General features: G+C 52.8%; 3 protein-coding genes across 16 annotated transcripts in view; 1 reads left to right on the forward strand and 2 right to left on the reverse strand.

Annotated features, from left to right (window-relative positions):
* Positions 1-2,223: 2,223 nt before the first annotated feature.
* On the reverse strand, positions 2,224-74,124 carry EIF4G3 (eukaryotic translation initiation factor 4 gamma 3). Of its 6 annotated transcripts, none has more exons than XM_055001710.1 (34): positions 73,999-74,124; positions 71,453-71,557; positions 65,349-65,444; positions 61,722-61,754; positions 37,942-38,121; positions 35,970-36,084; positions 35,053-35,162; positions 34,656-34,778; positions 33,811-33,916; positions 30,524-31,354; positions 24,864-24,949; positions 24,234-24,480; positions 23,764-23,897; positions 23,118-23,243; positions 22,442-22,552; positions 19,723-19,893; positions 19,071-19,268; positions 17,726-17,872; positions 17,262-17,498; positions 16,531-16,635; positions 16,077-16,209; positions 13,857-13,951; positions 13,482-13,575; positions 12,316-12,433; positions 11,130-11,356; positions 8,972-9,087; positions 8,562-8,734; positions 8,290-8,415; positions 7,889-7,970; positions 7,332-7,430; positions 6,756-6,902; positions 6,210-6,291; positions 4,960-5,106; positions 2,224-3,024 (listed from the first exon to the last, which is right to left on the reverse strand). In XM_055001710.1, the coding sequence occupies exons 1-34, from the start codon at positions 74,023-74,025 to the stop codon at positions 2,843-2,845; spliced, it is 5,109 nt and encodes a 1,702-aa protein (XP_054857685.1). In that variant the 5' UTR covers positions 74,026-74,124; the 3' UTR covers positions 2,224-2,842. The 6 variants fall into 6 exon arrangements, with proteins under 6 accessions (XP_054857685.1, XP_054857684.1, XP_054857687.1 ...); XM_055001709.1 differs by having other exon boundaries at positions 33,811-33,919; XM_055001712.1 differs by lacking the exon at positions 71,453-71,557 and having other exon boundaries at positions 33,811-33,919.
* Positions 74,125-100,059: 25,935 nt separating this feature from the next.
* ECE1 (endothelin converting enzyme 1) lies at positions 100,060-135,968 on the reverse strand. 9 transcript variants are annotated; one of them, XM_055001046.1, is made up of 18 exons: positions 135,909-135,968; positions 119,909-119,995; positions 112,340-112,481; positions 112,037-112,240; positions 110,506-110,630; positions 109,951-110,097; positions 108,555-108,620; positions 107,630-107,821; positions 107,057-107,199; positions 106,713-106,827; positions 106,102-106,212; positions 105,395-105,571; positions 105,122-105,225; positions 102,548-102,658; positions 101,997-102,064; positions 101,421-101,611; positions 101,035-101,130; positions 100,060-100,668 (listed from the first exon to the last, which is right to left on the reverse strand). In XM_055001046.1, exons 2-18 carry the CDS (start codon positions 119,993-119,995, stop codon positions 100,492-100,494), a joined length of 2,256 nt encoding a protein of 751 aa, XP_054857021.1. In that variant the 5' UTR covers positions 135,909-135,968; the 3' UTR covers positions 100,060-100,491. The 9 variants fall into 9 exon arrangements, with proteins under 9 accessions (XP_054857021.1, XP_054857015.1, XP_054857019.1 ...); XM_055001040.1 differs by having other exon boundaries at positions 135,916-135,967; XM_055001044.1 differs by lacking the exon at positions 135,909-135,968 and adding an exon at positions 132,155-132,224.
* A 4,993-nt stretch (positions 135,969-140,961) lies between these two features.
* Positions 140,962-141,384, forward strand: part of ALPL (alkaline phosphatase, biomineralization associated) — a 25,830-nt gene continuing 25,407 nt past the window's right edge. The window contains exon 1 of the mRNA XM_055001617.1: positions 140,962-141,022. The gene's annotated coding sequence lies outside the window, so the exon portion shown is untranslated. The remainder of the gene's footprint in view (positions 141,023-141,384) is intronic.

The raw sequence follows: 141,384 nt of genomic DNA on the forward strand, positions 1-141,384 counted from the left end.
CCCCTGCACCCCCCTGCACCCCCCACCAAGGGGACAGAAGTGCTTGGATAAGTATGAATCCAATATAAATATATTTAAAGTGCAAGGCGACCAAGTGCTAATATACATGCAGAATATAACATTTATATATTCTGTATTTTAGCACTTAGTCACCTTGCACTTTAAATATATTTATATTGGATTAGTACTTATATTTATACAAGCATCTCTATCCTCTTAGTAGTTGTTTTCCACCTTCAATTTTAGTCTAGATTCCAGAGGAGCCTCTGTTGTTTGGACTATGCAACCTTCAGCAAGGCACACACTGCAGAAGCTCTGAAAAGCTGTGGCATTCTCCCATAAGACTATGGGTATGCCCTCAATCCAGCCAGAGAAAGGGCAGCCCAACTTTCTGTCTCCTGGGATCAAGCAAGGAAAGTGCATCCCATGTAACAAGATCTCTTCCTCTTCAGGATTCCATTAGGGAAAAGCTGAGGAACCAAACAATCGTTCTCCGGCCGTGAAAGCCTTCGACAATACATCGAACCAAACAATGTTCATCACACAGGTCAAACTGCAGTGCTCAAACCCCGTCTGAACATAGCGCAATGACAAGGGTAGAGAATCTAAGCCATGAAAAAAATAAGCTGAATTCACAGAGGGAGCAATTATTTTCGTGGAGTAGACACTCTCTAGCATCCAACTTACCTTCTGTGAAAGGCTCAACAATGCTAGTTTAGGAGAAAGAGTAATATTCTTTTGTCCACACACTTACTGGAACAAAGATGCAAAAACCAAAGTAGACATCGACGGCAGCATTTCCTCCAGGTCAGAAACAGCTGCCTTCCACAGAGCACTTCTTAAAGTAAACCTGACAGATGGGAAAGGATTTGGAAAGTCGCCTGTTCAGAGCAACAATCGCAATTCCTCTCGAGAGTCCGAAAAGCGTATTTTTCTTGTGCATTCTTTTAAACCATTCCAGCTGGCTGTTTCTGTGGAAGAGCAGCAACAACTAGTCCTTAGCTGCCCACTCCCCATGGAATGAGAATCCTATTGCAGAAGCTACAGAGGAAGAATAAATCTTTCATGTACCAAGTGGAGTTCATGTTCAACTTTTTGTTGTAACAGAAACAAAAAAGGAGCAAAGGGTTTTTGTTCCGAGTGGCCAGGGCCCCAAAACCCACAGCAGAATGTTTATAAATTTCCCTCCTACTGCTCCACTATTGCTTTGACACCATTTTCAGTTCCTGGTGACCCAAACAGTAGTTCTTAAATGCAGCAACTCCAGAATGTGTGAAACGCAGCCTGGCAAAAGCCACATCCCCTGCTGCTGCTGCTGCTGCTGCTTGGACCAGGAGTCATCAGTGCCCAACCAGTACGTTTTTCAGAGACTCGTTCTGAACAGGGACGGCATCACAGGCAAAGAGTCATCCTAGTGAGAGCCAGCACATTCCCTTTGCAGAGGTGGGATTTCGGCTCCAATGCCGTGAGAGAGCGGGGCCCCCTCCATACAACCGTTTTCGGAGGGAAGAGCTTGATCGCGGCACCTTGGGATACCCTGAGAGCAGCCCACTTCTCCGCTGCATAAGCCCCCCCCCCCCCCCGGCAAGCATGTCAACATGAACTAGGACAACACACTCCTTCCACCTTTGAAGGAAAAGCAAGGCCCAGAAGAACAGCATTGGGTGGAGGGAGGGAGGAAGAGGAAGGGGACAGAACAAAGGCACAGATTCACCCTTTTCAGCAGAGCAGAGAGGTGAAAAGTATGGTTTTCTCTGATCACGCACAAAGGATGGACACAAAATCCAGCCTGTTGCATACAGCAACCCCCGTCCCCTTCCCTTTTACTCACTGCTCCTACGTGATATCTGGATCATACCTGGATCAGACGCCCTTCTCATACAGAGGCCAACCCATGGCTGAAAGGGGAAGGGCAGCAAATTCCACGGCTGTTAAAAGAGAAGCCACTTTCTTTTCTTTTAAACTTGCAAGGATTTGTCTTTATTTTGTTCTTTATATTTTGAAAGTGAAAAGAAATAGTACGGAGTCAATTTCTTTTTTAAATATTTGTTCTATGTATTTACAAGCCTTAAAGTTGCGCTAGAGATTCTGAAAGGATCGCTACTAATTCCTCTTTCTCCAAGGTAGCACTTGTTGCATTGAGGCAGGTATTCCAAGCAGTCTGGTCCACAGATGTTTTCTCATCAAACAGGCTCCTTCGGTTCCAATGCCACGCTTTGTTTCTTTTCTTTTTTCTTTTGGAAGCAAGCTGAGAGGCAGGCAGAAAGATCCGAGGACCGCTTCTGAACAGTTCACCCCCCTCGTCTAGCTCATTCCCACCCCTTTTAGAATTTATTACACAGCTACCGTGCTTTGAAACAAAACTGAGGTGGATCTGAATGGGAGGGAAATTAATTTCTCTGCTTTTTTGTCTATTTTACAATTTGTTACAGAAACTGCAAATTTTAAAATTACACTGACATTTGCAGTTCTTAAAATAATAAATTAAGAGTTCTCACTTTTTTCCTAAACAGATTTGTTTCTTTTTAAAGTATGAGTCCTTGTTTAAAAAGGAAAAAGATTAAAACAGAAAATATTTTCTATAAATAATAGATGTATTTTGGTTTAGTGCTCCTGCCCTCAGGTTTGAAGTGGACTTGACTTTTCAAGTACTTTTTCGTCCTCCATGATCGCCTGTTGCTTTTGTATCTATTTTTCTCCCTCTCCCACTCGTGCATATGTGGGAGAAGGGGGGGTTTCTGCGCGAGAATTGGCCTTGCTGCACTGTGATTGGCGAAGACATGAAACTTTTTTTTAAAAAAATACTTAAATTGTTTTTTGTTTTGTTTTTTGTATTCAGTTTTTAATTATCCTCCGATTCCTCTTCAGCTTCTCGCAGCCATGTAAAGAATGCTGTGACCGATTTAAGCGCTACACCTTTCCCGCTCTGCTCTGATGGGTCTTTGCTGCTTTCCCATTTGTAGAAGGCATCCTCTGATATCACTTCTTCATCGTACAGGCAATCAAAAAACATCCGTAACAAATCTGCAGGAAGAGAAGAACATTCCCTGAATAGCGTACTTTGGCTGGTTCATCTACTTAAGGATTGTCTGCTCCAAACTGTAGCAGTTCTTTGTACAGAAAAAGAATCTTTAGTGACCCCACATGGAAATGCGAGAGAACAAACCTGGGACTGTCTATACGCAATGCAGGACTCAACCCTCAGGAGCAGCTCACACGCTCAGTTCAAAAAATGACTTGCGTAACTGCAAATGTAAGGAAGGGAACCCCACCCAGACAGTGAAGGTGTTCAGTCTTTTAATACCTTCCATGAAGGAGAGCCAAGAGCTGCCTCAAAAGCTCACTCAGAGAGCTTCCCGGGGCTGGGAACTTGAATGGCTTGTGCAGATTCTGCTGGCATCCCATTCTGCGCTCTGAACTTTTTGAGCACAAGAGAAGCCAGACCCTCAACATCAGATAGAATCGCAGAGTTGGAAGGGTCCTTACAGACCATCTAGTCCAACCCCCTGCCCAATGCAGGAACACCCTGAAGCATAAGTATGGGCCCAACTGCTCCTTGAAGGCGGCCAAGGAGGTGGAGCCCACCACATCCCCAGGCAGTCGTAATTCTACTGCTGAACGACTCTTTAATGAGAAAAAGTTTTTCCTAATGCCCAGCTGGCACCTTCCTTCCTGTAGTTTAAACCCAGGGCTTTTTTTCAGCTGGAACGTGGTGGAATGGAGTTCCGGAACCTCTTGAAAATGGTCACATGGCTGCTGGCCCTGCCCCCTGATCTCCAGGCAGAGGGGAGTTGAGATTGCCCTCCGTGCTGCTGAGCGGTGCAGAGGGCAATCTCAACTCCCCTCTGTCCGGAGATCAGGGGGCGGGGCCAGCAGCCATGTGACCATTTTCTCCAAGGGCAACCCAACTGAGTTCCACCACCTCTTTCCCCAGAAAAAAGCCCTGTTTAAACCTACTGTTTCAAGTCCTGTTTTCAGCTGCCAAGAGGAACAGCTCCTTTCCCTCCCCTACGTGACAGCCGCTTAAATACTTCAAGAGAGCCATCCTGTCTCCCCTCAACGCCCTCTTTTCCAAACTGAACATTCCCAGGTCCCTCAGTCTTTGCAGCTCTCCAAGTCCCTGACCATCCTGGTTGCTCTTCTCTGCACCCGTTCCAATTTGTCCACATCCTTTTCGAAGGACAGAGAGAGAAATGCACTCTCGAGCTCGAGTAGACGCCATGGCTTGAGTTGTCTGTCCGTTCTTGTGTCCCTCCAGATGTTGTCTGAACGAGGAGTGATGGCTGGCTCAATAAAGCTAAAGCACAGAAAGCCCGTCCCCTTCTTTGAAGGTGGCTTTAGGGTCTCGTTTCAGGAACGGCCCAGATCCTTTTCTTCCCATTAAATTGAGATTGGAGAAAGGATGACTCTACTGAGTGTCAAAAACCTAACTCCTTTCTGACACATTTCCAGGGTTTTTGCTCAATGTTAAAACACAGAAGGAGCAAGGGTCCAAATTACCCTTTCTCTGTGGAGCCGGCAAGGGTGGAACGGGCGGGGGGGAGGGCGCAACTCTCCTCACCAAACTGAATAGGTTGTCTCAGAATTTCTCTGGCACTGCCCTTAGAGCAAGCACATGAAATAATCAGCTCAGGAATGCTTTCCACATTACTGATAGAGAATTTGCCAGTTCTCAGGGCAAAATCCCATATTCTGAGAATCTGATTTAAAAAAAATTATTCTTTTAGAATCTGAGGACAATACCTGGTGAGACCCACAAGGCTAGGTTTCCAGCAAACCCTCACCCCTCTCGACGACTAACAGAAGCAGAATGATGCTATTTGAATCAACACAGTATAGGTCAGCCCTACAGCCGGAGGTGCTCACACAGCCAGCAGCAAAACAGACACCTGCCCACACTACACAAAGCTGACTGCAAAGGCCAAGCAACAAAGGCAGGCAAACATGTGGCACACTTACTAGGAGGCTGCTCAAGTTTTACTATTGATGCTTGTAGTGCGTAAAGTGCTTGTAGTTCCTTCTCTGTGTCCGAGTCTAGGTACTTAAGTAAGATCGGCACTCTCTGCTTGATAACACCAGTGTCCACTCGCAAGCTAGAACTATCCGCTGGAAAGAAAAAGAAGAGCCAAGCATCAGCCTGAGGCTGGGGGGAAGGCAGGCTGGGCGTGCCTACAGAGACAGGGCAGCTGCAGAAGAAGGCAACGCTTTTGCTAGTCTGTGCTGACCACGCAACCGCCAAGCCAAAAATGAGATGTTCTGAGAGAGAGGAGCTGCTGTCCCAACCTGCGTTCAGGTACACATGCAAGCAACCGGAGCAATCTGTATGCACGCTTAGAAACTGAAAATGCAGGCTCAGTTCTCAACTTTACTGAGCTGCTGAAATGACAACAGCATCTATTCTCCATCAGCAAAATACCTGTCCTACCACAGGAAGACTCCCATGTACACCAAATGACATGGTGACCTTCACGACCCAGAAAATGAAAAGCAAGAAAGCACGTTCCTGAACAAAAGGATGGTGGAATTCCAAGGCATTTTCCCAAAATGAACACCGAGAACTGCTGTGGGGAAAATTACCACTTGATGTGTGTGTGTGTGTGTGTGTGTCTTATTTGCCGTCAAGTTGCCTCCGACCTATGGCGACCCTATAAAGACCTCCAAAACGTCCTATCATTAACAGTCTTGCTCAGATCCTGCAGACTGAAGGACGTGGCTTCTTTGATTGAGTCAAGCCATGATGCTTCCCAACTAAATAATTCTGGATGAAGATAAAAAACTTGCTGTAGCGAGTGTTCCTTGTCCATCTGCAGATGACTTCAGGCCCTGCAGATTAGACCCAAAGAGGAGGAGGACATGGAAGTTCCCCCAAGTCCCCTGGGGCAGAAGCCAGGCCTGTGCCAGCCATTCTAATCTGTGACTCAGGGCCAAACGAGAGGTAATGTTTGGGGACCACTGCTGGTCCTTACCCGCAGTTCCCAAGCACTCGCAGGCCAATTTGGATCCGGACTGCAGCATAGGAGGGGCCAGGAGTGGGCGGCTGGAACCCTTCTCCCTCCCCCTGTCTGGTGGTCCTTTGGGGAACCTCGTTTCCCACGTGTAATGTCTGACAGTGACACAATTAAGTTGGATTGGGGTTCCCCAAATATCTGGCCCAGCTTGGCCCTCTGCATCACCATCTGCTGGAGTCTTTCTTTATGCACATTACTCACCTATAATAGCTGCTTTACAAACTGCTGTCATTAAAGCTCTAAGGAATGTAGGTGAACTCATCTGGCTTTCATCTAGATTTGCCTGAAAAGAAGAGCAAAAAGTTAACTGCAACAGTTAGAAATGGGCTGGCCACAGGAGAGCGCCTGTACCCAGAGAGCCCCCTGAAGGCAGCTGGTGAAGCATCCTTGCTGCTTCTCCAAAGGAGTTTCAGGAGGCAGGCCGGCATCCGTCCTTCCTTCCGTGGGAGCACGCCTGCCTAAGCAGTCACTCAAAATGGCACTCAAAGCCGGGGCTTAAAGCGAGTGACCTGGGATCGCAGCCATCTCTGAGGCGTTAGATGCAGCCCCTCCAGGCCACACGGAGGACCGCTTCAGCACGCCCCTGGCCTGGAAATAAGAGGCAGGTACTGGGAGTCATGGAAGAACCTGAAGGCAGCTCCTGGCTTTCAACAGCCTCACGGACATTTTCACGGGCTGCTGCAGGACGTGCCAGAGATGAGCTAGACCGTGTCACACCCAACGATAGCCGGCAAAGGGACCCTGTACCTCCACCCAGTCAAAGATCTGCTCATCATTCGCCTTGTCCTCCATAATGAGTTTTTCCAGCTGTCTGTTCAGCTCTTCAGCAGGGAGTTCTTTCTTGGAAAGTGCCTCCAAGGAACTGTAACTGTCTGTCTCTGTGAAGTCCAACTTCTGCAGTGAGGGGGAGGAACAGCTTCAGCAAAAACAGGGCTTTCCATTGGTCCTCTGCTGGACCCTTGCGGTCCCTCCCCTCATTAAGATGCAGGTCACAGCTGAGCCTCGACAATGGGGAGTGTCCCCTGGGAGGGTCAGGGTTCTTTAAAGGGCCACACTCATTCCTGCCCGTTAAGACCTTCCACCAAAGAGCTGCTCTTCTCACTGTGCTATGGTGGCATATAAGTCTGTGGGACTCCCTCCCACAAGTATTCACCTGCAGCCAATCCTGCTGAGTCTTAGGGACCAGGTTAAAACTTTTTGTTCTTCAGCTGTGTGCGTGTGCAGGCAGAGCAAACCCTATTCTTAGAATCTGCCTCCTTCTTCTACCCAGTGTTTTGCCCAGTGAACCTCCCAGTGCTGCTCAGAGCCCACACCCCAACACACCTGCTCCGCAAGAAATGTGTGGACATCTTCCCCTTCTGGTAAGAAGTCTTTCCAGCTGAGGCCAGCCTCCTTCCATAAGGCTGCCACTTTCTTATGGCTCTAGAACACAACAGGCAGTTTGGCTGTGAAAGAGGGAAGAGGGTGCAGGGGGGGGGGGAGCTGTTTTCAGTAGTTACTGTGCTACTACTCCCCAGAGGACTTGGCACCCGCCAGGGAATGCACTGTGTTGTGATACCGGCAGCGTTAGCCAAGCAAAGGCCTTCCTCCAAGAGGGGGAAAGTACTCAGGCCTACTGGCTTGCTCTGGGACGAAGGGAAAAGGAGATTTCTCTCTGGGAGCCCAATGCTTGCAAGAATCTGAAGGAGAGGCTTCTTGGTGAGACTCCTGCTGCTGAAGCAGCCCAAGCAGACTTCAAAACTACTTCTGTAAAAGCTGCCTTCAACTTACAAGCCTGAACCAAGGAAACTTTTGGCTCCCCCACAGTATCACCTTCCCAGGATTCACAGCTCCCTTTCATGTACATGCAAAGACCTGAGAGTGGCAGCTGGCACACTCACCATTTGTTTGCATAGAAGGTGCAGGATTTCAGAAAGTAAGGTTCCAGCTCTTCCCACTGGAAGCAACGGCTTGCTAAATTCTCTGCAATGGAACAGCAACAAACAGCAACTGGCTTTACCAATTCCCACAAAAGACTTCTTGAGGCACTGCCTGAATTTCTTGGCTCAGGAGCTGCAGAGGAGGACTGGTATGCGGCCCACTCAGCCGGCCGCCACCACCTGCATGATCACCTCTCCTGGTCTGATCAGCAACAGTCAGGCAGCTAGAAACCCACAGCAAGTCTCTCTCAACACTGCCCCCCTTCTTCCCATGGTGGCGGCGGCGGCGGCAGCTCTCCTGTCTCGTCAGCTACAGCTAGTGCTGGCTTCCCCACTACCCCCAACGGAAGAGCCCTGCTTACATCAGAAGTTCTCTCATAGAGATTCCCCCTTCTTTTAACATAGGCGTCACCAGTTCGGCCAAGTACAACCAAATGTGTGGGATATCAATCGCCATGTCGTCCGCTGTTTCTAAGGTGTCTGCGAACCTACAGAAGAAAGCCACCCGAGTCAATCCATGTGCCGTCAGGGAGACCCCTGGACATTTCTGTGTGTCTGAGTCTAGTTAGCTCCCACAGATAAGAGAGAAGAGAATACCCAGAGATGGTTCTTCTTTCCCTGGCAGACTACCAACCCCTTGAAGAAGTCCTCCTTGCTCAGCTTTTCCGACTGCACCAGCTGATACAGCAGCTGGCCCATGTGATCTCTGGTAATCTGACTCCTCTCAAGGGTGGATTCCACTCCTACTTGCACGAAAACAGGCAGCACACCTGGCACACTCAACTCCTCCACACACTGCATTGCTTCCTGTGCGGGCAACATAAGGAGTTACACAGATGTAGGCTTCCTGGAGTCTCTGTAGCTCACCTCAACCTCCAGACTAGCAAGATGGCAGACTAGCACAAGCCTGCCAGAATGCCACCCTCAGGGTAAACTGACCCATTTCCCTATGGCGAAATCCACCCTGCTCCCTGCCCAAAAGCTACACTCGGGATGGACACAGTCTGTTATGAAGGCCCTACTCAGGGCTGCTGTTCCACTTGCCTTATAATCATTAATGTGCAAGAATTCATCAATGATCGATCTGCACTTTCTCTCCACTTCCTCCTCTGATAGGGCAGGCTTGTCTTGGGCAAGGTAGGTGGGAATTTCAGGCTTGGCTTTTGAGATAGTTAAAGGAAAAATTAACACAGAGACACGAGGCAGGAGCATTTTTCCTGATAATGGACCATTTGATTTCTCCTTACAGCCTCATCTCAGAACACAAGGTGACCAGTCCCTTCCCCAAGAAGCTTACAATCTAAAATTTGACATGGAGGTGAGGAATTTATTTATTGTAAACATTTATATGCTGCCTTCTCACCCAAAATGCAACCCTCACCCAAATATGGTGAACAAGTAAAACATTAAAATAACCTTTAAAATGTATATATAAATACAATTAAAACTATAATATACACATATAAACAAACACACACTCATACAAACAATGCAGAGGGCCAATAATAGTTTACTGGGTATATGCCAAATGAAAGGAAAAGGTCTTTGCCTCCTGGCAGAAGGCTACGACAATGGCACAAGGGGACAGGCGAGTCTCCCTAAAGCGCTCGTGCCGTGACCGAGAAAGCTCCTCCTTAAGCTGCAACCAAGGCAAGGCCTCTGAAGAGGACCACAAGTATGGGAATAATACTCTGGGGTTCCTACTGGCCACATGGGCTCACTTTTACTAGGGGATCAGCTGTGCCCGGAACTTCACGAGAAAAGTGATTTTTGAAGGAGGATTTGAAGGGAGCAAGAGGTGCTGCCATCTCACACAAGTGTTCTGAGAAGCAATTTCATGAAGGAGGGACAGAACAGCTTGAAGGAGTGGAAGACATTTAGATAGCAAAGGGGTGGTGGAGGGAATGTCAGCAAGACACAAGGGTGGAGAAATGGGATGGGTGACCCTGGACAAGGTGTCTGGGCTTAGTCTGGGTGTGGACAGGGAGACGCTGCATAAAGAGAGCTGTCATGTGGTCTGAGTGACAGCAAGGAAAATGATTTTGATAGCCGAGGACTGGAGGGGAGGGGGAAGGAAGCGTAACAGCGTAAGGCCGTAGAAGAAAGAGGCTGCAGGAGTCCAGGTGAGAGGCCACCAAAAGGGCTGCTTTTGCCTGGGGGACAGGGAGGAGGGGCTGCACTTTGGCTACGTTGTCAAGAGAAGGCAAAGACGTGGTGGCAGAGCAGCACGAGGCAAGGGGTGGATGGGTCCATCCTCCAGCCAGGGCTTTGCACTTGCTTTCCAGGGTAGACTGGGGCACTGTCAACTGACATGGAGGATAAGGCAGAAAAAATAAGAACAAGGCCAAGTTCAGTCTCTGAGGTGACAAGAAGGCATCCAAATGGAAGTCAACCGGAGGGGCCAGACTGGCAGGCAGGAGAACATTCAGGGAGAGAGCTGGGGAGTCATCAGCATACTGGACATACTCAAAGCCCCAGGAATGGGGAAAGGCCCACCCAAGGACAGTATGTGAAGAGAGGGCCAAGGACGGGGGCCAGGGGATCCCCAGCACGGAGAGGGCCTCCCAGCTTTGAATAACTTTAAACAAGTCCAGCTGTTTTTTTTAATTTATATCCTGCTTTTCTCCCTGATCGAGGATTCAAAGTGGCTTTTCACATAGTTTCCCTTCTCCACTCAATCCTCAATTGTGATGGTAGATTAGCCCGAGAGATTGTGATGGGCCCCCAGGTCACTTGGTGGGCTTCCAGGGTTACACAAGGGATTTGGACCCAGTCGCGCCGGCTCCCCATCTGATGCACTAACCATTATATCACACCAGCCACAACGCTAACCACTACACTGCCAGTGTGTTCAGGTATTCTTCTCTGAGCTTAACTGCTTTAATTTTACACTGCTCACTTTCCAAAATCCTGCTGGCAGCTAAAATGGTCAAGAATATGAAAACCCGCAAGGGACAGCCCGATGAACCCCATCCAACACCTGCCTCACCAGAAACACTTTTCAGACAAGGGCAACCAAAGCAGCTGGATCCCCCTCTGGGGTGCTCTGCCCCAAAGACGGACGGAACAGGCGCTGTGGCCGACCAGGTCTCCGGTTCAGCTCAGAAGCAGCAGCAGCAGCAGCCGCACGTCAACGAGGACGTCACCGTAGGCAAGAGCTCCAGGCAGGGCTCCCGGGGTCGCAAGCAGGACAGGAACTCACCCACTTCCTTGGCTCTGCTCCTACTGTCTGCCTCAGTGCTATTGCGGTCGCTCTCCAGGCCGCCCGTTAACTGCTTCACCGTCTCCAGCATCTCCCTCCGCTGCTCCTCTTGGGCCTGGTTGTCCAGAAGTAGCTCTTTGCTGCTGCCGCCCCGCAGGAACGTGCTGGGCCGGGTAACAGCAGAGGACATCAGCTTGTCATTCTTCTCCCTGCCTGAGCTCCCACGCCTGCGGGAGAAAAGACCTTTTACAGGCACGTTTCTTACCATCATCACTGCTAAAAAGCGATCATATGTACACAGACCAACGTCTACTGTGAACTGCAAGTAACCGTTAAGCACAGGGGCCCGGTGCCTCTACACAACTGGCCTGAGAGCTGATCAGAAATGCCAGCTCTAGATATTCCCCATCTGCGGAAGGCATTGGTCAGAACTCTCCTAGCAGCTGCAAAGGCTGCAATTGCACTCAGGTGGAAATCGCGATTCCCTCCCACTCTTGACATATGGTATAGAGTGGTGTGGGACCACCTTATGATGGAAAAGATCACAGACAGAATTCGAGCATTGCATAACCCCTCCAAACCTACACAATTTTACGCACAATGGTACCCTTTCCTGGAATTTTTATCTCAGAATGAATGGCTGATCTCTAAGCTACCTCACTACGCGATTATAAACCCCGAAATTTGAAATATGGATTTACTCTGCGACATAATGGATGTGCCTGTACATGATTCTCCCGATGCTGTTATAATTAGCTTGCTTAACACTGTATTAGACTCCTGTTGATTATGTATAATATTTGCACACTTGAATATTGCCAACGGTTAGTGTTTTGATGTTTATGTATTGTTGTATCCGAACATTGTTACGTATGATGTCATCTTTTTTCTACGCATTTACTGTTGATCTTGTTACTTGTTACACTTTCAATAAAAAATTTTTGAAACTAAAAAAAAAAAAAAAAAAAAAAAAAAAAGAAATGCCAGCCTGGACCATGCAGGTGAAACGCCCCACATTGTCCCTCAACGCGCGACACACTAACCGTGCTGCTTACGAAGGTGTGCGTGGGTGGATGAACCCTGCCCCCCCCCCCCCGCGTTCACCACTCTGGAGGCCCCACTGCTGCTGACAGACATCTTTAAAAGCAAGTGCCAGAGGAGCTGCAGGAGGCTGCCTAATGCTTACCTAGTTAAGGCCCTGCGAGAGTCCAGCTCTGATGAGGTGACTGAAGTTGACACAGATGACACGGGAGGCTGCAGTGCAGAGAATCGGTTCAAACTAGTGGCACTTGGTCGTAAGGAATCTGCAAGAGGATGTTGGGGAGAGTGACAGCCGCCTCGTGGCATCAACCAGCTCCTGCTCTGGGGCACAACCTGCCACTTCCACTTACTGAACTCTGGGCATGGGGAATCCTCTCACAAGCAGGGTTTGTTTGGAGCCCCTCAGGGGCACGGCAACCCACAAACACAGAATGGGAAATATTTGGGGGCCCAGATCACCGGCCTCACAGGGAGCCCCCGAGTGCCAGCTGAGTAGTGAATTCTACGGCCAGGCTCAAGTGGATTACAGAATCCCAGGTCAGTGTAGAAAAGAAGCAGGTGCTAGCAATCCAGCAATCCAACCAGGTGACAGGACAGGCATGAATCTGGCCAGCTCTGAAGCTCACACAACACTTGAACAACATGCTGTAGTGACACCCAAATGCAGAGGCTTTCACTACCAGGGTTTTTTTTTTAAAATGCCAGTAACTAAGATTCTTAACTCCATTTAATCCTGGTTAAGAATCCCAAGACTTCAACCCTCAGAACTTTCCACTAACTGGAGTTTAGACTGAAGACCTACATCACGAAGCACAGAATCTTGTGTGAGAGAAGGCTTACACAAGCATTAAAGCTAATCATTACAAGCAAAGAGATTCATTTATGAGATCCAAGTCAAACCTAAGAACCCGAGTTTTCATTTTAAAAGTACATGCAAAAAGCAACTTTCTAGGCTTTACAACTGGGAGAACAGGCTCAACACTGGGCAAGCAACATTTGATGAGAGCTCAGAAGTGACAGGATTGGCTGAGCACTTTGGGGGGGGGGGTTCAAACTAAAGAAGCACAAAGTGTAATGGTAAAACAAACATGCACACGCAGACTGACTTCAGTGGCATCGATTCTGCAGGTCCTGAAACTTGGCCACATGCCTGATTTCAGGCAATTTTGGAGCAAAATTTTGACTTTATTCTTCAAAAGCATGCCCACAACTGAAAGTCTGCCTGCTGACCAGCAGGGGGACTCAGTGCTTCCCCCGGCAGAGGCTGTGAGCTAAGCACCAAGCAGACAGGAAGGGGAGCTTTGTACTTACCAATCTCACTGGCCTTCGCTCCACCGCTGCTGCCTTTTCCCCAGCTGCCCAACTGGGCTTTAGGCACAAGCTGGATCTTCTCATCTATTGTGGGCTGCAATACACATGGGGACAAATCATGCAGAGCCTGCCCGGGCCAGGGGAGGGGCAAGAGGCTGGAACCTCTTCTGGCTGTCAGTCAAGGAGAGCTGCCCACTCCACAATAACCTCTTGAAGGCATCGGGTCTCAAATGGCAGTGCCGAGCGACCGAGCAGGTATGAAAAACAGCTTCCTTCCAGGGCGGGAGGAGCAAGAAACCCCCCCCCCCGAGGCAGGGCCAACCCCGTGGCTTCTCAGCTGTCACTCCAGTGGGGCCTCTTGCCCTGAATACATACCTTCGTGATTTTAAGGAACTTGGTGGGGTCCAGCACGCGGCTATTTTTTGCCCCCTGCACAGTGTTCCAGCCACCCTCCTCCACCCTCTGGACACCTGAAAAAACAAACAAGCAGATGGACCATCCTTGTAACTGCCAACAATGGAAGCTCAGGAACAGCCCCCGTGCGACAGCTTCTGGAGACAGGGTTAATTTGCCGTCTTTCCAGGTGGATCTCTATGCGCACACCTGCCCACTGTGGCTCGACAGCCCCCTCTGGCCTATCCAGCTCCACAGGCCCCCGAGTCCCAATGTTGTTGTTGTTGTTGCTGTTGTTGTTGTTATTTATGGTCTGTCTTTCTCACTGAGATCCAAGGCAGATTATATACCGCAAGTGAAAATGCAATATAATCAACCGTGAAGAGATTCACTGAGCAAAGTACAATTAACAACATTTCAGACATTCAGGGAAAAGAATACAATAGGGAATGGTAGCAGTAAATTTTAAATAAGCATAAAGCCGAGCAGAGAGGAAATCTATCTGAAACAAAGCAAAACTAATTTTCATGGCATGTGAACACCACACAGGTGAGAGTGCGCTCCAGCATAGTATTACTGGTACTGCCAAGTATAGTATTACTTCCTTCCCATGGGAAGGAAGCCCTTGAGAGATTTCATCAGGACTTCAATAACTTTCACCCTACTATCAACCTAAGCCTGGACCACTCTACACAACAGGTACACTTCCTGGACACCACTGTACAACTACATAATGGACGAATAAACACCACCTTATACCGGAAACCAACAGACCGATACTCATATCTACATGCCTCCAGCTACCACCCTAAACATACCACTCGGCCTATTGTCTACAGCCAAGCCTTACGTTACAACCGTATCTGCTCCAATACTCTCGACCGAGACTCACACTTAAGAGATTTACAACAAGCATTTTTGGGGCTACAGTACCCACCAAATGAAGTGAGGAAACAAATCAACAGGGCCAGACTAGTACCCAGAAACAGCCTGCTCCAGGACAAACCTAAAGGAACTAACAACAGAACACCACTGGTGGTCACCTATAGCTCCCAGCTCAAACCCATCCAACGTATCATCAGTGAGCTACAACCCATTCTGGAAAATGATACCACTCTCTCAGAAGCCCTGGGTGGAAGACCTTTCCTTGCCTACAGACAGCCCCCCAATCTTAAACGACTTCTCACTCACAACCATGAATCGGCCAGCAGGGCCACCAGCACAGGTACCAGGCCCTGCAACAGACCCAGATGCCAGCTCTGCCCCTGTATCTACCCAGGGAATACAATTACAGGACCCAATGGCATCAACTACACTGTCTCTGGCTCTTACAGCTGCTCATCCTCCAATCTGATATATGCCCTCATGTGCCAACAATGTCCTTCTGCTCTGTACATTGGACAAACCAGCCAACCTCTACGCAAAAGAATAAATGGACACAAATCTGACATTAGAAATGGAAACATCCAAGAAACCAGTGGGAGAACACTTCAATCTACCAGGACATTCCATCAAAGACTTAAAGGTTGCTGTAGTTCAACAGAAACCTTTCACAAACAAAATCCAAGGGGAAGCTGCTGAATTGGAATTCATATGTAAATTTGACTCTGTCAAGTTGGGACTGAATAGGGACTATGAATGGTTATCACATTATCACAGGTAACAGATTCCCTTTACAGAGGCGTGGTCTGGGGGAGCCCAGTGGCGCCTGGCGTGGGCTTCCGGGGACCACAGTTCTCTTTGTCAGATGCATCTGACGGGGAGAGCTGTGGTTATCGAAGGCTTATACTACATAGGAATTGGACGGTCTGGTTGTTCTGCTGCTACAAACCAACACAGCAAACTCCTTTGAAGCCTCACACAAGCCAACTGATCTCCACACCAAGAGGAGATGTTTACATTTACTAGCAAAGGAATGTTTTGGTTGCACCCTCCCTCCCCCCGCCCTAACTGCATCTTCTCTCTCCTCCCCTTCTCCCCCCTCCTCTTCTATATTTGACCAGTTTCTGTACCATGCATCTGACGAAGAGAGCTGTGGTTCTCGAAAGCTTATGCTACAATAAAATTGGTTAGTCTTAAAGGTGCTACTGGACTCTTGTTGATTTTGGTACTGCCAAGGCACGCAGATTAAAGGCCTGGCGTGTGCACTCGCAGATGCACCACAAAGGACCCTGGACAGGAAAGGTGAAGGCAGGGGCCTACCAGGCCTTCTCTTCTCTTTGGTCATCAACTGCTGGACTTTCCGTTGTTCTTCCTGCTCTTCAATTTTTGCTTCTTCATGAATCTGCTCTATTGTCTTGGGGCCTTGATCTGCCCTCCGTGATATCCAGTTACACTACAAAAGACAGCAAAACAAGCCCTGAAGAGGAGGTGTTCTGTACCCCAGGTAATGATGTGTTTCTCACACATGCCACTCCGACCTGGTGGGAGCCCATTTATATCTGGCTGGCGTCCCTTCTCTTAGTGAGGCACTCGGGGAAACTGGTGGTCTGGCAGACACTGAAGGGAGAACTACGCCAAGAGGCAGGTTCCTAGCGCGAGCCACCTACAAAGCCCTGCCTGCCCACTTTGGCAACAGCCCAGATCCAGAAGCCTGCAGGAGATGGGGCCGGCCTGCTTTCCAAGCAACCACTGTTAGCCTCCCTCAAACACACACCTGCCTCAGATCTATGACATCTTGAAGCATGAACCGGATCCTAGACGACGTTTTCCTCTCTTTCACTATCTTCTCCATTTGGTTGAAATACTGATCCATTCGAGGCTGGAAGACAGAGAAAGGCCATCACACTCTCTCCCAGACAGCGGAGGAGGCGCCGTCCCTGGGAGCCTCCTGCTGAGCTCCGGGGATGCGCTGGCCCTGCGCCCGAGCGAGCTCCAGAACAAGTCGCAATGACTGCCTAGAAAGAGGCAGGAAACTCTAAACGCGGAGGCATGATTTAACAACAGCAAAAGCAGGCAGAGAGACACACGCCCCCTCCCCAAAAAAACCCAGCCTCTGAAAGAACATCCTCGTCAGGGAGTATGCAGGGCATGGAGTGGGCTCCATCCTCCTACTGCATCTAGAAATCCATGCCAAGTTTATTTGGACATGTCAGCCTGCAGCGCAAGAAGAGAAACCATCCCTTCCCCACTGATGGAGAACATAACAAGAGTCAGGGGATGGCTCCATTTTAGTTGACAGGGAACGGACTGGAGGCTCACTAATTTATGGTGGTGCAAGTTGCAAAGCCGTCTCCCTGGGTAAAGTGGGAAAGATCATCATGACCACTCGGAAGCCAGCAGAAAAAGCACGCACACACACACACACACACACACACACACACACACACACCCCACCTCCCTCCTCCCCGCTCAGACCCGTCTGCCTTGACTGCGGGCCCTTCACACCTTGGCTTTCTCAAAGTCCAAGTCTTTGCCAATGGTGGTCAAGAGGCGGCAGAGACACTCTAAGGACTCCTCGTCGTGGTTCTTGAGCAGCTTCACAACACAGTCGTGCATGATGGCCTCTGTCAGCATCTTCAGCTTGAAGAGCTCCCCAATGAACTTGATGTTGCCAATGGACCGCCGGCGAGCCTTGTCCTTGGCCTCTTCCAGCTCATCATGAAGTCGGGTCCTCTCCTCTGGCTACAGCACAAGAAAGGAAATGTGAAAGAGGGCCTGAAGAAGCCACCCCACAACTTCACAACCATGGAATCCTGGAAGAGCTGCTCTGCACCACAAGCCCGCCTTCTTATTTCACAGATCAGCCAGACAAGCCACTTCCTGCACACTGGTAATATCTGCAGCCCGCCCTTCTCACTAGAGGAAACACACACAGGCTCTCCGCGGAAGGGGCTTCGTGGGAGACTCACCGTGGTGGCAGCTTCCAGTTCCTTCTGCTTCTTCTCAAAGACGTCGTCATCAGCTTTGTCCTTTTCAAATTCCTTCTGGCAGCGATTCAGCAACAACTTGCGGAAGTTCACGGTGCTTCCAGGCTTCTCTGCCATGGGCACTTTCAGCTGTGCCCAACACAAGTCCACAAAACACAAGGGAAGTGAAATGTCACACAAGTCAGGCCACCTAAGCAGTCCTTGCAGCCATCAACAGAGAGCACACTTCCATGACGTAATCCCCTGCCTCACTCTGGCACAGTACATCATGCCCAGCTAAAGGGCAACACACAACAAGTTTATCTACTTGTCTCTCCTCTCTGAAAGAATTGGGGGCACATCTTGAGGCACGTTATCAATCAATCTCTGCTGTCTGCATATTTGAGATCCTGGAATGAGGATTTGTTGTTAAGCTCAACAACCTGCAAAGGACCCTAAATGATCTGCAGTGATGATTTAAGTAGTTCGCAGCCTGTGAAAACAACCACACCACATACTTCCCACTGGATTCACGGCTGAAATGCCGGCAGCACGGAGTTCAAATCCTACCTCAGTCTAGCAATTAGACAGCCACTCTTTTGACTTGAGCTCATCAGGGAAACTGTGATCAACTGCCTGTAAAGCATGATATACTTTGGAATGATCCACAAAATCCAACAAGCATGCAAGAAGGTCCAAGGCCACAGCTCACTTATTGAAGAGAAGGATTTTGCCACAGTGCCCCTGCCTGAGCCCTATCACAGACAATTCCTGTTGTTTGGGAGAGAACTTCAGTGCCCAGGGACGCCACTCATGGCAACTCCACCTTCCGCTGCTTTGTTCCTTTCACTTCTTGCCTCTGCCTTCTGGCTTGCAGGATTTACATAACATTCCACTTGCTTGACTATGCCTGCACCAAAATGGACAGTCACAATCCACAAAGCGCCCCTCACAATCCCATGACTACGAGTGGACAGGAAGACCTGCAACAACGGATGCAGAGCAGGGCCTGCCTCCTCCATGCTTGGCTCTCAGGACACTGAAGTCCCCTCAGCAACGGGGGTGAACACAGAGTGGGGAGGGGGGGGGGAAAGTTCCAAACACGTTTTTAAACATCGTCAGCCACTTTATAAGCTTACGGTTAAAAATTGGAGCACAATTACAATGCATTATTAATAATTGCACTTGAGTAGACGGGCCCCTAGCCACATTTTTTAAAAGTGTCTCTTGAATATAGTTCCTCCGCTGCCACGCGCACACCTGCTGGACTTAGCCAAACTATTTTCTGCCAGTGTCCCTGCAGCAACACCCATTAAGGGTGCTCTCCTCCTCCTCTCCCCTGCCTTACCGTGACAAGACATCGACACATGTTTGCATAGGCCACAGAGAAGCTGGGCTCATCAATGGCCTTCTCAAACACCAGGTCAATGACGCCTTTTAGCCTTTCTTCTGTGTCCACAGTCAGATCGGTCACTTGCTTCATTAGCTGATTGAACATTTGAGGGGTTAACTTGTTTAAGATACTTCGAACTTTGCGGAACAGCTCCTAAAGCAAAGGGAAAAGCAAGTGCAAGAGAAAAGACCCAAATGTGGTGAGACTTGGAGCGAAACACGGAAAAGGGCAGAGAGTGGCTGACTGTGAATTCACAACACCCCCCCCCAAACCATACAAGGGCAGCTCGAATAAACAGTTCCACCCACAGTGGCTGGCATTCCAGAAGGGAAAGGGACAGGCAGGCAGGCAGGCAGTCAGACAGATGCAGTCAGGCAGATGCAGTCAGACACAGCAAAACTCCACAGCCACATTAGCCTACGCAGGACCCTTCTGCATCTCTTTAGGATGGGTTTTTCTTTCAAAACCAAAGGCAGAAATATTCAAGTAAAGAACACTCAGAAGAGGTAGTAGGTTGTCTGGTATCCCCTCCCTTCCGTGCCACTTGAATCCCAGGGGGGGGGGAAAGTGGGCTGACTCCCAAGGGCCCTCCCCCGCCCTGCCTCACCTGGGTCTTGATGCTCTCGGGATCTTCCACTTGTGCCTCACGTTTCAAGCTCGGCTTCCAGGCATTTTCAGCTTTCTTCAAGTGGACATCCTCCTTCACACACACCGTGATGATCTTGCGGGGCTCTCGCCTCTGACCTGGCTGAGATCTCCGTGGGCCAACATTCAACAGCTAAGACAAAAACCAGCCCCCAAAACATTACATTCCTTCAAACGCTGGCACATTGCAACACTACATGCCCAGCAGCCAGCCTGCCAGAAAATCTGCAAGCCATGCCTGATGGTGGGGAAGTGAAGGGAGGGTGAGGGTCTCCAGGCTAAACTCCTGAATTTGGGGAAGGCCCTTCTCACATGTGAATTATTTGTGCGTGAAATACTGCCAACTGCCTCTGTTCCTTTTCGTAAGAATAGCACAAGTGAAACAAATCCAATGGTACGATGGGTTTCTCATAAAATCCAGCTAAGATGCTCAGGCAAGTTAAAAACAACATGCTTCCCCAAACATAACCCCACCTTTGAGGAAAAGAGGTTCCCAGTCCTACCTCTCCCCCATCCCTGTTTTCAGAGAACAGGACTGCTGCCACTGCAAAGAGCAGCACCCAGCTTCTCCTCTGGAAAGAAGCCACGTGGCACTCCTGCCACGTCCTGCTCGGCACCTCTTAGCCCAAACACAGAAGGGGGCATCAAACAGCCCTCCACACCAAGGGAACCAAGAGGACATGGGAAGAGCTTCTGGAGCAGCCACTAAGCTGCAGCCAGACCTACCAGGGCTCTGGGCCCCAGGAAATATACTCACAAAGTGGCGATGGTGAGAAAACTCAGAGAGTCCCAAACCCTGCTTCAGTGTGCATAGCCAGATTCATCTGCAAGATGTGGTGTGTGGCTTGAGGAGTAACGCAGGCACCCACCGTGGGAGCTGATCCTAAGTGCGCTGAAGTCTGCCCACTACCACCAAGCCTCACCAACTGGTAGCTCATTCCTCTGAGTGGTCAAACACGGTCTGCATGAGCTCACCGACTGACCCCCAACGCTCATTCCACAGGAATTCAGCCTCTAAGCAATCACTGCCAGAGACAGATCAGAACCCCCCTTTGGCCACCTTGGCTACAACGGCACAAGGATACAGGCCCCTCTCTGCATTGACTGAATCATGCAGGGCCAGCTTCTGCAGAGCCTCTTTCCTTCAAAGCCCTGAAAAGGCCACAGGCATTAGGGTATACCCCAGAGGTCAGCAGGGTCCAACCAACTTCTGCTGCACTGCCTCTATTCCAGCACAATTGTGCAATGGGGACAGAGATGATCCTACAAAGACTTTGTGACAACAGCAGCTACAGTTCTTCTCCTTGATCTGTCACTGGTTCCAACAGGCTTCCAAGAAATAAAGGGTATTCCTCATGCCAGGGCTGAGGAAGAAGAGAAACCCTTCCTTCTGCTCTCTCTCCCAGAGCCAGCTTGGTGTAGTGGTTAAGAGCAGCAGGACTCTAATCTGGAGAGCCGGGTTTGGTTCCCCACTCCTCCGCTTGAAGCCAGCTGGGTGACCTCGGGCTAGTCACAGCTCTCTGGAGCTCTCTCTACCCCACCCACTTCACAGGGTGTTTTATTGTGGGGATAATAGAAATCACAGAATCATAGGAACAGAAGGGATCTCTAGGGTTCATCTAGTCCAACCCCCTGCACAATGCAAGAAATTCACAAATACCTCCCCACCCCAAACAAAGGCTGAGGGATCCAGAAAGGACAGATAAAGCAGCAGTGCTGGTAACAAGGACATACTTTGTAAACCGCTCTGAGTGGGCATTGAGTTGTCCTGAAGGGCGGTATATAAATCGAATGTTGTTGTTGTTGTTGTTATTCCTTAGCCTGCCCACCAAAGCCACGGCTTGCTGAGGAACGGCTTGCCGTCACCACCCCTGGCCACTACCAACTGAACTCTGTTTCTCCATCTTCTTTACCAAGCAAACTTCCCATGCTGTTCTTGATCTCTACTCAGCAGCACCTAAGGACAGTGCTGGAGGAAGGACCCAAAGGGTCAGCGCAAGGCAACATCTCGCTGGAGATGAAGTACCACAACCAGCCCCTCCCAGGCTCTTCTGAGCCCGGCACAGGAAGCTGGCCGAGCAGACCAGGAGACACGCAAAGCCCCACCTCCTCGGGTGGCAAAGTGAGGCACACAGGAGACGGAGCCCCTTATGTGAGCACCTTCTTATTCTGTCCCAGCTCCCTCCTGGCTTCTTTGGCTTGGCATCTGTTGCATTAATACAACAGACACTGCAGTCATTTTGCCTCATCTGAACTCTTTAGAAAACAGTGACACACGTTACCCGTGTAACTATTTTTCAGGACACGAAGGATGGTGAAATGCTGTTACTTTCATGAGACACAATGGAAGAAGCTGCCATTCAGCAACACAAGGAGAAGACACACACTCGGCACCGAATGCTTTCGAGCGCACGGGAAGAGGCCAAGCAGGACTCACCTGATCTCCCCCTCTCCACAGGGCTGCAAAGGGCAGCCCCGGGCGGATCCAGCTCAGGCCAAAGTTCCAGCTCGCCCTCTGCTGGGGATGTCCCACCCACCACTGAAGAGACTGCCTAGAGAAGGTACAAGGCAAGGCGGGCGGCTGGTCCCATTACAGGCGTGTGCCTTTTGCTCCTCTCTCAGGAGGAAGGGGGAGGAGAAGCCTTCGCAGGAAGAAGGGGAGGGGGGAGAGGGTGGCTTACCCCTATCGGCAGGTTCCGCAGTGGTGGGTGAGAGGAGACCAACAAAGGGCACGCTGGAGTGCCACAGCGAGCAAGAGGCTGGAGTCCAGGCGGGGGCTGCATTTTGCAGGCCTGAAGAGAGACAAAAGGCGACGAGTGTCACGCACAGGCCAAGCTTGGTTTCTGGTGCCCTCTCTGCAGAGGGCAGGCATCGATTGTGGGGGACGGAACGGAAGTCCCACAGAAACTCAGTTTTCTGCTCAAAGCAACTGCCTCTTCAAAGCCCACAACAGACCCGCCAGCAAACACTCCCGGCAGGCCCCAAGCAGCATTTCTGAGCCGAAGGCACCTCTGCCTGCACCCTTCTCTGCTTGCCGCTTCCATACCTCTGCCAGTTCCCAATGTGGCTCCCCACTGGCACTATTCTTCAGCCGATCACAGCCAAGGCAGAACAAGGGATGGGTAAGTTATAGGAAGGCGTGAAAAGCAACAGCCAAGCAGGGGGGAAGAGGCAGAAACCAGCAATTGATGATAAACAAAGGGAAGGAAAACAAAGAGCCCCTTCGCTTCCCCCCCCTCCCACCCATTTGGGTGTTTTTTTCTTACTGCTGCACAGCTACAGTGTGTGCGGCAGCCGTGGGGAAGGGGGCTCCTGACTCGGTAGAGGAGGCGGTTTCTAACAATGCCAGCCACTCACACTTGCTGCTGGTGCCCGTCCACCAGGGATCTGTCTTCCAAAATCAGCAAAAGCTGGTGTGAAATCTGGACCCCGTGCCAATATCCGAGGATCCAAAGTCCGAAAAGGCAGCTTCGGCTGATTGATCTGTGTAGGGCAGAAAGCACCAAGTGAGGGGCAGCTACTCGGCACCCCTTCTGACGCAATGCCTGTCCCGAAAGCACTGCTGTCCAAGTGGCCCTTCGTGTTAGTCTTAAGTTCCTGCTGTGCCAGATTCCAGAGCTCAGGCACGGAAGCTAAGTGAGTTGGGAGCGTTCACTGCCTCACAGATCCACACCATGGAAGACCAACAGGTCAGGAGCAGAGGGAGGAAAGGGAGGGGGGCCCACGGCAGCTTTCTGGAATTCCAGGGAGTGAAGCCAAAGATCATCCTCTGAAGACCCCTGCCCTGGTCTCGCCAGCAAGCCCAGCCCAACTCTCCTCACTCTGTTCCGACAAAGTCCAGCAGCAGCAGCAGCAGCAGCAGCAGCCACCGCCACACCTCCTCGGCAGGCCACACCACAGACAACGTGAGAGGCAGGCTCTGCTTGACGGAGACCAGGCTGGCCTCTCTCCAGCACTCCCCCACCCCGTCTCTGAGGCCCGAGTCGGCACGCGGGCCCCTCACCTTGTCAAGGACCACGTCACTGATGGGTGGTAGCCCTTCTGGCTTCTGGATGCAGGCAGGCATGAACTGGAAGTCCAGGAGGAACTCTCGGTCATACTGCTTTTTCCCTTCTGAGTCCAGGGGTTTCCACTGCTCTGTAGCATCACACACAAGGCCTCAGGATGGGTCTCCCCTTGCAGCGAGCGCCTACACTGCCCACCCCCAAACACACACAGGGCCTGCCTGGGATTCATGACCTCCCCCCCCCGCCCCTCAGCCAAAGGCAGAGAACCACTATGGGCTCCTGGGTTAGCCTGGAGGTACCTGCAAGTTGGCGCAGGAACAGAACCCACACGTGGACCTGGGAGGGGGGGGGTGCAGTGGTTATCTGGCTGCCTCTTTGCTCCCAGGAATGTGAAGTGACTTCTCTAAGACAAATGCATGAAATGCAACTCTGCTTTCTGAAACCAGGACAGCTGGAGGAAACTTGCCTGGTTTATACTGGCCTGCTGGAGCTTCGCTGGGATTCTCGGGGCAGCCAGCTGGGCCATCGCCTCCTTCCTGCTCCAAAACGTTCTCCGAGCCATTGTGGACGGGTTCCCCACTTTCCTGCTCCCCGTTTTCTTCCAAGGCTTTTGTTATTTTAAGGTCAAAGGGGGAATCTCTCCCCTGCCTCCCAGCCTCCAGCTCAGATTCTTCAAGCGTTCTGTCCCCTCTCCGTTCCTCTTCCACTTGAGGCTACAGCATAAGCAAGCCCAGGGTTTAACACAGCCTCTTCCGCAAAGCAGCCGCTCAACCCAACAAAGAGTTCTCAAAGGGAAGCTCAGCAAGATACACGGAATTAAAAGGGCACTACAGAAAACACGTTACACGTGTCTACAAAGCGGTGCCATCATCTGCTCCACCTGGTCCCCGCAAAAGCCCAAAGAGTTGCAGGACCCACTGACAACAATACACACTTCAGTGAGAACAGCCGTGAAGCCTCCCTAGAGGCCCAGGCGCTACTAACACCTTCAGCTGCTGTCCTCCCTGGGGAAAGCCCCAGGGCTGCTCTGGCTAGGCAAGTTCCTTAGTCAGTGGACAGAGTCGGGGGGGGGGGGGAGGCTCCCTATGCCCGTTACCTCTGACTCAGCCTCCACCTCCGCTGCAGGTTGGCTCCCATCTTTTGGTTTCTTCCACGTCTTTGGTGCAGTTACAGCTGGTTGGGCTACAAGACAAACCGTTAGGCATGTTACTTGCCAAATCAAAACTAAGCATGGAACAAGACAGCCCGTCTGAATCCATTTCAAGTCCAGACTGAAAAGGCAAATGGTCCCAGCCTGAAGACGAAGGAAAGAGGAACACGTCCTACACTGGCTATTTCCACTGCAGTTCCAGACTGCAACTGCGGCAATAGCAGGAGGAAAAGCTCTTTGCCCAACTTCACAGCATTTTTGACAAAGCCATAAAGCGTCAGCAACACCCAGCTGTCTCTTCCAAGGTGAAAAATACTGGGGGTGGGGGTGGGGTATGTGTTAGTAGTAATCTAAAGTTCCTGTGACAGACTCAGTGAGCGCTGAACTTGCATAAGCAGTTTTTCATGGCAAGGATACCCATTAATCACAATGGATTTTGGTACTGTAGTCAAATACTACAGCGTGGTTGCATTATGAGTGAGGCTCTCTTTCTCATATTCCAGTAGTTCCAGAAAGCGTGGAGGAGAGGAGGGGAAACTAAAGCTGGAGAAATATCAGCATTTTACACCATCACTGAAGAGTTGAAAATATTTTATCCAGATCTTCTGGAGGCCAAACAAGCTAAACTATAATTTTTTTCCTCATTGAAGGCAGAACAGGAGAGTCAGGGAAGGATAAGTGCAGACCTGAAAGGGGGCCACACAATCCTTCAACTGCATGCCGCCCCCCTCCAGCCCCAGTCAAATACAAATACTCATAATACAATTCTAGATCTTTACACCAGAGGGCACCAAATACCACCAGCAAATGAGGGAAGCTCTAGGAAGCACTGATGCCAACTACTCCTTGGCTCGCTTTTAGAAAACAGGATTCCCGTGGAACCTTGGAGACTAGCAACATTTATTCCAGCATAAAAAACCCGTCACGAGTAAGAGCTCAGTTTATGAGATACATGAAGTGTTCATCCATTAGGCAGATGCATTTATACTAGAAGTTGCAAAAAACAGATAGGTGGGGGGGATGTTACAAAGAGGCCAGGTTTTTAAAACACCCAGTCAAAAAACCAGAGGAGTTAGCTGTGTTAGTCTATAGTAGCAAAATAGTAAAGAGTCCAGTAGCATCTTTAAGACTAACCAGTTATACTGTAGCATAAGCTTTCGAGAACCACAGCTCTCTTTGTCAGATGCTGGTTCTTGAAAGTTTATGCTACAGTAAAGTTGGTTAGTCTTAAAGATGCTACTGGACTCTTTACCAATCAAGAAAGTTATCCACTTAGATTGGGTGAGGACCAAAGTAGGATTGAAATAAAAACTAATTTAGGAACGTACAGGACACAAGATAAGGAAATCAAATCAAAAATCTGTATAGCTGAATTAGTATCTGTGACAGGTGGGCTATGCAAGGTATTACCAACTACAGTGCCTGAGAAATCCAAAATATTTGGCTAAACCCTTGGAGGAGCAGGAGGTGGTGCTGAATTTCTTGATGAATTCCAATTCAGTATGCTGGAATATTTGCCTATAGCATTACATTTCTAATTCTGCTTACTTTAGTTCCTGCTGGCAATAAGAGACAAATGGAAGTCCAAGCACCTTAACACACACTGAAGGGCCATAGCAGCTTCTTAAGGGCGGCAGAGCTGGAGGCAAGCCAGAGCTAGAAATGGGGGGGGGGGGCTGGTCCCATGAACTGAAACAGAACAAGATCAGCCCAGTCAGCACCTCAGCCTGGGAAACCAGCAGCATCTGAGCCACCTGCTTCCAGCTCAGCAGCCATCAGATGCCAAGGCCGCCCGTGGTGGCAGAAGGCGAAGACTGCCCAGGGAAAAGTTCAGTCCCACCAAGGCAGGCGCCACTGCCTCTTTCCTCCAGTCGCAGCGACACTGGCTCAGACTCAGGGACCTCGCCAGGCCACGGGCAGAAGATGCCGTCAGCAACTGGCACATGCTCAGGACCCCCAAGCAAGACAAACTGGGTTCACCCAACAGTACAAAAGCCACTCAATGGCATGGTTGCCTTACAAGCTCCAGGCAGCAGAAGTCTGTCCCTGTTTCCTCCTGAAACGTAACCCCTGCACCTAGCCTCTTTTTCATTGCAATACTGAAGCAGGGTAGGAATCTGCTGGACGCCTCTGCAGCTCACTCCCTTTGTACATCCTCAAACTAGGAATTAAAGGAGCAACAAAACACCCTGTCAGCTTCATGGCTGTGGCCCTAAGTCCTACGAGAGAGCTGCCTCACATGCACCAGCACTAAATGACCACCACACTTTTACAAAACAGCCCACCAGAGCCAATCACTGCCATTCAAATGCGGGGGGGGGGGCACATCCCCACTTTGCACAGCTCCCAAAGGGAACAAGGCCCCAAACGGACCCCTCAAAACCAATCTACCCGTAGAGGCTTTTACACTGGATTTCAGAATTATTGGAAACTACTACCACTTTGCATCTCTCCCCCAACCCAATTTAAGTGCAGAGACAAAGAATAAACGGACAAATGTTGGAATACTCCCCCAAACAGCACAGGAGTGCCCTTTCTGCAGATGCTACAGAAGCTTGTTGGCACGATCCACCAATGACTAGGGACCAAAGATGAAAGGCTTGGCTGGGAGAGAGTCTACGGATGAAGCGGATGGAGTAGAACCGCCCTGTTGCTGTGCCCCGATGCAATGGCACAGGACAATGGCACACAGCCCTGTCAAGGTTTAAGAGAATTCATGGCCTCCCTGGACACCCAGGGCAGATGGGGCAATTCGGACACAGGTTACAACACTTGTAGCCTGCTCACACCCAAAGCCCCTGGGTATGTGTGTGCGTGTGGGGGGGGGGATAGACTCCCTCCAATGGTCATGGGATAGCTACTTGCATCGGCGGCGGCGGTGGCAGCAGGCCCTGTTTATTCCTAGGCCAGCTGGAGGCAATGCAGGCAGACAGAAAGTCCCTTAAGTGTTTGCTGAAATGGCCTTGGAATCGCAACAAGGCTCCTCCTTCGGAGCAGCCCTGCCAGCCACAGAGAGCCCGGATGGGGCTGGCACGGACGGCACAGGCCGTATTACTTCCAGCAAAGATACTGAAAACACAGTAGCCAAGAAAAGTGAAGGCTCTGAGGGGAAAATCTTCCCTGTTCTTTTTCTGAGGACTCCGCCCCCCGCCCCGCCCAGTTTTCCCAATGGAAAAATTGGGATTTTGGTGGAACTCGCCCCCCTCCCCCAAGCCTCCGATGAAGTATTTTCTGTTTAGAGTCTTAAAAAGCATTTCACTACTTCTAAATGTATAGCATGAAAAGTCTGAGGACTTTCTCAGTTTTTCTCACAAAAAAATTGGGAAATTTGGGGGAGCACAAAAAAAAAACACTTCATGAGATATTTCTCTTTTTGAATGAATAACATGCTTTTTAAGACAAGATTTTTCTCACTCAAAACACAGACCGTTTTCAATGCTTTCACTGAAAAAACTGAGAAACTGGGAGACCCATCCGAACAAATCCAGGGGAGCCAAGCCAGCCCCCGCCCGCCCTGTGAATGCTGCTCCCGCCTCCCCCCTGGCTCACACTGGGCTGGGCGACGGGACGGGACGGGCAGCAGCTCCCCCCCCGCCCCCCCGCTCATCTCTCCATCAAGGAGAAGCCGTAAAGGCAGGAGGCCCTGGCAAGGGGGCTCCCACTCCCCCCCCGCCAGAAGAGGGGCGGCAGTGGGCTTCGTTTCCCTCTCTTCTGGGGGGATTTAAACACCTACATTTTGAAGGGGTGTCTCATTTTTCAAAGCATCTCTCTTAACTATTATTAAACGCTACTTCTCTCTCGAATGGGGACCCAAAGTGGCTCACAACGTTCTTCTCTTCTCCATTTATCTTCACAACAACCTTGTGAGGTAGGTTATGCCGAGAGTGCGTGACTGGCCAGGGGTCACCCAGGAAGGACTGGAAGATGGGTCCCCCAGATCTGAGTCCCAAACTCAAACCACTCCCCCACACCGGGGGAGGGATTTGGGGGAGGGATTTAAGCCCCTACTCCATGTCTGGTTTGCATATTTTCAATACCCCCTTATCTGACCCTGACCCCATTACTGGTCTATCCATCAGGTTTAGCATTAGACACAGGATAATTCCTATATATGCTATAGACATTTACAACATTTTCAAGATTTTTTTTGTTTAAATGCAAATAATTTTGGCAACAATGAATATACTATAATTTGTTTAATGATAATACATTATTTAAGAACTCAGTGTTTTTTTCAATATTATAAAATTTAACTCAACATCCACATGAGCTGGTAGTCCTGCCTATGATTGAATAACAGTATTTCTGTCCAAATAATACACTTTCTTTTGTTTACTACATAATTTGTTTTCTACCTTCAACATTTATTTTTCCTACCTCTCAGGTGGAAAAAATAAAAGCCCATGTGCTATGGTAGCATAGGGTGCAACTCCTTCTCAGGTACCGAGTATACTTTCAATTTTTCTTATAAAAAAGAACGTAAATATAATTTAAAATTTTAAATAAAAGCAGTTTACTCATTCTAAAACAGAAAATAATTAATAGGAGTTTTCAGTACTCCCCAAAATTTACAGTCCCCCACCCCCACCCCCACCAGCAAGACAGCTGATGAAGAATTCTGACTCTTTGGGACATTTTCCACACTGCTGATGGCCCAAAGGTATTTGTCTGACTAGAGCGGCACAGACTAAATCTAGCCCCACTCAGGCCACTGGTTTAGCCTTGATACGGGCACAAGTCTCGTTCACTGTCGACTCTTCTTGTCCACACGAGAGAAAGCGGAGCTGAAGATCGTTTGGCTCCATGGCTCATAAATCATTTGCATGAGCCCAGCTCATAAAAAACAGTGTATGGACTCTGATGGAAGGAAATAAATGTAAGAGACGGATAATGCATCAGTCCAACCTTCCCTTCTTCTATTTAGCCACCATGTATGTGGTCGAGGAGAAAGTGTAACAGGGCGAAAAGCAGAATCCTCTAGCGCACGACAGCATGGGACAAAGGGCCCCTAACAACCCAGGCTGGGGAACGGCAGCCCAGCAACCCTCACAGCTGATTGGAGATGCTAAGAACTGAACCCAGGGCCCTCTGTATGCAAAGCAGATCGCTCTGCCACTGAACTGCGGCCCATCCCTCCCTTTAAAAGGCATGAGGAAATGTCTTTTCAGGCAAAATCGCAGAACTATAGCAAATGGAAGACTAAAATAAGAGACCCCAACACATGAGAGGAAGCTCTCTCTCTCTCTCTCTCTCAATGATAAAAAATGGAATTTGGTCAGAGATACTGATAAAATTGCAGTGCATATGTACAGTGATACTCATTCCTGCCTTGCTTTAACAATATGAAGGCTGCTACAACTAAAAAGTAGCAGTTTGGGCTCTGTTAGTGAATAATGCACAAAAGACGTGTCTGTAAGCAGCCCCTGGGCATTCTCTGCCTTCAGACTGTCTGAAAGGCCCTGATGCCTGTTGAAAGGACAAACACTCGAGAACTGTGCAACCACCAAAAAACTGCCCATTTCCTGGCAAGCTGAGGAAGGCAGCATTGGGCAGGTCTGGTCGCTACTGATCCCCCCTGCTGCTACCTGGCACCGAACCCCACTCACCTGGTCCATGGCCCTTCCTTGAATTCAGGCCCTCGTGAGACTCGGCACTGTCCTCCAGATGGCCCTCCGCCTCCAGCTCCCCTCTCTCCAGATCTTCTGGCATGTCTTCGCTGAGGATAGTCCTTGTGATCTCCTCCCCTTCTAAATCCCCCTGAAGAGCAGGGAGAGCACCAGGTCGTGGGAGAGGAGGAGGAGGAGGAGGAGGAGGACTGGTAGTGGTAGCAGCAGCAGCAGCAGAAAGGGGAGGGCTGGGAGGCGGAGTGGGCGTCGGAGATGGAGTGGCAGGGAGAGCCGCGGAAGCCAAAGACGGCACGCTGCCCTCCTCAGCCGGAGTTGCCTCTGGGATCTCCCACTCCACCCCCAAGGGCGCCTCCTCCTGTGGCTCTCGCTCCGCGATGCCGTCAGTCACGGTCCCCCGATCGCTAACTCCATTGAGTTCACTCATTAGATTAGTACTAGCAGTCACTGGGCTCTCATTCCGGACAATTCGACTAGACTCCCCGCAAATATCAGCACTGGTCTCATCTGCTGGAGGGCTGCCAGGCATTTCCAGGCAGGGAGCTGCACTGAGAAGAAGGGGAACTTCCAGTCTGGGGGAAGCGAGTTCACATCGGTCCTCGAAGTCTGTTGCAAATGGAGCTTTACTAGGTGCAGAAGCAGCAAGAACTGTGACTGGGGAGGGCAAAGCAGCCAGGGGAAGCTCTAGGGAGGTCTCCGTGGAGGCAGGGCTTTCTGCTGCCAGGCCGGCAGGATCCTTCCTCTCTCCACTAGGTTCTGGTCTGAGGGCAGGGGAAGGAGATTTTAATACTGGATCTGCTTTAGGCTTCTCTTCTGGGGAAAAGGAAAAACGGAGAGTTAAAAGGAATGTCGGCTCACCGAATCAGACCGACTTCTGGCCTCTCCCCCAGGCACACCCTATGGCTCTTTCTAACAGAAATTCTCAAGGGAAGTGGCACACAGACACCCGCCCACCTACCCTGCGGAAAGCAGACACCTTTTTTGCCACCAAGAGACCTTTAAACTTTGCACGGAGGCTCTGAAGAAACTTCTTCTTGTCATCCATTTAGGATCTACCAAGGAGTTTCACAAGACCCCCCCCCCCCCCAGCCATCAGTACCTTGCCCGTCTCAATGGTAGGATAGACATTTTTTGTTTGGCAGCAACACTTCGAGGACAGGTCTGTAAAATCTTTACTTACTCAGGGGAAAAATCCATTCCCTCCTCATACCCAGGAGACAAGCTTTCCTAGATTTTCTTGGGCCAGGGGCAGGGGGGATTGTGACTTTGGCCAGCTTATTTTTAAGACCGATTCAAAGATTACAAAATGGACACCTTCTTCTGGCGGCCACAAGGACAAGCCAAGGTCAAAGAAGGTGAGAGACCGCACACTCTAGCTGAGAAAAAGAATACATTCAGACTCCACGGGCTCCTAATAAAAATGTGATTTAAAACTGCGACAGCATCCCCAGGAGAATAACGCTGGCTCTGGAGGAGAAGGTTTTGTCCCCATGGGGATGGGTGGATGTGGGGAGGGGGCAAGGGGAAATCACTCTTCTCCAGCTGCTGGGTCAGGTTTTGTATATCAAGATTCCACACTCTGGAAGCTGGTCAGCCAGATTTGTCACCTGGTCAGAGGGCCACCACTGGCCACCCGCGGGAGGTACAGCAGCTCCCCAGCCACCAGCATCTCCTCTAGACACAGGGACAGGGGGCAGACTGAGCAGGCAACAGCCAGGCCTAGCAAGGGGGCATCAGCCAGGTGGCACCTGACTGCTTCAATGGCCACAATGGCTTGCTTGAAAATGCACAAGTTGCTTCTGCCTCCGCAGGACGGGCCCTTGCCCAGGAGAGCCTTTTCCACAGGGAGTCAGGTGGTTTCTGAGCAAACTTTCCAAAGGGGTGACAGCACCCTGTACCTGAGGATTCCCAGCCATGGCTGCCACCTGGTGGAACAGCCGCTTGCGGAGGTCAGGGAAGCACCCCTGTTCCCACTACTCCACAGAATGCACAAAAATGGAACCCGGGGGGGGGGGGGGGGCAGATTTTTGTCATGGCAATATGGCAGTTGCATCACAGAGATGTAATTTTAATCCCATATACTCTAGTTAGACCTGTGTAATTTGGCAAGCTCTGTATGACCTTTAGTGCAGTTTGTTGGCAAGCTGTGGAAAAACACAGATCTTTTCACCTTTGACAACCAATTGAAAGTAGTTGGGAAAAGAGAGATTAATGATTTCTTGTTAAGAAACAAGTGCACTCTGCTCATCTAACTTTTTAACATCTTTTAAAGATTTGTAGTCTTATAAATACCACATCTTGAAAATCTGAATCTGAAGAATCAACTAAATCTGAAACCAATCTCACTTTCATATTATTGTCACTTGTAAAAGATCTTAGAGATGCACATGTCATTTAGTATAAAAGGATGTCACTCAGATAAGATACTAGGATTTTGATGAAGGAGATCTCAAGCAGAATTTAGGGGGAGAATGTATGTATCTGTTTATGTGGTAAATGTTAGATTTACTTTTAATTGCATGCATATGTCCATCACTTTTTGGATTCATTCTATTACGTCCTTATATTTTAATGTCCTGTTTAATTTAAAGTTATTTCAGTAAATAAAGATTTGAACTTTAAAGACTTGTATTACCTTCAACTTTTTATTCCTTCCTGCTTCTCAGGACAAAAATTAAGATCCACATGCTATGGTAACACAGGGTACAGCAGTCTGGAACTCTTTCTTGAGTACTGGGTTCAGCTGGCACTGAGCAGGGATCGCTGCTGCAATCCAAACCCTTCTCACAGCCTTGGAACAGCCAGGAGGAGGCAAGCCAGACCCAGGGGCTGAGCCAGGGAGTCCCCCACCCCCATCCCTGGGGCTCAGACTGCAGCACAGAGGCAAGAGCTGCTGGACCCTTGCATCTGCTCCAGCAAGGCAGCCACTGGCCGGCCCAAGGGCCATCCCTGCACAAGGGAGCCTGCGCAATGCTGGGTCAGGGGAACAGTGGTGAACCCCTCCATAATCACAGGACCCCTGACGGAAGGAGCAGAACGGGGCCCCAGAGCGGCTCCCCAACAGCACCAAGCTGCCTGTGCAGGATGTGGCTGTGGAGAAGTGCCTTTCAAGCGGTCGAGATCAGCCACCTGCAGCACCTGGGGTTCTAACTGGGGGAGGGAAAGGGAAAGAAAGGGGCCAACTGGCAACTGCTTCTGCTTACACAACCCTTCTGTGCACTGCGGGGAACTGTAGCCGAGGGAGACGGACACTAAAATCCTGCACCAACCTTGCTTCGGGTCACCAGCTGCAGTGACGGGGGTGTTGCTGGCAAGAGGAGAGGTCTCCGTAGTCCCATAGGCCACAAGGCTGTGCTCTGGGAGCTGGCTAGACAGCTGCTGCGGGGATTGGAAGTAAAAAAATGGCGATGATGAGAGTGCAAACACAAAAACTGGCAACATGGAACACAAGCAAGCAGGCCAGAGAAAGAGAGAGAGAGAGAGAGAGAGAGAGAGAGAGAAAAGGCAGAGAAGAGAGGGGAGAGACACACCGTCACGGGGGAGGGGGAGAAAAGCAGGAGAGGGCAGGAGGAGAAAGACAGGCACTACAAGCGGCGAAAAAGGAAAGCACAGCGCTGCTCATTAACACACACCAACCAGGAATGCTAACCACTCCACCTTCAAGCCTTTAAAACCCACCATGCACAAAACTGAAATCCTTTAAAAGCTGTTCAGTAGAAAAGCAAACCTGTCACAGCAAGTTAAAGCCTCCACCTATTCTAAAGCTACAGAAGACAGCACAGATCAGATGAGGCTGAATGCACGAGGCACTCTTTCCACAGGCGCCCAGGCACCAGCTCCCGATCACTGAGGGCACAGGAGGTCTCCCCCTCCCCAGTAAAGCAACTTCACTGTCAAGATGCCAATGTGTTATCAGCCAGTCATCACACTGGAAAAGACAAAGAGGCCGGCCACTTCCCTGGCAACACCCGTTGCTTTTTGGTCTCTTCGTTCAGGGTTGGGGAGGGTCAGGGACTGAACCAGCAAGAGAACGTGCACTGCTGGGGTTCAATACCTGAAGAGGCAGGGGTTAGGCAGGTGAAGGGGAGGGCAGGTGCACACCCTAGACTCTTACCTGAGGTGGGGTGGGCGTCGACGAGGGCCGGACAGTTGGAGGCGTGGGGTTCCTACTACCTCCACCAGACATAATTTCTTCTGTTATGTCTTTGCCCCCTTGGTTTGGGTCCCGGATGCGAATCTAGAGAAAATGAAATCAAGTACCTGAAGCTCAGACAACCTTGATTTTCCTTAACCTAGACTACAGCTCCTTTTGACCCAACTTGAGGCTGCAAAAATGTGCCTGCACTCCAGGGGTCTAGCTTTCTCCACCCTTATGGCCACTGCAGGGCTAGTGCGTGTCATTTAAAAAGGAGCACAACAGTTCTGCAGCAGCCCAGAGAAGAATCCCTCCCCCACCGCAGGTTTCCGTGATTCCCCTTCCACACGCAGACCTCCCCACTAGGGTCTCTTACCGTTTTCTTCTCCCGCTTGGTCGGTGGGAGAGGCTGCTGCTGCTGCTGCTGCGTGGGCACAATGATGGGTGCTGACTGGTACACTGGCTGACTCGGATAGAAAGGTGCTCCTGCAAAGCAAAGCCACTCAGCCACCTGCCTGTCAACACTCTGGGAGCCTTTGCTGCTCCTCTGCAGAATGCACACCCACAAGCTTCCATTCTGGGGATGTTTCCCAGCAATGAGCAGTGAGTTTACCTCCACAAAAGTCCCAGGCCAGAGAGCCACTGCCTGCAATTTACAGAAGGGCCACCCACCCACCCTCGGCCATGCTTTGTGGTGGTGCCAACTAGCAAGATGAAGAACAGCAGTCCTTGAGTAAGCCTGCAAGGCCAGCAAGGGTTACATCAAGCAGTGAAAGCAACATTTGCCAACTGCAGAAAGCACTATATTTCTGGTTACTCTCCATGGCAGCATGTGCCGAAGGAGTGGTGGGCAAAGGAATCCGGACAGGGCTGCAGCCTCCCAGACAAAGCTAACAGATCCGGGGCCACCTCCCCCAATCACTGGTGTGTGCAGACATGCACATTTCTCAGATCACCACTAGCTGAGGATAAGCATGCCAGGCATACAGATGCCTCAAGTCTCAGCAGACTTTCGCTTTCCAGTTCCATCTCCCCAAAACAGCATCGGCCAGGACTGGGATCTCTGCACTAGATGTCCAGAGGCTAACTCTCCTTCCCATGACAAGCAAAGCCAAGGGAAGAAAAACAGCAGAGAGCAGTAGCAGGCTGATCAGATGCATTTTCACACAGGCCACAAGACTGTCCTGTTGGAGAGTAACATTCTTTTAAAAAATCTCACTTGGAGCATCCTCGGTCCTAGAAGGAAGCCAAAGCCATTTTATCACAGGGGTCTGAACGCGACACTCTCCTTACCGTAGGCATTGGGAAACTCTCCAGGCCCCGGTCCTGGATAAAACGGGCCTGGCCCCGGGGGCTGAACAGGGTACTGCTGCGGAGGCCCCACGTACGGAGGGCCACTGTGGCGGTACTGCGGAGGAAGCGGCACAAGGAGTTAACAGGGGTTGCAACTCTCTGACAGCAGGCAGGCAAGGGAGGCTTACTCTCAAGGAGAGGCTGTCACCTGGCAGGAGGTGAGGGGAGTGATGCCAGCTTCTTCAGAAAAACACCCCCAAGCAGCCAGAGGATCAGGTCTCACAGGGATGCAGCTGTCCTTTACTGTACCACTCCTTTCCCATCACCTTCAACCGGTCCCTCTAACTGAAGATGCCAGGCACTGAACCTGGGGACTCCTACACGCAAAGCAGATACTATGCCGTGGATCCACCCCTTCTAGGACCCAACAGCCAAGTGCTGAGCAGCTGGTCCGCACCGAGATGATGCTCACTGCACTGGCAATCAAGGTGAGGGCACAACGGATTCCATTCAAGGGAAGGGGGGAGCAGCAAAAACAACAGCCTGCCTAGGGCTGATGGCACATTTCAAAGAACCAGGGCTGCCAACTACCTGCGATGGTCGCCAACCTGCCCTCTTCCATCCACAGACAGAAAGCGTCGCTTTTTTGAATTTGGACAGCAGGAGGAGGCCACAAAGGTTGTGGTTTCACGGGTTGATGCACAACAGCGTTGTGAGAGGCTTTGCTCTGAAGAACACTTAGGACGCGAAGGACGTGGAAAACCCTAGAAAACCAAACCCTTCCCACCCACTCCACTCTCTCTCTGGCTGCTGGGCTGAGATGTTTTTCCAGAAGGCGTTTCTTCTGGACCTCCCGCCTTGTTTGCACTCTTCTATTTTCATGTTATTCTTTCCTCAATTCTCCTCACTTTCAAAAAACTAGGGTGTGCTTTGAGTTCCAGCAGGGGTAACAACTTGCTACTCCACCTCTGGGAACATTTGCTGTGACTGTGTTAACAGAACAAAAGCATTTCTGTTTTTAAAGGTCACAATCATCCACAAGGCTCCCTCCCCTAACATCGCAACAGCCCCATTCGGCAGGCCAAGGCCCTTTGAAAGTTCCACCCTGGGGGGAGGCAAGAACTTGTTTCGATCATGACCGTTACATGGTGGGACAGCCTTCCAGGGAGACCCCCCCACTCCACCCCCCCACCCCCCCCATGACTGGTTTTCTGGAGGCTCCGCAAAGACAACCTATTTAGACAGATGTCCTTTTTTGTCAACTCTGATCTGTTAATACTCTGGCTTACGCTGTTCTTGTTAGGAATGATGTGTGCTTGTTTATATCAAGGATTTTAAAAACTATTTTACTGACAATTTAGAACATTACTTTTACAATAAGAAAAGAACAACAAGAAGTGTTTTGGAAGTGGCCATTACTACATCTCTGGGCATGTTTCTATTAGCATCATACATTCAAAACTATTAACGAATATCTAACATTTGACTATGAACCAGAATGGAGCTGTATTTTTTTAACTGGAAATTAATTAAGAATTGACCAGCCTTGATTCTTTGGGAAAGGTAGTCTTAGAAATGTTACTAATAAATTAAAATACCCATCAGCACACTTTCAGGTGTCAAATTATACATGAAACGCACTACATTCTTATAGCGAGGAGTCCAGTAGCACCTTTAAGACTAACCAACTTTATTGTAGCATAAGTGCTCTCGAAAGCTTATGCTATAATAAAGTTGGTTAGTCATAAAGGTGCTACTGGACTCTTTACTATTTTGCTACTACAGACTAACACGGCTAACTCCTCTGGATCTAATCTTATAGTGGTAAGGCTCAATCACCTATAATATAGATAGCACATAGATATCCTAATGGAACATTTTCAGAAATGTTGCCCCTCCCACAGCAGCCTACTGGAAGCTGCAGCTATAGGCCTGGTGCTGCCCCTCCTCCAGGATCCTGTGACCTCCTCACCTGGGGGATGCAGTACTGGGGCCCCTGAGGCATCGGATAGGGCATCGGCAGGTGGTTCACCATCATGATGTGTTGATTGGTTTGATAGACGGCCGTTGGCGTTTGTGCCCCCGGACGGAGGGAAGGGTTGCTGTTCTGGAGGGCAGCTCTAGGAGGCTGTATCTGAGGTCGCTGGAAAAACTGGGGAGGGGGGGGGCAGAAACATGAAGGTCTGGAAAAAAATCAAATACTTTTTCCTTATCTTATTGCCCCCCCCACCCATTTTTTCTTTCAGTTTGTTTGATAGAAACGGTGGGAAGCACTTCAAGAAGCAAGTCTGAACATAACGCTCTGCTGGATCAGTCCAACGGTCCAATTCATCCAACATCTTTGTTCTACACAGTGGCCAACCAGCTGCGCTGGGGGACAACCAAGAAGGCACAACAGCGGCAGGGGCCTTCCCCTGAGACTGCTGCCTCCTAGCGCTGGATTTCAATGGTCTGCTGCCCTTGGGTGCGGAGGCTCTCTTTAACCACCATGGCTAGTGGCCACTTAAACCTCTTCTCTTGCGGAATGAGTGAAAGGCTTTTCAAGCTAAGGTCCTACTCATCGTATAGTAAAAAAAAATGTATTTAATGCACTCTGCAGTATCGGATAATGCTAATTCCTATCAGAGAAGTGATAGCCTCATAGGGAAAATCCACGAAAAGGGGTTTTTTGCCCCCTAGGACTTTAGAGTGTTAGAAAAATTGGGGGAGGGGATGAGTGAAATGTTTATCCAAAACACGTATCATGAAAATATGGAAGGCAATCTACAGCATTACCTAATTCCTAGGTATACTGTAAACCTATACAATGTCTTTTGAAGACTTTTTTTAAAAATAGGAATAATGTTGGGAATCAACGACACGCTCCGTGTTTCATGATAACACGTTGAAGAGAGTTCCGTGTCATAAAGTTGAGCTTGACGTACCAAAATGCTGCTAGTCCCTTCCGTGACTGTAAAATGGTTTGCTGAAAAGATACGCTGTTTACTACACAGCTTGTTTTCTAATTTCAACTTTTATTTTTTCTACTTCTCAGGTGGAGGCACAATGTTGTACAAATGTGCATGGGAGCAGCGGCCCCCTGGGACCGATCAGCTGCCCACCTACCTCAAGAGTTTTGGGCTCCCTGAGCCAGGAGGAGGGTGCAAAAGAGTAGCAGCAAAGCCACAAGTCACTCGCCCAGATGCACCCTGAGGATGGGAGACTGAGAGCTGCCTCGGGATGTCCGGGGGGGGGGGCCCCTGCAAGACAGGGGTGCCCGGAGGGGGGAAATGTCTGTTGGTTCCCAGCTTATTGTTGCTTTTTAAAAGGTGGCTGGCAACCTCCTTCCATTGCAATGACTTGGCCCACACCCGAGGCTCCCCACGAGGCATGCTCTGCTCCTCCAGTGCTTCCTGGTGGCCTCCCCAATCTGGACCCTCCAGTGTGCAAAGAGTGCATCATCCACACAGCCCGTAAGTCACGACTGCGATCAAGAGACAGGCCATGCAGAACCAGAGTAGTTAAAGTTACCTGGATGGGTCTGAATCCTCCCTTCAAGAACGAAGCAAGAAAGCAGCAGGAAATAGAAAGAAAGCCAATGTGGAAGAGCTGACAGGTCAACGAGGGGAGGGGGCGGGAGGGGGCCAGCATGCACCCCGAGACCCTCCTGTCACTCTCTGCCGAAGCGATCACACTGCCCTGGCCTGAACCACCACCACACCATTGTCCAGTGCTTCACAAAACTCTTCTTCATTAGTGAGGTTTCTAAACATGGAGCCACTGGAGCAAGGAGAGACCAGGGAGGGACCCCTGGGGAAAGCCTTGCTCCCACGGCTCTGTCCACCCCTTCCGGAAGCTTGCACCCCCCCACCCCCCGCAAAAGGAGCCAAGAGCCTCAGACCAGACTTCCCCCTCTCCTCAAACACCAGAGGACTGGGCCATGCAGGCAGGGAGAGAGGCTCCCATCTCAATACTACAAAGGGCGACTGCCGGCTGGAAGCAGTCTCTCTGGAGCTGCAGGAGAGGCGAAGGAAGGGCTGGCTGGACCAAGACCGCCAAGGGACGTCTCTGTGTTGCATCCAGACCAGGGGGGCAGCGCCTGGTCATGGACTTGCTGGCTGGCTGCTCCCCAGCCTAGCCCCTCTCCCTGAAACAGACCAGCCTGGCATCCGGGCCCCTGAGCCAGGGAGCCCTCAAGGAACTTGGGCACCGCTGTGCAGTGGACCTAGCCACAGCTAGGAACACACTGAGCAGGCTGTGGGCAAGCCTTAGGTATCTTTTTAAAAAACTTGAAGCAACCTACCTCGTAGAGCTGTTATGAGGATAAATGCAAGATGCAAAACAACACAAAGTGTTACACAGCTGGGATGGTAAGAAGCCAGGAGACAGGATTTTGTCACGCTGCAGCACCTCCTCAGGGAGGATGCAGGACCCACACAGCAAAGCGGCGGGCAGCACAACTGGACCAGCGGCATTTTTGGTCCAGAGCTGCTCCCATTTACACCCTCTAGTGGGAGAATGGAATCTGGCCCTGCCTCTCCTGGCCCCACTAACCCAAGCTCCTTCAGCCATCAAGTAACCATGACAAAATGTCTCGGGGCAGCAAGCAACGACTCTAAGAACTAAGGGGACGGAGGGAGGACGTGCAGAATTCCTGCAGCTGCCCCCCACCTGCCCAAGCCCTGATTCAGACAACACACAATGTGGACAGGCTAGCTGAGGACCGGTCAGTGGACAGCTCTCCTCCATGACAATGCTCCCCCCACCCCCCCACCCCACACACACACACACACACACACACACACACACACACACACACACACACACTGAAAGTCGGAAGGCTGCAGCCAATTCCCAATCAACTCATGAAGCCCATGAAAGAAAGGACACTAACCGCCCAGGCCAGCCTGCCCAGCCCTGCAGCGCCTGGCCTCCACCCGGCCCACCGAATGTTTCTAAAGGCCTACAGGGTGCTACTTGGTCTGGCAGCTTTGGACTTCCTAGGCCCAAGCAAGGGCCTAGCTATTCTGCACCAACACACAACAAACGAATGGCTACAAAATATAAGAAAATGACTTCCGCAGGAGAGCCATCTCAAGACACAGCTGGCCGAAAGAAAAGGAGAAAACATTTCCGTGGTGGTGGGATCAGCTATCTTAAGCGGCACAACTGGGAGCACATACATGGAGAGGCACGTGGGGGCGGGGGGCAGAGAGGTCAGGCTGGGAAGGGAGGGAAGACCCTCCTGCCTTCCCAGACCCAGCCTGGCAACACAGGCGGTTTGCAGCCCACGGCTCAACACAATGGCATACAATGAGCGAGCATGAGGCAGTGCTTCAAGAATCAGACTAGGCTCTGGGGACAGAAAGCCTCTAGTCCCCGTTCTGCGATAAAGCCTACTGGCTAGCCTTGGGCCAGTCACACACGCTCCACTTCACCTACCTTGCAGGGTTCTTGCAAAGTTAAAATGGGGAAGAAAACAAGGTTGCGCTTACCTGTAACTGTTGTTCATCGAGCGATCTTCTGTGCAGGCACACATTGGAACTGCGCAAGTGCAAGCCAGCCACAGACATTCCAACGCTCCTAGAGACGCGAGATGTTCACCTAGCCTTTTCGCACGCTTTCGCTCCAGGCACAGCTATAAAAGGCGTGGCGAGCAGCTGCCTCCCTCAGTTCTCTAAGCTGCTGGAAGGAAAGGTAAGAAAGCGTAAGAAGGTAAGGAAAAGAAGTACATGGCAGGGAAGGAGAGAGGGGTGTGTGCCTGCACAAAAGACCACTTGATGAACAACAGTTACAGGTTAAGTCCAACACTGTTTTCATCATTGTGTCTTCTGTGCAGTCCCACATGGGAGAATAGTGGGCTAACTTACCTAGGAGATGGGCATGAAGCTCTTTAATGGAACAGACTCTTCTATGGGAACATTCTTGCATTCCACTAGGCAAACCGGAGCCCTCAGAGCTTACCTTATTGCACTGAGCTTGAGAAGGTTGATGTTCATGTAAAAACGAAGGGGAAAGGGCCAGAAGGAATAAAACCAAGTGCTACGCTGGAGTGGACCAATGAATGCCAGCAGGCACTCGAGAGGTTAAAAATCCCGTTCACCTCTGAACCTGTGTTATGCCACCCAGATGAAAACAAGGAGTTCGCTGTGCAAGTAGATGCAAGTGATGTAGCGATGGGGTGTGCGTGTGTGTAATTTTACAGGAGGGCTCTAGTGGAAGGCTACACCCCTGGGCTTATGCATCCAAAACGTTTTCAGAGACAGAGAGTCACTGGTCGGTTTGGGACAAGGAGGCAGCAGCTATTAAGTTAACCCTATCTACTTAGCAACATTGGCTGGAAGAAGCAAATTACCCTTTAAGATTTGGACTGATCATAAAAACCCAGAAGTGCTTAGATCACCTTGCAGGTTGGGGGCAAAGCAGCTCTGGTGGGCGAGTTCTTCTCAAAGTTTCAATTCACACTCAAGCACCTCCCAGAGAAGTCAAATTTCTTAGCAGACGCTCTGTCCCGCCTCCCCGAAAACAAAAGTCAGAGGGAGGAAATGGTTGACAGTGTCTTTGCACCCACACGGTTGGGAGGGGCAGTGCTGACACACCAGCAAGCGCAGAAACTCCTCGCTTCCCCATTGAACTCCTGGCTGGAGACAGTCAAAGCAGAACAGGGAAAGTGGGGAGGCTTTGCAAGAATCTTTGGAGAAGGGGGAGGGTGGATGCTGGTACCGACAGGGCACATTGTACATACCAGCAGCCCTGAAGAGGAAGGTGTTGAAAAAAATGTCATGATGACAAAACGGCAGGGCAGGGCACTTTAGGTTTGTAAAAACTTTGCATTTAACAGAGGCAATTCTGGGGGCTGGGAATGAGAAAATACATATCTCAATATGTGTCAAGGTGCCCGGTTTGTTTGATGGGGAAAAGACGGGCGCGGGGGGGAGCCTCCAAGTCTTTTACAGCTGCTAGAGACCCCCCCCCACCATGAACTTGGTCTACCGTCTCCATGGATTCCATCACCAACCCTCTGCCTTCCAAGGGAAACCTGTGATTTTAGTAGTAGTTGATTTATTCTCCAAACAGGCACATTTCATCCCCTGCTCCAAACTCCCCAAAGCGAAGAAACTAACCAACCTGTTCATGCAGAACATGGTAAGTTTACACTCTTTCCCAAACAAGGTAATTTCCAACACGGAGGGGGGTCAATTTGTTGCCAACTTGTGGTGGGAGCTTATGAAGGTAACAGGAATCGAGCAGGGGTTAAGCTCCAGTTACCGTCCTGAGACAGATAGACAAACAGAACGTACTAATCAGATACTAAACCAGTTCCTGAGATGTTGTATCAGCTATTAACAAGATGGCTGAATGGAGTTCTTGCCTTATGCAGAAGACTGCTACAATAACAGCCTACACAGCATCACAGGGAAAACAGTCTTCCAAGTGACTCAAGGTTTTGAAGGAAAGCCTCTGCCCAGACGTGAAAGGGGGTGATCTGAAAGATTGGTGGACTAGAATTGTATCGCAGTGGAATGTAGTGAAACAAACTTTGGAGAGGGGGAAACATGATTACAAACTCCAAGCAGGTAAGAAATGTTCACCCCCTTGGGACCTGAAGGTGGGAGACAGTGTTTATATATCCACAAAGAATTTGAAAGGAGCACAAGCCAGCAAAAAAAACTAAGATGGAAATACCTGGGTCCTCTCAAAGTGAACCGTATGATCAACAATGTTACTGTTGAACTGGAATTGCCAAAAAAATTGAGGCATGTGCACCCAGTTTTCCATTTCAGCTTCCTCAAGAAGGACCCTGGACCTGACAAGTGGCACCCTGACCCCGTGGCCCCACCTCCTGTCTTTATAGATGGACAGCCCCATCAGGAGGTCAAGCTCATTTTGGACTCCAAGTGGAAGCGGGGGAAGCTGTACTATTTAATTCAATGGAAACATTTTTCAAAAAGCCAGGCCAAATGGGTTACGTTTATTGATGTGAAAGCCAAGAAATTGGTTCCAACTTTCCATAGAAAATACTCGGAGAAATTGAAGGGGGATTGATGGGGGGGGGGGGAGGACAGGATGTCCAGGCAGCGGAAGCTGATACTGTTGAGGTGGTTCTGCAATTTGTACCCAGGGTGGGAAACTGAGAAACGGAGGTGTTTGTTCCGGTTGTAATCTCTCCCGAGTCTGGGATCCTGCTTGACCTTGAGCAGTCCATGAATCACACAGCCTGTTTTCCTGTCTGCAGAGTTAGAGGACTGTTAGGAGAAAGTGGGGGGAATTAGGAGTAGCCTTGAGGAACCTATGTCTGCTTGATGCTTGTCTGTAACTGCCAGTCTTAGCAAGAATGCCGTAAGTGTATGATACTGGCATCTTATCAATAAAGAACTTTTACTCCTGAAGTGAAGTCTCTTTGAGGGTTTAAGAGGTTTTATGTGCTGTTCCACCACTCCAGGGGCCTGTGGATAAGCCTTGGGATAGAGAACCTCTCGTACAGGTTCTGGCAGTATAGATGGAACACTCTGACGAACCAGTTCTGCAGGGGACGAAGCCTCAGCCTGGCAAATGGAACTCTCAGGGTCAGAGTGGCTATAAAACCAAACAGTCTTTGAATTTGTTTTGCACTTTGGTGCCTGTATGAAAGGGCCTTGTTCAGAGTGAGGAGAAATTTCCCTATCCTTTCCAGGGTAGGGAAGGCAGGGGCTAGAGAGGAGTCGAAGACTGCCCCCACAAGTATCACCTTTTCCTAGGGAACCAGGGATGACTTCTCTACACTGACCCTCAGGCCCTGCTAAGGGTGGACAGTAAGGACCAGAGACGTGTCCTGGGACAGAGATTCTCTGGAGTGGCCACCAAAAGCTTATGGTCAAGATAAAGAAAAAATGGTACACCCTCTCTCCCTGACGTGGCTTACTACTACTGCCACGACCTTCATTAAAAATACAAGGAGCAGAGGAGAGGCCGAAAGGAAGAACCCTGTACTGGTAGTTCTTGGAGCCACACTGAAAGCGAAGGAACTGTCCATAGTGAACATTTATTGGAATATGAAAATGTGTATCTTTTAAATCAACAGTAATGAACCAAACCTGAATTTTTAACAGGGGTAAAACATCTTTTAACGAAACATTCGAAACTTTTTGAAAACTGTAAACTTGTTTAGGGAATGGAGATCTGAAATGGGGAGAAGCCTCCGGACTTTTCACTGACAATAAAGTATCGGGAAAACATCATGTCTGTACAAACAGAAGGAACTGGTTATATGGCCTATTTCTGCAGCAATGACTACATTTCCTCTAAGAGTAAGGCAGAAGGAGGTGGAGGGTTGGACAAGGGGGAATGTTGGGCGAATTTGTCGTGAACTCTAGGCAATAGCCTAGAGTCCCAATAGCAATAGCCTAGAGTCCCAAGCCTGTAGGAGAAGGCTCCAGAAGGCATGGCATCAAAAACCTTATTGGATCCAGTCTGATCCCCTGGGGAACAGGAACTGTCTTTCGATTTGGTTTGGAAATATCTCCTCCAAGGTTGAACACAGGCAGAGGAAGGCCTGTTGAGAGCCTCTGGGAAATGTGTACATCTGCTGGCGATGGCACTGATTGTATTTACTATTGCCGGGAAATCTTTGCCTAAAAGGATTTGGGCAGAGAGGTGTGATACTGAACAACCTTGCTGTTACCTTATCATCCTTGATCTTTTTGAATGCCTCCTCCGTGGTGGACAAAAATAGGTCTGTACCTTCAAAGTTAAGGTCTACCCTCATCCTATAGTGAGGGGTTAGCGATGTGGTTCTGAGCCACACATGCCTGTATGTTACAACTGCAGAGGCCGTAGCTCCCAAAGAGCGAGCAATCTCCTATGTCTGGCAGTATTAATTTGTTGTTGGGGGAGCCTTAAAGCTTCTCCTTGCAAAATTTTAGCAAGCCTTTGCTTCTCATCCAGGATTAGACTGAAGTACGGGCCTATCTTTTTACAAACAAGAAGCTTGCAGGTAGCAGGCCATACTGGCCTCATAATTAGCGATTCCAAAGGTGAAGGCCTGTAGAACCATAAACCCTTCTGCCCAGGATATCCAATTCCCTGCCCCCTCTTTATCGACTGGAGCCGAACAGCCTATGCTTTTTTGGGAGGCCCTTGCCTTGGAGAATCTTGGTGACAGCAGAACTGACAGGAGGGTGAGTAAACAGGAAACCTGATCCTTCCTGTTTGGTTTTATACATATTGTTTAGCTTTTTGACGTTGCTGGGGTAGAGACCAGTCTGGCACCACACCTGTCTGGTCATGCCAAGCACACCTTGCATTATCGGAAATGCCACCAGTCCGGACACTTTTGAATGCAGGACTTTGAAGGGCAGATCCGAAGGGGTCAGAGCAAAGCAGGTCATCTCAACGTCCAGAAATCTCGCCATCTGGACTAACTGCTTGGTGTACAAACAGAGATCCTCACAGAATACTGATGGAGGTGGTTCTGATGCAAACTCTGATCTTACATAGAAGTCATCATTGGACTGAGTGGCATGATTCAATGTTGGTTCCGGAACAGTGTTGTCTTCTAGAACCGTGGCTGGAACCAATGAAGGTTTAGTTTTGCCTCTTGGTTCTGAGCGAATCAAAACATAAGGGTTCTCATCACGGAAGAAGTAATGAGGGGATGGGTACATGCCCTGTGAAGCTTCAGACCCATATGCATAGCTATGGTACAGGGAGCCATATGAAGAATAATGGAACTGATGGCGTCTATGGTGAGGAGCCGTCCCAAGCAACTGTCATTCTCAGATGGAACCGAGGAAGCCTTCGGTCTTTCTCCCAGCTATACTGGTGACAGCAGCCATGGAGAAATGGCTGTAGATGGTTTTATGATTTGAAGAATCTCACACTCTGAGAGGGACGGAACCGAAGCGGAATGCCTTCTGGGGGTTGGAGATGAAGTTCTCAGAATCCTGGGCAGACTTGATACAACCAAAGCATTTGGAGCTAAAAAAGAGGATTTCCCCCCCTCTTTTGAGACACAGAAGTCAATGTTGTACCAGCATGCTTTGACTTGAGCTTAGCCTTTTCTGTAGGCCACTCTGACTGGCACCAAAATGGAACCAACAAAGGTGCAGCTAGAACCAACTGGCCATTCTGGATGCTGTAGCCCATTACCTGTGGCATTGAGATCAGAGTCGGCAGAGCCCTTCAGGGCTGACTCCCAAACAGCTGCTTTAAGTTGCAATGTCCTTCCATGGCACGCTGTGGGTGTAAACTGTTTACAGACCGCACACCACAAGGTCTCATGGCCCTCGCCCAGACAGAGAAAGCATTTGTTATGACCATCCAACTGGGCCACCTTTGTCTCACAACGTGAACTCTTCTTGAACAGGGCCTTCAATGCCATGGAATCGAAGGCCTGAACTTGCATCTGTAGTGGTTGGTACCAAGGACCAGAGAGAAGACACGTCCTACTTCAGCTACAGCAAAAGAAGAACTGAGGAAGGGAGCCACTCGCCCCACCTTTTATAGCTGCGCCTGGGGGGAAAGCACGCAAAAAGGCTAGGTGAGTGTCTTGCACCTCTAGGAGATTTGGAACGTCTGTGGCTGGCCTGCGCATGTGCAGTTTTCATATGGGACAGCACAGAAGATAGAACGATGAACCATGGATGCTGCATGGAGCTTCTTAGAGGAGGGGTGGAAATGTAATAATAGTAACAACATTCAATTTATATACTGCCCTTCAGGACAACTTAATGCCCATTCAGAGCGGTTTACAAAGTATGTCATTATTATCTCCACAACAATAATCACCCTGTGAGGTGGGTGGGGCTGAGAGAGCTCTGAGAGAGCTGTGACTGACCCAAGGTCACCCAGCTGGCTCCAAGTGGAGGAGCGGGGAATCAAACTCGGCTCTCCATGTTGCACCAATATAGATAAAAGCACATGACAATAATCAATACTGAACAATACTAGGCCAAGCTCTTGTATTCTCTAGATGAACATTCAGACTTTGCATGAACCGTCTGTGTGTTTTTTCCTAAGTGTCAGGTAATTCTAACAGGTGTGCTTAAATCTTTTGACAGTTAATTAAAATAGTGGACTCTATCGAGATTAATGTTCCTCTACCAGAGATTCAACCAATGGTGATCTCTCAACTTAACTTTTTCTGACACTTCTCAGAGATTTATAGTTTTGTTTTGCAAGTTTGAGTATAACGTAATTTTTTACTAATTGGAAGGTTATACAATAGAAACTATGAATATTCAATGAAGCATCAGACCAATTATCGTTTGTTTGTGGTATCATGTGAATAGACCTTAAATATTCGCATATGATGATGCATAAAATTGCAAATTCAGATAGAATGTCAGAGCTCTGATGGAAGAAATCTCTTGAGAGAATTTAGGTGAGAACTTATTTTTACCTATGCATTTCATAGAAACTTTGATTATGTTAAACTTGGAATTTATTAAGAAATGTTAGCAAACTTATTTCTTATTGCATTTCTGTGTTCTGTTTTTATAGGATTTATATTAATAACCATTTATATTTTGATTACTTGCTTCATTAAAAAACTAGGGTGTATTTTCAATAAAGTGAAATAAACTCTAGACAGGTGTGTCTGTGTGTTTGATAAAGAGTTGCAAAGCAATATTGAACCCTTATATAAATAAATGTACTGATAAACAGGTGGTTGAAAGAACTTACCTGTTTGACAGGTCTGAGAACTAATTGCTGAAAGCTTTCCAAGAGAAAGATACATCTTTCTTTTGGCTAGTAGAAGCTTAGTTTCAGACACGGGCAAAAGCTCGTTACGTCCAGATTACAGTCCCACGTTCTTAGCCACTACATCACTAATGCACTAGACTGTAACTATGCCTCCCCACAGGCTGGCCACTGCTGAATTTTAAGCAAAGGGCAATCCTTCCAAAGCCTCACTTGCCCTAGCCATGTGTGCCTGAGGGCACAGCCTAAGCAGACTGTCCTCGGGCCACTCCAAGAAAGGGGAGTCAACTGCTGTAATAGGAATATGGATTAGATCATAATATACCCTAGTTGGACACAGGTATTCTAGTGAACTGTATATGAACTTTAACGGAGTTTGTCAACAGGTTGTATAACCCCACAGATGTTCCTTTTATCTCTGACAACCAATTAGAAGTAGGGGACAGTAGTGGACCCGTGATTCTTTAATTGCTAGAATGGACCAATCATGATCTACTCACTTCATCATGTTCTAACAATTTATGCATTTTATCTTGCACCTGTGACACAGTATCACTTTTCACTAGATAGAATGTCACATGATTGAAAATCTAAAGGATCCACTAAATCTAAAATCAATCATATTTTTAATTGTTGTCATATGTGAAAGATTTTAAATGTTTCTATTTATAGCACATGTTAATTATTATAAATGATGTTAACCCAGATAGCAGATTAGGGGTTTGATGAAGGAAATCTCATTAAGATCTAGGTGAGAAAAAATTTATCTGTGTGCCTACTGAAAATTCAAACCATTTCATGGTATATCTTATTTTAAATCTATCTTAGATTTATTTGAGAGCTGTTAGGAGAGTTAATCCTAGTTGTATGTACGTGTCCATTACTTATAAGTTTTATTTTAATAATACTTTAATATGTTGCTTGATTAAAAAATTTAGAGTCTATTTCAATAAAGAATAAACCTTAAACTCCAAAAGAAGTCTCTGTGTGTCTTGATGGGAAGAGTTAAAATGAGAGAACCCATTCAAATTATTTATACCAAGTAACAGGTTCTTCAAAGAGATCTTTGTTTTTTAGTGTCTCATTGACCTTTCACACAGAGAGCTTTTTCATGGGTTCTGGCCCCATCCAGCACCAACTTCTCTCCAGCGTTCTGCACGCGTGGTCAAAATACCCCCATTTAATCTCCAAATGGCTCCCCAGACGTTTCTGTCTTCTGCATGGAGAAAGGCTGCATCTGCTGCAGAACTGATCTTTCCCCAGCTTTTCTGCAGCTTTTCTCCCTGCACACATACCCTGGGTTTTTTCCCTAGCAAAGTCAAACTGCGTTTTTTTGCAGAACGCTCTCTTTGTTGTGAGGTCTGGCTCCCATGCAGAAGAGGCCATTATTTACAGCCTTCGAGCTGTTCAGATATAAATTTCAGAACGTGATGGTTTGGAAGCTTTAATGAGGTGCAGATAGAATAATTTAAGCAAACTGACTTCTGGCCACTCCCAAGAATGGGAAGTTAGCTGCCCTCCCTCCAGCAGGAAGCCACAGTGCAGCCTCTGGCATCTCTGGTCGACCCTGTCCCTAGGGAGGACCTAAGCAGGTGGCCCAATTTCTCAGGATACGAGCATTCTTCTGAAGTCGGCATCCGCACAATGTCCAAAGGATACTCATGTGGTGGCCCTGTGGCCCACGTATCCAGCTAGAGAGGCATTCCTCCACCTGCCTGCACTGATGATCCCATGGGAAGGCAAAAATAACATTGTAACATCTGATGTCTATGTTGTCCTTCAGGACAACTTAACACCCACTCAGAGCGGTTTACAAAGTGTGTCATTATTATCCTCTCAATAATCACCCTGTGAGGTGGGTGGGGCTGAGAGAGCTCTGAGAAAGCTGTGACTGACCCAAGGTCACCCAGCCAGCTTCAAGCAGAGGAGTGGGGGATCAAACCCTGCTCTCCAGATTAGAGTCCCGCTGCTCTTAACCACGACACCAAACTGGCTCTGGCAGGTGCTGTTAAGCTGCCTCAGGTCGATCTTGATAAAGCAGCCCTCAAAGATGGATGAAGGGAGCTAAAAGGGACGCAGCAACCTCACCCCTCCCCACCCTGTGCCATTAGGACAAGGTGAGTGTCTCACCCCAATTTTTGCCACTTGGGCTTCCTAGGATGCCCAAGGCCTGAGGCACAGTGCTGTGAAGACCTATTCTTGACTCCTGTGAAACAGGGAATATAAAGAGGGGAAGGGCCGCTGAGAAAGACCCCCATTTCTGAAACTCGGCATGCTAATGCAAGCATTTAGCCTGGAGACCAATCTTAAATGAAAGGGTGGCCGTCCAGTTCAGAATCACTGCACGGGAGGGCAATTCCTTGAAGCAGCTGTTATGTCATATACCAAAGAACTGAGGGCACCGGCCTGCCCTATACCAACCCTCTGCAAAATACCGACCTACCACCACCACAGCATACCTGGCTGCAGGCCTCTTCGGGAATATCAGCTTACAAGCAGTGGCCACGTGCCAACAAATATTCTGATGGGAACTGCCTGCCCTGCCACTGAGATGGCACCCCCCTCCCCTCCCAGCACCCGAAATTCAGCACGGAATAGTCCACCTGTCACCTTTCTGCCCGTGCACATACATCCAACCTCACCAGCTTTCCAATTCTTTTCACAATCTGACCAAAGACCTAGATATGCAGCTGCCACTGCACCTCTGCCAGCCCGCTAACACACTGCACTCCCTTACCACACACACTGCTCTCAGGAGCTTCACTGATATTCTACCCAGATCGGTCCAGGGGTGGCTTCCTCATGCAGAAGTGTGTGTGTGTGTGTACGCGCGCACACACACACCAATTCACTGACATGGTGCTAATCTAAATGAGAACGTGCACCACACCAGACTGTGCTTAGCAAGGCCCGGAGGGTAAACCGCAGAGCCCTGCGTTCTCATCTGCTGATGCTCAAGTGTGCATCTTGCAGCACGGGCAGACTCCTTGTTCTGTGCTCCCCTCATGGTAGACACAAGAACAAATACCCATCACAACAAGGAACACAGGCCACTGAGGCTGGATTTTAACTCTCAGCCACCCAATTTGGACAATCCCATCAGGCTTCCAGCCACAGCCTTCCTCCCTCTGCCTTACTTTATGCTGCCCATTCCCAAGGCGTGAAGACGGATCTTCCTTGGCTTCTTCAGTCAGAGAAGAAGCGGCCATTTCCGTCTTGTTCAAAGCAGACCTCCAGCAATGGGCAGGGTGGACTTTGCCCACCTCCTTTAAGCCCAAATCCGGCCACAAGTACTTGGTTTAAAAATACTTGCTTATGGTTCTGGTCCAATCTTCTGGGGAAGCAGAAGATTGCGCCATCCTCTATATGACAGCCCCTCAAGTACTTGAAGATGGTTATCATATCACCTCTCAGTCACCTCCTCTCCAGGCTAAATATATTATTGTCACACATAAAAGATCTTAGAGATATCTTTATGGATAGTACATATCAAGCAGTATAAAAATGTCATTTTGATAAAGGAAATCTCATGAAGAACATTTAGGTGAGAAAACAGAGTTGCGCTTACCGTAACTACTGTTCATTGACGTCTTCTGTGCAGACACACATGGGACTGCGCCTGCGCAGGCCTGCCGACCGGATTTTTCTTTTCTAGCAAACGTCCACTAGGGGGCGCACGTCCGACCCAATGCGCATGCGCGGCCGTTTCCCGCCCGAGCGACATTGGGCGACGTCGCCCCCTTTCCCCTCAGTTTCTCCTTTGCCGCCAAATGCCTTCACATTATCTGGAAGAACACAGCGGGGTAGGAGGGAGGGTTGTGTGTCTGCACAGAAGACGTCAATGAACAGTAGTTACGGTAAGCGCAACTCTGTTTTCACTGTCCGTCTTCTGTGCAGCCCCACATGGGAGACTCACAAGCCACTTACCCAGAAGGCGGGCATGTGTTCTCACTGAAAAAGAGACTGAAGCACTGCTTGAACAACAGCAGCCTCTTTCCTTTCCCACACATCTAGTGCGTAATGATTAGCGAACGTGTCCGAAGACGACCACGTTGCAGCCCTGCAGATGTCATGCAAGGGCACGCCCCTAAGGAAGGCCGCAGAGGCAGCTTGCGCTCTGGTGGAATGAGCTTTTACTTCCAAAGGGCAAGGTAACTTAGCATGCGAGTAGCAGGCTCTAACCGTTTGAGTGACCCAACGGGAAATTGACTGGGCTGTAGCAGCCTTTCCCTTCCTGGGCCCATAATAGCACACAAACAGTTGTTTGGCACTCCTAAACTGTGATGTACGTTGGAGGTAAAATAAAATAGCCCTTCTCACATCCAAGGAATGTAAAGCCCTTTCAGAGTTATCAGAAGGGTCAGGAAAAAAGATAGGTAGGACAATGTCCTGTGAGGTGTGAAATTGAGTGGACACTTTGGGTCTAAAACGAAGGTCAGGTCTCAGCACCACCTTATTTTGATGGACCTTCAAAAAGGGAGCATCCCACCTCAGGGCAGCAAGCTCGCTAACTCTGCGAGCAGATGTAATGGCAACCAGGAAGGCCACTTTACAGGATAACCATTTTAAATCACAGGTAGCCAGTGGTTCGAAGGGTGATTTCATAAGTCCCGTCAGCACTACCTGCAGTGACCATTGGGGAACAATTTCCTTGACTTGTGGAAACATATTATACAACCCCTTCAAAAAAGACTTCGACAAACTGTGGGAGAACACCGTCTTCCCATCTATTTTAGGGTGGAAGGCTGAAATGGCAGCCAAATAAACTTTAATAGAGGAATTAGAGAGTCCCCCATCCTTTAGGGACAGGAGGAACTCAAAAATAAAAGACAACTGGCAATCCCAAACATTAACTGCGGTGTCAGCAGCCCAGGCCTCAAAACGCTTCCATTTAGCTGCGTATGACCTGCGAGTGGTGTCCCTACGGGCATTCAGCAAAATTTCAGCTACCCTGTCAGACATCCCCTCCGTGCCCGAATGTGCCAAGCAGTAAGGTTGAGTTTGGGTAGATCGTGATACCAAACCCCTTTGTCGGACAGAAGGTCCGGGTTCAGTGCGAACCGATAATATGACCCCTGCGAAAGCTGCATGACATGTTGGAACCATGCTTGTCTGGGCCAGAAGGGGGCCACCAGAATTAAGTGCGGCCCATCCCTCTGGATTTTGCTGACGACCCGAGACAGCAGTGGGAACGGAGGGAAGGCATAAAACAGGTGCCCTGTCCAGCGTATCTGGAACGCGTCCCCCAGGGAGCGGTGACCTAGCCCTCCCCTGGAGCAGAATTGCGGGGCCTTTTTGTTGGCCTCCGTCGCAAAAAGGTCTACGTCTGGGAACCCCCAGTCCGAAAAGATGGAGCTCAGGTAATTGTCTGCTACGGTCCATTCGTAGCTGTCGAATCGCATCCGACTCAGTTTGTCTGCGATGACATTGGTGGTGCCGGGAATATGGACCGCCTGAAGGAACACGCCTCTGTCCACGGCCCAGTTCCAGATCCGAACGGCCTCGTCGCAGAGGGCCTTGGATGTAGTGCCCCCTTGCTTGTTCAGGTAGAACATCGTGGTGCAATTGTCTGTGAGCACCTGAACCGCTTTCTGCTGCAGCGTGTCTGCGAATGCGATAAGGGCATAACGGACCGCTCTCAATTCTAGCAGGTTAATATGATCTCTCCTTTCCTGCTCCGACCAAATCCCATGTGCCCTCAGGGCACCACACTGGGCTCCCCATCCTACTGTGGAGGCATCAGTCGAGATTGTGATCTCGGTCTGGATGGACCCAAACGCAACACCCCCAAGGAGGTTAGTCTCATCAAGCCACCATCGTAAGGCCCGGATAATCCCTCTGGGGATGGAATATCGTTTACTCTGGGACTCGTGTTCAAAATCATGAACCGACAGGAACCACAGCTGGAGAGGTCGCATGTGCAACCGGGCCATAGGGGTGACAGCTGTAGAGGAGGCCATGAGGCCCAGGAGCCTCTGGATCGCAGTCACGGATTGGAACCTGCACTTAGAAAAAAGGTTCACCATCCTGCTAATCTTTAAAGCACGCTCTCTGGGCAGAAAACCTCTGTTCACGCCACCGTCCAGTTCCATACCGATAAACAGTATCCGTCTGGACGGGGTAAGGTTAGACTTTTGTAAGTTAACCAAAAGTCCTAATCTGGAGCAGGTGAGCATAACCGTATGGATCTGGGCCAGGAGTGCATTAGCAGAGGGTGCTGCTAGGAGCCAATCGTCAAGGTAGGGATAGATGGTACAACCCCGTTCCCTCAAATAAGCCACTACCACAGCCATACACTTAGAAAAAACTCGTGGGGCTGTTGAGAGACCAAAGGGAAGCACTTGGTAATGGTAGGCCTTATTGTTACAAAGAAACCTAAGGTACTTCCAACGATCAGGATGGATGGCAATATGAAAGTATGCATCCTTGAGGTCCAGGACAGCGAACCACATGCCCTCGGGCATTAACTGGAGGACTGTGTTCAGGGTAAGCATTCTGAACCGCTTGAGGAGAACGAATTTATTCAGTTCCCGAAGGTCTAAAACGGGTCTCACTCCTCCATCCTTTTTGTCCACCAGGAACATCCTGGAGTAAAAATCTAAGAGGGGGTCCTGAGGGAGCACCTCCCGCACAGCCCCCTTCTCTAGTAGTGCCACAACCTCAGCCTGTAAGTTATCAGAAGAGGATTGCACTGAGAGGTCAGGAAGAGACAACACTGGGTAAACATCAAACTGAATTTTATAGCCAACTTTAACGATATTAAGAACCCAACTATCAGATGTAATTTCTGCCCATGCAGAGGCAAACTGAACCAATCTGTTTCCAAACACAACAGACTGTTCGAATTCTAGTCAGAACTGCTTTGGCTGAGTTGCTGACTCTTTGGCATCGTGGGCTTGTTGACCGCGACGAGGGCGGTAGCTAGGCCTCCGGCGCTGAAAGGAACTTGCAGGCTGCTGGAATTGCCTGTAGGACCCATAACGGGGATACGGCTGGTATCGCTGTTGCCGACCACGATAGCCCTGTGAAGGGCGATACTGGAACCGATTTTCGGTAGATGGTCTGGCAGGGAGGATGCCGTAGGAACAGGCTGTCAGCCGATCTTTGCGTTTTTGGGAGAGGTAGTCATCCGTCTTGGATGAGAACAGGGATGGACCCTCAAAGGGCAGATTCTCCACCTTATTCCGCGTCTCGATGGGTAGAGCAGTCGTGCGGAGCCACGAATGCCTGCGGAGGACGATGGAAGAGGCCAATGTTCTGGCAGAGGTGTCAACGGTGTCACGGCCAGCATTTATCTGTTGACGAGAAAGGCGCAAGGCTTCATCAAGAACCACCTTTGCCAACACCCTCTGGTCTGCAGGGAGCTTTTCCATAAAGGCCGACATGCGGTTCCAAAGGAAAATTTGATATGCTCCCATGATGGCTGAATAGTTGGAGATCTTCAGCGTCAAGGCAGCAGAGGAGTACAATTTCTTGCCCAATGAATCGAGCTTCCTGCTTTCCTTGTCAATGGGCACCACATAAGACCCCTGGCGTTGACGGGTCTGCATTTCCTCCGTAATGAGGGAAGAAGGAGGTGGGTGTGCAAAGAGGTATGCACAACCGTCATCCCGTGTCTTGTACAGGGCCTCCAGTTTGCGGGATGTTGGATACACAGAGGCCGGCTTCTCGCAGATGTCGTGAACGATCTCCACCAGGCCCTCGGTGAATGGGAAAGCAATAGTTGGAGGATTCCCGGACTGGACATATTGTAAAATCTTGTCCTTTGGCTTAGGATCCACAGCAGATATCTCGATGTCGAGAGAACGGGCCATTCTGACCATCTGCTCAGAATAGAGCCTGTAGTCCTCCGAGGGTGACACACGACCAGTCCCAATGATGATGTCATCTGGCGACAGGTCAGATGGTGGGCTGGGACTCGGTCCCTGAGAAGGTTCCACACGGTGATAAGGCGAGACATGCCTGGGGGAATCATAGTGGGAGAACTCACTGCGAGCGTCACCCCAATACTCCCTGCCAAACGAAGGAGAACTGGCATACAGGGAGCCCTCTCTATCATAGCCACTCCGAGGAAGGCAATAAGGCCGGTCCTCCCTTCCCATATAGTCATCGGCATGCCACGTCTCGGCAGCCCTAGGTGGAGCGTCGGGCAGACCACCATCGTCATCAGTGGAGTGGTGCAGCGGAGAGGACAGGTGCGGTGACGGGGTCGAGGGCTTCTCCCAGAGGACCTCATCCGTCTGGACCGACGTCGACTGTTGGTGTTTAGATTTCTTTTTCGACTTCTTTTCGCCCTTGGAGGCTGAAGTCGGATCGGAGCTTCGGTTCCGGTCAACCGGGGTTGGTGACTTGGGTAACGGATCCGAAGCCTTCGGTTCCGATCGAGAGCTCGTCCTCGAACCAAGACCAGCGCGAGCCGATTCAGTGGGCTTCGGAGTCGACGCCATCGGAGTCGGAGTCGGATCCGACGGTTTGGGAACCGACCCAGCCGGGATGTTCGGATCCGATGAAGTCCTCGGCACCTTCGGAGCCGATGTGGCGGTCGGTTCCGACCTCGACGGGGACCTGGAACGGTGCCGCTTCCGAGTCGGATCCGACTGCGGAGTGGAGCGCTTGCGACCCGACGCGGAACTCGCAGCCTCCTTCGGATCCGGGGTCGGGTGTTGGGCTTGGCGGCGATCCGGCGAGCGGGAACGCGAAGTGGAAGCGGCCCTTCGGACAGATTCCGTCTCAGGGGGGGTGTCCACCGTCCCACCAGCCGGTGGAGGTCCCCCCGGGGTACCCGGAGCCCCCGACGCCCGCATCGCCCTTCTCCACAACAGGGCGTTCAGCCTATTCGCCCTCTCAGCCCTCGCCTTCGGGGTGAACCGCTGGCAGTGCTCACATTTACCGACGATGTGCCCTTCTCCCAGGCACTCGAGGCACACGGAGTGACCGTCCGTCCTCGTCATCTTCGTGGCACAGGTGGAACAACGCTTAAAAAGCGACTTCTCAGACATCTTCACTAGAAAAAGTTTCCTCAGAAAAAAGTTTCCTCAGAAAAGCGGACAGCTAGGTCTTTACCGGTCGGCGGCAAAGAAGAAACTGAGGGGAAAGGGGGCGACGTCGCCCAATGTCGCTCGGGCGGGAAACGGCCGCGCATGCGCATTGGGTCGGACGTGCGCCCCCTAGTGGACGTTTGCTAGAAAAGAAAAATCCGGTCGGCAGGCCTGCGCAGGCGCAGTCCCATGTGGGGCTGCACAGAAGACGGACAGTGAACTATTTGTGTCTGTGTGTGTCTCCTGAGAATCCAATACATTTCATAGTAGACTTGAGAATGATCTGATTTTAAAATTATTCTTAACTTTAATTGAGAGAAGTTAAGAGATTAACTTTTTATTGCACGCATATGTTCATCAATTCTCGGTTTAATAAATCATTATATTTAAAAGAATGATATGCAGCCTTCGAGTTCTATATACCGTAATATTTTAGAACAGTAAAGCTAAAGAACTCTATTTATTGTCATGACAATACTTTAATAAACTGAACTCTTCGGTACATAGCGTTTCACTTATAAAAACTTTAATGTTGTATATAATATCTGAATGTTAGCCTCACACTACGATTGTAACTTTTCTTCATGTACCAAGTTGTTGTATACACCAAGTTGTTATATGTTATAAAATGTTGTTTTGTTTTGTTAAATAAAATAAATAAATAAACAAATCATTATATTTTAGTATCTTGCTTATTTAAAAAAAACAGAGTTTGTTTTAATAAAGATTAAACTCTAAAAGGAAGACTCTCTGTGCCTTGGTGAAAAGGGTTAAAAGGAACTCGCACAAAAAATAAACGGTGCTAAGGGGCAGCTTCTCTTAACAGAGAGAATTCTGCTTTTAGGTCTCACCTGAAGCTTCTGAGGCGACCAGAATCTGAGGTAAATCTCAGGGACTGGGCGGCGCATGTGGGAAGGAAGAGAGAGAGTCCTTCACCCAAGTGAGTCAAAGGCCACAGAAGGCCTGAAGGGTTACGATCAGAGCCCCAGACTGAATCTGGAAATCAACTGGGCAGCCCAGTGAGATGTATTCTCACCAGCTAGCCCCAGACAACCATCAGGCCGAGGAACTCGGAACTAAATTCAGTTTAAGGGTTTAAGAAAGGGAAGCAGGCTAATGGGTGGGAAAGGCTTGGGGATGACCTCACCTGTCTCTCCCCCCCAGGCATGCAGGTTCAAGGAAACTCACGAAGGCCTGCCTGTCCAGCTCGTAAGGCAACAGGGAAACGGGCTCCCAGTCGTCGTTCTGAGATGCTAGAAGGCTCTGCGTGTGGTGCTGGTCAGGGCAGAGGGCTCTAAAAGGCAGGGACCCAGCAAAGAAACCCCTTCCATTCCCATGGGGCCAACACTATCATATGTGCAAGGTAAGGGCAAGCTTAGGCACACTGCCCCAGAATGTGGCCACAGCCTCCGCCCATAATCTGCTCTAGAGACAGAATTGGCAGTGAATACTCTTAACGTCGCAGGAGATACTTCCAAGGGCCACTGCAGTGCTGTCTTGGTTGCCACACCACATACATCATCCCCTTTGACAGGGATCATAGCTGCCACATTGCTACTGGGACATCAGCCTGTGCGACTCTCCCCCACTCCAGTATCTGTGCTGGCTGGCTCTCATTCACTGCCCTGCCCCTAGTCAGGCTGCTTACTCAGCCACGCATGCACACACCCTTCTCCTGTGACAGCACAAATGATACAGCTGCCTTTGTGGACAGTCTGCCTTCCTCCCTTCCAGAGGGTGCAATGGAGGGCTGGGGGCGGGGCTCTGGTTACAAACTGCCTTACAGGGGTGGAAGCGAGAAGAGCTGGGGGCTTCTCATCTCCTGGGAGCCTGAGCAAGCTCCAAATTAAATGCTTCTCTTGAGGAGCCAGTAGAGGAGTCCCCTTCAGCAGGTGGCAAACTAGCTGGCGAGAGGCTTTCTGCAGCCTGGTGCAACATACCAAGCACAGAGTTTTTTAGCATGTGGCCCTGTCCCCCCCTGCCCCGCGGGGAGAGCGAGATCCACTGCCCTGAATGCTTGGAACTGACCGTTCCTTGAGATGCAAGATAGGATAGGAACACGGAGAGAGAAAGAAAAACTAAAGCGAACTGAGACAGCCAGAGACAGGAAGAGAGCCGTTAGCTGCCTGCTCCCTCCAAGACCGAACGGGTGAACTCACACTGAGCCACATGCACCCACCCAGGTGTCAGGAATTTGCCTTATAGCTTTCTGCTGGAGAAGACAGGCAAGCAGACAGAAGAATCCTTGTTCAGTGGGTTCCTAAAATAATAAATTTAATTTGTATTGAGACCACCTGCTGAGCTGGAACATTTAAACAGAAACCGAACCCTCTAACTTCCCACCAGAGAGGAAGTCGTCGGAACTGCTCCTGTCTGTCTCTGGGGAACGTTATTCCTCCTCTGCAAGTGAACCACTCCGCAGCCTTCCCTCTCTCACAGGAAGCTGCCTCATACTGTTACTCATTGCCTGCATGCAGTATGGCAAACGACCACAGACTATGGCACATGAGCAGGAGTGAGTGCGCAAGAGCACTGGGCGCTCCCCCAGAAGAGCAGCCAGCCTTCCTGGAGACTGGGCTATCACCTGCTTCCAGTCAATGGCTCAAGCACATGAGCCACACTGAGCCCAGGCAGCCTCTGACACCGTCATGACAGGAAACTGCTCTGGGAGTGTCACTGTTGGAGCCTTTCGCTTTGAGCAGAAGGATGGTGGAAGGGGCAAATCACACATTAATCTGCACCTGGGAGCCAGAGACACCTGTGCTTCCCGTACTGACTTGTGCAACTACGCCTCGAACAACCAAGAAAATCCGCCTCTGGTCTGCGCCCAACTTTAGCTCTGGGACCAGGACACTGGAGCGGCTTTTCACTGGGTTTTTACCCCACCCAAGATCATAAGTAAGTTTCAAAGCCAGTTCTAAAATCCAGCCTCGCAAAGCAAACCATCAACGCTCTCAACTCATCCCCATTCCCAACAGAAGGGGCAGCTCCCAGTCCTTCTGCCATACTCTCTTCCGTGTCTGGCCTCCTCGAGAGAGAGGGGCTGGTGTCCTCGTCCCCCACAATCCCAGCACCTGCCACCGCTGCTCTCCACCTACCGGCTTCTTGTAAAACCCCCAGAAGAAGCAGCCCACACATCACAGCGGTGGCCGGCATGCCCGACTGCCTCAAACAACACCCTGATGCCACGGGACTGCAGGGGAGGGGGCAGGCGAGCACGAGGGCTCTTTATTCACTCCGGTGACTTTAGATGTGGATGAATACCATCTCCCCACCCCCACCCCCCACCCCCCACCCCCACCCCCAGCATAGTTTAATCTCAACTACTACGGGAGAGGAGCTGCACTAAGAACCGTCCATGAACCACATTTACACTGCCTCTGGCATGTTCTGAGCCGGGGTAAGGGGCAAATCCATTCTACACAAGCGTTTGACCAAATGTGAAGGGCAGATGCACGGAGAACTCGAGAACAGCCAGTGCATTTCTTAGCCCCTCTTACAGGTCAACCCTACACACACAAACGAATGGAAGATGTGCAGAGTCCGCTCGAGAGATAACTAGTCAGATTTTCCTTTCTTGCTTCAATTCAGTATTGTTCTGTTCCATGTATCCCTTTAACAGAGCCCTACATTTAGAAATCAGCCTCATACAGGAGAGACAGCAGTCCCTGGAGCTCAGGGTGGGCAAGAAGGCTGCAAGCAAAGCTTGAAGATCCAGGTGGTTTTCCCAGACGCTGCACCAACTGAGATGCCTTCTCTGAGGCGAAGGGCCCAGCTCCCAACACTAGCAAGCTCAGCGTCCAGGGCAGTGTCAGCTACACGGCAGTCAAAGGGGTTGTTAATAAATGCAACGGAATTAAGAGAGGTGAAAAGCTGAAGCCTCACGACAGCGGAAGGGTTAGGCACCTTTTTAGTGCATGTCACTAGCACAGACAGCATGAAGCGAAACAGCGTTCCCAGGTATTAGTTGAGGGCTAGACAACCTCCCGCTCCCCCCCAAACAACCAACAGCTGGTGGGGAGTGGGGAGTGGAGGGAGGAGGAGGGTACCGTACCTGGTGATGGGCAGGTCGAGGCCCCGCTGCAAACTGAGGAGAAGCGGGAGAAACAAAACACAAAAGGAAAGGCACAGAGAGTCAGAAACACCACAACAAAAGGCAAAAATGTCACACTGTATGCAAAATAAACCCACAAGGAGAAAACAAAGCTACACATTTAAAGCTTGGCTGCAGGACAGCGACAGACAGATACTGAGATCCCACAGGTTAACAATGAACTGCTCAAAGGAGGAGGGGGGGGGAGGACAGCTTCCCAAATGGTTAGCTATCTGAAAGGCATCCGGGCACTAGCCTATGCAGGCACTTAGTGGGAGGGGGCATGTGCGCAACGGAATGAAACTTGAAGCTCCTCCTCCCTGCTGGGCTAATTTGGACTGGCACTTTGGGGCACATCTGCCCGCCTCCCTCATCCCAGCACAGTCATCTCTTGCAAGGCAAACCACAGCTGCTTGGGGGCACTGCTATGTTGCCAAGGGCTCTTCCCACTCTTCCTGGGACGTATTGAGAGCAGCTGAAGGGGCAGGCAGGCTGGGGTCTCTGTGCCAGACCACTTTCTTCTCTATCCTTACCCCACTACACAGGAAAAGAGAGCCACCACACAGCCACTAGACATTTCTGGGGCCTTTACTGAAAGCCTGATACAAACAAAAATGCAACACAGAACCAAAAAATAAGGGTACAGAAAACAAAGAAGCCTCAGCAGTCTTCCAATCTCTGGCCACCCTCTCCTGGAGGCACTTGCTCTAGCCCCACAGGAACAAAAAGAGACTTGGGTGCTCTTGTTGAGTTGTCATTCTCCTCCGCCACCAAAAGGCCCTTTTCATCCAAATCAAGTGTCCAGAAAGAGACAGGGCAGACAGCCGTTCTCATGAGCAGAGATCTCTACAGAACAGCAGTCCCAAATCCACACACCAAGAGCTCTTGCTCTTTTTACCGCCAAAGCATGAAACTCTTCCCTTCAGCCTACGATTCCTACTTCAAGATTTGGAAGAGTTTCCCAAACAGTGAAGCACAGCTGAACAAAGTGTTTCTGATCCACTGTCCCAACTGCTGTTCTACTGGTCCTTCTAGTGCCATGGAATGTACAGGCGAAGCAAACTCTGAACACTAACTCTAAAAGTTTCTCCTGCCTCTGAGTAAAAGGCATAAATATCTGACCTGAGAAGGACAGAGCCTATACAGAGGGTTCAAGTCTCAAAGCTTATACACCAAGCGACACAAAAAGTCCCATTAGAAGACCAGACAAGAACTGCATCAAGGGAGAGTCTCTCTCCACCCAATTACAAAAGCACCTGCCTCATGTCCAACAACTCACGACGTTCCCATCTTAATCCACTTAAGGAAAAAACACACGTCTAAATAGTAACTATGTTATGTTAGTGAACAATACTTCCTGTATTTTAACCACTGGCTATTTATTGCCTGCCTGATTCCCACTAACAGCATTTCTTTCTCTAGTGAGAACTGTAAGCAACAGAACAAACTGTAGTCCTGGCTTGCTCCAGTTAAAGCCAGGGGTTCCCCCCCCCCCCCCCGCCGCCCCTTTTAGATGCAAAGAGTTCAAGGAACAGAGCCTGGGGCCCCAATTCCACCACCGCCCTGCCCAGCCCCTGGTCCTGCTCCCAAGCATTCTTACACATGGCTTGCACAGGCTGGAGCACACGCACACTTGCTGAGAGGATTTCAAATAGTTGCTGGCTCTTCGTTTCCCCGAATCAGCAGTTCAGCTGCCCTGGCTAGACTGCTTTAGAACTGGGAACCAGGATTCAGAGAGGGGGCAAGCTGGCTGGGCAAAGGGACCAATGGGCAACATGTGTGGCATTAGCCCTGCAGCAAAAACAAAATGCCTGGGAGCAGCGTGGAAGGTCGCACAACTGCCAGCGGCCCCTGAATGCAGAAACCGAAGGGGTAAAGGCCTGCAGTCCCTGGGGAAAGGCACAGGTCCGGGTCCTCACTGCAAGTCCCAGGCCCGAGGGCTGCCTCCCTCACCGTCCCTCCACCAAGACTCCCTACAGCACCACCAAGAGAAGGGAAACACCAAACCACATCAACCCAAACCCAGAACAAAACTCAAACGCAGTTCTTGTAGGCCATCCACATTTTGTTTTAGACTTGGGCCGGGGGGGGGGGGGGGTGTTATGCGAGCAATTTTTAATCATGTGGTGGCCATGTCATAGAACACAATGATGGGAGAGATTGCGCGCAGGAGGGCACCTGAAAAAGGTTTGTTCATGACCGCAGAAAAAGGACTGACATCTCCTCCAGTAACTGGACACATCCCGGCAATTTTGACACAGTGCACAGTTCATTCCCAATTAAACATGAACCCCAAATCTGGGCTGGGAAACATCCCAGGCGCCTGCCTGTGCCAATCGCCTACAGCCTTTACCGTGTTTTGGCAGGCCTGCCTCTGTCCTGAGGGGCTGGAGGGAGATCACTCAGTGCAGCCACTCTGACCTGTGCTGGCTTCCGGGCAGAAAGCAGAGCAGAGCACTTTTCTGCACATCAGTCAACAGTGTGGTAGGAACTGAAAACCAAAAAGGCAACGGAACTGAAAGAGTGCCGTGGGCACAACTGCCTGCCTGCTAGGAGGAGTACAGTTTGTTACATTGCTTACAATGCAGGTATTTCATTCAGCCTCTTCCTGCCAAGGACCGGGAAACCAGACTCTGTTCCAAAACCTTCCTCGGCTTCCTTCCAGGGGTCTGTGCAACGTATTGGAGCTGCTCTGCTGGGCTGTCAAGAAAACTGGTTTAGAGACGCAGCTGGAGCCAGACACTCCACTTGCTCTCTCAGGCTCACTCGTGCTTTCCAATCAGCAGCACAGACCTGTGGCAGCGGCGATGGCGGCGGCAGCAGCAGCAGGGGCTTCTTCAGCCACTCATCATCAGCTGGTCACTACCAACGCATGGCCTACCAAAGGGCTTGGACGAGGAGGGGATGGGCTGGAAGACCTTTCCAGCTCAAACTCAGAGAGGGGCACAGAAGCAGCGTGCAGAAACCAAGTCCCCCGCCCAACACATACAAAGGAGCAAACTCCTGAAGATCCAGCCACAACCACGGAGGAGGAACGAAAGAGATGTGCAGGTGTCATCAGAACGAACGTGCTCCTCAGAACCAGACTGACTCGCTCAACCTTATCTTGCAAGATGGCAAGGGCCAACAGAGGAGAGCAGCCTCGGGCAGGGCAAACTGCTTCTGAGAGCAGGACCCAGGCCAGGCCAGCCTGCAGCAGCAGCAGCAGCGGCATTCGGACCACCAGGCCCGTTGTGCTGGCCCCTCCTGTGCTGGCCCCTTGTGGACTCCACAAGGCTTGACAACGTGCTCGCCACCACAGAGTGTGCCTGCCTCTCACGGGTGGCCAGAACAGATCCTGGGGCTGAGAAGGATGGGCACCGGGAGAACAGCTAGAAAAGGTCTGTGTCCCAACCTTTATCAAATGCTTCTGGAGAGCCTCGGGGATAAGGCAGGGAACCCCAATGGCAGAACCCCCACATATCACTTGGAAGTAAAACAGAGTCCCTCGGCTACTTCTCAAGCAAGCCACGCACAAAGAGTTAAGGAGTTCGATGCCGCCCCTTCACCAGGATGGTCAGCTGAGCAAAGAAGGGCTCCCTTACTTACCGGAGAGCGAGTCTGGGGCTGCGTGCTCATCGCCTGAGGGGTCTGCGGGTAGACCAGGGTGGCTGGTGCTGCATTCTGTCCAGAGGGGTAAGGGGCCTGGCACAGAAAAGAGAAAGACGGTGAGTGGGCAGCAAGCGACAGCAGAGGGCATGGAATTCTGCCTCCTACTAGCCCTTCAGAACCCTCCTCACACCTTGATCGGTGTCGTTTTATTGACCCAAGAACCAATTTCAAATTTGGGCCAGCCAAGCAACTTCAACAGCAGTGGCATGAAATGCATATCCTAAGCATCTCAAAAACATTTATTTGAAACAGTGACACTCCCGTCTTTTAGGCGATGTATGGCACCTGACTTGCAAGCAACAGCAAGGAAAGTGAAAGAAGTAGCAGCAAGTGAGCGACTTCAATCCTTCGGAGGCATTTCCCAGCATCTTAAACCGTTTCATTCAGCGCACAACATTTGCCAGGCAGGGCCAGACTCGAGGGCCGTTTGCTGCTCTGCAAGTCAGACGCCCTGGGCTCAGAGGCCGGCCCAAGGGGAGGGAACAGCTTGCCCAGCCCCAGCCTGCTCTGGAACCCGGACGCAGGATCCTCCAGAGTTCCTCACTGACCGTCTGACCCTTCAGCCAGCTCTTCCCAGCTCTCTGCTGTGCCGAACTCCTCTACCTCAAGGGCGCTAGCTGAGCAAGCCAAGAAGGCAGAGGCAGCTACACCTCACCCCTTCCCCCCCCACCCCCGAAGCACTAATATGCAGCCCCATCTATGCAGAAAAACAGGAGAGCTTACAGTTTTCTGCCGCACTGGAGGCCACGGCATGGGCACCTTTCAGTGCACAGGACAGCTGACAAAACGTGCAGGTTTTAAACACTTTCTTTAAAAATCCAGGATGCATTTTTTAAAAATTAAAACAATCCTATTGGTCTCCATTGCTAAATGCTTTCTTCTCTTTGTGCCAGTCACAGCAAACAGCCCATTCCCCAGGCCCTTGGATACCCTGGGGACCAATCCATCCTTGCAAAGGCAGCAGGGCTGATGAACAGAAAGCAAGCTCCTTGGAAGCCTCCCGCAATCACTGAGGGCTAAGGGAGTCCCTGGCTTCTCTTCCAACGCCACCGATCACCCCACAGCATCACAAAGCTCTGCAAAGGAGACTGTTTACACACTCAATAGAAAAGTCATCAAGCTACATATGCGCCTGTGTGACCTTATTCCTCAGACACAAAGGCAAAGAGGAGAGCTGAAGCGGCAAAGAGGTCCTAGCAGCCACTTGCCGATTGCTAGTGCATGCCAAGCCTCATCCCTGAGTGGGAAGGGGTCAAATGGCAGCCAGATTTTAACAGACTTCTTCTGCACAGCCAGGACTCTCTCCCAGTACCAGGACCCCCACCACAGACACCCTCCTGAAGCTAACACCGAATTTTGTCCCTTCCTCCAGAATTCACACTCCAATGTGCCAATGCCCACTTCTATCCAAGGATCCCTGCAGTCGCCAAAGGGGACTGAGGCCCTCCAGAAATCTGTCCAACCCCTTCTGAAAGCCCTCCATGTCGACAGCCACCTTTCCTTTCCATCTGTACGGAGGGGAAAGCGGTCTCCATGCTAACAGAGCCGATGCTGGGCACTGAGAGGGAGGCTGTGAAGCAACGGGCTGATGGAGTAACCATCCCTGCTGGCTGCTCATGGTGCAGGGAAGGCGGAAACAGGCACCTCAACACCCACCTTTCTCTACAACAGCCCCCACATGGCTCTGCAGCAGCAGGTGGGCACTGCCGAGGATCTTCCCAATTAGACAGGAGCTCCTCAGAGGCCCACCTGGAAGGGCCACAGAGCCTAAGTCCCCACAGTACCAAGGCCCCCTCCTCAGGCCTGCCCACCCCATCAGGCAGAAAGAAAAACAACTCAGCCTGCCATGACGCTTGCTATGCCCATGCTCTCCGGCACACGACAGTGCCCTACACACAAGGCCTTGTGCAAAACGGGCCCCAGGCAGGCAGCTGCGATGACTCAAGAAGCTGCCACCTCCGCCTTCAGCTCCCAGAGGTGACCTTGGGCACAATTTTAGAGGCCCGTTTCACCCCAACTGGAGTAGACCAGGACATGCCGCTGGATGAGGAAAAAAGAGCCATGAGGCATATGCAGGAACAACACTGGGCAACAAGAGTACTTTGTTGCTACTCTCGTCGTGTTACTCGAGCGTGCTTTGCTGGCATGGTGATGTCACTTCCAGGAAGTGACATCATCATGCATGGTGGGGAGCGTGCACATACTTCGCAGTGGGCTGATCTGGGTCCCAAACAGGCCCGATTCGGCCGGTTTGGAGCCAAAGTGGCCCACTGTGAAGCGCAGGAACGCTCTTGGGGCGGTGCAATGATGACAGTGACATCATCACCCTAGCCCTGGGAGCATGTCCAAGAGGTCCATTCCCCACCTTTCCCTCCTGCCGTGCAGATTCCTGCCGTGCAGATAAGGGGGGGGAGGGGAGAGTGGGGGACACCCCCACCCCCACCCGGGGAACAGGACCCCTAAACTGAGACCCTTCCACCTGGATGCCCAGTGCGCCATGCATTCAAGGTGAAGGTGCAAGGAAGTAAGCCAAGCTGCCAGGAAGCCACCTCTGCTCCAGCCCTCCCCCAGCCCTCCCTGCTCCACCAAGAGCGGCAACCAGGAAAGAATTATTTTTAGCTCTGTTTCCAAACTCACTGGCATCCAAGGAGGCCTGCTGCGCAACACAATCTCTCCTCCCCCAGCCAGGGCTGGGAAGCAACAGGCAAAGGGCAGGCTCTACCAGGTCACACACAGGGTCTGAAAATGCTGAGTCACACACAGCTCTTTCCCCTACTGCTGTGAACAGCACAGTGGCAATTTCAGGCACAGCTCTGTTAATTCTCCAGGAAATACTTTGCTGTTGGGGGTGCCACTACACCAGCACAACCCAAAGCTTTTCTATACTTCCCATAAGCACCCTGCAACCTCTAGGATGGTTCATGCTTGGGGGGGAGGGGGGGTTATACATTCCTCCTGCAACTGACCAGCAAATGAGAACATATTCCCCAAAGGTCTCAGCCTTGGTCACATGTACACGCAGGACACCCTAAACTTGGGGCAGACAAGTCCAAGTCAGGGTTCTTCTCAAGAGAGCAGAGAAAACAACTGCTCCATTCCTGTTCAGGTGAGTTTAATCCAACTTACAACTGCGTGTAAGAGAGCTGGGGATATTTCTCCCTTGCCTTAGGAAGTCTGCCACTGCCGAGAATGGTGCTATAACAGCACCCCTTTCTCTCATCAGGCCTTGGTCTTGCTTGGAGAAGCTGCTGCCCAACCACTCACTGAAAGAGCCCCCTTCCTGCACAAGGGCTTCTGTGATCTTCACGCTCTGCTGCCTGTGCGAAATTCTGCCACGCCCAACAGACCACAAGGGTTACGTAAAAACCCTGGGCAGCTCTAAAAAGACAACCTTTGATCCTCAAAGCAGAGTTCAACCTAGCTCCAAAGGGTTAAGTTTTAAGGTGTTCAGCATACAGAACTTTGTGAAAGGGGGAAAGCACCCCATCTCCAAATGTGAAAGTTATGCCTTCTAAAGGAAGTGCCTAGAGAGCCAGTTTGGTGGTGTGGTTAAGAGTGCGGGACTCTAATCTGGAGAGCTGGGTTTGATTCCCCACTGCTCCACCTGAAGCCAGCTGGGTGACCTTGGGCTAGTCACAGCTCTCTGGAGCTCTCTCAGCCCCACCCACCTCTCAGGGTGTTTTGTTGTGGGGATAATAACAACATACTCTGTAAACCGCTCCGAGTGGGCATTAAGTTGTCCTGAAGGGCGATATATAAACCAAACATTATTATTATAGAGGAGGGGGAAGAGGGAGCGACCTCAGGGCTGCAAACTGGGACCTGATCCCAGAACCTCCTGCAGATCAGCACAGGATGAGACGCCAATACCCTTATCCCTACCAAAGCGGTCCCGCTGCCCAGAACGTTTGTTGTGCTGCCTCTGTCCCATAGGGCCGGCCTCCTCTGGAGCAGGCTGGAGACACAGTTGCACTGTGCTTGAGAGCCATGCCAGATTTAAGAGGACAGCTTTCTCCTGCCCCTTCGAAGCAAATGATGGTGTGCCCTGAGGTCAAAGGCAGGCCAGTCAGCAGGAGTCTTCAAAGCCTACATTCAAGCCCATGTCTTGCAAGTGTTTTAAAAAAAAGCAAGCGTACAACATCACTCAACATTTACGCAGGAGACATGGAGCTTTACAGATAGAGGAGGGACTGCGCCAGAAGGCCAGGCAGCTCACACTTCACAGTCAGCGTGGTGTGGGGGTTGAAGTGCCAATCTAGGATCAGGGAGGCCCAGGTCTGAACCACCCCCTTTGGCACAGACATTTCCTGGCCAGACACACACTCTCTGTCTAACCTATCGCACAGGGTTGTTTTGAGGATAAGATGGAGTAGAAAATGATGAAATCCACACTGAGTCCCAATTGGGGAGGAAAGCAGGGCACAAATGAAATGAATAAACAAAACCCTTCTCTGTAAAAGCGAAAACAATTAACTCAAAACTCTCAGCTGGGCAACTCTACCAAGTCCCAGTTGCTACTGTGACCAGTTGAACACCCCAAACAGAAGGGGCTTCATTTTCACCAGGAATCATGACTACGTTGGCAGCTCTGCTTGGATGACTATCTCAGCTCTACGGATGGGAAGGGGACTCTCCTCGAGGAAAAGGCTCAGGAAAGGCAGGCTAAACGATTCAACCTGGAAGTCACCATTCAGAGATTATGTCTATCCTGAAGCTCTGGGTCCAGAAAGGTGACTATTGGCCAATGGAATATTCCAACAGAAAGCACAATTTTAGTTACATTCTCAGGAGGTCAAGAACACCCCTCCTCCTCCTCCTCCTCCCAAACTGGTAAATGGGGTTCTTCTGAAGACCAGCTCTGAAGAGGCCATTTGAGGGCCCCTCTATACTCCGGCTCACTCAACGAGTCCATGCCACAGTGGAAAACTTGCTCCAATGCCATCTGACCCCCCGTGTTCTGTAACCAATTCTCCCTTAGACCTCAGTCTGCTCTGCAAGCTTCTTTGCTGATCCTCCCTCCTCTGCATGACACATGCGTGTCCCTCTCTTTCAGCCTCTCCATGGGTACCTCCTTCTGTTTCCTCACCCACAGGCCTCTCAGGACCCCCCCCCACACACACACACACAACTCTCTACCCCACAGCCCCTCAGAGCCCTCTTCAGTTTCGCCACCTCATGCCTCTCCTCTTTGAAACTCAATCTCCTCTCTGGCTCTCTTCATCTCAAACTCCCACTCCTCTCTCTCTCTCCCCACCCCTACGGGCTGGCCATGAAGTGCGCCTGCAAAAGGCCGGAAAACACAAAACCCAGCCTGGCGCTGATGCCGCTTGCTGCTTTTGAATTCAGAAACAGAGGGGGCAGGGGCAGCATTCTCTGGCTGTCCTCAAACACTGGGCGGTGGGAATAAGCAACTAAGCGTTTCATTCAAAGCTTACTCTTAAGGAAAACATTCCAACCTGGGCCACAGGGAGCTGCCACCCAGGATCAGGATAGGTTCCCGGCGCATCCGGGGACTCAATCCTTGGTCACATACCAACTAGCGCTGCCAAATGAGATCAGTGTGGGAAGTTTCACTTCCTTACCTTCAAGTGCAAAAATCCCGTTACGTTGGGGGGGGGGGATGCGGGGATGAGATTCCTACAGTTCAGAGAGGGGAACGCAGGCAGGCCTTGAAGCCATGGAGCAAGCCTTCCCTCCAACAGCAACCATTTGGCAGACCAGACCCAAAGACACACCTTCGATTCCAGGCTGAGCAACAACCACGAAGTGGACTTCCCAGAAGACGAAGCAAGACACCTCCCATTCAAAATTCCCACCAGAACGCCAAGTGCTCATCTGGTCTTTGTTCATCATAGGCTTTCAACATATTTTCAAGCTCTACATATACAAGCAACTGTGCACTGAGTCTTCTGAAGCAGGCAGGGGGTGGGAGCTACCCTCCAAGTCATAATCCCACCCTATACATGATCGCCACCCTTCAGAAAACAGAGCCAGGGCTTTCCAGCAGGGCATCACTTAACCTTTTTCCTCTTGTGACTCACCATCCCACATCCCAGAATCCTTTGCACCAGTTCCCTTGGATCTTCAAAAAGACTGCTGGCTCTTGGGTGGGGTGGAAAGCTTCTGTCCCTCCTCCCTCCTGGCTGCTGGAGCGAGAGTGAAAGAGAGCGACAGAGTAAGAGAGAAAGAAAGAGCGACAGAGAGGGAGAGGGGAACAGGAAGGTGGGGGCAGGTGCTGGCAAGTGCCCAGGTCAAAACCGCACTCTCCAGGCTAACGGGAGGGAGGGGGGGGGGCACGGCATTCCCTTTGGCCCTCTAAACGCTGCAAGTTCCTCAGGCCAGAGCAACCCCCCGCTTGGCCCCCCTTCCCAACTACCAAGACTACTGAAGGGACACATAGCTAACGTTCCAGGGACTTCCTGGCATCACTTTTCCCTTTCCATTAGAGCCAGGCCCACTCAGAAAGTTCTAAATGACAAAGAAGACCCTTTCATGCACCTTAGTGACCAGGTGGGGTTTCTCCTACCGTTATCCTCAGAGGCTCTAGAAATGGCACCTGGGAACCTGCCAAGGGAAAGGGCTGTGCACTGTCATCATTTCAGATCAGCAACGGGGAAGGTCTCCATCCCTGAGCCCCTGTGGCCAGTTGCTTCTCAGCACCCACCTGATCAAGTCAAATGGCTCACTCCTTGAAGGGCTGCCCTTCTCTCCCCGGCCAGCTATCCCAGCTCTGAAGCACGATGGGCAACGGATGGAGGCAGCTGAAAGGATATGTGCCGGCAACCCTTTCCAGAGCATTTAATACAGCCAGCTACGACAGGGCTCACTCCAGGGAAAAGGAAAGGGGGGGGGGGAACCCTGTCCAGAGACAGGAGGCCAAGAAACTTTTGTATGAGTCATACCATGCACTTCTACGGAAAGGTCAGCACCATGCCCTTCCTTCTGGAAGAAAGCAATACCGAACATACTGCAACGGAGAACTCTAGCAAAGTGTTGTTTTATGTGGAAAACCTCAACCCAAATCCCTCACATTTTGGCGAAGTACAATCTCACCAACGATTACTGAGCAAATGCCACAGGCTATGGAGCAGCCATCTTTTCCTCTGGTTTGGGGGGGGGGGTCTTCTGAATTGCCTGGATCTACCAGGAACACCCACATGCCCTCCAAGGATAACCAAAGAACGGCATCCAACGAATGAGCACCAGCTCTGGCTACAGCGCCTTGGGAAGAGGCACCAAGTGAGGCACCAGAGCATAGGACTGTCTCCCTCAAAGCTCTTCTCCCTGTTGGAGAGGAACGACGCTGCGCCCATCTGCCCTGCTGCCTTACTTCCGGGCCCTGGGAGGGGCTGTCCCTCTGCCCGTGGCGGCGGGGTTCTCCCACTCTGCCTGCCTGCCACAGGAGCTGGGGGATGAGGAGCCAGGGCAGCCATCGCTTTGGCTTCTCGGCAGACAATGCAAGAGCCACCCACAGCAGACAACTGCTGTTTGGGGAAAGGGCCTTCCTTGGCACAAAGCGTCAAACATCTGGCAGCAAGATCTAAGCTGGACTAGAAGGTGGTTCCGCACAAGCCAAGCCCATCTAAAAGGTGCAACACAACCTCTTTCAGTGGCTCATGTCTAGAGCAGGCCAGAGGCGACAGAGCAGCAGCAGCGGCAGCGGCGGCGGCGGCGGCGGCGGCGCTTTCTCTCGCGCGCGAGCCTGCACAGAACAGCACCCAACCTTTCTCTACCCCCATCCCTTCTGGGTTCATCATCACATGCAGTAGCCTGGAAGCTGCCTTGGAAATCAAAGCAGCTCAAATATGATGTGCTGTCTGGTCCCCTGGCAATCCACCCCAGAACTGCTGCTTCTAAGCAAAAAAGCTACAGAAATGCAGCCTCTCCACAAAAAGGGGACTGCCGTTTTCCCAGCTGCCTCATGAAAACTTGCACAGACAGAGGGCGAGGTGGCCCACAGCTCCACTTCCAAGGTTTGCTGCTAAGCGAGCTTCCTGCCCTAAGACCCCAGAGGCTGCCACACGACTTGAGCAGTGTGCCCTTGTCCAGCAATTCTTGCAGGCGGCAGGTAGCTCTCCTCTCCTTTTTCATAACCCTCCCTCTTAATCCTGACACCTTCAAGGCCCACTGCCTTCCTCTTGGAAACACTCTATGGAATAACTGTAGACCAGAAGATGTTAAGAACGCATTATGCTTCAAAATAACATGAACTTTCTCGTTCATTAATACTGCCATTTCTGTATCTCCTCCTGGCACTTAGTATGTCGCAACTATAGTGAGTCCTAGCAGGAAAAGAAAGTGATTTGCCTAGAGGCCTGGTATACACCATGGCTGCCAGCCAGAAAGTGTTTTTGAGGGACACTCAAGGCACCCCTGCACAGTCCAAGCAAGGAGACCACCCCACCCCCACCCCCCGCCCCCCAGATCACTTCTCTCCCTTTCTTTCCCCTCCCAAGAGAGGCTGCAACAGGGCAAAAGAAAGCAGCCCGCAAGCAGAGTTCGCACCGCACAAAACTGACTCCCTTCCTCCCCTCGGCTCTCAGGAGGGAAACCGGGATCTTAGAAATCGCTGACCAGCACCTCTTACCTGGGTGAGACCGGGGGGAGGAGGCATGTCCTGGTGGTGTCGCAGCAAGGGCTGGGTGCCCCTTGCTTAACTCATGTGCAGAGTAAGGGGAGGGGGGCAGGGGGGCCCCGGCTGTCTTGCAACCTGTGTAACCTGTGAGGAGATAAACTGTTAGTAAAACCCAAAGATTTGTAATGCTGCCTTTAAACAAAGGCACTTATATACTTTGCCTACATATTCAGGGGCAAAGAACAACTCTGCTCTTTCACCCAGGTCTGAATAAGGCCCGTTTCCCACTTGCCACTTACTTGGAGGGGAGAAGGGCAACAATTGCTGGTACCTTAAAACTGAGACCCAGAATGCATTTACAAGTTAGATCTAACATCCCAGGAGCTCAACAAGGATAAGGGAAGAGGGGCAACTCTCAAGTGCCTTTCTGTCTGGAGATCTTGAGTGCCCTGCTTGCCTGTTAATCTCAAATGCCTAGAAGCCTGCCATTCTCTCAGGCCACCTCCTCCACGGGAAAGAGGCTGCAGAAGTCGCCAAACATTTCCACCCGCTGGAGAGGGAACGTCAGAGGAGACAAAATGGTTTCTCAAGGGAACCCAGCTACTCAGGTCAAGGCAAGAAGGACTGGTTTAAGGCCCCATCATATTCCCCATTCTAGGAACCAGGCATCTTCCAAACAAGGGCACGTAACTAAATGAAGTCTTCAGATTACCTAAAAACATGAGCCAAACCACTGGTCATGCAGCCCAGACACCTTTACACGGTTGAATCTTCTGAGGGGAGGGGAATAGAGATACAGAGAAAGCAACGGATTTTGACTAGGCTCTCTATACACAGACAGGGACCCAAAGCACAACCACTGACATGTTGGCGGCGGGGGGGGGGGGGGGGGGGCACAATCCAGGACAGAATCAAGTGCACAAACTTTTCAGCCACAAGGCAAGTCATTACAGTGTTTCTCCGCGAGATAAAAGGCTCCGTGTTTCTGGTTGCGAATGTTATGAGCATCCATGATTGCCACAATAATAAATGCATCAACTACTATGTTACATTTATATAACGGTTTTGCCTCAGAAATGAAGTATTGTCTTATGTGACCTTTCCTTTTATATAGTAAGACAGGCTTTGATAGTTCCATGATTTTAGAATGTAACACATTTTAACATTTAAGAATCTTAAAATATACCTTTTGAGTGTTTATGCTCTACTGGTTGAACCAATTTCCTTAAACTGAGATTAGAAAGACAAACTGGGAGCTAACACAAATCAAAGCTGATCAAGAGCATATATGCTTCCTGCAGCGCTCTGGACCATCTTGGAAGGCAATCACCAATATAGAGGATTATAAAAGCCAGGCTGAGAAGACAAAACAGCACGCAAAGCAGCCTGTGGCTTCCCCAAAGGGGGGGACTAATTGGTTGAGGGTGGCAAGAGACATTGGCTGTGCGTCTAATTCTGGGCCCAGGAGCATGGGGGGGGGGGGACGGGAAGAGCCCAAACCTGTGCCAGTGGGGCTGGTCTGCTCTTCATCAGACTTTCATTTCTGCAACAGCCACTGTAAGTGGACAGGACATTTTCCTTCCCTGTTCACAGACTACAACCCCTCAAAATGCATCTGTGCTTTTTTTTGTAAGAAAATTTCACTGATGTTGCTCAAAAGTGGATGTCATTACTTACATATAAGCACAGCAAATAAAAATAATTATTTCTGTAACTCAGAAGACCTTTTATTACTTGTTCCAATCCCACCCCACCCTCACTCTAGGAGCGAAGTTCAGACTGCAAGACTAGGCGCTTCTGCTCTGTCAGGGGCAAAGGGGGCACGGTACAGAACCCTCTCTCTCTCTCTCTCTCCCTCTCCCTCTCCCTCTCCCTCTCCCTCTCCCTCTCCCTCTCCCTCTCTCTCTCTCTCTCTCTCTCTCTCTCTCTCTCTCTCTCTCTCTCTCTCTCTCTGCAGCCTCTTCTCCTGAGGAAAGGCTGGCTTTACAGCCCCCAAAGATGAATCAACCTCGCCAAAGTATTGCTAAATGCCGCTTTTATTAGTTAATTCCACACCTTTCCCCAGTAAAAACAGGCATTTTCTCCAGCAGGGCTGGAGAAAGAAGAACTGCAAAACTGTTGGTAGGATCTCGGCCATCCCAGGCCACGGCCTCAATGGGCCTGCCTCTTCTGCAGTCAGGTCCTTTGTCCTCCAACGAAAGCTCTTGCAGACTGGGCAAAGAAGACATGCGGTTTGGCACAGTGGGTTCCATCACAAGCCAGGAGAGACTTCCCTCGGAAGCCAGCTTCTACATTAGACCAATTTCAGCGATGTTCCATCACAAGCCGCTCAGACCCAGATGGGAGGGCTTGGAGCTCTGCAAGCAGAGAGCGGGCGCGCGCGCACACCCCCTGTTGTCACGGGAGCAAAGACCACAGAGCGTCCCAGCAGCCAGGAGTCAACATACAGAGAAGGCAAGGAAAGAGAAGCACCCGCCAGGATTTCCAGAACATGGGCGGTTAGTAAAAAATGCAACAAGTCTCTCTCCTGGGGCTCAAGAGAACTAGATTCTGGAAACTCGCTCCTGAGACTGCATCACCAAACCTCCGAGTTGTCCCGGTTATTTTCTTCACATGAGCTGGGCAGACCATAAAAAGCACTTTCTAGACAGGAAACAAAAGCCCTGCCAAGCCACACCTGTGAAAGAAAACCACTTCAGGAAGAAAATGACTCCCCTCCCCTTCCCCTGAGACAGAACAGAAGGACTCTCATCTCTCTAACCTATTTCCTGAAGACTAAATTGGCAACAAGACCGGTGTTTCCATACCCCAAACAGTGCCAGCGAGACATCTGCCACAAAGACAGCCTGGAAGAGAGGCCTACCACGACGCCCTTCGCGCGCTGAGCACCCGACTCATGTCCGTCTTTAATCCCGAACTACACACACCTGGCAGATACAAAGCTGTGCTGAGGCAATCCTGCCATTCCAGGCCCGCCGTCTCCAGCGTTTGGGTCCAGCCTTTTCTCCGTAAGCTGCCAGGTGAGTGCTGCTTAAAGGTCCCATTTTGCAGAGGGCCCAGCGGCTTAGGGATGGCAAGCTGGATGGTGTTTCCTTCACCAAAGACCTGCGGCTGCGAGCAGCGCTCTTTGTCCACTAGAATCAACGGAGACCATACACCATGCCGTACATCATGCCATGCCACACATAGTAAACTCACACATATACAAGTACATTTCATCTCCCTATGTACAGAACCAGAACCAGAACCAGAACCAGATGTGTTTCGGCCCAAGGGCCTTCCTCAGTTTACTATGTATATATACGAGGGTATGGTACTTACACGCTGAACCACATTGTTGATGTTTTTAATCACATTTGTGCATTTGAATTTGTTGAATTAAATTATACACCGGTGTTTGAATTATTTGCATTATGTTTTTAATTACACTTTGCTCACTTTTATTGCTTCAGTCTCTCTGGTTTCCCTTCTTCTGCGGGGTTGTGTTTTTTCTCCCTTTTTTGCCGTCTTTACCACTAGAAACAACCCCAGAACAAAAGTAGCACAATACTGCGTCAGGGTCAAATAGACCCCCTTTTCCAGGTTCGTCAAGCTCTGCCCCGGGTCTGAATTACTGCTGGGGTTCACGTTTCCAAAGGGCCTTGGCTGACTCCTCTACCCCAGCCCTCCCACTACTGGCAGCTGCCTTCCAGTGAGAGAGACCCCCACTGGTCTCTCCAGAGGCTCTAGCAGAGGCAGGTCTTTCTCCGCACCTCTCCTCATCCAGAGATCACGTCACGTGTTCCAGGAGATGGCCTTCTTGTATCTGAGCAGAATCACCCGTGGAGTGCCGTGGGGTGTGAATGACTCTTTCCTCCTACTGGAGCTCTTCAATGTGTTCTGCTCTCAAATTACAGAACGCTGACCGAATACCACGGTCACTCTTTCTAGCCCATGGAACAACAACACAGCCTTGCCCAGTAACTGCCAACCCTAACTTCTGGAAAGTTCTGGACACTTGCAACCCGATCCTACGCAGAGAGTGGGCCAGATTTCCTAACCGACAGGCAAAGGGTTCACAAGCCTTAGCTTTCAAGTAAGCAGCCTTGTTTTGAACCCCTGCCAAGTGTGCAAACAGCACCAAGCAAAACCTAGCTGCTAAGCGGACAGAATTATTCAGTGCCAGCAGACTGAGTGGTCAATGGGTCTGGATACTGCTCCTACACTAGATTTAGCTCAATTCAGCTGCAGACCAGGATTCCAGAACATGTACAGCAACCAGCTGGTGTGCGTGCATACATGTTCAGAAAATATACCAAGTTACATCAATGGTTTAAATCAGATCTTTTGTTGTTGTTGTCTTACACTGTCTTGATTTAAACCAATGGATGCAATTTAACAAAAACATTAAAAATACACCCAAAAAACTCCTTCGGTTGGTGATGGTCTGGTTTGCTCCTCAGCAAACCGTCTGTGCGGATGCCCAGGTCTCAAAAGAATTGCATTACCAGAAGCCACACACCAGAACAGACTGGACTCCTGACCCGGATCTCAAATGTGAACACAGCCAATCCGTCATCTCTTTGGGGGAGGATTCAATTTAAAGTGAGAATATCCATTCAGAAGGGACACACTGAACTACACTGGGATACGATATTCCAGGCACCCACAACGGTCTCACGATGGATGCAGGAAGGCAGCCCTCCAAACACACAGAAGCAAAGCGACACCTGAATACTCACCTCTGGAGCAGGTCTCCACAGAGTTTACCCCAACTGCAGCGAGAAAGGGAAGCCACGGCACCTGAGAACCTTCACAACCCCTTCCTGCAGTGGTATGCTGGAGTGCACACTTGCAAGGAGGCCAGGAGGGGCATTTGTGAGGTTACTCTTCAACCAAGGATGGAAGAGGATTTATACTATTCTGTATTTCACTTCAAGCAGATGCAACTTGGTTTTTACTGCAGCCATACTCAAAATAGGCCGTGTGCTCTGTGGATAAGCAGCTCCTGGTGGTCCCCGGCCCACGGGACATTTGTCTGGCCTTGGTCAGGCCCAGGGCCTTTTCAGCCCTGGCTCTGGCCTGGTGGAACACCCTCCCAATTGAGATACGGGTCATGCAGGATCTGTTACACTTCCACAGGACTTGCAAGACAGATGTTCCACCAGGCCTCTGGTTGAGAGCCAGCAAACTGTCCCCCTCCTGTCTACCACATCCTGTGCTCCGCTGGCAGTCACCCTGGGCTGTGCCGCAGCTATGTACGTGGGTATTATAGTCAGAGTTGATCATGATGCCAGTTGTTTTGTATGTTTTTATGGTTAATAGATATGTATATGAATTGTATAATATATGTTGTTAGCCCCCCTGAGCCTGTTCGTGGGGAGGGCGGGGTATAACTTCAGCGCTGCTTGCGGAGCTCACATAGAATCCACATGGCAGTTCACAGCACAGGAAAAAACGTTCTACTTCCCAGAAGACATACTCACAGTGCTGTATACAGCTGAGACTGTTGGCGCGAAGATCCGGTCCTCCAGAGGTTGCTGCACAGGTCCTCGGGGGATTCTGCAAAGCAGTAAGTTAAGGACAAACAAAGGGCTGAAGGCACGCGTGCTCAGAGCAGCCAAGGAGAGAGCTCTCCTGGAAGGAAGAGTGCTGGCGCCTCCGTGCTGGGCCAGGGGAGTACCACCAATGACGGTCGTGGGCAGCAGCCGGCCCACTTACAGCTATTGCTACAGCTAATGAGAAGTGGGTCCTTCCAGAAATGGCTTCCCTGGATGGCTAATGGCCAGATATAGCACCAAAAAAACCCAATACAAGCAAAGGTCAATGAACTTTACCACAGTAAATGAGACATCCCTGCTGAGAACTGCAACAAGCAGAAAAATAAGACAGCATTTTATTTCCAATATGGGGAATGCCCCGCCCGTTTGCAACCACCCAAAAAACGCAGAGTCAGCACTAGATCCTTTTACGGCTGACATCTCGCCGGTACTACCCAGCTCTGCAGAAAGCGAGAGATCATTTCACTGCTGGCCTTTTCCCTTCACGTACTAAAGAGTTCCCTTCAAAGCAGTGCTGGGAACTGAAGTTCTTTCATAACAGGATGATCACTACATTGCTTAACAGCAAAGCAACTACTGGCTGCCCACAACGATCTCGGAAAGCCCAGGAATGACCCGGCAGAGATGCCCTTTGATCCCCCACAAATGTGAGGCCTAAAGTAACCAAAATTAAGACCTTCCGGTAGCAAAAAAAAAAAAAAAAGACAACTCTTCCCCACAAGCTACTAGTCCCCCCTGATAAGCAGCTCAGAGGCAGGCTCTTGCCAGCCAGCCCCCTCAAAAAGCATCATCTTTCTGGGCAGAAAACAACACCAGATCACACGGTTTGGTTCAAGTCTTCAGGGACCAGGCCAAGAAATCCCAGCCGCTAAATCACACCCCTTCCCAACGTCCTAAGAGAAAGTGCACCACTGCGAAAGCTTCTCCCCAAGTTCCCTCCGCAGAGATGCAGTCCCCCAGCACACACCCCAAATTAAACCTTCTACATGCAGAACACATCTGAAACACTCCCAAAGGCCCAAGGCAGCTGACCCTCGCACTCAAACCGCTGGGAGAGGGGATCAGCAGCAACGCCACTCGCTCTCTCAGCACCATCACTTGGACAAGCCAGCTTGGAGAAGCCAGAGGAGCCCTGCTCACAGGGACCCTCACGCATCTGGGGTGCAGCGCCTGGCAAATCAGATGCCCAAAGTTGTCTGACAAGCTGGGGCATAGGCCTACTTGGCAAGTTCCCAGCAACTGCTAGAGGAAGGCCAACAGAAAAGGCATCCAGATAAGGGGAACATAAAGTACGAAAACAAATATTATTCTGCACTGGGCCTATGTCCTAGCAAACAGCTTAAGTCTTTCACATGCTGGAGGATTCACTGCCTTTTGCCACACCGGGCTAATAACATTCCTAGCCCGGCAGCGTCCCTCCCACCAATAAAGGGCAAAAAATACCTGCCATTCCTTAAACTTCTTCACAAAACAGACTTTGCTGGTAGGGAACTAAAGAATTCCCCTCCCCTGGGCACCTCCACACCTTGGCAGATGAACGGTATATGAGGGCAAGCTAAACCTTGCACACCACACGCCCACCTATGGCACACAACTACCGAGCAGTTCTGAAGCACCACTTCTCAGGGGCCACCCATCTCTTTCCAATACTCCAATCGGAGCTTCTTGTAAATTCTGCTGGGACCCAGACCTCTGTCCCTGCTCACAGAGGACAAGCTCCAAAGGCTCAGGGGCAGCTGCTGCTCAAAAGCTGAGCAACAAGGAGGGAATAGAGCAGAGCGGGGATTTTTTTTCCAGGCTGAAACAATTCCCAGCACTCTGAGAAGAGACATCAGAACGCCTCCCACTTGTTCTGCCCCAATTTAGACATTGGCAGCTGTCAAGGAACAGCAAGCCATTCACCCTCCCCTTGCCACTCCACACACCACAAACCTAAGCAGAAGAGAAGAAAAAGGAAGGAACACAGCGAGGCCCCCACTTATCTTTTCCAGGGGCAAACTCACCTCACACACATGGTTCAAGAGGCAATTCAGATGGTGGGCCAAGGAAAGTCCGGCTCTCCGCAGCAGAGTCCTGCCTCAGCTCAAAGGCACCACCTACACAAGGCGACTCATCGCCTCCCTCTGAACAGTCCCATGAAACGCCCAGCAGGTTCGGAAAGCTTCCTCAGCCTTCAGGTCTTTTTATAAAGGACTATCTTTCTGACCAACAGTCTCTTTTCGAGTATCAGGGAACAGAAACTGAAGCCAACTGACAGCTACATGTCCTGAACATAAGAAGCGCACCATGTGACACATGATGCATCAGAAACTGGGCAGGGAGCAAAGCACGTGTTCTCTGTATTTTGAAATATGGACACACGATACTGTGCACGCACAAACACTCCCCCTCCAACCAAAACAGCCAGGAAAGGGGCTAGAGCTAAACAAACAGGCAACTTTGTTGTTCCCAATACATCTTTTCCACAGTGCATTTGTATACATCCCTGTGGAATGAAGCCCCGTCCCTGTCGAGCGTCCTTCATTTTCAAGGGTCTGAGTAATATCCAAGCTACAAACACTGGCCAAAGCTATTCCATCTTGATCTTAGCAGCCCTCAACAACCCACTGCCCCGTGTAGCACCTCCTTAGACACAGGTTCATCCCACAACACTTGTATGATGTTTCAAGACTCACAGCTTGCGTAGATTCCATTGCCTGGGTCCTTCCCACCAGACTGCCACCCCAATCCCAGCCACAGGACACCCCGTGATAAGACCCGACACAAGGAGCCACGCCCACAGGTGTAGCCTTTGAAACACGGCATCAGAAAGGGGAAGACCCACAGAAAAATTGGGGAAATTATGGGGGGGGGGTCCCCCCAAGGACTTCCGTTTCAGTTTTTCCAGTGGAGAAACTGGTAAATTTTAGGGAGCACTGAAAAAAATTCCTATAGAATATTCTCTAAGAATGAGTTAAATACTTTTTAAGATAAGAGTTTTCTCACTCAAAATGTATACCATGCAAACGTCTGAGGACTGTTTAAATTTTCCCAATGGAAAAGTTAGAAAATTTGGGGGAACAGTGAAAAAACTATTATTTTTCCTTTTGAGAGGAGTGAAATAAAAGACAAGCTTTTACTCAAATGTGTAGTTAGCACACTTTTTATGCAAGATAATCTACAGCATTAATGATAATTCCTATGTATACTATAGACATATATGATTTTCCAAAATATTTTTTATTAGCCTGTAAGTAATTTGGGCAACAATATGTGCTTAGTAACAGGACGTGATCAAAGAGCTTTTTTCAATGTTATAAACTTCTAACTTAATATCCGAATATACTGGCAGTCCTACCTATTGTGACTGCGAGTGTTTGTATCCAAATAATACACTTTCTTTCGTCTACTACACAGTTTGTTTTCTACCTTCAACGTTTATTTTTCCTGCCTCACAGATGGCCAACAACCCTTGAGCTATGGTAGCACAGGGTGCAACCGTTTACAATTGTCTCTCAAGTACAGGGCATACTTGCCGTTTTTCTGATCGATAATGAAGACATTTATGAATACACATGACTACTGCCTTCTACTGAACCGGGGCACCGGTCCACCAAGGGCTGGCAGCAAGCAGACAAGAAAGGCCTCCTGGAGAGTTCCGGGCAGGCGGCGGAGGGGGCCGTGCTCGTCTCTTCAGAGAAACCCTCCATAGCCGCAGGAGGATCAGACCCAGGCTGCAGGCCATCAAGGAAAGGCACGTGCCAGGGGTGGGGGCTCCCCCAGTCCCACCCACACGAAGCTTCCTTCCTTCCGCTGGATCAGACCACGTCTGCTCTGACCGGGAGCAGCTCTCCAGGGTCCCGGGCAGAGGCCTTCCACTACACCTTCTACCTGATCCTGTGAGCTGGAGATGCCGGGGACCGGACCCGGGACCTTCTGCGTTCCAAGCAGATCCTCAGCCACTGAGCCACAGCCCCTTTATACTTTTTTATCCCATAAATATGCCAAATGGTAGCAATTTATATTCCAGGTTATGAGAGATGATTTTTATGTTGTTAAATCAGTAAAAGTCGTTTAGGATTGACAGGAACCTTCGTGTCGCATGTGCTTCTGTTCCCCCCAAAGCTCCCATTCTTTCCAAAAAGAAAAAAATAGCAGAAAAGGGCTCCCCCCCCCCACCATGGCTGCCAAGAGCTCTGGAAATTTTACACCTCGCTGCAGCATGTCCAGGAGTGATCCTACGGAAAAGCAGTGCCCTTGCTGCCCTGGCAACTTGTGGAGCGGATCCCAAGAGAGCTCAAGGTGCTGCCTGGGGAGGATATAATACCCTCCCTTGACAGCACAGGCACTCAGCTCAAGACCCCAGGCGCCTCTGAAGCTGCCACAACTGATCTTGGCTGGGAAGCGCCAAGGAGAGCAGTGGTTCACATCGGCAAGCACTTCAGATGTCCCTAGCAACAACAGCTTGCCTCACAAGAAGAGCCCTCTGGATTTGCCAACTTGTGCCCCTGGGAGTCTTCTCCAGAAAGGGATGAAGACTGAGAATATAAGGACACATGCCGGGGACAAGTTCAAGAGACCAGTGGAGAGACGGGGACAGAAAATGGCCTGGGAGGCAGCCCAGACACCAACCCCTGAAGCAAAGGAAAGTGGCAAAAGGTGGAAACACCTGTAAATCAAAAAAAACATCCGCAAAGCCACATCTATGAACTGCAGCACACACGCTCACGTGAGACAGGAGAGCAGTTTGGAGGCCTCAGCAGGACCCCTACTTGTAAAGAGAATTAAATGGCCCACAAACCCCCTTACGTTACATGTTACAGGCATTTTCTGTTCAATGCTTGCAAAGCCATTCGGAGACAAAGCTTTTCGCCTTGGCTGCTCACTTTCCCAGAAATCCCTCATTCAACTGCAGCACTGAAGTGTCAAATCTTTCTTCAGGTGCAGACAAGCTTAGCTTGTTAAATTATAGCACAAAGGATGCCTGTGGGCTGACTCTGCTATGCCTTATGTCAGGGATCCAGCCAGCCCCTGCACGGCTTGCTTCCAGAAAGAGAGGAAGGGCCTGGATACTGCAGGAACCTAGAGGGAGGGGAGTTCTGAAGTCAGGTTACTACTGAAAAATACTTCATGTACAGCACGGGGATGTACATTTCTTTTGTTTCAAGACTATTTTTCTTCAAGGGAGAAGTTTAATTCCACCTCATCTCTCTGACCAAGATCTGTACATGTGATAACTGTAACCAGACCACAATTCAACGTAACAGCACATGTGCGCAAGCTGAGCCAACTGTAACAGGATATGACTGCGCTTTAGAAAGGGGGTCCAAGATTCACAGCCTGGTAGGATCTTCGCTATCCAAAGGGGTGGAGGCCATTTTTACACATTCCAACACTATTTAATCACCAAGTATCTCACACTATGCAAGATGCGAAAGGAAGAGTTAAGCCCTTTGGAGAAATACGATTTCTATTTTAGAAAACTGTACTTAGTATGTGCAGTTGTTGGGGGGCTCTCTCCAAATGAACTGCGCTAAAAACAAACACAAACCTCGTATTTAACATGTGGAGGCCTCTGAAATCCCCTGAAACTCACAAAAAGTCCACAAATGGTTGCTGCTGAAAACAAAAACTTCAGTTCCGGCAATCCTATGTTCCAAAGCGGCATATTTAAAAAACACTGAATGCTACCAGCAGAACAGCTTCTGTGCTTTTGCAGTGAAGCCAGTCACGCGCTGACTGCCTGGGGAAACCTCGGTGTCCAGCTTCACGGCGTTTCAAACGCATTCCCTGTCCAGCGGCTTCAATGAACCTTTGAGGATCTCACTGCCGGAATAGTGTGCCCCAGGAGAGACTCCTCCCAGCCTGTGTGAACACACGAGCCACAACAGAAGAACCACCGCCCATTCAGCCGCACACCACACCACAGGCTTTGACGGAAAAGCCAGCTGACCCTTACGCCATCTCTACAACCAGAGCAGGCAACCTCTGAATACCAGTACTAAGAGGCCACGTTGGGGAAATCCTGGGCCTCTGTGCCCGGTCTGCCGGCCTTCCAGGGCAAGTGGCTGGCCTCTCTATGTGAAACGAGGTTGCTGGACTGGACGGACCACCAGGCGCTTCTTAAGGTCGTCCTTCACCTACAGACGCACGCACAAAGCGATGCCATGGCCTTCGGTTACTCTTTCAGAGACTCTCCAACCCATACCATACGGGCGATACAAGCTCCAACATGGCACACACGACAAGAGAATGCCACGTGCTTGCTGAGCTATGAGGAGCCCTGCTTGCAGCAGCAGCTCTCCCACAGCACACCAGAAATGGCTAAGAACAAGCACGTGTGCAACAGGGCTTGCCATGAACACAGACACCAAGTGAAAGTCATCTTCTGTTGCAGCAGCAGCAAAAGTCTCGTCCCACCTGCACAACTCAGGACTGGCAACAAGAGATCTCCCTTCCTTTAGCATCCCCTGCGAGACAAGAGGCACCACACCAAAGGGTAGGCACTTCCCCTCCAAGACACTAAATGCCCGGCTACCACAAAGGACCAAACTGCATCCTGCTCCTGTTTACTCATCAGGCACACAAACAATGATTTAAGAAGTCAGACAAGCGGTGGCATTGTCTTTGCCCATGCTTCATCAGGAATTGCTGCCTCACTAGAAATCAGAGAGGGAACTAAGGACAAAGCACGCAGGTGACTTTCTGTGGAATCAATCTTGTAACAACACAAACCACAGAGGCACCACCTCAATAGCAGTTACAGACTCAAGAAAAGCGCTGAGGAGCAGCCACAGATTACTACACCCACGAGCAGCAAACACATCTGATCCGAGTCCAGTTCTGTCACTCGCAGATCAAGGAGACGCCCGGCTGGTCCACTGGGCAAAACCACAACGTCTCTCAATTCCTCTCACCAGCCCTTGGGAGGGGGAAGTGGGCTTCAAAACGCTGTGCAAGGATGGCTTTTAACCCTACAGCGCACCTAACTTGACTGGCAGGTACAAGAGTTCCAAAAAAAGTTCCTGTAACGCTTTGCATGTAAACAGTTTATTTTATTTCAGCTAATTAAGGTGGGGTTTGGAATGTATGTCTACTGTGGTTAAAAATGCAGGTCTCTAAAGAAAGGTGAGTGAAGTGTGTCGTGATGGGTTGGGGGCCGCATGCTTTCATGAGCCGATCCGGAGGGAAAGCGCTCAGTCAGTCGGCAGGGAAGTCTGAGACTGTGCGGGTGAGGGGACAGGGTTATTCTGGAAGCCAAGTGCTGAGAGAAGGCAGCTTTGTGGATGAAATCAGCCTATGTGGCAAGTGTGAGTTGTTCAAGTATTGTAGAAAGCTGTTCTGGGGAAGGAGAAGAGAGGAGGAGTGAAGTGCTGCAATCTGAGGGAAGTCTGTGTGTTCTTTTCTTTGTGGATGTTATTAGCCTAAGTGGCAAATGGGGAGTAATAAGTGTTTGTGACCGAGTCCTTTTAGAAACATTCGAAGAGCTGTACCTATCTGAAACCAATACACTTATGAATTACTCCAAAACCATTACACTTATGTACCTTATTTTTAAGTAAAACATCTATTTCATCTAGTATAAGGGATCCCGTTAGCTCACAGACACCCCTACGTGCTGACCATTCTGTCATTCTACCAAATATTACAAAGCCTTCTTATACCACACATCAAACTGAGAGAACTAAGACTAGAGCCTTTGGTGGCAGCAAAAACCTTTTGGGAACACCAAGGCGGCAGCATAACACAGGTCTCAAAAAGAGGGCAAAACACACAAACCCTTTTCCTGAAATCCAAGCCAGCATAGAGGGGTTCTTATCCATCATGACAATATCTTGCATAATCAAGCTATGGAGGGCCCAGCCACATACAAATGGAATCTGCCCCCAACTTTTCCCACCACTGTTTGCTTTTCAAAACCAGGAAGTGTCTTCCATTCCCAAAATGCCACTGTAGCTGCTGAACTTGAGCATGAACAATCAGAGTAGAGCAGGGAAGAAGAACAGGGAATATGAACAAAAGCTCAGGGCCTGAAAGGGCTCTTTGTTTCCCTGGTCAATGCCGGCCTTTTGAATGGCTCAGCACAGAGCAGAAAGAGAATGAGGGCGGGAGGGAGGGAGGGAGACCAAGGCTCTTCAGGGGACATCTCCTCAGCTGCCGAGATGCAAGCCAGAAAGGGACTCTTGCAGGAGTACAGCAGAAGTGCGGGCACTGTCTGCTCACAAACACCCCCTGAAGGGACACACTCTGCCTTGGATCCTAGGGGCTGGACATCCCACCCTATCAGCCACAAAGGGCAGGATTTTTAAAAGAACCAGGCAGGAAATGCAACCCTTGCTGCCAAAGCTTTTCTTCCCCCAGAGGTGCTTTGCCAAGGAATCCCTCCCTCTTCTGCAAGGAGTACTCAACATTCTCTGCTCAAACACATCAAGCAAGCACTGTACACTTAAGCCCTGTTTGGAAGGGAACTTCAACATAATGATGGATTTATTCTGACTATAAGCCTTCAAGCAATGTATCTTATATCTTTTTTGCACATTTTTATATTTTGTAATCTCCCTTGAGTCTCAGTTAGAAAAGTGAATTAAATTAAATTAAATTAACAGAGCCACCACTTAAAAACACACCTACTCTTTCCAGCTAACAGAAACGTGCATGAAAGTTATGTCAAAGGCCACAGAATGTCCCAGTCCTGCCATTCAGAATTTCCACCAAGCTGCCAACCAGGTCCCTGTATTTACAGGGGGTATATCTGAAAAGCTTTTCTCACAGCCGGAAGAGATTTCACTCCACACCATGCAACATGAAAAATGGTGGAATAGAGGGCCATGGCACTCCTCAGAGTAGCAAATAAGATGCTAAAAAAGTTCTTATTTCCTTTTAAAGCCTCCTAAATTCTGGAAGGGGAACGTGCAAGTCTTTCTCCTTCTGACCCATGCAGCGGGCACTAGAAGATACCAGTTACCATTTAAACCCATCTTCCCCATTACAAGCACTACACACAGTTCTCCAAATCTGGAAGACTAGGAACCTGCGCAACAGGCCAGAAGGGATGAAACGGCGTATGAGTGCCGTCTCACTTCCCGACAGTGAGAGCGGTCCCTCAGTGGAAGAGGCTTCCTCGGGAGGTGGTGGGCGCTCCTCCTTTGGAGGTTTTTAAGCAGAGGCTAGATGGCCATCCGACAGCAATGCTGACTCTGTGAACCTGGGCAGATCGTGAGAGGGAGGGCAGGAAGGGTTGCATCAGTGCTTAGTTCTCATGGCCTCTTCTCACACACCCAGGGGAAGGCCGATTGCCACCTTGGGGTCAGGGAGCAATTTTAAGCAGGATCCACCTCTATATTTGCTCTCCTTTTTGGAACCCGCCTGCCAAAATAATTTCCCCCCTCCACAGTGCAAGAATTTCACATCCGCTAACACCCAAAAGGTCTGCATTTCATTTACAAATAAACTGCTTTATTGGGCGACAGGCTGTAGCACTCCATGCCTACTTTGCATATAATGCAGAGGCAAACCCAACACAAAGCTCTTCAGCACAGTACAAAGACTTGGGAAAGCTGCACAGACATCACCTGAGAAACGTTACAAAGCCAGTGCAACCGCCACCTCTGCAAGAGGCCAGGAGAGGCAGAAAACCTTCTGGAACAATAGTTAGGCTGTGCTTGCTGAATACCAGAGAAAAAATATGAAGAGTGACAACAGGCAAGGCACGGCATCCGAATGCCGGTCAGGGAAAGCTCAGAGAAAGCAGCTGGGCAAGAAGAGAACGAAGGCAGCACGGGACAGAGTGCCAAGTTTCCCATTAGGGATCTGCCCCTGCTCGTTAGGGAACATCCCAAACTGTTGCTATGCTAACGTTAACTCTCTACCAATCTTGTGGTAGAAATGATACCCAAGTGCACTGCAGGATACTTGGGGAAACGGCCCTTTAGGCCAGCGTCCAACAAGCGTGCAGCCACCTAGTAGTCCTTCTGGAATGCAACTAAGAGCAAAGAACCAACTGCACAGTTCAACAGCACACCTGGCTACTCTCCAGACTGCATGCACAAGGCATCTTATGCACCACGGCTGGTGGGGAACAAATATGCTAATCAACAAATAACTCTTAAAGAGTTTCAGGTGGGCGGCTGTGTTGGTCTACAGTAGAACAGCAGGGTCTGAGTCCAGCGGCACCTCAGAGACCAACAAGAGTTTCAGGGTGGAAGCTTTCAAGAGCCAGAGGGCCCTTTTTCAGGCACCTTCTCAAGAGTTAGCACAGGAGGGCCTCCACCAACATTTTGTCACTGTTCTACTCTCCCTTCCAAATGTTTCTCAAACATGCCTTGGCGAGAACCTAAGAAAATGACTGAACAAGACTGCCACTGATGTCCCTGGTCCCACTTACGCAGGATCAGGCTATTCAGTCTGCAGTTTGAGACTAAACTTCAAGTTACCAGTTTCCCCTTCTGCAATACAAAACCTGGACTCTTCCAAAATGACAAAAGCACCACCATGAAATAAACCAGCTTCACTTAAGAACGGAGCAAAGATGAATATGGAAAACTGCCAGGACTCAGAACCCTTCCTTCCATCCACAGCCATCTCAAACAGGTGTGTTATTCTCAGGGGCCCACATCATCGAAATGGGTCAAGACAGCGCTTTTGTTTAGCACTACTGCCGTAGGCAAACACAACTCAAGGAAAGAACTCTTAGGCACAAAATCCTCCAAGTCCAAGTCAAGGGACCAGGCGAGAGGCCTGACTGACACCCAACATGCCGCCGTCTGTGCCCAAGGCCAGATGGCCAAGGAAGGAGGACAAAGACCAGCCACATCAAATGTTCTCTGCCGAACCCCCCAAAAATATGGGGCACATCAAAAACCAACGACAGAAATTAGGACTACTGAAGCCTCTGATACCAGACTAGACATATTTATACTGAAGTAGAAAAGGAGATACGAAAATGAATCCAGAGAATGTCCACCCAACAAAGAGGCCTGCCTATTTTCGTCAGGCACTTTCATGTACTTGCTCTGAAGTTCAGCATTAACATCTAGCAGAAAACCCGGAAAATCTCACTTCAGAAGTGGAAACCATAAAATGTGTCAATGAAAAACAAAAATTTTCCAAATAGCAAAAAAGAGCTTATCACTGGGTTAGGAAAGCAGATGGGTAGGTAACTTGTCCTGGGATCCCTGGCAGGAAGAGCGGCACAACTGTGCAAAATGGAGCCTAGAGCCTTCTAAAGGTGGCCCATCAAAATATGTGTGATGTGAATCCCCCCCACCTCCCCAACACTCAAACTTGGGGTCACCACAAAGGAGTCAAATGGGTAAAAGTGTATCTATGCATTGTGTGAAAAACTCTTATGGACACTTCTGTCCCAGGACTCAGGTGACTTTTCCCCAGGGAGGATGCTATGTTAAGGGCTATGCTAAACGGAACCCCAAATTCACAGGAGGGAGGACTACAGCCAGACAGGTCTGCTTGCGGGTGGATCCGGCTGGCTACAAGAAGGCTGGACCAAACAGGCCTTTTTTATCTGGTCCAGCTGGGCTCCTATTTTCGTATCAGGGAGTAATCTCACCCATGGGATCAACAGGCAGTTCCCCAATATTAACAAGCTTCCCTCGGTGAACACAGCTGAGGAGGTATCCTTTATGCCTTTGTCCAGATGCTTTCTGGCCATATACAGTTATTTAGAACCACCCCTTGAAGAAAATGCTAATTAACTTTTAAAGCAATTTTCTTCTTTTCAGGCATGTCAGTGTTTGTGTGCCATAGAGCAAATGCAGCTTCCCAAAACGCACACAAAGCATATTAAAAAAAAGTTTTTTGAAGCAGAACAGCAAAATCTCCACACGAGCTTCATCAATCCAGTTCTGCTCAACTAAGATCCCTCAAGAGGCTGACATACTCCAAAGGAGCCCAAGAGGTAAGGCGGGAAAGCATGAGGAAACAAAACCGACTGAGTTGTTTCACCAGCTTGGCAGGACAGGAGCAAGTTCCTCCCACAAGTTTCTCCTGCCACAAGGTTTCACGAGATGGGGGTCTCCACACAATGCCCAGCAAGCAGCAGGCGCTTTCCAAGCCACTCACCTCATGCAAGAGACAGCTGGCACGAGCAGCTGCCCACAGCGCTTCCAAAAACACTGACCTGACCTAGTCCTCTGCAAGGCTGACTCTTGACCACACACTGCGTTTCCAGTGAGCAGGAGGATGCGATGGCTTCGCACAGCTGCGCACACACAAGGAGAATCCTTCAAAGGACACCCTGACAGCCCTGCAGGTATCCTAGAGTGATGCACGATGGGGACATTCCTGCCCAGCCCCAAAGTAATGCAGAGGAAGGATCCTGATGGCTCAGAGGCTGAGCAGGTGCTGTGCGTACAAGAGGCACTCCAGGATACACACCACCGTTAGTTCTGACCTGACTAATCGTTTTCACATCCCAACTCAGAGGATGAGGTTTACATCTCTGCATGTGACCTAATTCAGCCCTAGGGATCTTTCAGTCAGGATTTAACCCTTTACTAACAGTTCAAATCTAAATCTAGATAATGTAACTGTTCCATACTCAGCTGTCTCCAATAGTAATATACACTGAAACATTTTCGCACTGATATGCAGTGAGATCCTTGATTAGTTGGTCTTTAAGGTGCTACTGGACCTGAACCTTGTTTGGAGAAAGTTTCCAAGTAAGTTCATAACCTGGAATCTTGTTAGCAACTGATGAGCAGCAATTGATATTGTTACGCTGTGTTCTGTGGACTCTGCTGTGAGCGTTACAAGAAGTATTTTGGCTGCTTCTTTTTTATGCCCTTAGACATAGCAACAATGCTCTTCCATAGACCCTGCTCTTTCCACTTTTGGAAAACCATACTTGGAACGATGCCCCCCTCGCAAGTGGCAGGAAAGAACTTGGAAGGACAGGACACAAAAGCAGAAGAACCCTCCTCTGGAGTTTGCCAGACGCCCTTTTTGGAGCATGAACATGGGCCAGGGCAATCTGTGGCTGGAAAAGATGGCTGAAGTGAGCCTCAGCAACAACCCTGTAGCCCCTTGGAGGCCACCAACTACCATTTTCAAGACAATGAACTGATTTACACAAAGCTTTACAATGAGACGTGCTCCATTACGCAAACTTGATACAAGCAAAATGCTTTGCCTTTTCTAGTACACAGCGTGCCGATGTGAAGGCCTGAGACGAGCCACTGCTGCCTGCTCTAGGTGTATCGATCAACAGTCAGAACCATAAGGAGGCATCCTCCAAAAGGAGGCTCCAAAACTGCACGCTGCCGTGTCAGCCCATTCGAAGCAGAAGCAAGCAGCAAGGCAACAGAGGGAGCGAGCCCGTTTCCAAGGAGCGAGCCAGCATTCCAGCGAGCCACATACAATGCCTTTCACCAGCCACTCACCTCTGGTGCACTGGGCAAGAAGGAGGCAACACCTGAGCAAAAGCACAGTGCAGGAATGAAGGCTGCCCGCTGGGCTGCAGTCTCGGGGCACAATCTCGGAGCACATTATTTAATAATCAGACCCCTTTAAGATTAATTATTCTTACCAGCATCATACCTATGAACAAAAAACCAATTTGGAAACATCTGCAAGTCAGGAGGGAGACCAGAGTGAACTGTACACTCACAGTGGCCCAAGTCCACCACACTGGAAACATTTCTTCTTCAAGGTGCAAGAATCGAGTTTCTAGGACGATCAACTCAGGATACAGGTGGGGGAAACCACCAATGCCCAACTTAACCTACCTCTTTGGGGGGAGGGGATCGAGATAAAATGGGAGGACCCCAAGTGCTTCCCTGAGCCCGCTGGAGGAAGAGCAGGATACAAAGATCATTAGGTGCATCTTCCCAACACATGCAATACGCACACACTGCCGAAGAGCACCACCCTGCCTGGACTTCGCAGGTTCTTTTCAAACTACACTGAAGCCCCAGTACCTGGACAAAGTAAAACACGGGCTCAGCTGCACGCTGTTGTTGCTGTTTTTAACACTCTAGCTGTCGTTATCCAGGAGCATCCCAAGTACGTCAGCATTAACTATACCTGAACGTCTTACCCTGCGGCCTCTGCAAATTCCCCTCACTGACAGCACCACTGTATCGAAATATTTCTAACCCGCAAGGGAAGACAGCCACACACCTGACAACTAGTCACACTATGAAAAGGACACACTTTCTAGGCATTTACAAAGCTTGTTCCCTTTCACATCACCCTACGTACCATCCACACAGAAGACATTCACGTGTGCCCTGGCCAGCATTTCCTGGTCTACTAGCTCCTTCCTCCTTTTCCTAGTGGCCCCTGCAGACATTCCCTTTCTAAAGCGGCTCCTGCTTGCTTTTGGTTCTGGAGTCAACCGCATCATCCTTGTTCAAGCATCAGAATGTGCAAAGCCTGGGGTGGGAACACATGGATAAGACGCTGCTTGCCCTTCAATGAGGAAGAAATAACGTGATCCTGACAACAGAAAGGAAATCGGGTACCTGGATTCTGATGGCCGCTTTCAAGACCTCTCAAGGCCGCCTTCTTCCAAAGCACATAGTACTGAACACATACAACTATATTTTAAAAGAGTAAAATCAAATCTCACACTAGATTAAAGTAGGTGGACAGTACGCCTCTAAAATTCAGGCTGGAAATCACCACTTAATCAAAATATGAAGGACCAACCTCTCTCTCACCCTGAAAATGTAACATTCCCCGTTTTCTTTTCAGGTCTCTGGTTCTTAAATATGCTTCATCATGCCAGACGTTACTGAGAGCCACTTCTTTTCCTTCAGGTCACATATTCAAGGAAGACGATGCTGAGCTAGGAAAAGAAGAAATGCCGGCCTTCCAAGCTACGCTACTCTAACAGCCACCGATGCTGGAAAGTTAAGAGATGCTATTAGTGCTTGCCAGAGTAAGCAGAAAGTTGACCACCTCTACGCTCCACCGCCACAGGCAAGCAAACAGAAGACCTGTCAGGGCACAAAGGCATTTCATTCCAGACACAAAGCTGAAGTTCATTCAATAGATCCATCACAGACTTGGAGAGAGGCAAACCATCAAGAGACTTCTGCTGTGCAAGAAGCGGGCAATGCCAGGCAACAAAGCAACTGGCCAGACTTCACTCAGGGCAGCCACACTCAGTTTTTCTACAAGGCCCATTTTAAGAAATCTCCCGAAATTGCAATTTGGCTAGAAATACCGGGGGGGGGGGGGTGGCAGTGCCCCACACACCAACCAAGGACGGGCCCAGGAGCTTCGCTAGTCACACAGATGTCAGGCGCTTCCCGCCCCCCCCCCCAGGATGCCAGCCCACAGAAGGGGGGCCGACAGGACGGGGGCCCAACCTCCCCCAGCAGCACAAACCACACCAAGCTGGGCAGCAAAGGAAGCGGCAGGCCGCCACCCTCCCGCAGCTCCGAACGCGCCTTGGCCGGGAAGGAGAGCGGCCCCGCAGTGGCCGGGAACGGGCTGCTGCTGACCAGGTGGAGCCAGGCAGGGAAGCTGCGCGGCTCCCGGCGCGCCGCAGGCAGTGAGGGGCCTTCCCAGGGGCCGCCGCAAGCTGGCCCGGCTCCCCTGCCCGCGAAGCAAAACGCCGCTTCCCCGCGGGCCCGGCTCCCGGCACATCGGGGCGCTGCGGAGGGGCTCTCCTGCCCGGCACCGCTTCCTCCTCCTCCCTCCCAAGGCGAGCCGCCCCGGCTCACCTGCCGGCCCCCGGCTTCGGGGCTCAGCGGGGCAGGCAGGTGGGCGAGCGAGCCCCGTCCCGTCCCGTCCCCTGCCCGTGCTGGGAAAGGGGCTCCCCGTCCGCGCGCCCCGCCTCCCGGGCGAACAAAAAGGGGGCCCCGGCGGGCGAAGGATACTGCTGGGGCGGCTGCGGCGGGAGGGCGCGGAGGCCCGGGTGCGGCGGCGGCGGCGGGGGCGCGGCGGCTGCGGGCGGCGGGGGCGCGGCCCCGGGCGGCGGGGGCGCAGGCGGCGGGGGCGGGCCGGCGGGCGCGGGGCCTGGCCCGGGCCCGGCGGGGGGCGGCTGCTGCTGCGAGGGCGGCGGGGGCGGCGCGGCGGGCGCGGCCGCCCCGCCGCCCCCGGGCCCCGGCCCCGCGGGCGCCGCCGCCGCCCCCGTCGCGCCCGCCGCCGCCGCCGCCGCCGCGCCGGGCTTGAGGGCCGCCGCCTTGTGCGGGAGGCTCATGGCCAAGCGGAGCCACCACCAGGCCGGCGGGGCGGCGGCGGGCGGCGGGGAGCGGCGCGGCGGCGGGGGCGGGGGCAGCCCGGCGGGCCAGCACCCCCGGCCGGTCTCCGTGACAACGCGGCCGGCCTGTCTCCCTCCCTCCCGCTCAGCCGCCGGCCGGCCGGCCTCCTCTGCGCGCGGGCCGGCGGGCCGCTCAGGCCGCGCCGCTGCTCATGAGGCCGCCGCCGCCGGCGGCTCTCGGCGCCCCTGGGCCGGGCGAGGCGGCTCCCGGGAGTGCGGCGGCTGCGGGGCGGGCGATGCCGGCGGATTCTCCTCACGGGCGCAGCGGAGCAGCCAACATGGCGCCGGCGGCCGCCTCTCGCAGTCCGGCAGGACGACGGACGCTCGGGCGTTCGGACGCTCGGCTCTTCGGCGCCGCTCGGCTCGCTCCGGAGGCGCTCGCCGGCCCCGCCACGCCCGCCGCCACGCCCCCTTCGCCTCGGCTCCGCTCGCCCTCGGCGGGCCGGAAAGCCCCGAAGGACTTCGGAGCAGGCGGAGCCGGGGCGGGGCGGGTGGAGGAAAGCGACGCGGAGCCTCCCGAGCCCGGTTGGGAGGAAAGGCGGCCTCTGAGCATGGGCAGAGGGCGTTCCCCACCCCCACCCCCCCTTGCAGAATTATACAAGTAATAGAACCGTTATGCGCCGTTTGTGGCAGAGCGGGGCCAAGTCCGCCTCGGCGCTCAGCACCCGGGCTCCGTACGCACAAAGGCAGCGCAAACCCGTGGAAAATGTCGAGGGGGAGCCGCACCTTCGAGACCGACTCGGTTTCTAGGGGATGCGCTTGAGAGAGTCAAAGTTACCGCACCTAAAGCTTGCTCGTTTGCCCTGGAAAGTTGACAGCCCTTCTGAGCACGTGCAGCTCAGTACCCGCCCTATACCCACCACCACCACCACCTCAAGTCATGACCCCTTCCCCACATGCACACTCTGAAGAGGCTGCATAGAACGGAAAGCTTTTCCTTTTTCTTTCCCTTCTCAATGCTACCTCTTGCAATGAGAAATCCAGCTTCTGCACAAGTTTACCAAGGAGTAAGCCTGACGGTCCCCAGTGGAGCTTGCAGGAAGGAGTGGCCCACACAGCTCTGGGCCACTAAGGACTGCCTGTGGACCGCCAGCACTGGCTGCTAGAGGAGAAGCTGCCAGCGCCCGCCTGTGCCATCCTGCTTCCCCCCTGCCCAAGGGCACACACTGCCTTCCCTGAGAAATACCTGGCAACAGCCAGATCCCCTTCCCAGCAATGCTCTCTAAGGGGGAGGGCTGGGATTTAAGGCAGAGACCTGCAGCAGCCATTGGGTCCTTCAGCTCCAGCAGGCTGGACTGCCCTTTCAGACTCTGAACCGGGGCAAGGATGATACCGCTCGGCTCGTGGGCCCCCAGACAGGGCTGCGCGCGGTGGGGGGTGTGTGTCTGTTTTCACTCCTTGCCCCTGGTGCTGAAACACGCGTCCCGAGGGTGCCTTACCAAGCACCCTTCCCCCCTTGCTTAGGACCTTGACAGCCTCTCCGTTTGGTGCTGAGACTGGATTTCCTTTTTCAACTGATCCAGGAAGGGTTCTGACTTGTGTGCAAGTGCAGAAGACAAACCTGGGTCCTGTTTGCGTGGCCTCCAATGAAGAGCAATAAGGGCCCTGCCTGGCTTCCGCTGTCTCGCAGAAGACTGCAAGCTGCTGCGCTGGAGGAAAGCAGGTTTCCTGGCTTGCGCCGACCTCTAGTGGCTCTCTCTCGGCTCTACAAAAGCTCACCCCCCCCTCGCCCGCCCCCGCCAAGTGTGCCACTCTCTTCTCTTCTAGAGCAGACAGAGAGGTGTGGGGCTAGCAGCCAGTTCCTGTGTGGCTCAGCTCCATGGGAGGGAAGAACCCCACTGGCATCTCCTCCCTCTTAGGCCTCCAGGCTGCTCTGAAGCCAAAATACCTGGCTGGGGGCGGGGGGCGGCGCTGCTGAGGCACGAGCGGATCTACTGCCCAGACAGACAGCCCTTCCTCTCCTTCATGGGCGGGGGTGGGGGTGGGGGGAGATGAGGGTTGAACGCACAGGAAGAGCATTCAGGCTGGGTGGTGACTTTGGGGTGGTTGGCACCCCTTGGTGCTTCTTATATACCACACACTGCACTAAGACCAGATGCTGAGCGGTTGGAACAACCTACGAAAAGCTCGCACATCTGGAAGCGATCAGCTCAGGGGCTGCTTGGCTCAGATTACCAAACACCGAGCGGGGCCAGCAGCACAAGTTGGCTCTGGCTGGGAGGAAGCCCAGGCAAGCGGGCATGCAACCCTGGAGGGCAAGTGGTTGGACTCAGCCCTGGCACCCGCTGCTGCTGCTGCTGCGGCTGGGGCCAGGCCAGGCAGTTTCCTGGCTCAGTCCCCTCCCCCGCCCCCACAGAAAGTCAAGACATACACAGCAGCTTCAGTGTAGCGGCACAGGGGTGAGGGGCCAGCTCTTGGCCTAAGCATGAGAGGCGGTGGCAGTTCCTTTGGCCCCTCACCGGGGGCAGAGGGGCCCTCCCAAAGAAGGCGCAGCACAGGAAGCACGCTTTCCTTCCAGGGCTGCCCCCACCCCTGGCCTTGCTCACAGTTCTCCTTGCTGCTGACCTGCTGGAGGCACCAGCCCTGAGGTGGGGGAGGGAGGCGTCTCCTCCTGGGATGCAGCCCAGGCACCCTCCCCCCTCTCACAGATGCCTCCCTGCAGTGCTGCAATCACTCTGCTCAGATGGAGTGCCACAGGCCTACTGTTCCACGTCCGGTCTGGCCCCAGGTCCGGCAGAAAGAGCGGGGCTGTCCAAACTTAAGTGCGCCTTGCCACTCCACCCCCAGCCACACTGATCAGCAGCTTCAGCACAGATCTGCTTCCCGGTTGCCTTGCGGGAAGCCTACCAGCCGCAAACCGCAGACGGCGACGCCGCCGCAGGTTCTAGCTGCTGGCCCTGCCGGGGGGAGGGGGGAGGTCTTGCTCCCTCCTCGTGAAGCGGACAAGGGCCAGTTTGCCACCCAAGGGGGAATAGCAGAGTTTGCCCCTCAGTTGCTCGCCTTGAGCCACATCAAGCATGCCTGGGAAATAAGGACAAAGGTTCGTGGGGGCTCCGTGCTCTCTGCCCCACACAGCAAAGCTTGGCCAGCAGCTGTGATGGCTGCTTAGCCTGGCTCCACTGCTGCAGCATGGAAGACTGGGTAGAGGAGGCACACTTGGGCCCAGAGAAAGCTGGCAACGTTGCCCTCCAGAAGTCTCATCTCAAATGCTAGAGCAATGGTGGCTGGGTTCCCACACCGAAAGTCTCTGCACTGGGAGCCCTTACCTCAGCATGGTTTAATATGGCTGCACAAAGTGGCCGAACTTTTGCACGACAACACAGGCATTTCTGTACTCTCCCTGCCTGGACCTCCAGCTGCCCCCAAACTCCCAAAAACAGAGCACAGGAGATAGAGCCCAAAGGAGACGCCTAGCGGCAGCAAGCCTAGCGCGCTCTCAAGGTCACAGCAGACAGGAAGCCAACGAGGCCCCACCCACCCACGTTTTGCACCAGTGATCACTGCTGTCATCTTGGTGCCCAGAGAGCTCCTGCCATGGAACAGAAGGGCATGAGCCCGAGGCCTAAGCCAAGGAAAAACCTCAGCATTGAAAGGAGCCGGAAGAGAGCACATGGGACAGCCCAGGGCAACGCCATTTACACGGCGACAACTCCTGGAGAGCGCCAAGTTTGTGCTCAGAATGGAATCCCCCCAGGGAACAGCTCCCTCAGTGGCCGCCCCAGCCACAAGGTGAGGCCGCCCTCTCCATCTATGGCAGAGGCAAGAGGGGTCCCAGCCACCATTAGCAGGTCAGTGCTCAGCTTTTCAAGATGACCACAAACAGCGGCCTGCCTTCTGGGCAGTGAGCCTGCAGGAGCCCCCCTCCGCCAGGAGAAAGCCTACTAAAGAGGAATGTATTGTTGCAATATGCATGGGAGAAAAGGCGCCCTGAGGAAGTAGAAGCCGTGGGGCGAGCAGGAGGACTCAAAATCCCAGAGCAGCAGTTTCACAACTGCTTCCTGTCCCAAACCCAAGCCCAGGCAGGGGGCCTGAACGGGGGGGAGGACAAGTGCAAGGAGAAAGGGTTGAGAGGCACTGGCCCCCACCCTGTGCCCCAGCAAATGGAGACGCTGCACTCAAGAGAAGTTCTAGGGGTGGGGGCCTAGTTTAGAACGGGCTGCTGGCTTCCCCCCCCCCTCTGGAGAAGTTCCCAGTGAGTGGCGGGGGGGGGGAGGGGAGGTCAGCAGTTGGCCTCCCACATTTAAAGGAGATTGCACCCTCACTCAAGTTACAACTAACAAAACAAATAAAAATACCTGTACTTTTACTCTATATATATTATATATATATATATATAAAAACCACTTCAATAGATTTTTCCCTGAAGTTTCCAGTGTTCCACAAGATTCAAAAAATAGTTTCCAAAAAGTACATCTTACAACAGGTTTCTGGCATGTGTTTATCCATCCATACCCCTCTCTGCGGCAAGCGTGGCATTGTTTTAGAGGGGAGCGGTCAGATTTGCTGCCTTTTAAAAAAGCAATTCTCCCTTTAAAATACGTAGAAAAGTGTAAAGCCTGTGCTAGATACAGTCTGTGTCCCTGCACAGAGAAAGTGTGGATGTCAGTCAGTGCATGCCGGTGGTGCTCCGGAAGGTGGGCCGGAAAGCCGTTCCTCTCTGCCAGCAAGGGGCTGGGGACAGTTTGCTTCCGGAAGAAACGATCCCGAGCAGGGGTGGATTCTCCTCCTTCAGTTGCTCAGCCTCCCTAGACACAAAAGTCACCAGACTTCACACTTCTGTCTTGGGTTCATCGGGGAACCTGCTGGGCAGTGGAAGTGCTCCGAGAACTCCCTCGAATTGGAGACAGTGCCAATGACCCGGAAGCGGGAGGGGCTGTGTGGATCGGTGATGAGTCCTTCGTGGGAGCTCTCGGGGGTCCGCACAGAGCACCAGACCTGGGCGGGGAGGGAATACGAAGAATTGTCCCAAGCTGCTGGTTGGTGTGGGCAGGGAGAGGGGCCTCCTGGAAAACCACCTGCCCGCTGAAGAGTTCTCGTCATCGTCGTCGTTCCCGCCGCCCCCAGGAGAGGAACCGCAGCTCCGCAGAAGCGCAAGGTCCCTGTTCCAGCTGCCAGTATCCTCCGGGGGCAGCAGAGGTTGCCCATGACACCTCCCTGCCAGAGGCTAGGGGAGCCCTCCAGTCAGAGGCAGCAGCGCGAAGCCGGACGGAACCACGGTCCAACTCCGTTTCCGCTGCTTCCTATGAACAGGTCTGTTTCCACTCCACAGGGGAAGATAAAGGGGGAGCAGCAGCCACCTACCTGGGCAAATCCCACAAAGAAGAGCTGGTGGTTGGTGAGGCCGAGAGTCGGCAGGGTCTCCTCCTGCCCGTTTTTCTTCATCCAGTTTTGATAGGCCTAGAGGAAGACGGCAGAGAGGGTAAGCCACGGCCCATCCGCCCTGCCACCCCTTCACACGCCATGGGAATGAGGGCAGGGGCTTCAAGGCTGTTTCACCCCCATGGGAGGGAGGGACCTGGCCTGGGCCCCTGGCCTATGTGGCCCCAGACCCACAGCGGGCTTCTTGGGCGGGTGAGGAACCGCGGTAATGCCGCACCCGCGAATTTTCCAGCAGACGGGCTGAGCCCATCCCAGCTTCTAGAAGAGGGAACGAGGGACACGTTCCATCAGACGGCCCAGCGTCTCACCCGATAGGCAGCCTTGAGCCCCCCGTTGTCTGCAATGTTTTCCCCCAGCGTGTGCTTGCCATTGATGGCTTCCTTATTGATGGTGTAATTGCTGTACTGGGCCACCATGCACGCCGTCTGCTGCTTGAAAGCCTCCACCGACGAGTTCTTCCACCAGGAGCGGAGGTTGCCGTCCTTGTCGTACTCACGGCCTGGGAGGACCAAGGTGGGGAACAAGCAAGCAAGGTCAGCCACCACCTCCCTGGGCTTCTTTTACGGCAGAAACGCTGCAAATGGCAACTGGGCTGTCTAAGAGAGAACCAGCACCACTGGGTGAAAGGCCCAAACCCTGCAGCAAGCACGGCAGCTTCTCGGTCCCGCTTGATGCCTTGTCTGGGATTCTTGGGGTGACAGCCAAGGCCCCAAGCTCAGCCCGGGCCACTGACCTGCCGTAGCCTCCTAAAAAAACCCCAAGCCCATGACTGCTGAGGAGTTCCACAACAGGCTTGTACGGGGAGACAGTTGTCAAGCGGGGGCTCTAACGATAACAGGCAAAGCACTAAGACAGCCAAAGGAAGGCCAGCAGAGAGCACCCACCTTGATCATCAAAGGCGTGAGTCAATTCATGGCCCATTACAACACCAATCCCACCGAAGTTGAGCGCCCTGTGAAAAGATGGTGCAGACCCTCATCAGGCCCCATTCAGAGGCCTCGCAGGGAGCCTGTCCTCAGCCCAGGCTCCAGAAGACCTCCCAGGAACAGTTGACTTCTGGGGGTGCGACACATCAGTGCTGGCCTGCTAGGGACCGCTGCAGCAGCTCAGAGAATTGGCTGTAGGGGGATCCATATACGAGGGACCAGGAACAAGGAAGATTTCATGGCACACCGGAATCTGGCAACAGGGTCGGGGGGGGGGCTGGTGGACAGGGTCTTTGGGTCCCTGCTCTTGGCTATTTTGGCTCACAATGGTTGCTCACCAATGCCCAGCAAGGCCACAATGAGGGAGGCAGAAAGCACGTAACCCCCCTCCCCTCGGCCTTGGCTCTGCAGCACTGCTCCCGTGTAAACCGCCCGTGTGTTGATGCCCTCGGCCATCCCTCGCCACGGAAGAGCGGACACCAGGGAAGGAAAAGAGGCACCTCACGTACTTGGGGGAGCTCTGGGTGTAGAAGGGAGCCTGCAAAATCCCCACGGGGAAGACGATCTCGTTCTTGGTAGGGGAGTAGTAGGCGTTCACCGTTGCGGGCGTCATGCTCCACCTGCAAAAGAAGAGCCACCCGTGTGGAACAGAATCCACACACACACACCCCATGACTGCCCACACAGAAGCTGGCTGGACGCCTCCTGCTGAGGCCCCTCTTCCCCCTTTCCTGCCCCCTCTTGTGGCCAGGGGGGGAAGGGGGGGCTAAGCAAGGCTGCCATTCTATTTCATGAGACAGGACGGGGCTGAAGAAGGGAGGCACACGTGGGTGGAAGCAGAAGCGGTGGGGGAGAAGAGACCAGCTCTATGAGCGCAGCAGCTGGAGGAAGTCCAAAGCCCACCCAAAAGGTGTAACACCAAAGAGGAGACCCCCCCCCCCCGTTCCCAGTGAATTCTCTTTCTGCGAGGCCTGATGGATCCCACCCCACACAGACCCACTTTACAAGGCACAGTTTTCACTCCTTAAGAAAGACACTGTGGGCCAAATCTATTTCCTTCTAACCCCTCCACAAGGAATAAGATTTATTATTATTATTATTATTATTATTATTATTATTTTCAATTTATATACCGCCCATTCACACACACACCCCAATTCAAAGTCCCTTGGAGGGAAACCTCCATTTCCCACTGTAACGAAATGGTTACCAAGGGTGAGATGAGTGCTGGTTGCAGTTGATCTGTCTTAAGAAAAGGGGAATGTTCCCCACGAGGTCTGATGGGCTGTGGGGCCAGGGAGGAGCCTGCAGGAGTCTTGGTGTGGGACGCCCTTCTTCCTGGACTACAACTCCCAGCTGCCCCAGGGCAAGAAAGGGCTTTGTATATAGTGCTCTGTATATAGTTATTAAATTATACTTTTTTGAATATACAGAACCTTGTGGTGCTCTGACTACGTAACCTCCCCCACTTGGCATGCTACAAGGGAGGGAGCCCGGGAGAAACTGATAAGGCCAGACCTTGGTGGGTTGCCAATTCTCCAGGGCCCAACCAAAGAGTGGGTAATTCACTTCCCAGTAAGGAAATTCAGCCAGAGGGGTCTCACTGCCCCTCAGTCAGGCGGTGTACAATTCAGTGAGTGGTGGCAGCGAGGAAGAGGGTGAGCCACGCCCACCAGGGACGGTGGGAGGCAGATAGCGGGGCTAGCAGGCCACTGACGGCGGCTCAGTTGCCCGGACTGAGAGCCAGCGCCCGTTCCGCCACACCCACAATGCTCAACTGCAGGGGCTCTGCCACCTCAGGAGCCTCTGCTGATCCATAGGGGCACCAATCTTCACAAATGGGTTCCAACAACAACCACACACCCCACGGCATGCACCATCCATAGCTTGATACCCAAACGAGGACTTGAGCTTCAGACCATACAACAGACACCCCACAGTACAGAGCTGCTTCTCTGCCAACCTAGAAGAACTTTTCTACTGGTCTTGTGAACACAAAAGCATTTCAGGAAGGGCCGTCCGTCCTGTTGGGTGCCATGCTTAAAATCTGGGGGGGGGGGGGGGGATGCTAGTCTGTGTGGTACTGCACTGTGCCCACTGTCCTCAAAGGGGAGGCAGAGAGCAAGAATGGGGGGGGGGGCTTTGCTATTGCTCCTCCTCAGCCACCAAAGGGGCACCTCTGGCCCAACCAGCGGCCCCTGGGAAGGGCACTCCTCCCACAAGAGATGCCTGGCCTGAACAGAAAGGAGAGGGGATGGGGCACTCGGAAAAGGCAGAACAGAGCCAACGATGGACTGGAGGACCTCCGCGCTTGGACTTTTTCGTTCATACCAAGTGAAAGCGAAGGGGGGGGTGGGGGGGTGGGGGGGGGGGTGCATACGCACGCGCATGCAGAGAATGTAAGAGCGGGTTTTAAAAGTACATAATGAGCAGAGGGAGTTTCCCAGCCACCTTTCAATTCAAACTTGGGATCACCCAATAAACCTGAAGGGTAGTAGATTGAAGTCGAACAGAAGAAAGCGCTTTTTCTCAGCCCCACCCAGTTTAAGGAATTCACTGCCACAAGATGCCGCTGGCTTTGGTGGCTTTAAAAAAGGCAAAGGGTTTATGGAGATTCGGCCCCTCTGCCATGATTAGCCACGACAGCTCAACAGAACCTCCAGCTCCAGAGGCAGTGTACTGGCAAGGAGCGGATGCTGGGATGGAGGAAAGGCGGCCAATGCCTTTATCGTTGCTGAGTATGCCGTGTAAATGAGTTGTGCATTGTCTCAGAACGATTTCAGCTCTGTGCTCGGCTTTATGCTTGAAAAACAAGCAACTTTTCTGCTACCATACCACACTGCATCTCTTTCCCTGAATGTCCTTACTGTTGTTCATTGCTGTAGTTTGCTGTTGATTATATTGGATTTTCACTAGCACTGTGTAATCCGCCTTGGATCTCAGTGAGAAAGGCGGACTATAAATAAATAAAGTTTATCATCATCGTCACCATCACCCCTTGCTTCTGGGCACCTGGCTGTCCACAGCGGGACCAGGCAGGCCTTTGGGCTGGCCAAGCAGGGGCTCCTCTTCTTACGACTTACTGGTCACGATTTGGTGGCTTCCGCAGCTGATCGGCTGCCACACGGGCAGAGAAGTTGAAGAACTGCATGACGTTTTCAAAGTAGAGGTCAGGAACAGCGTTGTACTGCCAAGAAGCAAAGTAATAACAACAGCAATAACAACAGCAATAATAACAGCATCAGAATACAGTGGGCAAGGAGGGAGGCACTGGGACGGCACCCTCCCCCCTGCCCCGCCTGTGAGTGCCTAGAAGCTTCCAGCCAACCCCACGCTTGGCTGCTGGACCGACTCACATCAGTAAAGACTTTGTCCAGTTCTTTGGGGTCCATAATGAACTTGGGGTAGCCGATCATGTCATAGATGGCGTCCGCCTTCTCCTTAGCCGCTCTCCTTGTTTCTTCGTCCATCCACTGCAGGTTCGCGAGGCTCTCCTCAAAGGCTGCCTTGATCTCTGTTATCATTTCTTCCGCCTAGGGAAACCGAAGGCAGGTGGCAGCTGGGTCAAGCCACAGCCCAAGCCACACCCTCCCCTTTGTGGCAGTGAGGGTTTGGCCAGGAGACACCTGCGGAAGAGCAGAGGCAGGAGAAGATCTCTGCCTTGGCCACACAGAGCCAAGCTCCTCCACGGAAAGGGAGGCCACTGCTTTCAAACAGGTGGAGTGAAGCTGGAATCCAGGGGCTGCACACCCATCCTGTTGCCCTGGTTTTTAGGTGCTAGGGCTTCTTGGCCAGGGCAAACCACTACATGTCTCTCCTTAAACGGAGCGGGGTCAGGGGTTGCAAAGCAGCAGAGAGACTTTGCTTCCGAGAAAAGTGGTGCCCAGGTGGATTCAAAGGAAGCCAAATTCTCCCTCAGGCTTGACCAGGACAGGCTGCTGGCAGGGAATTTGCAAAGTCTTGAATTCCACAGAATTCTTCAGCAGGCAACATAAAAATGCAGCAGACACTGCAGGGTGGGAACCCCCTGAAAGGACAAAGCTGGGGGGGGGGAGGCACCTACAATGGCCTTGCTGTCCTCTGCAAAGGTGGCTTTCACAAACGTGGCACCCAGAGCGAAGCCCAAGTTGTTGTCCGTGTCGCTGATGCAGAACTTCCAGCGAGGCAAGCAGGTCTGCAGGGATAGGACAGCCCCGCCGTAAGTTCCCACCCCTGCAGTAGAACTATGACATGGCAGACCTAAGCTCGCCTCCCACAGCAGCCACCCGGTTCCCGAGGCAGCTGTCTCTCAGCGAAACCTTCCTCGCAGGGCTCTCGTGAGGACAGGCAATGGCAGCTTAGGACGTACTCGGGGTACACCACGATGGCTTTGGCCTCTGGCCTTCCTGGCTAGGGGTGTGCAGTCGGAAATATCCAAACTGAAACTAAACCTGAAATTAGCTGTTTGAGGTTGGCTCAGGCATCCAAAATGGCAATTGCTGGTGTGTTCTGGAGGGGGAGAGAGGAAGCCGGCCTGCCCGGCAGCTGGTATTGCATTTCAAAGGGATGAGAAGCCTGCCTCACAGCTGCTGCCAGAGTTGGACAGAGGGAGGCCTAGTGAGGCTTGCACCCAGGACCTTCCGCGTGCCGGGCAGGGGCTCCACCCCAGAGCTACCTCCCTCCTTCCCGACCAACCTTCTTCGTCCCATACATGGTTTCCATGAACTTCTCCTCGGCGTCTTGGAAACGCTGGTCCAAAAAGGTGCAGGTCTTCCTCACCAGGTTCCAAATCATGTAATTGTGCAGGAGGCTGGAACAGAAGGGGGGGGCAGCCTTCTCACCATCTCCTGGAATCCACTGGGAAGGCTTCGCTCTGCAGACTGCCCCCTCCCGCCACCGACCCAGCCCCTCCCTCATTGCCGCAAGGAGATCCATCACGGCCACCAGAAATCAAGCTCCCCACGAAGGCAGAGGAAAGTCGCATGGTGCAGACACGATGGACGCACCCCCCCCCCGCCCCAGCCTCTGCACTGGCTCACCACTTGTCTGTCGTGAGGATGAGGGAGGAGACCTGCTCGAGGTATTCCTTGGCATAGACCACCACTGGCTCCGACGCATTGATCTCCACGGGGTAGAAGACGGCGTTGAGGAGGGGCATCCAATCTACGGCAGGGGCCAGGCTCTGTGAAGGGGGGAGGGAAAGAGTGCCAGGAGGCAGTGGGCTGCCCTCCCAAGAACTGCCAACTTGCCTCCAGGTGGGCCATTTTGTGCCCACTTCATATTTCTCTTCCTGCTGCACAACTGCTTCAAAATACAGAATTTGATTTCTAAATGCTTTATAGTTTCATCTCTTGAGAGAGAGGAGTCTATGTTGCATATATCTGGAAGTGCACTGGAGGGGGCGGGGGGCTACCACTGAATTTTCCTGGGATTGGTGGTGCTGCAAGAGAACCTGGGGGGGGGCATGAATGAGGCTGTGGCACAACTCCTGGATCTAACACAGCTGCTGGCTAGGCCACCCTCCTGCCCAAAAGTGGGAGGGGGGCCTGAGAAAGCAAGGCCCCGGGGCCCCAGAGCCCCCCTTCCGCACAAGGCAGAACTCTTGCCCTCACCTTGAGGTCCCCGGCCGTCATCTTGTGGTAGATGGCCTCCTCGTCCCGACGCTTCTCCTGGGGGGTGGTCATGTTGGCCAGAGTGGTCTCAAAATTCAGGATCTGTTGCATCTGCTGCCGAACGGCGGCCTCATCCTGCCCCCCCAAGAGCATGCCGAGCTGCACCATGAAGTTCAGGTACCCAGAGAGCACCTGGAGGGGCAGGGCCGAGGTGGTGAGAGGGAAGGGAGACGGCGACATCAGTGCCTGCTGACCAACCCATCGTGAAAGGGACAGACACAAGCATTGCAGGGGCGGGGGGAGCGCCAGTCGTGGCACTCTTGAGAAATCAGGTCTTCCCCAACCATGTTTCGAAGACCTAGGGCCAAGCTACAAGTGATGAATGACACAGGTTGGACACTTGTCAGCTTCCCTCAAGTTTTGACGGGGAATGTAGGCCTCCTGGTCTTGCAGCTTGGCTCTCCGACTGCTGCCCAATGGACTTTTCAACTGTCACTTGTCCAATATTCCGCCAAGCTGCCTACATTTCCCGCCAAAACTTGAGGGAAGCTGACAAGTGTCTTTGCCGTGTCAGGCGTCACTTGTAGTTTGGCCTTCAGTCTCAAATCTGTGCCACTGTCAGCAGGTCATGAGGCCGCTGCCAATATTTGTTTGTGGCACAGTCCTACGGACAGAAGGGCAGTCTGCTGGGAGTCCCAGGGCGGGGAGGGGGTTACAGTCAAGTCTCGGCAAGAAAGGCAAGATGCGTGCATGCGCCACTCAATGGGCTGGCAGCCGAACGTGGGAACTGCCACCCTTGGCACGCACTGTGCATGCGGCAAGAGGTGGCAGAGACCCACCCACAGTGTCTCAGGCAGAGTCACACACCATCATTCCCAGAGGCAGCCCCTGTCCTGTTCGTGCACCCAGGGAGGAGGGCGTTTACCTTCTCATTCTGGGTTTTGTTCAGATAGAAATCCCTGGAAGGCAGCCCAAGGCCCGACTGGTCGACCTGGGGAGGGGAGAGACAGTCACCCGGGAGCAGCCCAGCAGGAAAAGCCCACCAAGGCTGCGCAGTCTAGGCGCCGAGGCACTCCAAGCCCGCCACGCCCCTCCCTCCCCCCCCTCTGGTCCACATTCTGATCCCCTCCTTCCCCCAGAAGGGGCGTGTCTGGCGGTCTTCTCAGCTGAGAGAGCGACTGCCCCCAAGTCACCCAGCGAGCTGCTTCAGCAAGGGAGAGATCTGAACCCACGTCTCCCCGGTCCTCGCCATCCAACCACTATACCCCACTGCCAGAAGAAGGGCTGGCCAAGTAACTCCACCCACTGACTGACATAAGCAAACCCAAGGTGGGAGGTGCACGCCCGAAACACAGGCTGCTGGGCAGCCCGCTGGCTGGTGAATGCAGGAATGAGTGGGCCACAGAAGAGCTCCGGTGCACCGGCCCAGGCGTCCGTCTAGCCCAGCAGCCCCCAACCCGTTCCCCTGATGTCCCAGCCTAGCACTGGGGTTCAGAGGTTGACTGCCTCTGTATGTGGAGGCTCCCTTCAGTCACCCGGATGGACCTCTCCTCCAGGAATCTGTCTAATCCCCCTCAAAGCCATCCATGCTCGTGGCCATCACTACCTCCTTGGTAACGAATTCCACAATTTAGCTACCTGTTGATTAAAGAAGAATTTATTTTGTTTCTCCTAAATCTATCGCCCACCCACATCATTGGGTGTGCACAAGCACTAGTGTTATGGAAGGAGGAGGAAAGACTCTCTCTAGCCACTCTCTATGCCCCGCGCATACTTTTATCAACCTCTATCATGTCCTCCTCAGTTGTCTTCCCCCCCCCCCGCTAAAATGGGAAGCCCCAGGCTCTTGAGCCTTTCTTCACTGAAAAAGCGCCCCACCCCTCTATCATCCTGGCTGCCCTCTTCTGCACTTTTCCTGGCTCCGCAGGGCCCTTTTTGAGAAACGTGCACCAGAGATCTGCGTAGGGCACTCCAATCCACAGCATGGAGTTTGCCTTTTTCGCTGCTGCCCCTCGGTGGAAAACAAGGCACACACGTTTTAAATGAATACGACGGAATCAATTAAATGAATCATTTAGACCCATTCCGCTGTGCCTTCAGAGTCCTGCCTCTGTGTGGAGTCCATAACCTCTGGGTGGACCGTGAGCTGGGCAGAATCCTCCCCCCCCCCACCCACCGCCATGTAGCCTTGTGCTCCAAGCCTCCGGCAGCGAGCCACGCTACTAGGAGGACAGCAGAATTCAGACCCCCTCCCCCCAGACCCCGCCCCATAAGCAAGAGGTCCAGCACCTTCACTGGGAACTGCCAGGGAGCCCCCTCACCTGAATGACGTTGCTGTTGGAGTTCTTGGAGTCGGCACTCACGTAGATGGAGAAGAAGGGTGAGATGTGGTGGTGGGCAGCCAGCGCCAGCAGGGTCTGGTTGAAGCTGCCCTCCTCCCAGGGGCCAGTGATGTTCCAGCCCCCAAGCTGCAGAGAAAAGACAGCAAGAAATCCCGCCCCTCAGTAAACACACAGAGTGGCAGCACCTCAGTTCAAGGAAGGTCCAGAAAGCCCAGCGCCGTGAGCTGAATCAGCCCCTCCCCATTTCAGACAGTATTTCCCTCTCCCACCCTGAACTTTAAGATAGGCTTGACATGCTACGGTTTACCTCAGGAGGTAAGCTCACTTGTGTTTTGGCAGGAGAACCACGTTTGAGTCCTGCCCCCACCTACAGGCTCCCAAAGGGGAAGGCCCTAAGCATCCAGCCCCCAAGGTGCTGGGGGGGGGGGGACAGAAAATCTCAAGGCCCAAAAGCTTGCCACCCCCAGGGACAGGCAGCAGCAGCCTCAATAGGAAAGGACTGAGCACTTTCCCGCCTCTACACCAGAGTCTCACCTTCCGGATCAGGTCCATCAGGGGTTCGGCCTTGAGCTCCTCGATCTTACTCTCGTTCATGCAGGACTGGTAGTAATTCTGCGCTTTGCGTTCTGCATCACTCAACGTACTGGCCGTGGTGTTCTCTGCAGAGAAGCACCAAGTCAGGCAGTCCAATTGCCCCCCAACCCCATCTAAGAACCAACACCTGCCACCGTCTCTCTCTCTCTCTCTCACACGCACACACACACACACTCTTTATGGCCCAGACAAAAATGGCAAGAGCTGCAATCCCTACAGGACGACGTGGCACAAAATAGCTTTCAAGAACAGTTGAGGATGTATTTGGAGGAAGCACTTAGAAACACAGACACATGGAACTGGAAGAAATCCCAAGGGTCATCTAGTCCAGCCCCCCGCACAAGGCAGGGATTTCACAACTATACCCCCCCCCAACCTCTCTCAGTGACCGCTCGATGCCCAGAGGAAGGCAGGACACCTCCAGGATCCCCGGCCAATCTGGCCGGGAGGGAAATTCTTCCCTGGCCCTGACGTGGTGATCGGCATCACCCTGGGCATAATATAAGAAATGGCCATGAGAGCCAAGCACCGGCTCAGCCCTTCGTGCCCTCCCTCTCCCGATCTGTGTATGTTCATATTAAGTCAGAGAATCGTCATAACTGTCAGGTGGCCATCCAGCCTCTTCTTAAATACCTCCAAGGAAGGAGAGCCCGCCACCTCCCGGGGAAGCCTGTTCCACTGAGGGACCGCTCCCACTGTCAGGACGTTCTTCCTAATGTTTAGCCGAAAACTCTTTTGCTTTAATTTTTACTCGTTTCTGGTCCAACTCACTGGGGCAACAGAAAACAGCCCCGCTCCATCCTCTATGTGCCAGCCCTGCAAATACTTGAGGAGGGCTATCCTATCACCTCTCAGTCGCCTCCTCTCCAGGCTAAACATTCTGAGCTCCTTCCACCTTTCCTCACAGGACTTGTTCTTCAGACCCCTCACCATCTTGGTTGCCCTCCTTTGGACACATTCCAGCTTGTCAACATCCTTCTTAAACTGTGGTGCCCAAAACTGAACATGGGACTCCAAGTGAGGTCTAACCAGAGTAAATTTGCCTCCAGAAAAGCCAGACACATCCCTCAAACCTTGAGGGGAGGCCTGTCTTTTCACAAATGTGAGAAGGAATGAATAGCAAGGCCAAGCAAAGGAGCCCCAAACAGTATCTGGAAAAGGTTTCACAGTCCCCAGACAACACCTGGCAGAGCCCAGGTATCAACGGGCACACCTGTGCCCATCACTCTCTCTCTCTCGCCTTCCTCCCAGCCTGAGGCCCAAAGTGTGTGGGCCAGGCCCCCCAGGAGGCCAAAAGAAAAACACCGAAAACTCCCACTTTCCACATGGGTGAGGCTGACACCTTAGCTATAGGGGAGTGGTCTCAGGTGAGCAGGGGGATCCTCCCCAGGAGCTGTGGGCATCTCCCCCACTCTGGGGGATCAATGCCTGAAGCATGAGAGGATGGTCCTTGAGCCCCCCCGCCCCTCACCCAGAAGATGCTTCATGATGGCCTGGTTGTGCTCCCAGAGCTTGTTGAAGGTGCCCCAGCGGGAGTGGCCATCCGGGAGAGGGTTGCTCTTGATCCAGCCGCCACAGGCATAGCGGAAGAAGTCCTCACAGGGGTCCACCGCCTGGTCCAGCGAGCTCAGGATGGAGCTGGTCGTGGAGATGCAGGACTCTGTCAGACATGGCCCTGGAACAGGGGAGGAGTGAATGGCTCAGGTTAGAGGCCGCCAAAGCATGGGGAGCCCAGGGCAGGGCGCGGCAAGCCCAGGCGGCTAGGTGCACTCACGAGTTCGGTACTGGAACAGCAGGATGGAGATGCAGAGCAGGAGGCCAAGCGCCAGAGCCCCCGCCAGGGCCAGGAGGCACTTCTCCAGGCGCGTCCGCTCCCCCCAGCAGCTCTTCCTGCTCCCTGAGCCACAAAAGTTCACCTGGGGAGGGAGAGAGAAACTCAGGCCTCGGGGCTCCAGAGCAGAAGCTGCGGCGGCAGGTCCAGATCCTAGGGACTCCCAAGGAGGAAGGGAATTAAGTGGACAGATTACTGAGCGTGGGCAAAGAGTTCCCTGCAGATCAGGCAGCAAGAGGAGACCCAAGGGAGGGGGGAAGAAAAATCAACTGCGGGAGGCAAGCAGCCTGCCAAGAGGAAAGGGGAGGGGGCAGAAGGCAAGGGGGGGCGGGGCGGGGAGGAACCTGGGGATGCCAGGCAGCCAGGACAGGAGAGCACCTGAGAAGAGCCTGCAGAAAGGAAAGCTCCGCTCACAGCAACACCTGACAGGTGCCTAGGCTGGGCCGCCCACTGTGCCCCACTTCGCCCAAGCAGCCCTCCCTGGTCTGGGGCATTCACAGTGTCCGTGACCGGCCCTGGTGGCAGCACTGGGGAGGAGACAGCAACAACTGCCCTGCTCCAACGGTCCTGGAGACGGGCATTGCTTCCACCGTGAAACAGAGACGCCCTGGTGGGGTGGAGGGAGGGCACTGCCCGGCTTCACAGCCCGCATGTGGTGCCACCCCCACTTCAAGGCGGAGCCATTCTCACTTCCCCCTCATGCCTTGCGAGGGGCTTTGGCCAGCATGGCGCCTGGCTTGCTTCCCGTGGCCAAAGTCTTTTTGTCCTTGCCCCATTTATGTCCTTCATCTATAGCTTGCCTTTCCTGCTGGGAGTCCAGGCAGATTGTGCAATGCACTGAGAACAGTATGTGATAAAACAGGATGGCACAATTGGAGAACAGCACGCTCAGAATCACAGCACAGGGCAGCCCTGGGTAGGGCCACAGGACCGGGAAACAATGCTGTGAACCCATACAAGGAAGGCCGCAACAAAAGCTGCCCAGGACATGCATTTCGCGTGGCTCACTCCCTCGAGTGCCGCTCTTCGCCTTGTGGGATACTCTGATCAGGAGAGAGGAGGGGAGGAGGGGCCAGAATACAAGAAGAGGGAGCCCAGACTACTGACCCAAGCAGGGTCCAGCACGCCCCCCACCTCCCCAGGGGCACCCTTGCACCTCCAGGACTGCCAAGCGCAACCACTTTAACCAAAGAAAGCAAGAGGCCACAGCACAGTGTGGGTTCTGCCTGTCTGCATCAGGTGGCCTCCCAACACACATCTTTAGAGGATCCCAAATGGAGGGGAAGAGGTGAGGGTGGGGGCACAGCAGTGGCTGCAGCTTCCTGTGCCTGCTAAAGTTGTGTGAATAACAGCCAGTCAACTGGACGGCACTCCATCGCCCGGGCAGGAAGAACAGACAATTGGAGGAAGCGGAGCGGGAGTCAGTGCAGGAGCAGCCTACACTTGCCTGCTCCCGAGTCTAAAAGACTCCCGGGATCAAATGTCCCCCACCCCGGGAAGGCAAAGCCTCTGCTACTGCTGCTGCCCCCAGAGGGAGTCCACTGCCTCAACCACCAAGGGGCAGCCTGGATCATCGCCACTGAAGGCCCACTCCCCACTGAAGCCACCGAATCCCTTCCTGGAGGCAATACACTGAAGGCCTCCACTGCAGCAACACCCCCACTGCGGGGGAGTCAGGACTGAACAGAGATATGTGGGGGGGGGGGCCCTGCAGAGTTCCCGTCTCTGGGGTAGGGGCCTGCCCGGCGATGGGACCAAGCAACCCCAGGGTTCAAGCAGACTGTACTCCTGCCAATGGCCTTCTATCTGGGAGTACTGCAAGAGAACGGCTGGCAGGCGCCCCCTCCCAGAGCTGCCAGGAGGAAGGCTGCAGACCCCCAGAAATGCCCCTGCCCCAGGCTCAAGCAGGCAGCAGCCCAGTGGCACCACATGCCAGGGAGCCTCTGGCTGGAACCCACCAGCAGGGCCTTGGCAAATGACACGCGCCAGCCCTACAGCAGGCAAGCTTCCGGGCAGGCACGGACTCTTCGTGCCACCCTAGTCCAGACCAACTGTAGCAATGAGTGGATCTGGCCCGCAACACCCTCCCTGCTTTGAGCTGTAGCCGAGGCCACCAGAGGGCAGGGAAGGTGGAGAGGATGCCCCCCCCCCGAGCTCTTGCCCTCACTTTGACCAGGGAAGGCGGGGGGGGGGGGGGAGCCAACGGCCTTGTTACAAATCCCAACAGGAGTAGCAACGTGGGAAAGCACTGTTGTTTCCATTAAGGATTAAGGAGGAGACACGAAGGGATGCTTTACCTACAAACCGCTCAGCCAAACAACAAACAGAGCCAAAGGCTTTAAAGGAAACTTAATCACCATGCTTACACAACTCCGGAATGGTGGGAGAAGGAGGAACAAAACCTCCTCCGTGGATTAGGAACAATCACAGTAAAAACTGGTTGCTGCTCCAAAGTCACAGAATGTACAGCAACATCCTAACTGTTCGAGGGGGAAGGGTCAGTCACCAAACGCCGAACACTCCCCCATGCAGCTACTACAAGGGAAGTGAAAGGTCAGTTTAGCAGGGAGAAGGGAGGAAAAAGGTGTCTGGTGGGCGGCCCAGAAACAGGGGAAGCTGCTGCTGTTGGCAGGTGAAGGCGGAGGGACCCTGGAGCAAGAAGAGATGTCAGGCCCCTAAAGGAAAGCATCGGAGCTCGAGGGAAGAGCAACCACTTCACGCTCAGAAGGTCCTGAGTTCAACCCCTGGCAGCATCTCCAATTCAAGGATCTTGGATACAGGTGCTATGGAAGATCTTTTTCTGCATGAGATCCCACAGAGCACCTGCCAGTCAGAGCAAGCAATAGTGGCCTAGATAGGCACGGAAATCTTTGTTCTAGGACTAGCGTAGGAGCAGCCAGAGTTGGGGGGGTGTCACTCTCTCAGACGTGGGACCCAATCTGTCAGCCCAAGTCGGGATCTTTGGCTGCATGGATCAAGACACGAGGCCCTGGCAAGGAGCCACTTGGCAGAAAGCGGAAGGGCCTCCAGCCCCTTCCTCCCCTCCCCTCGCAAGAGGGAATAAAGACTGGGTTGCAAAGAGCCTGAGCCACAAGAGGCAAGCCAAAGGCCGAGAACCAGTCTTTCAAGCCAAGAGAAAGCCCATAAAAATACACAGAATACAGGAAAGGAGCCCAGGAAGGCGGGGAGGGGGCGTGCAACAAAGGTAACTTGTCTGAGACCAACTCTGGTGGTCCTCAACAATCCCTTGGGAGACTCAACGGGCCACAAGGGGGATGTGTGTGTGGACGCTGCAGCTCTTACAAAGGTATGATGTGACGCATCAGGTACTGACCCCGTGCAAAGCCCACATCCTTTGGGTCACGAGCGCAAGACTTTCGACGTTCAGCTGTAACGGGAGACTCGGAGGCTCCTCTCCTAGATCCAATATATGTATCGCCAATGTCCCAAAGGGGAGTCCTACACAAAGGCTTCCGGCCCCTGGTGGCGGTGGTGGTAGTAGTATAGTAATAATGATGATGATGATGATGATAGCGTTTATATACTGCTCTTCCAGACAGATTAGTGCCCACTCAGAGCAGTGAACAAAGTCAGTGTCGTTACATTCACGAACACATGAACCAGCTTTATACTGAACCAGACCCTTGGTCCATCGAGGTCGGTATTGTCTGCTCAGACTGGAAGCAGCTCCCCGGGGTCTCACGGTGAGGCCTTTCACATCACTCACTCACTGGTCCTTTTTTACTGAAGTTCCTGGGGTTGAAGCAGGAATCTTCTGCGTGCCATAGCCCCTCCCTGCTCTAAACTCAACAATAAATATTCCTGCAATTTGAGAGTGAACCTGGACGAGTGATGTCGTGAAGGGGCTCAGAATACGGGAGAAAGTTTAGCTCTATGGACATCCAGGAATGAATAAATGTTTCAAGGGAAATGGACACTGATTTTCTCCTTCATACAGAAATTAGGGAAGGAACTGTTAACAGTACAGCATATCCATGTGGCAGTAAGCGTTAATAAACCAGCAAATGTAATTTAGTGGAGAGAGAGGGAGAGAGAGAGAGAGAGAGAGAGAGAGAGAGAGAGAGAGAAGAGCTGTACGTCTAAATTCCCAGAAGTGCAAGATTTTCCTAAACAGTGTTGATATTTTGTCGAAGGCTTTCACGGCCGGAGAATGATGGTTGTTGTGGGTTTTCTGGGCTGTATTGCCGTGGTCTTGGCATTGTAGTTCCTGACGTTTCGCCAGCAGCTGTGGCTGGCATCTTCAGAGGTGTAGCACCAAAAGATGCCAGCCACAGCTGCTGGCAAAACGTCAGGAACTACAATGCCAAGACCACGGCAATACAGCCCGGAAAACCCACAACAACCAGTGTTGATATTACTCTTGTCATGCATCGTGTGCTTTAATCCAATGTTTACTGTTTTTTTAAAAAACCCAGAACTACACTGAGATCTGTGGAGGAAGTGTTATCGTAAAATCACACGTAGAATAAAATGGGTTGTCTGGAATAAACACTAAACATTTTTCTCACTCACAGGGGTTCCATTTCGGCCTCTCTTTTCTGGCCCCTTGTAATACTGGTCAGTTTTGCCATGCAGGCACAGTTCCCTAATTCATCCAGCCGTTCGCCTCTTGATGAGAATTTCCCTTCTCTCCACTGTCTTGCACGTGCAACCTAGAGGAGGTAAACTCTGTCTCCGGGCTGTATTCTAACATTAGAACAGACTAGCAGGCTCAACAAAGAATCCAAGTTTTTTATTATTAATATAGTTTTGCTTGCCATATATTAATCATTATTAACATTTGGATTTAATGTAATAATACGGTTGCTGGTGTTTTGTGGTTTAATATTTCCTAACAAGCATTTTAAAGGTTTGTTCTTCAAAAAAAGGAACAAATATGTATTATTGTAATGAAAGTTTTTACAGTTGGAGAGACAAGGTGAGGAAGCTGAAAATATTTCCCCCCTTCATGACTAAGATACATCTGGTCAGGTAGCATAAGAATGCAGTCATTTTCAGCCCTCGGGGTATTTGCAATTTTGCTTTTGGAAAATCAAGACAATTACACACTTACATTTCATAAGAATGCCAAATCCAATCATATTATATGTTAATAGATATAAATGATACTTTTTTGGGTTAAAGTGGAAGAGTAAGCTTAAGTTTTAGAATAAAAAAGACAGTGTATATTTCAATTAACATCCCCTCCCAAAAAACCTCGAAAAACTTCTCCCATGGCTTCTAAATTTCCAGAAGTTTTACATTTGCAGTTGACGGTGAGAGGCTGCCCCGTGCCAAGCCTGCCTGTATCCGCCTGCCTCCCCTGACTGGCAGGAACTGGCCCGAGGGTCTGACCCAGCCAGGCCTTTCCTGGGGCCTGCTGCCCCGGATTCTCTCAGCGTAGATGCTCCACCTCTGAGCCAGCGCCGCCGCCCCCCCCCCCACTGATCGAGGGATTGGGGGACAGCAGGGAGGGCACTTGGGGCCACCCCTCCCACACTGAATCCAAGCAGATCTGGGCATGCTCAGCGCTTGGGCAGCAGACTGGCAGGGAAGGCACACACACACACACACACACCCCGCAACACACACACACACACACACACACACACAGTGTGAGCCAGCTGGGAACGGACCCAAACTAAAGAAAGGATTCCTTAACAGGCGTCTCTCTGCCTCTTCTCCCGCCCCCTGTACATATACATACACACACGCCTTCCTGCTTGGCCAACAGTCACACAGGCTCACAGCTTAACAATGCAAAGTGTTCAAGGAATGTGTTGTGGGAGGAACCGCAGGTCGCATGGAGCAGGTGGCAACCTCAGCCAAAGGACAGGCCCCCGTGGCTCTTCTGGGTCCCCATTCACCACTGGAGTGGTACGGAGGATGAGGATCGCTGACATTCCAGAGGGGTTCAGGGGCGGATGAACCCCCGCACGCTGAATGCAGGCAGAAGCAGCAAGTGACCAGGGTGGAGAATTCTAGATAAATGGCAGGAGGCAGGAGGGGTGGGTGTGGCTGGGAAGGGGAGGGCAGGTGATGGCACGGAAAGGGGGAGGAGGCTCAGTCCCCTTGGCCCTTCCCCCCCACCCCACCGCTCCAGCTTCTGCAGCAAAGGTGGAGGAACACTTCCAGGCCCCTGAAGGGCAGAAGAGACCCTCTCTGACTCTGCCCCAAAACCCAGCAAAGAGAAGATGACTGACTGGCAGGAGGCTTCAGTGCTCAGCCTGCTGCCCCAAACTCCCCTGACCAGGCCTCAGGGTCAAGTTCCTGGGAGGCAACAGGAAGCCTGAAGACAGGAGGCCTTGGGGCACCGAGGAAGACTGGCGATGCACAGAAGGGCACCTCTAGAGCCACCAAGGTAGTTTCAGGTGGGTAGCCATGTTGGTCTGTAGGAGAAGAGTAAGACTCCAGTCGAGTAGCCCCTTCAAGACCCGCTAGATTTCCAGGGGATAGGCTTTGGAGAGCCAAATTCAGATTTGTATCTGATGAAGGAAGCTCTGACTCTCCAAAGCACATCCCCTGGAAATCTAGCGGGTCTTGAAGGGGCTACTGGACCCAGACCCAGCTCTCGTGCTACCAGACTTCCCAGGCCAAGGGGACTGCAAGCTCTGGTGCGGATGCAGCCACACAATGTGTGGGGAGGAAGGGCTGCACCCCCTGAAGCCCCAAGGGGAGCACAGCAATGCCCCAAACTTTCCAGGCAGCTGCCCACCAGAGATGCCTCCCCTCCCTTCCCGCTTCACTGTCCCAGCAATTTCACAAACTACAGAAAAGGCCAGCATAACAAGACTGCATCTGTTCCAAGCCAGGGCGAGATTTATCACCCTATTCCCATGAGATCAGCAGAAGGGGGCGGGGAGTTCTGGGTCCAAAGCCCCTCCTCCTCTCCGCCACTTGCCCGGAAGTTTGCACGGCTGCCTAGCATCAGCATCCTGGGGCAGCCCCACTACCTCTAACCAGAAGTCATGGGCCAGCTGGAAGGCTCTTCTTTAAGGGCGAGAGCAAGGTGGGGGCCTCTTATCTTGAGAGACTGCTCCCCCCCCCCCCCACCTCGCAGGCAGGGCTGGGAGCTGCTCTGACCTTCTGCACAGTTTTCAGGAAGAGATGCTTCTGGAAGATCAGGAAAGCCTACGGGGGCGGGGGGGGGGGCAGCTGCGGCAGAGCTTGAAAAGCTTCACTTTTAGACATTCCGTTTCCAGTCCGGTTTATGACTGACTGGAGATCTCGGACACAACCCGTGGAGAGGACCTTGCTTGAGGGCTCCTTGGAAACAGCCACCAGCCCCGTTCCTCCGTTACAGCCAAGCAGCTAGTCCCTAAGAACGCTCTCTCCACAGGGTTAAAAACACACACACTTCAAGTTTAGAGGATGGCTCCGGTCTAGAGCAACAGTGGGGGGGGGGCACACTCAGATTTGGTTCCACGGAGGCCGCCGATTGATTCCCCAGCTGACTGTCTGTGCAGTTCCCCCTCCCCAAAAAGCAGAGCTCGCCTAACAACCAACACTTACCTGGATTCCATTGGGGTAGACCTCTCCCCCATCCATGGGGTCTATCAGCTCCTCCTCATCCAGCGTTGCCCGCTTGTAGGTCGACATCTGAAAGGCCAAATGCAGAACAGAGTCCCTGAGCACCTCCATGTCCCAGGCAGGCCACCCAGAGGGGCATCCCGCAGCCCCCTCCCCAACTGGTCAGCTTGGCCCTCGGCGGCGCCTGAGACTCGCTCGGGGACACTTCATCCTGCAGATGCGGGCGCCAGCCACCAAGCATTACCAGTTTAACCTGCAGAAGAGGAATGCCTGGTCACCTCCCCTCCCCCTCCCCCTGCAGCCTCCTCCCTGGGGGAGCGCGAGGGAGGCGGGAGGCCTGCTGTGAGCCAGGGATCCGCTCCACCGGGTGGAAGTGCTCTGGAGCCGGCAGTCTGCCATCTAAAGTTACTAAACAATTATCTGCAGCAGCCAGCCCTCTCCCCCTGCCCTCCCCCTGCACTGGGGCACTTATGCAAGCGCCTCTTTGCCTTAAGTCAACTTTCCCTTTCAAAAAGCTGAAACTCTGTCCCTATTCCACACACGCACACACACACACACACCCGCCCATCCCCAGCTTTGTTCAAGAACAAACATTACAAGATCTCCACATTCATAAACAAGAGCATTGGCCCAGGCCAGCAAACCAGAAGACCGGAAGCAGAGGCGGCGGCGGCGGGAGCCTGGCTTTGCATCCCCCACCCGAAGCCAGAGGAGGGAAGGCCCGGCCTTTCCAAGACACCCCGGAGCCCTCCGTCACCTTTTTGCCCCCATCATCTCCCGCCTCCCTCAAAGCATAAATATTTCTTCCCAGGAGAGATGAAGCACCCGGCCTCATCAATACTGCTGCCCCCCCCGCCCCCGCAAAACAGCTTGGCTTTGCTGCTCCCTGTAACAGACCCCCCCACGGTGAGAGCCCGCTTGTGCTTGTGCTGGATTCGGCAAATGTGGGGGTATGTGAAGCTCCCAAGCAGCCCAGAGAGGTCTGCCCAGCAGTGGTGAGACCTCTCCCAGGGCCTTCTGCCCCCTGGCTTTCAACTGGAGCACACAGGGCCCTCTCGCGCTAACTAAGCACTGGGCAGGCAAACTGCATACCACGTTTTCTGGGCCACCAGAAAGCTTCCAAAAGCAGCGGATTGATGGTGGAGGAAATGTGGCTGAGCGACTCAGCGGGCATTGGCCTCCCTGCTTGCACCCAGCTGAGCAACCCGCACCTCTGCTACTGGCTCGGATAGCTCCCCGCTGGATTCTAGGCCTGATCCCACCCTGCACTGGTGCAATTGCAGCCGTTGGCAGGTCTTTCTGGAGAGATCAGGGCAGCTCTCTGCTCCCACAGTCCGCACAAAACGATCCAAGGGTGCCAGAGTAGCAATGCCCGGCTACTCACCCTCGGGAGGGGGGGGCGGGACAATGATGGTAGAGCTGGGCCTTGCCATGTCCCAGGGCGGCCCCCAGCCAGGGAGACAGAGTCAGGCCAGTCAGGACTCGGTCTCCGGCAGGGCCCAGGGCATTTTGCAGCCTCCCCAGCAGAACAGCAAAGAGCGAGCACAGCTTTTGTTTGGGGCCATGGTCAGGCCTCAGCTAGTCCGAACCTCATTGCTCAGACCTCTCTCCCTTTTAAGGAAAGAGCTGCCAAGTAAACAATGAGATCTGGAGCAGGAAGCCTCCCTCCGTCCGCCAGCCTTGCCCAGGGGGATCCAGGCTTAAAGGCCAACTGCTGCGCAAGTCATGCAGATGTGCTCGATCCTTCGTTCCTGCCTCAGAGGGGATGAGAAAGGACCGGCAGTTTGTGCTGAAAGGCAGCCAACGGGCGCTCCACCCCGAAAGAGAAGGGGGCCCTCTCTCCCGCCCACGACCGGACCCCCACAGTCTGTGCCCAGTGGGCCAGCATTGCCATTTTCTCTTTTAACACTTGGATCTTTCCCAATGCCCATAAACCTTGGGGTTCTTTATCCCCCAGATCCCTTGGCTGTGTTACCGCAGAGGGGAATGTTTGAGAGAATGAGTGTTCGTAAGCCCCCTCCCACTGAAAGGAAGCCCCCTCCTCCAGGATCCTCACGGAGCATTTGCACGTCAACCACACTTCTGCCAAGCCATCTTTGTCAGCAACCCCAACAAGCCAAGAGTCTACAGGGGGCCGCCCCAAACACCACTGGCCCCTCCGGCTCCTTCAGGAAATGCAGTCGTGGGCACGCAGGTGTCAGGTGTTCACCTGCCCTACCCAACAAGGCCCTGGGTAATGTTTGTCTGTGCTCTGACGCTATGGGTATAACCACAGGCTGAAGCTAGTTCTTGACTGGGAGATGAAAGCATGCAAGGGAGGGGCCGTCCCCGCCGCCGTTATCTGTGTCTGTTCTCCTACCCTCCTCTCGCCTGAGCCTGGGAAGAGGCGCTTGCACGGGCACTCTCACGACCGTGAGACTTTTCCTAAGTCAGCTCTGCTTTTTCCGATGCTTCCTCTTGAACTTAGTTGCCCGTTACCTCCAGGGGGTGGGGGGATTTGGGAATTCACCGGCACTTAGAATCCTATCTGTGTTTTATGCCTGTAGAGAAACGCCATGCCTGTCAAAGATGGAGTAAGAGCCTGAAACTGGCAGCTTATCAATAAAGTTCTTTAACTCATGCAGGGAAGTCTTTTTGAGGGTTACCTGGCAGGTCCTTACAGCACACATCTCTTCTCCTGTGCTTCCCGACATCCAGACAAGCAGACACGACCCAGAAGCAACGCCGTGTGCCGATCCCTATGATCTAACAGCCTCCTGTGCCTTACAGCAGACATACATGGGAGATTCACCACCCCCCGTTGCCTGGGCCAAGCTACGCTGCTGAAGCACATGGGATTTCTATTTCGCTGTAACAGCAAAAAACAGCCTCCCTGGCCAGGACCCGAGAAGCCCCAGCCCAGCACCCAACAGCTAAACTTGGTCAGCCACAAGCACCCCCCCCCCATGCCTCCCCAGCCTCAAAGGCATGCCGCCCCCAGCCGTGGGGATTCCCTTTAGCCCACCCTCAGACCTGGGAATCGAACGGTCCACTCCCACTCCACCCAGCAGACTTGCTGCTCCTTCGCCTCCTCTTTCAGCAGGCAAAATCCTCAGGACTCCCCTCTGCTTCGGCAGAGAAGGCACAGGTGGAACCCTCTCCCCTTGCGGAGCCACCACCCAGCCTCCCTTGCAGGCCATCCTGGCATTAAGACCACAAGGCCGAAACACGCGTTTTCCCAGCCCCCTGGAATCATGTGAACAGAGAAGGGCTTCCAGGAGAATCCCGAAGGGAACCGGGTCTGAGAGCAGGGGCGCCAACAGCCTGCCAGGGAGGCACCTTCCTTCCTTCCCTCCCTCCCTCCCCACAGCTTTCCTGCCAGATCCTACAGCAGTGCCCCCCCCCACGAAGAAGGAAACACCACAGCCTGCTTTCAGCACAGGACTGGCGCTATTCCATAGCAGAGCAGCAGGCCCCGCCACCACTTGATACAGCTCAGGGGAAGGGGGGGGCTTACTCTCTGACCAGCCCCAAGACATGACTCTGCCAAGGACCACCTCTATTGCTCTGGGGGTGACAGCCCATAATGCTGCCCCTGGAGGCGCTGCCCTTTTCAGGGTGGCATGGGAGAAGGCTTTGCCCCGAGGAGCACAGCTGTTGCAGTGCAGCATCCCCCAGCAGTGAGTCTCACCCGTTAATTACACACAGTATGGGAAAAGTACTTCCTTCTTTTGGCCCCTCTTGAATCTACTGCTTAACCATTTTGTAGGGTGGCCGCCAAGCCCCAGTATTACGGGGGAAGGAGGAAAAGCTCCCTCTCTTCACTGCTTTTATAAGCGCCATCGCGTCCCCCACCCTGATCATCTTTTCTCTAAACTAAAAAGACTCCTAACTCCTCAGCCTTCCCTCACAGGGACGGCGCTCCTGTTCCCTTGGGACTGGGAGGGGACTACAGGTCTGTGGCCATTCACACATGGTGCGCACACCCCGCCAATTCCAGGCCTCTTGGACAGGCAGATTGCAGACCACGTGGCATATCCCCATAAAAGAATGAGGCCCTTGTTTTAAAAGGGTTGACTTCTATTAACTACAAATCAAAACTTTTGGCTTTCTCTGTGGTGGCCCCTACCCTGCGGAACGGCTTGCCTGAGGAGGTCAAAAGAGCCCCCCCCCCTGAGTTTTCCACAAACAACATAAAACCAAATTATTCAAAAAGGCTTTTTGTATTGTAGGGAGGGGCTCTCAGATGCTCCGCTAATGAGTTAGGGACCATCGACTTCCCCCATAGACTTCACCACCATGTTGCCTTGCGTACTATCTGTTGCTTTAAAGATGTGCTCCTATGTCAGCCCTAGAATTGCTTATGTTCTGTTTCAGCATTTCTTCAACTCTGTACTGGATCCTTGCTAATGCTGTGTCTTCGTAAACTTGTGTTTATTTTCCCTATGGCACTGTTTATGGAATTGTCCTTGATACTGACTGTACTACTCTCACACTTGTGTAATCTGCCTTGAGTCTCAGTGGGAAAGGTGGACCATGAATGACATTAAATAAATAAATATATCTACATTGGTATGTCCTAATTCAACAATTATGCAAACCTTTGACCTTTACAATGCCCAGTTATGTCTCTCTCATGGCCAGTTCCCGGGAGAGTTGCATGTAGGTGCACATGTCTCTGAAGGAAAGCAAACTGAGAGGGGACAAGAGAAGGAAAGCGAACGGGATCCAAGAGGGAGAGTGCTGCCGGGGGCATGTGGGAGGGGGGAGCCACAGAAGCTGCCAGGGGCCCTGGACGGGACAAAGGCGGGCTCTATGCAGGTCCCAGGAACAGGGCCAGCACAAGGGAGGACCAGCGTGTGGGCTTCGTGGGCCATAGAGAGGGAAAGATTGACCTGGACAGCGTGACCTTAGCTATGGAAGCCAGATTGGAGGGAAACCCTGATCTGAAGCACGTGGCTGAACCCCAGACCTTCTACACCCTATCATCTTGGAGGGGAGGGGGTGGCCTGAGATAGTGGAGTCAAATTAAATGATCTTATTTGCTAGGTTCAGAATTCAAGAAACTTATGTTATGTTATGTGTGGCAAATGCTAACTACGGACAGGAAACCGCCCTGATGCTGTGACTGAATGTTTGCTTACCGATGTGTTGGGGTTCAGCAGATGAGTTTTTGCCCCTATAATTAACACAGGAAGGAGATCCCGTTTCTCTTTTTGATGTGCTAGATGTTGTCTTAAGATTCCCTTTCAGCCTTCTGTTGTATTTGTCCTTTGTTCTACCAACAGGGAGTAGAATCTTAAATTATCTCGGCTAATCAAAGTGTTTGCTCTTTCTTGCAAAGGGGGCTCCCTTTACATTTAAATAATTTCGGCAGTTTGGTTGGCCTTTCGGCATTTGTCCTCTGCTCAGACCTGGATGGCCACGGCTCACCGAATCTCATCAGAGCTTGAAGGCTAAGCAGAGCCAGCCCTGGTTGGTTAGTACTCGGATGAAGGCAGTCCAGGGCCAGGGAACAGCAACCTCTCCCTCTTCACCTCTTGCCTTGGAAACTCTACGGGGTCACCAGAAGTCAGCTGCGACTTGATGGCACTTTCCTCCACCACCACCAGTATTAGCATAGTAGAAAACTGGAACCAGCCAAAAATCTGAACCAGAACTGAAGTAAAGCATAACTTGATGCATTAAGTAATGCAAACATTTCAGTAACAGGCAGTACAAGATATCTGTTATATTCATTAATGCCCTACCTTTCTCCTCAACGGGGAGCAGGTAAATTCTCCTGTGGCGCAGAGTGGGCAAGCGGCAGTACTGCAGCCCAAGCTCTACTCATGACCCGAGTTCGATCCTGGCGGAAACTGGGTTCAAGTAGCCAACTCAAGCTTGACTCAGCCTTCCATCCTTCCAAGGTCGGTAAAATGAGTACCCAGTTTCCTGGCGGTAAAGCGTAGAGGACTGGGGAAGGCAACGGCAAACCACCCCGTAACAAAAAGTCTGCCAAGAAATCGTCGTGATGCAACATCCCCCCATGGGTCAGTAATGATGCGGTGCTTGCACAGAGGGACTACCTTGACCTTTTTTTTTACCCTCACAACAACCTAGTGAGGTGGGTTAGGCCAAGAGAGAGTGACTGACCCAAAGCCATCCATTAAGCTTCTGTGGCAGAGTGGAGATTTGAACCTGGGTCTCCCAGATCCTCGCCTACTACTGTACTACACAGCATCGTGGCTGTCTTGTTTGTAGTCCCGTTCCTGATACTGCCTCACACAGAAGTTGCCTTTTTCAGTGTGGCTGTGCAACTCCCAATGGAGCAAGAAGCATCACTTGATGCCCCCCGCCGCCCAGCCCCTGGCCTCTGGATGCCAGCGCCAACTCATCAAGCACTCACCCGACTCCTGGGGGCGCCCGCCATCCTCTGGGTGAGCTCGCAAGCAGCCTAGCCCCACGTCCTGGCTCTAAGGACAGAGACTTCTTGCGATAAACCAGCCTTGGCCATGCCAGCAAGTGCACATCTACAGTGCAGTACATCACCCGTCTGGCTCCTCTACGAGGTCTCGTTTTGCAGACCTGGTCAGAACTGCTATTTTAAGTCCCTAAAGTGAACAATACAGAAGCCACAAGTCATTCACACGACCTGAAACTGATTTCAAGCCGTGGCGTAGCCAGGTCCACCTGCCGGGCCTCTTGGCCAGAGGCTTGGGATGCAAACTGGAAAAGCTTGGCTGCCAGCCGCTTGGTCACCAGTGCTCCTAGGAATAGAACCCAGCACCAGCATCTAGGAATCCTTCCCAGCTGCAAACGCAGGCAGGAGGAGCCAGCCCAGCAAGGCAGGAAAGCTGTGCCAGAGGTCCTGTTTACATGACCAAGCAGCTGAGACGCAATCTGATCGCAAGCACAGACCGGCAGAGGGAGGGAGGGAGGGAGGGAGGGAGGGAGTCCGCTGCTCAAGCCCCCCACTCCAGGCTGATGCAACCTCACCAACACAGACCTCTCAACGGCCAGGCCCAATCCCTCTCCATCCACCACTCCCCCTGGGACCCTCGAGAGCCAGGCAGCCGCATCCTACCCACGGGAGTGCCTCCACGGATCAGAGCCGCCAGCAACGCAAACAGCACAGGCCAAGGTCAAGCCAAGGAATGTGGAGGTCAGGCTGTCCCCCTCCCCTCCCCACACACAGGCACAAACAGGCTCTCCTGGAGAAAGAAGTTGGGAGCAGCCATGTCAGTCCCAAAGCAAACGCCACAACAGGAGCACATAAGCCACATAATACTTTTCTTCGGACCAACCAGATGACATGTAACAGCACGCAAGTTTTTGAGTTCACTTATTCCAAGTTCTCTCCAGAAGAACGCCACCAAAGAGCGACGCAAACATTCTTTCCAAGGCCAGGGCCGGAAGAGGCTGAGCCGGCTGCAAAACTCCGTCTCTTGCTCAGAGGCTGACTGTTGCCTTCCAGGCAAGGGCAGAGCAGCCACACTGGATCAGACCCAGCCGGGTCCATCTAGACCAGCCCCCCCCCCCCAATCAGGGGCAAGCCGCCGAGGCACCCCCAGAGAGGAAGGGGGGCAGCAGCCCTCCCGCATGCCCCTCCCAGATTTCAGAGATGGAACCTCCCGAGGCAGGGGCAGTCTATTTGCCCTTGAGAGGCCTCTCCTCCCTTGTAAAGCTACAGGCCATAAACAGGACACACTTCTTGGCACCCCTGCAAAGATGTGAAAACTGTTCCCCCCACTGAGCTGCTTTCTCCAACAGAAGAGGAAAATCCAGCCCCAGCCACACCTAAAGACCGGCCCGACTTCCAGGGCGTGAGCCAGAGCTCCCCGGGCCAGACACAAGGAGTGGGGAAAGGAAGGGGCCCGTATGATCCAGGCAGAGGGAGGGAGGGGTATGGCCACTCTTGAGTGTGAGGACGCCAACCACAATCCATGTTGTTGGAGGGGGGGGCACACCCAGCCTTGCAAACCCAAGCGTTACTTGGCTGCTCTTATTCTTTGCGGACTCAGGCCTATTCGTAGGGGGCGGGGTGGGAATAACACAAGCAACACCTGACAACTTTCCTTCCTGGTTGCCTGAAGGTACCTCTCACTCACCACAAGTGACCAGGCAAGCACTGGTTTACAACCCTGAACACAACAGAGCAGAGCGTGACTCGCATTTTAATACAAACCCTTTCCTCTTCCCCTCTTGCACTCCTCCTCGACTTGGGCATGACCCAGACCACAAATTTAAGCCAGCTGTTAGTAAGATTATTTCCTGCCACTCCAGACACGGGGATGCTTGCAAACTGGGCTTGTGCCCCAGATATAACTGGGGGGGGGGCGGTTCACCACAAAGGCCCCGAGAGAGCAGCAGCCCCCAAGGTTCCAAGTATAAACGCCCCTGCAGCGGCTCGCAGATTCAGTTTCATACAGACAAGGTGAAACTGGAGCTGAGAGTTTACCCCAGGGAAACTCTCCTGCCAGAGGCGGAACGGGGGGTTTCATTTCCGCAGAGAAGTCACGCAGGAATCTAAAACCCGGTTTCCACTAAGAGCTGGGGGAGGGTAACATGCCAGGCACACCAGACGTGTTGAAAAATAAAAGGGACGGGGAGGCACCTGCCGCCGCACCTGTGGAGGGATCCCACCCCTCCACATCCCCACCTGACAGCCAGGGATCTCCCCAAATCCTCCAGCAGAGCCTCACGTCTTATGAGCTGGCTGTGTGGCCTAGTGGTTCAGCAGCCACACACGATGTGGCCCACACCTTTCTAGGCCAAGGGGCCCAAGTGCCACATGTGTTCCCACCACCCCATGGTCCTGCCAGCCTCAGGTGCCTGGAAGCGGCTAACAAGCACCGTTCCCCCATATCCAGGGTTCCTGCTTTGCCTCCATTTGGGCTCACCCTTTACATGCCCCCTCCCTTCCACTCCACCGAGCACGAAACACAGAGACCCCCGGAGTATTCACACCCCCTGTACAGGGCTCGCCACACGGTGAGGCAACCCAGAAGTGCCCTTTGAAAGAAAAATTCGGCTGCAGGTCTGGCCACAGAGAGCAAGTTCAGACAAGCTTTCTGCTCCCGACAACGTCCTTCACAAGCCTGACAAAAGGCACTCTTCCTACACGAGTCCCCCCCCCCACCAAAGGGACCAATCCTGTGAACACAGGAAAGCCACTGACCTCCTTCTCAGCCCGGCCAGCAAGAAGCCCAGCAGACAGGAAATGGCTGCAGGAGCAAAGAGGTCCCGGGGGTTCCGGAGCAGCGCAGGCTCCGCCTTCCACTCTCGCAGGCAGAGTCCGGGAAAGCTCCCGCAAGGGTTCACTCCTCCTCCCAGGCCTTCCCAGCAGAAGCCGCTGAGAGGCATTCATTCCCTGGGACTGAATCACTTCCCCGGCAGCGGCTGGAAGAACTTGACATTTGCAGGGCTGGCTGTCCACTTTACAGCCAGGACATTTTGGCTCGCGGGGTGGGGAGGGGGCGCTTCTGCAAGAACACCAGAAGCACACTGGGCACCTGCTGCCACCTGCCAGCATCGCCAACCAACCATCTGAGGGCAACCAGACACAGCTCTGCCTGCGGCATCAGCATCATTCCGGACTTCAACAAGAAGAGCAAACAAATCTAGACGGGGCAAAGGCCCCGAAGCCACGGGTGCCAAGCCGTGGCAACCAAATAGCCTCCCCTGAGTACACGTGCAAAATTTTTAGGCTACCTGGGGGGGGGGGAGGGCAGAGGCAACTGTGAGGCCTACCTAGCACTGGAGCACACTCAATCACACTCACAAACCTGAATGTACAACCGTCTGCAGTTAAACCTGACTGGACACTTTGAACGTGACGGCAGCACAAAGAACGGCAGAAAATGCTATTCAGAGTGGTTAACCACCACCCCGCTAGAACGGTGCGCCAGACTGGAATTTCAGCAAAAAGAGTGACACCGCACGGAAAAGCTGCTTGTGTTGCACGGGGCGTGCTCTGCTCCAGCATCAGAGAGGCCCCTTTGGCCAGAGAACATCTTAGGCCTCAAGACTGGCCTGGCCACCTGTGGGGCAAGCTAGAACCACCCCAGGCCACCCGGCAGCACCACACATTAACAACGCCTCTCTCACATTGCGTATGGAAGGGTTGCAACTTAGGCAGTTCCCGTCACAAGGCTGCAATCTACTGAGAACAGAAGTCCTGGCCCCAGAGAGGAACGAACCCCCCCTGCCCCCCGCCAGCACCAAAGCTGAATGCCCATTTGCTGCCCCCCTCTGGCCTCCCACGCTCTTGTTCTGAGGGGCAATGGACCTCCTCTGACCCGCCCTGGGGCACAGCTGCACACCACGGAGGATGGAGACGCGTCCCCTCGGCTTTCTCCAAACTGAGCTCCGGGAATCTCTGCCGAGGACATCGCTGAGCACCACTCTCAGCGTGGGGCGCGCGGCCCACCCAACCAGCAAGGAGAGAAGCCCCACCACCCTGAACCCCTCCTTGCCTTTCTGTTTGCGGGGAAGCGGCCACAGAATACACGCAGAAGAGAGTCTTGCTTGAGGGGACTCCAGCTTCCACATGCCCAGGCAGTGCGCAAAGTGTGGCCTTACACAGCATTCCTGCAGCGAAGGACAGCCACCCCAAGCACGTGAAACTCACTTGCCTTGCACAGAGCCAAAGCTGACGCTGTTTCCTGCGCCTGAAGATCAACCGCTGGCCCTGGAGGGGGCTTGCCAGAACGAGCCAGCTGCCTCAGCATCCGCTGCCTTCTGAGCGCTACCTAGCCAACCAAAGGCAGCTTCTTGCAGCCAGCATTCCCTCTGTCTCCACCTCCTGGATCGGTGCCCGCAGTCTTGGCTCCAAGCACAAAGCCTCTTGGCTGGAGAGAGCAGCTTTGCCACCTGCCAGGTTCATTACATGTGCTTACAACCATGCACGATGAGAGACGAGACTGAGCCAAGAGTGCCGATGCAAGCCTCTGCAAGCTGAAACGGGTGATGCGAGCAGGGGCCAGTTGCTCGTGAGGGGCTCCTGGGACCCCCACAGGACCCCTATTCCCTAGCCTGCCCAAGTCAGGCCCAACCGCAAAAAGGCCTTCTTCCAACTCACTCTAGCCTGAAAGGTGGTCCCCTCCCTTGACACGGCCGGTCTGGCCACCTGATCCCTGCCAAGGTAACATTGAGACTAGGCTACTGTAATGCGCTCCACATAGGTCTCCCCTCAAAGTCAACTGGGAGACTTGTCAGCGCAGAACGCCACTGCTCAGTTATCAGCAGCTAATGGAAGCCTGCAAGGGTCACTCCCCTTCTGCACTCACTCCATCGGCTACCCATCCATTCCTGGGCCGATTCAAGATTTTGGCTCTCTCACACACAAAGCCCTCCACGGCCTTGGCCCCTGGTATCTACCGGAGCGCCTCTCCCCAGGGCCTTCTGCAGGTGCCACCCTACAGGTGTGCAGAATCAACAGCTGCTGTGCATGCCCCTTCTGGGCCGGGCCCCCACCTGGCGGAAGGGCTGCCTGAAGAGAGCAGGGAAGCGCCCACCCGCCGGGCGTTCTGCCCACGAGGCAAAGCCGACTTATTGGAGGCGGGTCTCTTAGACAGGCCATTCGGGAAGGGGGCGGTCCGGAGGGATGCTTTGGGGGCGGGAAGGCTCAGCAGGGCCTGCCTCGCTTCGCGCGCCCCGTCGAAAGGCTTCCGCTTGCCGTCCCGTTCCTTCTGCCGCTGCCCTGCCCCGCCGCATCGCTTCTTGCCTGTCGCGGCCACGGCTCGGATTGCCCCCCTCGGCGCGGGCCACCTCCAGCCCCGGTGCGGAAGAGGGCGCCGAGCAGCGCGCAGCCAAGCGGCCGGGCCGGGAAGGCGCCGGCCCAGGGCAGAGAGGCCTGGCCGGAGGCGGGGGCCGCAGCCCGGGACGGCCAGGCTGGGGAGGGGCGCGGGAGCCCGCAGGCGCGGCCAGGTGCAGCGCGCCTCCGAGAGCCCGCAGCGGAGGAACGCGGCCCGCCAGCGAGGCGCCCGAGGGAGGCCCAGCAGTCCCGCCGGAGAGGAGCGGAGCCGCGCAGCCCTTCCCTTCCGCCCCGCGCCCGGATCTCGCCGCCCTCTCCGGGAACAGGCCCGGGCGGAGCGCGGCTCGCGGGCACGCGCCCCCCGCCGGAGCCCCGCGAGCGAGCGGGCGGGCGGGCGGGCGGCCTGCTGCAACTCAGCGCGGCCTCCGACGGCCCCGCCCGCCAGCGCCCGGCTTCGCGCCTCGCCCCCGCCGCAGCGCGCCGCCCCCAAGGCCTCTCCGGCCGCCACTCACCATGGCCGGGGGGCGGCCGGCCGTGCACCTCCGCGCGCCCGAGCCGAGCCGAGTGGAGCCGGGCCGGGCTGGGCTGGGCTGCCGCTGCGGGCGGGCGGGCAGGAGGCCGTACCTGGCCCCGAGCGGCCAATGGGGCGGCGGGAAGGCGGGCCGTGCTGGCCCGGCCTCGCCCGCGTGCCCAGGTGCGCCGCCGCGGGAGCCCGGGCCGGGCCTCCCTCCTCGGGGCGCGTGCAGAGTGCCGGCCTCCGGGGCCGAGGGGCGGCTCGGCGGTTGCCCCGCCGGGAGCGCCGCCTCTCGCGAGGAGCGACCCCGGCCCGAGGCACGCCGGCTGCGCGCCGCGCCCGGCCCACCTCGTGGGGCTCTGGCGAGGAGGGAGCCAGCCCAGAAGGGGCGCTGCCGGCGGGGCCTCGCCGTCCCTCGGGCAGATGCGCGCCGGCCTTTTCCGGGCCGGAGAGCCGCTCCCTCCCGCCTGCCGGTGCGCACAGCTGGAAGCCAGGCCGGCGAGCCCGGGGGGAGCTCGGGGTCCGGCCAGTGGCTTGTGCGGAGGCGGGTCTCCACCAGGCCTGCGCGCAGTTGAGCCTCGCACTTGTGGCTGCCCGTGGAAAGCTGCCCCCGAAAGCCCGGCGGGCCGGGGACGGGCTCGGGGGAGTTCCGAGGCGGCCCTTTGGTGGCTGCCGGGCGCAAAGGGCTGCAGGGATCGGGCCGGGGGGGGCGCAGCTAATCCCGGGGCAGGCCCGGCCCCTCCAAGCGCCCCCCTCGAGCATTTGTCATTCCGATCCCGCCCCCCCCCCCCCGCAAAGAGAAGGAGGACTTCTGCAGCATCTGAAGGCAGCCCCCTCCCTCGCCCCAGACGGGGGGGGGGCTGCCCCCGAGACCGGCCAGGCCTCTGCCCCCAGGGAGCGAAGCCCCCGGAAGGCCCAACGCGAGGAGGGCTCCGCAGCCTCCAGTCTCCTCTTTAGGAAGGGCTCACGTGTTCCTTATGGGATGGAAGCCTTTCAGGGCAAGGTGCTGCCCCGGGGCGGATGGTTCACAGTTGGGTTTGTGTGCAGACGGTTGCTCTTTGGAAGTGCAGGATCCGTCCAGTGGCACCTTAGAGGACAAGGAGATTTTTCATGTAAGCCTCGGGGACTCTGAGCTCCCTTCTTCAAACACGAGTATTTGCAAGGGATTCCCTCCAGATCCCAGACCTGTATTTGGGCGCCAAGCCCTGTGCTCAGCACCCTTCTCGGAGTCGAGTCGAGCTTGGTGCTGCTCAGAGCGTGTAGCTGGTTTCAAGCAATTTTAGTTTGGCTCGAATTAAACATCAGTCCCTCCGGATTAACGTCTTTAATTTTCCTAGATAATTACCGCTCAGGGCGGGTGAGAGCTGTTGAGGAGAAATTACACCTCTACGGGTTTAACCCCTTAGCCCTACTGCTGCTTGGCTTTGAGAAGCTAAAGGAACGATTAAACAAGGAGCGTGGGATACAGCCCTTCAAGTGGATCGCCCCTGCAGGTGGCTGGCAGCTGCGGCAAACATTTTGCCCCAGCCCTCTGCCTTCTGCCTTCATCCATTAGAATTCCCTAAAGAGCAAAGAGTGACTTGGGTCCGCTTTAACGTAGCACCTTAGGGAGCTATTCAAGAGTTCCTTCCTCCCAACGTATTTGCCCTTGCCGACTGGGCACAGTTGAACGTGTGCGATTGTATTGCTTATTTCACAAGGACATTCTGCACACACACACACACACACTTCCCCCATTATATCCAAATAGAGCTGAGAAATTTTATAATTCCTTCCTCCTTGTTGCTGGTTCTAATGACCTTAAGGTGGCTAAATTCTGTGCCTCAACATGCTCCGTCAGGAGATCGTAGGGTTAGTATTTTACTAGTTTACATTGATGAGGCTATGAGTATGTATCTACTCTTATGTGCTGATGACTTGTTATGCTTCGGCTGATCGATGATGAGGTTACCAATTGATCGCGTGAGCCCCCCTCCTTTGGAGAGCAGGTGTCCACGTGACTTTCCCAGCTTCCTTTGGGTGGTCTGGGGGTCAAATCGGAGGCCCCTGGTCTGGTGAGCAGGGAGCCCCGCAGAGGGCCCGGGGGCCCAGGCTCTTTGCCTGGCTGTGATGTAGGGAATGGCGGCCACTGGGCAGCGTCTCTTGGAAGAAACTGGGCTGGGGCCGGTTGGGAGGGGGAGAGCTGTCCTGCCCTCCCCGCATATCTCCTGCCTAAAGAGAGAGTGTTTGTAGGTACCGGCTGTGCTGAAGAGCGTTCATGCCTCACTCTGCCTGGTGGGGCGCAGTCGGGAGGGCGTGTGCTGATGCGCGCCGTCCACGTGTGCCCACGCAGGAACATTGTGGGCAACAGGGCCTAGTGGGTGGTGACTGCTGAGCTGGTGTCTCTGGGGGAACCGCTGGCTGCCATAGTGACCACCACCCTTGCAGTTCTTCTCCTCCAGAACGTAGAGGATAGAATTCCCACCAGTTGTCCCACTGGCAGCTCGTCCGGACCTACCCATGTCAGTTGTGAGAAGGTTGCTTCCTCCAGCCGGGGAGACACTTGCATTTCATTGAAGGGGGGGTGATAGGACTAAATCATGGCCTTGGTTCCTTCCTGGAGGACTAAATCATGGCCTTGGTTCCTTCCTGGAGGCGCGCTGGGGCAACGTGTGCTGAGAACCTCAAGCAGGCAGTGCTCAGGACCTGCACAGTACTGTAAGGGCTCACGTGTGACAGGATGGAGCCAGTTGCAGCGAGCAGAGGAGGCAGCAGGCCTTTGCCGCCCGTGCAAAGGGCACTGCCCCAAAGCAGTCCTGCTTGGCCATCACAATCGCCCTCCCAGGTGCCGTTTGTCACACTTTGTTTCCTGGGATCTAGAGAGAGCCCATCTGAGAGTAGTCGGGGGGGGGGGAGCCCCAAGGGAAGCGGTAAGGCAGCCACCCCCACCCCCTTGCCCCAGAGTGTGTTTCCTGGGGTTTCCTCCTCAGTCACAGCATCACCACACACTGAGCCTTGTTCTCGGGTCAGGCAACATTCTGGCTGGCTGTGCACCATTTGTGCTGGTGCTCAGCTTCTCAGCTTGATGGAGCCTGATCTGGTCAGTCGCAACAGAGAGAGAACATCGGAGCACACACACGCACACACACGCACCCTGCAAAGACGGATGGAGGAGCTTGGCTGGGGTGGATAAGCAGCCACCCTTCCGGATCCTCTTTCCCCCTTTGCCCAGAGACACACATGAGCGGCGGGGGCAGCGGCTGGCCTCTCTGAACTCTGTGGGAGCAGCAGCTGCGTGCCTTCCAGGCTAATGTTTAACCGGCTGAGCTCTTGGATACGCAGCTCTGCGGGGCCTGACCTTGGCACTTCCTCCGTTCTGACTGACAAAGGTCTGCAGTCCTTGGGGGGGGGGGGCATGGCTGGATGGGGGAGCACCCATTCCAGCTGCCTGAGGCTTTGTCCTCATGCCATAATGGGGGCTCTTGCACCCCACAACTGGAGCCCAGCCCCTGAGAGCTGCCCTGGCAGCTAAGCAAAGGTCTGGCCATCTGCTGTTTTTCTTCCCAGGAGATCAATGATTAACCCACTGCGTACGTGCAACCCAAGAGCAGCAGACCTGCAGGCTCCTGGCAGCCCCACAGCCAGAGCACCCCCTCCCCAAGCGGCCCTGCAGCCTGGATTTGTCAGCACCCGGAACCGAACAGCAGGACCTGCACACCCCACCACCTCACTCGGGGCCTTCCCCTCACCCAGTCCCTTGAGGCTAACAACACCTCTTGCCTGTGTGAAGTCCCTGGTAGTTGGTGCGGATCCCTTCTTCGGTGATGGCATAGAAATTGGGCTGCAGCCACTGGTGGGCGGGGGGGGGGGTCTGCAAAGGAGGGGACGGCCTCCTCTGGGCCAGCCCAGCCCCTTCAGTCCCTGAGCTGGCCCACGGCACAATTTGCCCCCGGGCTGGACATTTGCTGGCCAACAGTGCTACCTGCTGACCCGCTGGTGGAACTGCAAGGCACCTGGGGACGACTTTTTTGACCCTGCAGAATTCTGAGAGCAGGAGATGGGGGGAATGCAGGACACGTGCATGCCAGGACTGGCAGAGACGTGTCCGTGGAGGGGTGTGATCAGGTCCCCCACGTCCCTCTGGAGGCGGAAATCCACGGGGCAGGGGGGCTCCCCCGGCTGTGGCAGCAGCGCCTGGCTAGAGGCAGAGCGGCAGGGCGCTTAGGGTGCGGTTCCAGCAGGGGCTGCAAACTGGCCGAGAGGCTGACGCGGTCCCGCTGGGGATCGAAGCTGCGACGCTCGGCCCCAGAGGCGGTGCTCTAGCCGGGCAGGAAGGCGTCCAGGGCTCGTGGGCGTGGCTTCTGGGCCTTGTGGGAAACCAATCACAAACTTCATTAGCTGGGGCCCGAGGGCCAGCCGCACTAGGCCAAGGCCGTCACGTAAGGCAAATATCTTACGTCTTTGTATATTGCAGGTTGGTCTGCAGAAAATTCCTGAAGCTATACTCATGCCATACTTGCGAGGACCAGTGAAAACAGAACAGCAGGCCCAGTTGAGAGTTCTCCATTATGGCTTTGGGCCGGATGTTCGGTACAAAAACTGGGGCAGGGGGGTTCTTTCAGGGGATGGTGGAGAAGCTTGGAGGCTGCAGTTTATAGTCTTAGAACGCTCCGGGTTATGTTCCAGACTTAATTGGATTAGAGGGTGCACTACTCGGCACACAACGGGTTTTCAAGTGGTGCCCACCAGACAGAGGAGGATGGAGGAGAGAAGGGTTCCCTCGTAGGAGGAATATGGATTAAGTCACAATATACTCCAGTTATACATGTGTAGTCTAGTGAATTTTGTATAAACTTCACAGCTGTTCCTTTTTTCTTTTGACAGCCAATTAAAAGTCGAACAAACGTTGATTAATGATTAATTGCTAGGATTGACCACTAATAATCTGCTCATCTTAACTTTTTGACAACTTTAAAGATTTATGGAGTTTATCATGCACCTGTACCATAAAATCACACTTGTTACAATGACACATGATTGAAAATCTGAAGAATCAGCTAAATCTAGGACCATATCGTTGTTATCCTCACATGTAAAAGATCTTAGAGATGTCTTTAGAGACAGCACATGTCAATTAATATAAAAGATTTACAATTAATAAAAAGATTTACAGAGCAATCCTAAGCAGAGTTTCTTCCGTCTCAGTCCTTTCAAATCAATGGGCTTCGATTGCAGTAACTTTACTTAGAGCTGCACTGTTAGGTGAGGGATATTTTTTTCTCTGTGTGTTTATTAAAAATCCAGTGCATTTCATAGTAGGCCTGAGTATGATCTGATTTTAAATAATCAATTATTGGTTTCCTTTTAATAAGACTTTATATTTTAGTATCTTTATTAAAAATATTAGGGGTTATTTCAATAAAGAATAAACTCTAAAAATGAAGTCTCGCCATTCCTTGATGGAAAGGGTTAAACGAGAAGGACTCGCACAAAAAAATTATTCTAAGAGGCAGGTTCTTTACAAGAAAGTTTTCTGTCTTTGGATCTTATCTGAAGCCGTCTGAGCTGTTCAGAATTCGGGATATAAATCTCAGAACGGAACAATTTACAGCCTGTAATAAGGAACGGATAAACCAGTCTGTTACTCACTCCCCCTTTGTGAATATAAAAGGCAGCTGCCAGTCCAAGGTCACCAGCAGACCAGCGTGCCACGCCTGGCCCTCGTGAGACAGAAAGTGCAAGAAAGCCGGGGGGGCGGGGGGGGGGGTCTTTGCAGCAGCAGCAGCAGCACAGCAGACTCCAGATGCTGCTCTAGCCAAAAAGCCATCAGAACCAAATGGGCTAATATTACTTAGTGATTGGAGGGCACGCAACCCCCCACCCAAGCAAAGTCCCAATAACTATCCCAAATCCCAATGATACTAATATGTGCATCAACTAGAAAGTATGAGGTGGTGATTCGAGACTCAAGACAGCTACATCCTTAGCCACAATACACAGGATTAGGAATGAAAGCAAACCAGTGTTCCCAACACAGGTCCTTGCAGTGTCCAGGTATCTCAATAGCCGCAGGCGAACTCTGTGAGGGCAGGAAAATGCAAACAACGAGGCCAGCTACGAATGCCATATGGAAGGGAAGGCAGGATGGTCTAGCCCAGTCTCCTCAGATCCCAGAAGATCAGCAGGGTCAGTACTTGGATGTGGGGGGGGGCACTAAGGCGGACTCTGCAGAGGGAGGCGATGGCAAACCACCTCTGCTTCTCGCTTGCCTGGGAAGCCCCTGGTTGGGGTTGCCGTAAGTCAGGTTTGCAGGAAAAATGTGAGTTTAACCCCCCCCCCAAAGTTAATAGCAACATTTGCACCTGTACAGATGTCAACCCCCCCCTGCCCAGTTCAAGCAACATTTTGGTTGCCATAGCAAACCAGAATAGCAGAAGAAAACGCCGCAGCCCAAGTGATGGGGAGAGGCAGAGGGGCTTGGCAGCAGGGGGTGAGGTGGGGGAAGGGAGGCAGCGGGCTGGACCCAGGGACCCTGGTGGGCTGGAGGGGGGGTGAGCTTTCCTCTGCCTGTGAGCCCCTCTCTGGTAGTCCAGATGTTCAGCGGGCCGCTCTCAACACTGTGCTGGGAAGAGGCCAGACTGCCAGCCATTGCTGAACCGTCCCGTGCCCAGACAGCAGATCCAGCCACAGACGGTCAGCCCGCGCAGGCAGAGAAATGTCTTTTCCTTGCTGCAGGCGGCGCATCGCAGCATTAGGACAGCAGCAGTGCAAGGGGGGCCTGCCCCCCCCCCGCCGCCGCCGCCGCCGCCGCCTTTTAGACAACCTGCTCCCGCCGCTTGAATCTCAACGAGCTCGAGTGAATCTTAGACAGACAAACTTAGGAAGACCCTGAGCAGGCGGTACAAGGCATGTTTGGGGGTCGGGGTCGCGGGAGGCAGCGGAGGCGTCCTCGACGCTTGTGTCCGTTTGGTTGGTCCTGATACGACGGCATCGCGGGGGTTCTGTTCTTGCTGCCAGAGCCACGCCGAACACCAGGGGGCAGCCCTCTGCCACCAAAGGGAAGGAGGGTTTCATCCCCAGCATCTGGCTGGCAGCCCCCCCCCCCCCGGCCCACCACATCCTGCCCGCTGAGAAGTCTTTTGTGGCAAGTTACACGCCGCGTTGGGCTCCCCAAGGAGGCAGCTGGGCACGAGGTCGGTTCTCCACCGGGGAGAATAATGCCACGCACCCCCCCACCCCCACCCCCACCCCACCCCAAGAGAAGCACCCCCGACCCACGAGCGTCTTGGGCCGCCTCGGCTTTGGACCCCCCCCCCCTCCCCATTCAAGAGGGACACGAAGGTGGTCTTTGTATTGGCGCCCCGCACTGGCCAAGGCCGAGCGGGCCAGAGATCTTGGGGGGTCTGGTGGAAACCTTGGGGGATGCCTCGACTCCAAGTGTGGAAGCCGCGAAGGAAAAGGCCGTCCGCGCTGACGATGATCCGGAAAGGGGCCGAGAATAAGGCAGCCCACGGCGGAGCGGCCTCCGACGGGCCAATTCTGCGGGCAGTTCCGGTGGCCACTCCGCACAAAGGGTACCGCAGAGCTGGGAACGGCCGCGGAGGGCGACCCAGGCCATGAGGGGCTGGGCTCCTTTTGCGGGAGGAAAGGCCGCGGAGCCGCCGGGGACTTTTCACTTCAGACAAAGGTGACGGGGCGGGGGGAGGGCTGCAAAAGGATGCCCGGGACGCAACGCAGGCGGCGAGTGGCCGAACGGTGGCCTCTGCTGCCCGAGGACGGAGCGACGGCCGCAGACACGGGCAGCTTTGAGGGGGGGGGGTTCGGCAGAGTGGTGCAGGAGAGGTCCGCCGGGGGCTGCCGGCCACGGGGACAATCCGAGGCAGTCCCCACCCACCCCGAGTCCTCGGGCTAGGACTCCGCATCAGAGCAAGGCCGCGGCCTCCACGCCGGTGCTCAGCCTTCCCGAGCAACTGGTTAGCTGCTGCGCGAGTCGGCGGTACTGGACCAAGCGACCACCGGCCTGCCCCAGCAGGGCTCTCCCGACGGTCTCATGCGAGACCTTAGTCCAGAGGCCCCTCTGAGGGGGCAGGAGGCAAAGGGCCCTCAGCGACCCCGCGGTCCGGGGGGCAACCCTCATGCGCCAGGGGCGGCACTCACGCCGCCAGCCCAAGCGAAGGGTGTGCCAACAGCGTGCAGGTGGCGCAGGAGGGGGGGCGGGGGCGGGGGCGCCAGCCGAGGCTCTGCCGGCCGTCGGGTATCAGCCAGGCGGCCACAAGGCCCGGGCGCCGCTTGCCCGCTGCAGGAGGCCTCTGCCGGGGGCGCAGCAGCAAGTCCGGGCCCCCCTCCGAGTCACCCCGGCGCGCCTCGGGGTCTGCGGGCGGGAGGCGCGGCAGAAGGGCGCCCGTGCAGGTGCCGAGGCCGGCCGCGGGGGCCCCAATCCGGCCCGCGGCACCTGCGGCTCCGGGGCTGCCGTGCCGGGGCTGCGGGCCTCTCTCACGCGCCCGCGGGCTGCGGCCGGGCTCCGCCGCTGTCCGTCGAGGGCGCCCCCTGCCCCGGGGGAAGGGGCCGCCTCGGCAGCCCGGCGGGCCCGGCCTCGGAGAGCGCCTGGGCAGGCGGAGCGCCGCGCACCAGTTGCGCTCCGCGCAGCGCGATCCCGAGCGCGCCCGCCCGCCGGGCCCCGCGGCACCTGCGGGCGGGCAGCGGCGGGGCGCCTCCTCGCGGGGCGGGGCGGGGCGGGGCTGGCCGGCCGGGGGGGGGCAGCGCCCGCCTTCAAGAGCCCCGCCGGCGGCGAGGGCGCCCAGGCACAGCGCGCCGCCCCGCCGCCCGGCCAGACGCTCCCCGCAGCCGCAGCCGGCGCGCCTCCGCTCCGCTCCGCTCGCCGGGAAAGGTGAGGCCGGGAGCCCGGGGCGACTCCGGCTGCGCCGCGGGGAGGGAAGCGGGACTGGCGCGCGCGCTCTTTCTTTCTTTCTTTCTTTCTTTCTTTCTTTCTTTCTTTCTTTCTTTCTTTCTTTCTTTCTTTCTTTCTTTCTTTCTTCCCCTTGCCCCCTCCCTCCCTCCCCCGGGAGGGCCGCGCCTGCCCCCCTGCGCCTGCCCGGGCTTCCCCTCGGCCAGGTAAGGGGCGATCGGGCGGGGGCGCCGGTCTGCCGCAACTCCTGGGCCGCCGCTGAGCAGCGCCCCTGCCCGCCCGCCCGCCTGGAAGCCCTCCGTCCTCGGCCGCCCACCCCCCCCCCACCCCCCGCCCCGCGGCTA

The sequence above is a fragment of the Eublepharis macularius genome, chromosome 17, assembly GCF_028583425.1.
Source record: "Eublepharis macularius isolate TG4126 chromosome 17, MPM_Emac_v1.0, whole genome shotgun sequence".
In the NCBI taxonomy this organism is placed as follows: domain Eukaryota; kingdom Metazoa; phylum Chordata; class Lepidosauria; order Squamata; family Eublepharidae; genus Eublepharis; species Eublepharis macularius.

Coding starts and splice junctions, on each gene's coding strand:
- EIF4G3 (XM_055001709.1), bottom strand. CDS start 74,025: ATGCCTCCTCCCCCCGGTCTCACCCAG. Junction 23,244..23,763: donor GTGACGTGGTCCTTGACAAG/GTGAGGGGCCCG, acceptor TGCCCTACACAG/ATCAATCAGCCGAAGCTGCC. Junction 7,971..8,289: donor TCTATGAGAGAACTTCTGAT/GTAAGCAGGGCT, acceptor GTTCCATTGCAG/AGAATTTAGCAAGCCGTTGC.
- ECE1 (XM_055001039.1), bottom strand. CDS start 129,254: ATGAATGCCTCTCAGCGGCTTCTGCTGGGAAGGCCTGGGAGGAGGAGT. Junction 112,482..119,908: donor TCTACCCCAATGGAATCCAG/GTAAGTGTTGGT, acceptor CTCCCTCCCCAG/GTGAACTTTTGTGGCTCAGG. Junction 108,621..109,950: donor CCAACAGCAACGTCATTCAG/GTGAGGGGGCTC, acceptor TCCCCTCCCCAG/GTCGACCAGTCGGGCCTTGG.